Below are 121,570 nucleotides of genomic sequence, written 5' to 3'. Positions count from 1 at the left end.
GAACTCAGGAGTCGTGTGTTTGTATATTGGGGGGGGGTGGGATGGAGAGGACACATCAGCCCCCTTGCCTTAGATCTCTGGTGTGTAGGGCTTCCTTCCAGGGGGACACTCAGCCTTCTCTCTCTCAATGTTCTTGGTCCTAAGGGCCATCCCCCTGCATGCCTATGTTGGTGGGAAAAGCCCACCCTCTCACCTCATCCCCAACCCATGGGCTGGGGCCGAGTACTACACAGGCTCTTCATTCAGGCTGCATTCCTTTTGTCTTGGGGGGTGGGAGCTGCAATGCCCCTGTGTCCCCCACCCCTCCTCATCCTCTGCTAGATGCCAGCTCCATCGGTGTTTGGTGGAAGGTGGGCAGGGGTGTCTGGAATTGCCCAGGGTGGAGTGGAGGGAGGGATTGGGGGAGGGTTTGGGGGTGGAGAGATTGGGTGGGTGGGTTTTGGGAGCTTGTGCACGGTGCATGTCTGGTGTCTTTTGTTCCGCTCCAGACACCTCGTGCTTTTGTCTCCTCCTCCTCCTCCTCCTCCTCCTCCTCCTTCTCCTTCTCGAATTTTACATCTTTTATAAATGTGCCAAATTGCAAGGCCTGAAGCAGGAGTGGTTTCCCAGCAGCCCCCTGGGGGGAGGTTGAGCAGTGAAAGTGGTGAGCACTCAGTGACCCTGTGTGAATGGTCAGAGCAGTGACTCAATACTACAGAGAGACTGAGGGACCGGTGGGCAGAACACTGGGCCATGTTTATTTCCCCCTGCCCCTTCCCCAGACTTAGAGGCTGTTTTGGCTTCCCATCTGTCCTTGGTCATCCATCCTGTGTCTGGGGCTGGTTCTAGCTACCTGCAGAGGAAAAGATTCTTTGTCTCCAGACCTCCCTTTTGCCCTCATTCATTCCCTTTATCACAGTAGGTCATTCACATAAGAAGAGGGTTTTCCCTTTCTGTCCATGCTTCCTGCCTGTTGAGGCTCTAAAGAGGCAAGGAGCAGGGATATGAGAGAAAGAGGGTGCAGGGAACTGAAGGTCAGAGGAGACTCCCCTGTGGAGGGTGAGAGATACAAGGGGGAACCCAGCTGCCCTGGAGTTTGATACCTCATAGCCAGAGCTTGGCTTCCCAAGACTGGGGTCTCAAGTCTTTGCAGCTCATGTAGCCCCTCTGCCCTCAGCGCCCCCCCCACCTCCACACCCTTTCTGAGCAGATACCCTAGGAGAGGGTAGGGGGCAGAACAGAGATAGACACTGGTGGGAAAGAGACAATGGCACAAGGTTAGAGTTATTGGGCTGGGGTTAAGGGGGAGTCATGGAAGGGGAGATTGAAAATAAAAGGAAAGGGGACTTTGGGCTGTGGACAGAGCTGAGGGCTCTTCTCTAGATCCTCCTTCTCTAAAGCACAAAGCACCTCTCTCATATGCTGCCCTTGCCTCACCCAGGCTGATGCCAGCCTCCACCCTTTTCCCCCAAAACCTCTTTATAAGCAGACAAGAGACTTTCCACTGACCCTTCTCTTTCTGTGATTCCCCTCTTGCCTGCTGCTTCCCCCAAGGTTCTCACCTAAGCCCAGCACTACTACTACCTCAGTCCTCTCCCCCAGCCCAGCCCAGCCCAGGTCCCTCACTCACTCTCCACTAGCAGATTAGTACTGGCACTGTCCTCTCCAGCCTGGCAGCAGTAGGTGCCCTCATCAGAGGGCTGGACGTTGTGGATGATCAGACTGTGGGTGACGCCATGGCTTCGAAACTCATACTTTGGTCCAGGTGGCAAATCAACCCCACCCAGCAGCCATCGAACGTGGCCACCTGCCCTGGACACAGTCACTTCTAATGCTGCCCTCCGGCCTGCCAACACTGTCTTCTCTCGAGGGGGTTTACGACAGATCTGGAGAGGCGGGGCTGGGGGTGGAGGGGAAGGAAAGAAATAGCTGAGGTATGATGTGTTCCCACACTGGAAATCAAGTCATGCTACTCCTCTTTAATCCTGCTGCACCTCTTTCTACAGCCACCAGCTCCAGCCTTAAGAACGCCCCATTTCACCTGTCTTTGGGTAAATCACCACTTCTCTGGGCTCCAGCTTCCCTATTTGTAAACTGACAGGACTGGGCTAGACTAGCAAGACTTCCAGCTGCTTGGTCTAGTGACCTCTTAGGGGACACCCAAGCACTCCATTAGAGTAGGAGAATAACATTATCTTCTCCCCTCCCCAATCAGGGATATAGCAGCTGACTCCCTTCAGCAGCTCGGCAATTCTAGGCAGGTAGCAGCACAAACCCTCAGATCCTAGCCCACAGCAACCTCTTCCCCTCAGCCCGTTCTTACCCTCGACCTCCAGTTGAGTGGAGGACTTTGCTTGCCCAGCCTGGAATTGGATCTCCCCGGAATCCTCAGCCTGCAGCTCACTCAGCACCAGGGTGTGCAGGTTCCCTGGGGGTGGAGTGGGGGAGGGAAATGGGGTTCACTGTTGGTAATGTACAAAGTTGGAGGAGCCCCGGGGAGAAGAAGACTGGGCATGCAGGGGGAGTAACGTTGGGTCACTGAGCCTTCAAGTCCTTAGGGAAGGGGGAACTGGAGATGAAGGTAGAGTCTTGGATACAGGAGGAGGGAAGAAAGGTTGAGGAAAGGTATAGTCTCAAAGCTGAGAGCTGTAGTTCTGCGGGGAGGGGATGGGAGCTCGGGGAGAGAAGTTAGGGAACAGTGGCTTTCCTGCTGTGTGTGTGTGTGTGTGTGTGTGTATGTATGGGGGGGTGTTTTTATTTTTGGGGACTGGGGAGGGATGTGAGCTCTCACACCTTCCTGTCGGATGCGGACACGGCCCCCTGGGCGCAAGATACGGCCTCCCAGCTGCCAGCAACCAGGGATACCAGGCTCGGACACTGTACACTTGAATGTGGCGCCATCGCCCTCATGGGCTCTCACAGGCTTTAGTTCATGCAGCACGGACACCTCCCTCTCTGCCAGGCAGGACCAAGGACGTGGTGGGTTGAGGTCGGGGCACCGCCCCCTCCCCCTCCTCAGCTGCACCAGCGCCCTCCTGACCCCATCCCGCCCCCCTATCAGATTCTCAGGCAGACTCCCTTGGACCTCCTCCGGGGCTAGGTTACAGCCCCCGGCCGGGATGCCAGAGCATCAGCCCCCATCTCCCGACTCCAGGGGGCCCCACCCCTCCCAGACTCCCAGAGCAGAGTCGCGGGAGCCCCGGTACCCACTCCGCACGGTGAGGCGGGCAGTCGTAGCTTGGGCGTTCCCCACAGAGCAGCGGTAGGTGCCCGCATCCGCGGAGATGCAGTGCCGGAGCTGGAGAAGCCGGCGGGAGCCGAGAGCCTGGATCCGGAGCCGAGGGCTGGACGACAGCTCCTGGCCGTCCTGGCAGTGAGAGGGGGCACGGTCACTGGGGCCAGCGGCCAGCTCTGAAGGCTGTGCCTCTCCCCGCCTCCCCTGCTGCGGCTCCAGGTGCCTCCAAGGCACAGAGTGGGGTAGGCGGTCCTGGTGCCTCCTACTCCTCCGCGCTAAAACAGACCTCACCTTCCCACCCACACCACCAGTCTTTAAACCCGCCCCACGAGCCGGGTTGGCTGGCTGCCTGGCGCTAGGAGATCCCGCACCTCCCCCACCCCACCCCTCCTTCACCCCAGTTCCTCTACGCAGACTAGGGGCCACCCTTAAGCCTTCTTTCCCTTCTTAAGACCGCCTGTCCCTTTTACCTAGATTTCAGCTGAGTGAATGTAGGTATTTGGGGCAATGCGATTCACTTCTGGTCCCGAAACCCTCCTTACCCGACACCTCGCCTTCCCCTTCTTTCACTCACCACCCCCCCCGCAGCGCCCTCCCCCACATTAGTCCTGCCAAGGGCACGGGGTTTATGACAGCATGGAGGGGGGCTTTACAGATTATATATAGTCCAACCCTCTTCATGTTACAGATGAAGAAACCGGGGGCCAGAGTAGGGAAGGTGCTTTCCAGGGTCAAACGGTTATTAAACGGCCCGTAAACATGTATGTACACATACACACGTGCATTTATAAACACACAAACGGCATTTAAACATATGTGTACATAGACACACATTTGTAAACATACAACAGTATATAAACATATGTGTACATATACACACATGCATTTGTAACCGTACAGACGGCATGTAAATACACATGAACACACTCACAAACATACGAACAGCACCTGAACATATATGTATGTATATATTTATAAACATATAAGCAGCATATAAACATATATGTATGTACCCACATATTTATAAACATATAAAGGCATATAAACAGCAAATCCTTCTGACTATACACCCAGGGCATCCTTCCATTACCCCCCTCTCTTCTGGGGTGGGGAAGGGCTTAGTGGTGCCACCTCACAGCGGAAGGTGGCATCATCACCTTCTTGGATGATCAATGATATCAGCTCTGAAACTAGCTTCACCTGGGAGGGTTCTGCAGGGAGAAGAGGGACACTGTCTGTTGGGCCAAGGGTGGGAGGGGGGAGATGTCAGGACATACTAGTTTGGGAGCTGACCTTATCCCATGTGAGGTCAGCTTGGGTCCTGGACAGCTCACATTCAAATGTGGCTGAATCACCTTCCATCACTTCTATGTCCTGGAGCCCCTTCACAATGGCTAACGGTATCTCTAAAGGTGAACAAGAAAGGGGAAGACTGTCAGAAAATAGGAAGAATGAAATGTGGGGTGAGGCCTGATTGGTGAGATGTTAGGGGGGCAGTGGGTACAGGTGGAAGGAGGCTGTTGGTGTGGGATGAACACTAGAGGGCAGAAGCATGCTAAGGCAAATGGCTTAAGAGTGGCTGGAGGTGGTAGACAGTGAGACAGGCCGAAATGATGAGGAAGAGAATGGGGACAGGGGTCTGTGTGGGCTAAGAGTGAGGGGAGATAGACCTTTCACTTCCAGCCTTGCTGCGCAGCGCAGGGTGTCGGTGGTGAAAGATACAGTTCCAGTATCGGCCAGGCCCAGACCACTGAGCACCAGAGAGTGGTTGTGGCCCTGGGCACTGATCTGGCAGTTCCGACCAGGCTCCAGCCGGACCCCTCCCCGGGTCCATTCTCCAATCACCCCAGACTGAGACAACTCTAGCTGGAAGGTGGCACTGCCCCCTTCAGTGACAACCACATCCTCAAGGCGATGCCGCACCTTCAGCTGCTCAGCTGTTGGGAGGAAGGGAGCAAAGATGTATGTGGATGAGGTCACCCTCCCCCACTTCCCACGATGCCCTTGGTTTCACGGAATCCACCACAGACCTGACTGAAAAGGAATCATTTTAGCTTTGGATATGATACATTAGATTGTCAATACTACTGGAGAGTGCCTGAACTCTTCCCTCTTGCTATGGTCAGAGAGGTGCCAGGGCACACTTTTCTGGCACAGACTTGAGGAAGGTACCAGTAGGGATCCTGACTCCTATTCCCTTTTGCCTCCCACCCTGACTTGATCTGGAGGAGACACAGAGAGAGGAACAATCAGGCTTAAAAAAATTCATGGGGGCTACTGGGGGGTTCTTGGTAGGAGGGCTTGCTTGTTGTAGGATACAGTTGGAGAGACATGTTTCCCCCTGATGCATGTGTCAGGGGCCATGGGTAAGGATCCACTTGTATGGCATGTTTATTTGGCTAGGCCTCAGAGGGAACGAAGGGACTCTTGGAGAGGGGGATTACATCCATCTCCTGATCTAGGCTGGGAAAGGGTGAATGTCTGAGGAGGTATTAGTAAGGGGATATGGAAGGGGGGATTTTTGGGGGGTACTCACGCCTCACAAGCAGCCGAGCCTGTGTACGGTCATGGTGGCTCTTGCAGCTGTAGATGCCCTGGTCACTCACCATGACTTTGCGGATGATCAGGCGATGCACTCGGCCATCCTGGACCACAGAGAACCTGTCGTCTTCAGGGAGAGGCTTTCCCCCTCGGAGCCAGCTCACTACTCCTTTTCCCCCAACTCGGCTGGTCTCCACCTCCATACACAGATCCTGGCCCTCTTCAGTACGCACATCCTGTAGCCTTCGCAAAAATAGCAGCTCAGCCTCTGAAGAAGAGGGAAGGGGAATGAATCCCAGGTTGGGCTAAAATAGAGGGATAACTCTGAGGAGGGAGTAAGGTAGACCGGGGAGGAGAGGAGAGAGGCAAGGAGTTCCTCGAAGTTGTATTACTTCCTTCCAAACTTAGCTCTCTAAACTCATTCTGGTTGAAAGAAAACTGACCTGGGAGTCTGGAGTCCCAGGACCTAGTCCAGGCTCCGCCACATAAATTCTCTGAGCTTAAATGTTTTCAGTTTGCTCATCTGTAAAATGAGAATGCTGGACAAGATAATCTTTAAGGCACATTCTGGGTTTAGCTATGGTCTATGATTCAGTTCTAGGTTAGAGCTGCAGCCAAAGTGTTGGAAAGTAAAAGACTGGAGGTAGAGGGGAAAGACAGGAAGATGGGAGGTGGTTTTGCCGATTACCTCTGACGTGGAGCCGGGCGGTAGTCTCAGATCCCTTGGTCTGGGCGGTTACCATGCCCGAGTCACTCATCTGGCAGCCCCGAAGGGTCAGGGTGTGGTTTGGGCCATTCTGGCTGGTTTCTACCCGACCACTAGGGGTAACTGAAGTGCCATTTAGAAGCCAGGTGAGCTCCGAATCTGGTGGGGAGACCTCACAGCGGAAGGTGGCATCATCACCCTCTTGGATGGTCAGTGGAGTCAGCTCTGAAAGGAGCTTCACCTGGGGGGGTTCTGCAGGGAGAAGGGGGACACTGTTGGGCCAAGGTGGTGAGAGAGTGAGAGTTCCTCCTCCCTCAGTCCCTCTAGCCAAACCCACCTGAGTGGGTCCCAGGGAAGCATACCTACTCTTATCTCCTACCACCCTCTTCCCAGACCCTCGCTTCTTCCTCCTTCTCTAGCCTTCCCAGGCAGTCTAGCCTCAAATTAGTTGTATCTCTCCCCACCTCCCCAACTCTGGCCTCCACTTCTTCTCCAGATTCTTGTTCATCACTTCCTATTTGTACAAACAAACAAACACCAAGTCTACATCGCTTCCTGGTAAAATTTGTGATAGCTCTCCCCACCCCCCCCCCTTTTTTTTAAAGTGAGCTGCAGATGGGAAGATGGAGGGAAAGGAGGTTAGATCAGAAGGGAGGAAGGAAGGAAAGGAAAGCTGGAGGGAAAAAGGGAATAGTCAGGGATTATGAGAGATAGTGGGGTGGGGGTGGGGAGTTCAGAGAGCACTGTGGAGGGTCTGGGGTGTATGCAGGGGAGACTCATTACCTTCCACATTGACGAGGAAGATGCGACTGTCCTGGGGGGCATCACAGAGGTACTCGCCGGCATCCCCGCTCCGTGCCCCCCGCACCCGAAGCACCCGCCGTGCCCCGGCCTCCTCCAGCCGCACCCGCCCCCGGCTGGCCAGCCGCTCCCCGTCTTTGTACCAGCGTACGGCCCCCCCAGGCCCCGAAAGACACACTGCCAGCTCCAGGTCCCTGCCTGGGGCGCATCGAACCCCAGTCCGGGATGCCTCAGGTGTCAACACTGTCACGGGAGGCTCTGTAGGGCCAGAGCCCACGGTGTCACGGAAAAGGTAGGGAAAGGGGTAGTTGAGAGGACGGTGTGCATGGATGTGTATACATGTGTATGTATGTGTGTGGGGGAACGACCTGGCCCCCTCTGCTCTGGGGACTGAGGATGCCCACCCCCAGGGGCCTCTGCTCCCCCTCCCCCAGATTTCCCCACTCCCCATAGACTGTCCTCCTCTACTTACCAGTCACCTGGACAGGGAAAGTGAGGGTGGGGGCTCCAGGGTCAGATCCAGCCCGGCACGTGTAGTTCCCAGCATGAGAAGGGTGGGCAGCTTGGATGAGCAGCATTCGCCGAGGGCCCTCAGACCGAAGCTCGAGGTTCCCATCCTCTAGGACAGGGCTCCCATTGAGGCTCCAGAACACTGGGGCGCTGGCCCTGGACAGCTCGCAGCTTAGGACAAAGTGCTCCCCAGGGGACACGGACAGTGCAGAGGGAGCCACCTCAGGGAGGAGGAATTGCACTGGGGACTCTGTTGGGGGAAGTCCAGGTTGACGAAATTGTTGGGGTGTCCCCCCCCCACTTCTCCCTTTCCTGAGCAGAGCACTGACCAGCTAGACGGACGTCAAAGGAGACTGCCTCATCTCGGGTCTCACAGACATACTCTCCAGCGTCCTGGGGCCTGGCATGGGGCAGGGTGAGGGTCCGGACTGGCCCCTCAGCCCCCAGTTTCAAATCTTCTGATGCCTCTACCTCGAGCCCATCCTTGTACCAACACACTCGAGCCCCCACAGGGGCCACCTCACAGCGAAGCTCCACCCGACCAGGTGACCTGAATTGCAGCTGTAGGAAGCGGGCTGATGGGCGTACTATCCGTTCTGGGGGTACTGATGGGAAGGATGGGATGAGGAGGAGGGGGGAAAGGATGGGGAGCTTCAGGCTTCTCCCCTCCATTCCCATCAAGCATTATGGCCCCTGGACATCTAGGGATAAGCCTCAACTCTGCCACTCTCTAGTTATATAACCTTGAATGGGGTGAGCCTCAGTTTCTCAGTCTCTCAAATGGGAATAATATTTGACTACCTGAAGCGATGTTCTGGTAAATGTTTAACAGCTAGTTCTCTGAGGGGAAAATAAATATATAAGGCAAGATAATGTATGATAAATCTAATTATATATACATACATCCACACATATACTCGACAAGTTCTTAAGTATAACCTGCAAGTGAAGGCCATCTGGTCCAACCCCATATAGTTTCTCCATATAGATGGAGAAACTGAGCCCACTTCATCAAGATCTGTAAAATTAAAGAGGTTAGACTAGATGGCCTCTGAGGACCTTCTTGTAGCTTGAAACAGATGATCCTATTAGATTCTAAGGTCCAGGAACTCTCTCCAAGTCATACAGGGAGTCAATGCCAAAGTCAGGGTCTGCCTCCAGACTCAGTCCTCTTTCTATTGCACCAGGCCATCTCTCTTTAAGGCGTTGCTGGGGTTTGGGCATAGGTAATGAAAGCCTGGGTAGGTCCCTGTTTAGTGTCATAGGTGGATGGCAGTCTGAGAAGCCTCAGAGTTTGAATCCTGCCTCACGCACTAGCTGGTTGGCCCTGGGTGGTGGACTCTCTAACACTTAATCTCTTGGTCTCAGCTTTCTCATTTGTAGAATTGGGATCATAACAGCACCTGCTTTACAGGGTTTGCTGTGAGGGTCAAATAAGATGACCCATGGAAAATGCTCTGAAAACCTTAAAAAACTACAGAATTGTTAGCTATTATCATGCTATTATATTCTATGGGCGGGTTTATTATGGGAATTATTAGGATTTAGTAGGAGTATTAGGATTAGGAATTATTAGGATATAATTTTGGGGGTCTTGAACTTTTTTTTGTTCGTTGTTGTTTAGTGGTTTTTTTTTTCAGTCTTGTCTGACTCTTCGTGACCCCATTCGGGTTTTTTTTGGCAGAGATACTGGAGTGGTTATCATGAAATAATATTTGTAAAGTATTTTGCAAACCTTAAAACACTACATAAATACTCTTTGTTGTTATTCAGATGTTTTAATTGTGTCTCACTCTTTGTGACCCCAGGAACTTTGCTATTTTGTTAATGTGGAGACTATAAACTTCATGAGGGCAGGGGTTGAGTTTTGTCTAGACTGTAAACCTCCAATGCTGCCTAGCACAGTGCTTTGCCCCCAGGAGGCACCAAGTTAATGTGAATTATATTCTTCCCAAGTTGGTTGCATTTTTATCTCTTTCCCTTTTGTGCTAGCCAAAGTTCTTTGGATAAATCGCATTCTGCTTCCATGTGGGCTAAGGAAATGCAAAGGGACAAGAGATGAGGCAGCACCCCATTGGCTTTGGGGAGTAGCAGTGAGTCAAAGTGGAGTATTGAGTGGAGACATAAAACTAGGCATTTTACTGAGGAAGCCTGTGTTGAACAGGAAACTGGGACTGAAGTGAGCAGCAGGTGGGGGTGGGGCTGGATGTCTGGGAAGGTCTGAGTGGTTAGCGACCCTTTCCTGGCTTAGTGAGCTGCGTTTGTCCGGGGCTCTAGGCGGGGTCTGGCCTCTTTCAGGTGGGAGGTAAAAAGAGGGCCAGGGTGACTCTCATATAGGCTCTGTCTGTTCCCTCCGCTCTCCCTTTCTACTCTGGTGAGCTCTGAAATGCCCCAGAAGCCAGTTTCTTAGGAAGGAGAATCTCACAGAAGGCCATCTGGGGCTTAGCTGTGAGAGCTACTTCTCCTCTCACCTGTGTAGCTTCTTTACAAGTGATGGCAAAGACAGCGTGAGCCTAGGGAAGAGGACCCTCTACACTAGGGAGTTTAGAAGAGAGAGGAAATCCCATGCAACCTCGCCTCCCCCAGCCCTGCCAGATCCCTGACCTGTGACAGTGACGATGAAGAAGGCTGAGTCATCTCCTGCATCGCACACAAACTCCCCTCCATCCTGGGGCTGGGCTGCAGGCAGGACCAGGCGGTGGTGGGGCCCCTCACTCTCCAGGACCAGGGCCTCGCTCTCTTCCACCTCCAGCCCATCCTTGTACCAGCGAACAGGGGCTCCGGGCCGGGACAGCTCACACCTCAGGATCACTCGCTCTGAACTCACAGCAGCCACGGACACTTCATCCTGGGGGAACAGGATTCTCACTGGAGGCTCTATAGAGGGGAGAAAGTCATATCTGGAGATGAAGCTGCAGAGAATCAATCATACGAACACTCTGGAAGCAGTCCCAGAATCAATCAAAGAATCTCAAGGTGGAAGGGATCTCAGAAGTCATCCCGCCCCATCCACATGTGGGAATCCCTGCTGCCATATCCTGACAGATGGCTGTTTCACCTACGCTTAAAGGCCGATCAACTCTTGAGATCCTGTGAGTCATCCAAATTCAGCATCCCCAGTTTCTCTGGTATAGTTGAAGTGTAACCACCTTCCTTAACCCCCCCCCCCAAAAGGCTCAACCAGTCTCTCCACCCACATTCATGCATACATCCTGCTCATCACAGACAGGCTAGTCTGATCTGGCCACCCTAACCCCATTACCACCATCTGATTTCCCCAAGTGCTTGCATAGAAGGGAGGATGTCTCATGAGGTGGTGTGTTCAGTGGGGAAAATGTCAGATTTGGAAATCCTATGTAAAATTTGAGTTCGAAGCCTGGCCTTTCTACTTCCTAACTGTGTAACCTTGGGTAAGTCCTGCAAACTGACTTTGGTTCCTGTAAAGACAATCATTAAGTGAAAAGATCTTTCCTGCCCATAGAATAGACTTCAGGTGGGGCTTCCAGTGGGGCCAACAAAGGGATGTCTGATTAGAGAGAGGCCCACATCCTTTCACTAATTGGCTTGAGGCCCCAGGCTGGTTAGCAACCTAGTTTGAGAGAGGCTGGAAGCCCTCAGGGCCCTAAGGAGAGTTGTTAAGACGAGAGCCAATGGTATGTGCCTGAGTTTTAGTCAATCGGATGATGTCTAAGGACTGTATAAAAAGAGAGAACAGAGCTTGAAAATGGCAGAAACAGAAGAAACTGAGGAAGGGAGGACTAGAAGCAAGAAGCTGAAGAAACCGATAAACGGAGAGCAGCAGGATTCAGGAACCAAGGGCCAGCTTCCAGAGCGTGCAGAGTGGAGTGCAAGAGGGAGTTTTGGAACTTGGAGTCAGCAGAGCTGCAGGAGAGAGAGTGCTGAGCAGGATTTGTGAGTGATCCTCTTATAGGAGGGCCCTAGCATCGAAGGGAAGCACAAGTATGGTCTGGCTTGCTGCTATAATATTTTGTTGTAATCTCCATGTTACCATAGTGAGGTGGGCTTATTGGTTTTAGAATGTTGTTGCCATGATATCTAACTGGGGGCATTGGTCTTTGGGTCTGATCCTTTGGAGTCTAAATAAATGTTATACTTCCTCTGCCTTCTACCTAGAGAATTCATTATACTTTGCAATTCCGAACCACTCAGGCATGCTCATGATCCTCTTCGAGGTCATGAATTTTGCCTTAATGATATAGTTCCCTATCTGTAAAATGAGGGTGGATGGAAGGGGATTGGGCTAGCTGGAGGTCACATTCTCTGCCAGCTTGAAATCTATCATCTTAAGGTCCTATAGTTATCTTCTCCCCTCTTTACCTGTTCCCCTCACCTTGGGTGTTGTGTTTGTGTCCCAGGGAAATCCCCCAGTTCTGAGCAAGCATCTTCTTGCCCAGAAGTGCCCCATTCTTCCCATTATACTGAGAGTGGGGGAAATGGAAATCCTTAGGTGGATGGAGCTTCCTCCATTCTCTAGATGCAGTCTTGCCTGGTCCCTGACCTGTGATGTTGACATTGAAGAAGGCTGAGTCTTCTCCAGCCTTGCACACAAACTCCCCTCCATCCTGGGGCTGGGCTGCAGGCAGGACCAGGCGGTGGTGGGGCCCCTCACTCTCCAAGACCAGGGCCTCACTCTCTTCCACCTCCAGCCCATCTTTGTACCAGCGCACGGGGGCTCCGGCCTGGGAAAGCTCACATTTCAGGACCACTGACTCTGTGCTGAGGGCTGCTATGGACACCGTGTCCTGGGGGGATATAATTCTCACCGGAGGGTCTGCAGTGGGAGAGATACAGTCACCCAGTATCATGGACAATTGACTTCACATGCACTAGGGTAAGAGACCAAGCTTTTCTTTGTTAATGGGGAACCGTGTTGAACAAGGATTCAGCTAGGGCATCCCCTGCTCAAAAGCTTCATAATGTTTGTCTCAGAGACAGTGACTGGGACAAGGTGAACTTAGAGTCTGCCCCCCGGAAGAAATGTAGAATCTCCAAGTCAGAAGGACCCTAAGATGTAATCTATTCCAACCACGCCAGCTGCCTTCACAGCATACCTAAAAGGGGTCATCTAGCTGGAACTTATTACTTCCTGAGACAGCCCATTTGGGGTCAGGTCTAATTGTTAGGGAGTTATTAAGGACTTACTATGTCCCAGGGCTTTTCTATGCTAGGTGATGGGGACACATATATGCTACAAGATGTTTCCTGCCCTCAATGAGATTATGTTTAATGGGGGAAGAGAACCCATAAGACCAAGTTGAAAAGCAGAGGTAAGAAGGATGGTTGTCCTGCCCCCTCCCTCAGAATGGAGAGTTTTACCTGGAATATCCCTGAAAACTGGACGCTGAATAGGGAGGAACTCACAAGGAGTTTCTTCTTGATGGAAAAAGGCCAGATTGGTTTTGGAGATTGCCAATAAACACATATGCAGCTTGTTGATTCTCCCAGATTTGCCAAGAGTCTCCAGATTGCCACCTAGACGCCCCACTCCCAGACAGCTACTTTGTGCAGTCTCTGCTGCATCCTCTCCCACTCTTCTACAGCTGGGATGTCTGAGAACTGCACCTCCTCCAGACTCTCCACTCCCAGGCTCCTCAATCCAGAGTGATGGAGTAGGGCTGACAACCTCAGGTACCCCCACATACCCACTCCCCACCCAGGGCAGTATCAGCGAACCTCTCGCCATCAGAGTAAAGTTGTCAAATGTAATTTACCTCCATTTCTAAGAACCTAGTCTTAGCACCCACTTTCCAACAACTCCCCTTATTCTGCTGCCCAGACCCCCAGCCCCGCTGGGCCACCTGACCTGTTACAGTCACAGTGAAGAAGGCAGAATCATCTCTGGTGCTGCATACAAACTCGCCCCCGTCCTGGGGCCTCACGGAAGGCAGCACGAGACAGTGTTGGAGTCCCTCACTCTCCAGAACCAAGTCTTTGCTCACTTCCACTTCCATCCCATTCTTGTACCAGCCCACCAAGGCTCCAGGCCGGGAGACTTGGCACATCAGGACCACTCTCTCTGAGGTCACGGCAGTCAGGAACACCTCATCTTGGGGCTGTGTGATCCGTACAGGGGGCTCTGAAGTGGCAAACAAGCAGTCATAATCAGGGGATGTTGTATGGGATCAAGCAGTTTACAAACCCCAAAGTGAGAAATGCCAGTTATAATTATCATCATCATCCTCATCATTATTGTTAGTCTCCAGTTACCAAGCCTCCAGTCTGGGGATGACTTAATTCCCTGGGGCTTTTCTTGAACTCCTGCTGAGCTCAAGCAATGTTTATAAAGCAGCAATACAGGGGTGTGCGGGTAAATGTTTTACAAATGGGCTTATGTGAAAGAGATTCGGAGGTTTTAGGGGACTACCAGCTCAATGCACTGCGTGCCCTGAATCAGCATAAGCCTCAAATCGAGACCAACAAAGCTGTTCTGGGTCTTTTTTGTTGGCAGTCTGCCATGCCTGGAATGCTCACCCTCCTCAGCTGGAATCCTACCTTCCATATGTATGAGGCCTTTCCCCAATTCTGAGCTTCCCTCATTAGAAATTACCTCCCATTTATATGCTAGATACCTTGCATGTATAATTGTTTACACATTGTTCCCCTCCTTAGAATGCAAGTTTATCCTTAGAATGAGGACCGGGGCTGTGTTTTTTGTCTCTCTTTATTCCCCAGAGCTTAGCATGGTACCTGGCACATATTAAGCACTTAATAAAAGTCCTTGTTGACGAATAGTTATGAATATCTCCATTTGCCATGATAAAGACATGAAGGGAGAAAGAACCAGGTCCCAGAACAAAATCACAGAATCTCAGACTTGGAAGACACCCTGGCAGTCAGTACCTGGGTAGGACACCCCCTCCCCATCCATTCTGGGGAGTCGTTTGGCCTTCTCTTGAAGAGGACCACCAGAACCCACTAGCTCCTGAAGCAGCCCATTTTACTACTGGACACTTTAAAGTCAAGAATGTCAGGATTTTGGGGGTGTGTGTCTGTTTAATAGCTGAAGGCAACTCAAGATGGTGAAAGCTATTAAGATCATGTCATGCAAAGATGGGCTGAAGGAAGCAGAAATGTTTAGGCTGGAGAACAGAAGGCACAGGAAGAACATGAGAGCCGACTTCCAATATTTGAAGGACTGTCATGTGAAGGAGGGATTAGACTTTTTCTGTTTGGATCCAGAGGGCAGAGCTTGGAGAAGTGGGTGTCAGGGGTGGGGAAACTGCAGCTTCGAGGCCACATGTGGCCCTCTAGGGGATCCCCTTACACTTGAGGACCTAGAAGGCCACATATGGCCTTGAGGCCACAGGTTCCCCACCCCTGGGTAGGCTGTTGTGAGGCAGATTTTGATCACCTGACAGAATGATCTGAGAAGGGACTATTCTGTTTTGGGAGGTAGTGGGTTCCCCATTGCTCAAGATATCCAGGCAAAGACTGAGTGACCTCCTGATGGGGCCATTGTGGACACAGCTATGGGCTGGACTAGATGCCCACTGAAGCCATCCAAAGCTCCTGGAATCCTATGAGCTATCAAGCTTTTCCCAAGTTTTCTTCTTTTTGAATCCAACGTCTCCAGTTTCTTCAGCTGGTCCAGGGATGGTACAATTGCATTGTGACCATTTACCTCAAACCTCACCCAGCCTCCCCAGCTATACTTATGCAACTTGCCTTCTCACCATACATCCTGCTCATCGGAGACAGGCTGGTCTAATACAAGACAAATAAGTCCCATCAGCACCATCTGCTTGCCTAAGAAGTGCTGAACCTCTCCTCTCTTTAGCTACCTACCTCACCTCTGCTGTCACGCCTGTAAACCAAAGATCCTCCCCTGTACTGGGCAAGCACTTCTCTACCCAGAAGACCCCCCCCCTCCAATCTCCCCATTGCCCTGATAGCTTGGGGAGAGCACAGCATCAGCTGGCGTGTCTCCAATGTGCTTTCATGCCCACCTGTGATGGTGACATTGAAGACAGCCCGCTCATCTCCTGCCTTGCACACAAACTGGCCCCCATCCTGGGGCTGGGCTGCAGGCAGTATCAGACGGCAGTGGGGGCCCTCACTCTCCAGTACCACGGTTTCGCTCTCCTTTACCACCATTCCATTCTTGTACCAGCGCACAGGGACACCAGCCCTGGACAGCTCGCATCTCAAAACCACCCGTTCCGAGCTCTCGGCAGCCACGGACACCTTGTCCTGAGGGAACATGATCCTCACGGGGGGTTCTGCAGTGGGAAGCAGTGAGACTTTTTAGATAGATCATCATCACGTGGAGACTCAGGGTTAGACTTTGTTATACTCTTTAACAAATACCCACCAAAATGGTCACAAACATACTTGACTGTGGACAAAGCCCTGGAGTTTGGAGTCCTCACCCTGGGGTACTGTCCTCTGAAGGGTATGGGGCAGGGTACAGGAGGGAAGCTAAGAACATAGACTTGTCTGAAGCTCCTGTGAAATCGGGAAGTCTGATACTACCAAGAAAAGACCACTGATGTAGTGTTGGCCTGAATGTTTGCATGCAAACTGAGGGCTATTGTCATAGAACTCTGGCTGGGAACATGAACCACAGAGAGATTATTTAAGAGATGTCTCTAATACTGAAATACAGAGCTACAGTTCTGGGCCAAGGGCAACATTTGTTGGGGTGTAGCCTAGAACCAGCCAGGTAAGCCAGTCCATCAAATGTAGAATTATTTAGCCTGACAGAAGATGCAAAGATTTCACTTCTGATTTTTCAAAAGAGATAAAACAATTTCCCCTTCCCCTTCCTTGCTGCTCCTGAGGTTGGGGTTGCTCTCCGCAGACACTTGCCATTCTCTGTGTCTTTCAGTAGATTTTAGCTCTGTCTGTTTATGTTCTCCTTTATAAAGGCCAAGTTCAAGTGTTTCTCTTCATTATCATGAAGACTGTTAACTAGGAGCTAAATACCTTGAACTTCCTCAAGGTGAGATTAATTCAGTGACAACCAGGATGAATCAGTTTGAGGACACGTCAGCAATGTCAGAACAAAGCCCCAAATTTGGTTCAGTGGGGATGTTTATACTTTTTATAGAGAGATATCATCCATGCCAGAATCTGGTCATTTCATTTACTGATGGAAGCGACCTTAGTAACCTTAATCAGGAGCCTTGGAACTCCCCTTGTGGTCACAGTAAGGTCCACTGCAGGCAACCAATAAGTCAGAACAAAAATGCAGGATTTGCAAGCTGGAGACCGGGCTAGAACTTAGTTCTGAGCCAGAGGAGAAGATGGAGACCACAGGTGCAAATAAATATATTGTTGAGACTGAGGGGAAGGCAATGTATTTGTTTATTTGCCTGGAGAGGCAAGTCCCTAGAATGAGCAAGTAAGAAGGCACAGAAATTTCAGGTATAGGATTGAGTTAATGGGGCATAGTAACTATCAGATATCCATGTAAGAACTATGCTTGGTTCCCTTGTGTCTTTCTATACCATAAGACCATAGAGTTTAAAGCTAGAAGGGCCCTGGGAGATCATCTCATCTAATACTTTCATTTTTCACATTAGGGAAACTGAGGCCCTACAAAACTAGCTTGCTTATGGTCACACAGGTAGGATGTACAGGCAGGCTGATTTGGGCCAGATTATAAGGACTACATTTCTAATAATCAGTCCTTTGCTTTATGAGGGCAGCCATTTTTACTGTAAGCTTTATGCAGGCAGCCATTTTTCTTTCTTCCTTTTTATATGCTTTGGGATTTAGCACAATGCCCTGCACAGCAAGTCAAATTAACCAGTATTTATTAAGCTCTTCTTATGTGCCAGGCACTGTGCTAAGTGATGGGAATACAAAAAAAGGCAAAAACACCATCCCAGGGCCCACATGCTAATGGCGAGACAGCAGGCAAATGACTAGATATATACAGAATATGTATACTGTGGATGGAAGGCCATCTCAGAGCAAAGGCCCTAGCAGTGAGGGGGACCATGAGAGGCCTTCTGGAGCAGGTGTGACCTGAACTGGGTCTTGAAGGAAGCCAGAGAGCCTGAGAGGCAAAGATGAGGAGGAAAGCATTCCAGGCATGGGGGAAACTCAGTGTGAATGTATTGAGTTGGGAGAAAGTGTCCAGTGTGAGGACCAATAAATTGGCCAGCATAGATTCCCTCAAAGACTGGGTGGAGCAGAGGGAAGTAAGAAGGCTTGAAATGTAGGAAGGGGCCATGGAGGGAAGGACTTTAAAGGTCAAAAATGATTTTATATTTGATTCTAGAGGCAACAAGGGGCCATTAGAGTTTACTGAACAGGGGGCATGACGTGGTCAGACCTGCCCTTTGTGAAAACCAGTTTGGAGCTGGGTGGAGGCTGGCTGGCAGTAGGGAGAGATTCAGGGCAGAGGCAGGGATTTAGGAGACAGTAATAGTCTCCTGTAATATTGTAATAGCCCAGACAAGAGCTGATAGTGTGTATAAGTGGAGAGAAGGTGATGTGTATGACTGAGACATTGAAGGTAAAAATGACGAAGTTTGAGAACAGACTGGATAAATGGGGTAGGTGTGAGCAAGGGGTCAAAGATGGCCCTGAGGTTGTGATGAGCTGGGGTGACTGGGAGACTAGTGAAGCTCCCACAGTAAGAGGGATAATGTGAAGAAGGGAAGATCAGGGGAAAGAGAACAAATGTGGAAAGTGAGGAGTTGAGTTTGTTGTTGAGCGCAATAGTTGCCTTGTTAGATGATGAGCTCACTATTGGATAATCAAAGAAATTCTGGTTGCCTCTCACCCATCAGGTGTATTATAAAGGGGACTCTTTTCACGGGAGATAACTTCTAAGGTCCCTTTGACTTCTATGGTTTTAGGATTCTTTCTGTTAGCACAGAATAGTGAGAAGTCGGCAGTCATTCCTGCCTCATTGTCTGGCCCTGGGCTCTCTGTTTCTGAGTTCTCTCTCAAGCTTCCAAAAGTGAGACAGGCATGGGTGGTGAGGGAGACAGCAGGCAGTGGATGGGCCGGCAACATGTGCCTTCAGCAGGAACTTCCAAAAGGGGCCCCTAGCCTGGGCAGGCTGAGAGGTTGCTCCTGCTTCACCTAGCCTGGGACCCTGAGACTACAGCCCTTTTGCTCAGAAATCTTAGCCCAATCGGGTCTCTCACCTTTGATGGTGACCATAAAGAAAGCCAAGTCCTCTCCTGCTTTGCATACAAACTCGCCTCCGTGATGGGGCTGGGCAGCAGGGATCACCAGGCGGCACTGGAGGCCCTCATTCTCCAGCACTAGGCCTGAACTCTCTTCTACCTCCAGTCCATCTTTGTACCAATGCACAGGTGCTCCGGCTCTAGATAACTCACACATGAGCACCACACATTCTAGGCTCACAGCCTCTATGGATACTTTTTCTTGAGGCAGCACAATCCTCACGGGGGGCTCTGTGGAGAAAAGGTACACAAATCCATACACAGATGCAAACACAATCATAATGGTGGAGTCAAGGGCCAAAATCATTTTTGGCCTTTAAAGTCCTTCACTACCTGGCCCCTCCCTACCTTTCAAGCCTTCTTACTTCCCTCCCCTATCTGAGCTGGATAACCCAATAGGCACCCTGGACATGGATGGGCCTAGGCCCCCCCCCCCCCCCGCATCCCAGGTGATGGAGAATACAATGGTTAGTGCCACCATGAAAGCACAGGTTTCAGATGTTGTCATGTGAATGTACCACCTACCCATACCGCTCTGATGATCTGTTCTTTTTGTTTAGAGGTCCTGATTAGTGATTTTTATGTGCTATTATACCAAATATAACTGTATACAAAGGGAATCTTCCAATGTATAAGTTTGTTGTTGTTGAATTTCAGACTTTTTGTGGCCCCATTTGGGGTTTTCTTGGCAAAGATACTGGAGTGGTTTGCCATTTCCTTCTCCAGCTCACTTTATAGATGAGGAAACTGAGGTAAACAGGGTTAAGTGACTTGCCTGGGGTCACACAGCTAGGAAGTATCTGAGGCCAGATTTGAACTCAAGAAGATGAGTCTTCCTGACTGCAGGCCTTCACTCTCTCCACTGCACCACCTAGCTGCCAATGTATAAGTGGCCTATATAATATATATTTGTCTAGACCAGAGGTGCCAAACTTGTACCACATGTGACCCATCAAAATTTCCAAGTGCAGTCTGAACCAGATTAAAATGTAACTGGGAAGTGTTTATGAAAATAAATAAAAATTAAAAAAACACAGATACTGTTAAATTTGTGGTTTTCCAAGGCAGTGTGTAGCCAACAGGGATCCCTTTCTGTTTGAGTCTGACTCTACTGTTAGATACTGTCTTATTGTCCAAGTTCTGATCTAAAGTTGGATGGCCATTGAGCACTTCTATCACTATTATATCCATCTTTCTGGCGAGGCAGTCAGAGTTAAGTGACTTGTCCAGGGTCATGTAGCTAGTAAGTGTCAAGTGTTTGAGGTCACATTTGAACTCAGGTCCTCCAGACTCAGGGGTGGTTCTCTATCCACTGTACCCCCTAGCTGCCTCTATTATATCCATCTTGGACAGGCACTGTAGGTGGACAGGGAGCTGGGCCAACTGAATGGGACCAACACAGTGGGCTAGCTTTGGGGAAACTGCACAGCATTTTCAACAACCCCGAGGTTCTGTCTGTAACAAAATCTCATCTGTTTAACTTTGACATCCTTCCGGTGATGCCACATGGCAGTGAGTCATGGAATGACTCAGCCTCTGAGGAATCAAAAATGTGGGTCAAAGAAAGGGTGACAGGGCTGGGGTGTGCATGGTGGGTGTCAGTGGGCTGCAGTACAGGGTGCCTGTGGTGAATTGTGTATGCCAGAAGAAACATAAAAGATGCCATCCAAGAGATGTATGCCTGGAAAAGGAGGTGGGTGGGTCATGTGGTGAGGATGGAAGATAACCCATTGACAGCCACCTCTGCACAATACCGTATAATACCCTCGGTATCTAATGAATGTTAGGTGACCTAAGGGAAGGCTCTCAGGAGTGGGTCCTCCCTTCACCCCATGTAGAATTTATGGGAGGGCATAGACAAGAGTCTCCCCAGATGAGAAGGTGTGGACATATTGTAATCTGTACTACTGGACCGAGTTCCAACATTGATCAGAGAGCTGAGCCATGGAAATACTGAAGCCTGATAACATATAACAGCCTCTGTAAGTAATGAGTTTCTGAATTTAGGCACATTGCCAGATGAAAATCATTAGCCTCTACTGGACTGAAACTTAGACAGTTATGAAATTTCTACCTTTCGATATTTTGGTTCCAGAGAAGGGCAGTTATGGATGGAGTGGGGAGGGGCTCCCCCATCTCTCTCTCTCTCTCTTTCTCTCTCTCTCTCTCTCTCTCTCTCTCTCTCTCTCTCTCTCTCTCTCTCTCTCTCTCTCTCTCTCTCCCTCTCTCTCTCTCTCTCTCCTTCCTTCTCTCTCTCACTGTGCCCAGTGACTTTAAAGTTAGCTGGAATAAATTGGTTCTTTGGCTAAGTTGGGGTCCAACTTGACCGCCTTTGGTAAGATGGGTTTTCTGGCACAGACACAGAAATGCAGAGGAAATGCGAATCTCTGACTGACTGAGAACCCAATCTGAGGCCTTGAGGACTTCTGAACTTTGTTTCTTGTCTTTGCCTTGGTTCTCTGGGAGGAAATGGTGTCCAAGGCTGAGGAGACCAGGTTGGTTCAAATTCTGCCACTGTCACAGGTAAGGACAGGATAGGCAGGAATCAGGACTGTCCAGAACCAGCCACACCAAGAAGGGGCCTTCCTTTTCTACTCTATATTGGACATTTACTTGTTAGTCCCCTCAAACTACTGGTTCGTGGCTTTGTGCCTGTCCCAATGCTACACTGACGGAATGTGAACTTCATAAGATCTTTCCTCATCTGTAATGAGGAGCAAAGCCACGCTCCCAGGAGTGCTGTGTTGTTGGGCCTTGTAACCCTCAAAGCATGACAGAAATGTCAGCCAAGGTGATGCCTCTATCCCTGCCACCAGAGTATGACTCTCTGGGCCTGGATGTTGCGTTCTCCCCACTCAGCTCTCCTGCAGATGAAGGCTGAGTTTTATAAAAAAGTTTTCCCACCATTTGGGAGAAAGAAGGAGAGGGAAATCACCAAGTTACCGAGGGTAGGCCCTGTGTCCTTCCTATTCCTAATCTGGGCAGACAGAGCTTGCTGGTCTGTCTGAGCTGTCTCCCTCAAGGTCACATTAGAGCCTTGGAATAAACCCTCACCACGTCTGTGTGGCCTGCCCCGCTTGACTAGGGGCATGCAGCTCCTCGTGCCACCATTAGAATAATGCGTTTCCCATTGGAAAGACAGAGTGGTCGCCATAGCCATGGGGGTAGCATGCTGGACTTGGGGTCGGTGGAGCTAGGTTTGAATCCTGAATCAGACACTAGCTGTGTGATCACTGGTCGTTCATGTAACCCCTTGGAGCCTCTGAGGAGAGGAATATCCCTCTTACCTAGTTTATAGGCTGTTGTGGTTTCCTCATTTTGTGAATTTCAAAGTACGATGTGAACTGTGAGCTATTGTGATGATTATTTTCCAGGGACACTAATTTTGAGCTGGAAGGGACCTGAGAGGCTATGTGGTCCAGCCCCTTCATGTAACAGATTTGAAAACTGAGGTCCAGACAGCTCCAACCCCCTCCTCCCTCTTGGCCAAATCATGCAGGTATTAAGCGATGGAGCAGGTATTAGAACCTAATCCTCTGACTCCAAATTCAAAAGATGGTTTCCACTAAACTATACCTGTCCCAAGGTCATGCAGGTAGTAAGTGTCAGAGTCAAGATTTGAACCCAGGCCCTCTTCCTCTCAGGCCAGCACCTTTCCCATCACACCTTGCCGCCTCTTCTAGTAGCTGAGGGGCTTTTTATTTACAATTCCCACCTTGCACGTGAAGCGTGGCAGAGACATGTACACCAGGGCACAGGAAAGTGATGAGGGCCCCGCTGTCTTGGAGCCTCGTGGCCTGGAGGATCAGGCTGTGCTGGGGGCCGTCTTGCTGCACCAGGTATCCTTGGGCTTCATCCGTGGATCTGCATTTTGGTCCCCCTGCCTTGAGTTCTGTCTGGTTCAGGAACCAGGTGCCTCGCACCGAGATAGAGAGTTCGAGGGAAAAGGTAGCATCATCCCCTTCTTGTACGCATGCATCCTGTAGGCCTCTCTGCACCCGAGCCGTGGGCACTGGGAAGGTGGGAAGTGGTCATTAGAGTCAGAGAAGGAGGGCATGGCTTGGGCTTGGGATGCAGGGTGGAAAGCAGGGACTATGGAAGACTGAGGGATGAGGATGGAGCAGAGGGAGGGGAGACAAGACATAGAGGGGCACTCACCCAGGTGCACTGAGCCTGGAAAGAGCACGTAAGGGCTCTGGCCATGCTCGCTGACCACAGAGAGCCGGAAGCGGTAGTCACCCTCATTAGGCACGCTGTCTCCGGGCACCTCCACGGCACCAGCTGCTTCTGTACTGAGGCATTGCACCCAGGCATCCGTGCCTACCTCCTGCCGCTCTAGCCGGTAGGTATAGGCCGAGTCAGGGGGAGGCACCGGGGGTTTCCAGCTGAGCAGGGCTGCATTGCTGCTTCCTGTGCCCAGCTCAACAGCCACTGGGGGCCCTGGGGGGACTTGCTTCACACCTAAGACAAAATGTATCAGGTTCGAGGGCTGGCTCAGCAATCACCTCCCAAGTTCTTGCCTGGTTGTAGGCTGGACTCAGGCATGTCCAGCAACCAGCCTCTACCACACCTAGCTCTAACTCTACTTCTCCCTTCCCAGCCTCATGTCCTCCCTTTACTCTGTCCTCACTCCCTAAGGCTCCCATACTCTTTGCCTTCTGTCCTGGGCCCACACCATGGCCACTTTCTCTAATTCTGATTGCTTTCCTTGTTTCCTGTTTCTTGACCCCTGGCAAGTATTCCAGCCTGCTCACTCACCCTTTAACCCTTGCCCTACCCAATACGCTCTCACGCTCCTTCCCGGTTTTCTAGACTCTTGCCCCTTGGCCATGCCCATCCTTACATTTGACCCTCAGCCTGGAGGAGGTGTGGGAGGAGCCCAGGCTGAAGGTGACCACACCAGCGTCCTGGCGTGTGACCCCCACCAATACCAGGGTGTGTGTGTGGTTGGAACTGGTTTGGATGATTCGGGGTGAGGCTGGCAACTCCTGACCATCCCGAGTCCAGTGCCCAAGAGCCTTCGTTTCTCGAGCCTCCACTGATAGCACTGCATTCTCTCCTTCCAGCACATCTAGCTTCCTTGGAAGCCGCCTTGTGATAGGTCCTGGGGATATAGGAGTGTGGTGGGTGTGCATGTGGAGGTTAACATGGGTGAGTAAGCTTGGGTTTAGCTTCCCTCATTCTCCCATTAGCATCTTCACCCCTGGCATGGCTGACCTCTGACAGCCACAGTGGCTACTGTCCGAACTCGGCCCCGCATCTCACACAGGTAAATGCCATCATCGTCGGCCTCTAAGTCATGAATGATAAGGCGCCGGACTACCCCGGCCTCCCCCATCTCGTACTTGGGGCTGGGCAGCAGCCGCTGGTCTTCTCTGTACCAGGTAGTGATAATGCCTTGGGAGGGCACTTGACATTCCAGCACTGCATCCCCATGCTCTTCACCCTCCACATCCTCGAGGGGCACTGCAAACCGTACTCGAGGCTCTGGGATCCAGGGGAGAGAGAAAGAGAGAAAGGAGGGGAGAAAGAGGGAGAGAGAGAGAGAGAGAGAGAGAGAGAGAGAGAGAGAGAGAGAGAGAGAGGAGGAGGAGGAGACAGAGACACAGACAAAGTCAAGAGATGCACTGAGGGATCCTTCCCCAAAGAACTGACTGAGATGCCTTTCCCCAGGTCTGGAGAACTGCATAATCTAGCACTTTTATACCATATGTATATTGTTTCAAGTGTGATAATCTAGTCTCCCCAACTAGACTGTAAGCTTTTTGATGGCAGGAACTAGTTGCTTAGGGGGTCTATGCTAGGTGCCCAATGCTCCCTTCATTTGGTCAGTGATACTACTATGGTGGTTCTGTTCCTATGGCCTCCATTCTGCTGGCCCCTGTACCTCTGACATGTAGCTGGACCGCGCTGAGCGTGTGACCTGCGGTGTTGCGGGCAGCACAGATGTAAAGCCCACAGTCGGTGGGCTGGCAGTATAACACCTTCAGCACAAAGCCTCCATCATGGTCCCGGTAGAGCAGGCGGCGGCGCCCAGGGCTCAGAGGATGGCCTTCCCAGTGCCACTCAGTCTCTGGCTCCGGCTTCCCGGTCACGTAGCATCTGAATTTGGCGTGTTTTCCCTCACTCACCCAGAAGCTCTTAGGGGCAGGTGAGCCCTGCCCTGCAGAATCCCTCTGGCCTTGGTGGGGGGAGCTCAGAGGGGTCTCTGGAGAGGGCCGGATCTGGAGCAGGGCAGCGGCCACCGTGTGACCGTGGGTGTTGCTTGCATGGCACACGTAAACACCTGCGTCTGGTAGTCGGACACCCCTGATCTGCAGCTTGTGGTCCCCGTGCCCAGCCAGGCCTTTTGTCAGACAGAAGTGACTGCTCTCCCAGATATCCTCCAGGAGCCGCCCGTCCTTCTCCCAGTGCACTGCTGGTTCTGGCTGCCCCCCTACCTGGCATGTCAATACTACTTCCTCACCCTGCTGCACCCACTGAGATTGTGGACCTTCCAAGAATGTGGGAGGACCTTCTGGGGGCTCAGGAAGTAAGCTTGGGGAGCCCTGTGAAAGGATGTAGGTCTGGGCTGGGTCTGAGGATAGGAATGTGGAAGCTGTGTCCAGAGGACTTGGTGTCCTGGCCATAGGAAGGGGACCTTGTAAACGGATCAGGTCAGGAGACTCCTGGGCTGAGTCAGAGGACCTCTCTGGGGGGATGGGGGCTGTATCCGGAGACTCTTGTACAGTGAGGGCTGCAGCAGCATAGGCCTCCCCAGATGAGTTTTGGGCCCGGCACACATAAACTCCAGCATCAGGGGCCCCAGCTTCCCTTACCAGAAGGCTATGTTCAGCCCCCTCTGCCTGAAGACACAGACGGCTGGACGCCTCCAGCTGTTGCCCATCCTTTTCCCACAGGACGGTGGGTGGAGGGGAGCCTGTGAGGCAGCAGCGCAGGATGGCATCGGTGCCGCTCACCACTCGGACGGGCCTCGGGAAGCGAAGGAAGCGAGGGGCAGCCCCAAGAACACCCATCCTTTCCATGGCCACAGCTAACCCTATGGTGGAATGGGGAGGGAAGGGGAGAGAGGGCGGCATCAGGAGAGAAGGGGCGCAGTGAAGGGATCAGGACTCCTGCTTCAGCAGAAGCACGGTGGCTTGTGGGAAGCAAGGTCTGCCATAGTCAGGAGGGCAGCAGCTCCCATTCCCTCACTCCCGTCCCTCCAGCACCCTCCTTCTTTCCTCCTTACCCTCTAGGTCCAGCTGGAGAGGATTCTCTAGGGAGGCTATTTCAGGGCCTCTCACTCTATGTGAAGCCCAAAGCTCAGAGGAGGTCTGTCCGTCTTCCTGTCTGTCTGGACAAGGGGCCCAGCCTTGTGCTGCACTGACACACTTGTCCCTCAGCCCCCTCCCCACAACCTGGGCCTCCTCCCTCCCCCACTCCCAGTCCTAACCCCCCCAGCGGCCCTGCTCAGGGCCTGAGTGTCACAGACGCCTGCAGCTGCCAGCCCCCAAAATAATCTCTGATGACACAGCTGGACGATAAGACGCTAGCCTGGCTCCTCCGGGCTAAGTATAGAGCGAAAGGGACCACCCCCACCCCCCAGCTCTTCCTCATAAGCCTGGGGAGCAGCTGCACGCCGAGAGGGGCCACAGCTGTCTTGGGCCATAGGATTTTCTAAGGGACTGAATAATTTTCCCTTAGGGACCAAGAGAGCCCCTTTTAGGGTCTGAGAGTTCACCTTCCACCCTGCCCCCCACAACCTTGCCCTATAGACAATATGGTGGCAGACTCAGTAAATCTGCAGAACTGGTGAGGGGGTGCATATGGGGGGTGTGACTGGGACATTGGGGTGAGACATGCCCCTTTACCCCACCCCCAGCATTCCAGGCGGGGGTGGGTGATAAGGCTCAGGGCCACAGACATCTGCGTCAGAGATAGGCCTCAATGCCAGCCAGGGACCGCTGGGCGTGGGAAGAAGAGGAGAGGGCTGGCAGGGGAGAGTGGGGAGGGCAGGAAGGAGTATAGCACCCGCCGTGAGTGGGCACTAAGAACAGAGGTCCAGAAGCTGAGGGCAACAGGAAGCTCAGGCGAGGCGATCCTATGCAACCCCTGGCCATGCTGCCTCTGCTGCTCCCCCTGCAGCTTCTGCTGCTGATGGTTATGAAGGGCGGGCATGGATGCCAGGGTCCAGAACTAGACAGGGAGCTGGTGCTGGCCAAAGTAAGGGCACTGGTGCTGGATGCTTTGGGCCCTCCCAATGCCTCCAAGGATGGTGGCAAGCCTGTGGCCCAGCGCCTGACCCGCAGACATGCCCACACTGGGGGGTCCACACGCAGAAGCATGGAAAATGAAGATGAGGACCTTTCACAAGTCATCCTTTTCCCAACCACAGGTAACATGAGTGGGGAAGGGGGATGGGAGAGGCAACGAGTGTCTAGAAAGGGAGAGTGGGCATCTGGGGTCATACCCCTTCCTTTCCTATCCTTTTCAATCTCTCCCCTAACCTCCTGGCTTCTGCCAAGCCCTAGTCCCTCTACCTCTGAGAGATGAAAACTCCAGAAAAGGTCCAGCATGCAGGAGAATAAAGGAACTTTCCAAGGATGATTTAGTAACATTTTAGGGGCACTCTTGCTGCATTTATCTTTCCCTTCCTCCTGCCTTCCCTGTCCTCTACTTTATGAGTCTCTTCGAAAGATTTCCTCTTTTCTTGTTCCTACTAGAGACTTACTCATAAAAGGGGATAGATTATGGGCCCTTTCTCTTTAATTTCTGCCCCTGGTTTGAAGATGGGAGGGAGCAGACATTCCATTTCCCTAAGTCTCTCCTCCCTCCCACTCCTGCCAACTGCGGCCATCCTCTCTCCTTCAGCTCTTTGCCTTCTACAGGTCCTGGCTGTGAGGATGAACCAGAGGCCAGAGCGGCTGAGGGCCTGTTTACATACACATTCAGGCCTTCCCTGCATACTCGAAGTCGCCAGGTGACAGCTGCCCAGCTGTGGTTCCACACTGGCCTCGACAAGGTGGGTGCCGAAGTCCACAATGACTCAGGCCCCATGGTGACACTGCTGGCGATGTCTTCGGGGGGTCCCATGGCAGTGCCAATATTACTGGGCCCAGCCCCGCCTCACTGGGCTGTGCTTCACCTGGCAGCCCCTGCATTCACACTGCTGACCCGTCCCCTCCTTGTGCTGCTGCTTCGCTGCCCAAACTGCCCCTGCCCAGCCCAGCTCGATGCCACCCCCTTCCTGGTGGCACACACCAGGGCCCGCCCACCCAGTGTTGGGGAGAGGGCTCGTCGCTCCCCTCTTCCACCTCCCTGGCCCTGGTCTCCTGCTGCTCTGCGCTTGCTGCAGCGTCCATCAGAGGATCCAGCTGCCCATGCTGACTGCCATCGGGCTGCCCTCAACATCTCTTTCCAGGAGCTTGGCTGGGACCAGTGGATCGTTCACCCACCTAGCTTCATCTTCCATTACTGCCATGGGGGCTGTGGGCTGGTCCCCTCCCCAGTCCTGTCTCCTGGGGCTGCCCTCACGCCTTCTCAGCCACTGCCCCTGGGCCCAGGCTCCCGGCCTTGTTGTGCTGCTATGCCTAGCACCATGAGACCCCTTCGAGTCCGTACCACCTCAGACGGAGGCTATTCCTTCAAGTATGAGATAGTGCCCAACCTCCTCACTCAACACTGTGCCTGCATATAGGGAGGACCACCCTCTCTCCAAGTAATGGCCTAACATCCATTAATGCTGGTGTTGGCCAGAATGAAAGCCAGATAACCACAGAGAGGAGACAAGGTCAGAGGACAGATCCCCATCTCCTAGTACTGGGTCCTTCCTGTCCAAGGTCACCCTCATCGATTGTAAACCGATAAATAAACAGTTCAGCATAACTAACTAGAGACAATGGCCTGGAGAATGACCCCTCCCCTTTGCCAGAGGTATGTGGGGGAGAACTGGAGCATAAAATTCTAGGGATTGTGTGCAGTTGTAAATCTAACTTGTAAATTCCCAAATTGGGAAGCACCGATTGTAGTAGCAAAGATCAGAAAAGAAAGAGCTTTGACTCTTTCTTTTCTGGCCAGGTCTGCCAGAAAGTTGCAGTTTTTTGTGATGATGTACCAGTGAGCCTCATATGGTTACTTAGATGACAGATAGCATCAGTCTTTATGGCAACTTAAACTTTCCTCCCTCCCTCCCCATGTGATCACCAGCCCTTTGTCTCTGAGGGGTCTCTGAGGCAGAGACCTTCCCGTTCACATATTCCTGAGACCTTCTGGGCACCTTTCCATTCAGACCCTGCCTCAGAACTCGTCCATTATGGAGATTCTTAGCAGACCCCCTTCAGCCACCAACAGAAGATGCTGATAGGTAGAAATTAGCTGGTGACAGAAGGGTATGGATTTTCCCAAGCTTGTTGAGGTTCCTGCTTGGCTTCTGCTCTAGCTTCCTCCCCAACTAAATAGGGAGCAATGCTTCTTGGGGACCAGGGGGACGGACTGTCCTGTGTTCACCAGAGCTGTTTGGCCCTGGGGAGGTGAAAGAGACCTAGAAGCTGAGGCTTCCAAAGAAGTCCACAGGTACCTCTGACCCATAATAAAGCAGGTCCCTCTGCCTCTCTGCCTTGGCCTTGGTGTATGAACAACCAATGTGTCAAGGTCTCTCAGTAACCTGACCTCGGAGGGAGGGAAGAAGCATTTATTAAGTGCCTTCTATGTGCCAAGCACTTTGCTAAGCACGTTACAAGTATCTCATCTCATCCTCACAGCAACCCTGTGAGGTGGGAGCTATTCCCATTTTACAGCTGAGGAAACTGAGGTAGACTTCTAGAGGTTAAGTTGTCTTGTCTGGGGTAACACAGCTAGCAAGGTGGGATTTCAGTGAAGATCCTCCTGATCCCAGCCCAGTGCTCTAACCATTGTGCTATCCACAACAGCTTGGGCCTCACTGAGTCAGGATGATCTCATGGACTTTTCCATTTCTTGATGCAGATTCTGGTCAGGAGACACTCTTGCCATCCTGACACTGAGGGGTTATAAAGAAGAGGGAAGGTGGTGTCAGTTATAGCTGAAGTTGGGACCACTCTCTGGGGTTCTTAGTACTTTTTTTTAAAACGAACCCACACCTTCCTAAAGCTTGGACTCTACTAGTTCTGATGGGGGTGACTAGGACATTGGCATGAGACATTCCCCTTTACCCCACCCCCAGCATTCCAGGGAAGGGTTGGGTGATAAGGCTCAGGGCCACAGACATCCATGTCAGAGACAAGCCCCTTCCCTGGGCACCAACATTTCACAGAGCTTTCCTGGTCTTACAGTGATGAAAACCCTTCTCCCCTCACATTGAAGACATCAGATTTTAGATTCCCTATCCAACAAATAATGAAGGGAAGAGTCAACAAACAAAACTCAGAGGAGGTACAAAGGTCGCATGGCTGGAGCCAGAAACGCAGAGCTGAACATTCCCAATCTAACCTTGTCTCAGAGCTCAGCCTTTCCCTCTTGAACCACAGGGTTCCAGTACTGAGAACAGGAAGGGACTGGAAATCTGTCTAAAAGTCTCCTCAGAGGCTGGAGCTCATCTTTTCCCCCACCTTATAGTGTCAGGGGCTAGCCATTTTGGAGGGCTACTATCCATATTATCAAAGGCTGTGGTAGGAAAGCAACTCTGGGAAGGAGAAATATCCCACCAAAAGCAAAGACATTTATTTACCTGTCCTACTGAATCTCTGAGATTCCAGAGAAGCAGATTCTAACTGGTCCTTCCCCAACTTTAAGGCTTGGACAATTAGGTGACCTCAGTTTTCCAATGAACCACAGGGTTGTGAGGTAGAAAAGATCCCCATAGGCCAACTACCTCATTTTACAGGTTATGAAACTGATGCCCAGGGAAATGAAGCTACTTGCCTAATTAGGATCACTTCTCTGTCCATTTGCCATTTCTTCAATGTTAATTAATGTTGATGTCTTCCAAAGGCAGCCTGCCTCTAGAACTGTCTTCCCCTTCTAGCTAGCACTGGGTATGGTGGTGGAGTTAAGACAGAAAACAGGATGCAGACACCTGGGTGACAACAGTCCTGGGGTAGTCATGAAGTCCAGACACAAGGTAATGGCTCGTTAATTACTCTAATAACCCTGATTACTCTCTGTTGGTCACTTTACCATCCACTTGGCCAAGCACAACAAGTGCCCACCTGCCAAAAGCCTCCCTCCTGGAGAGGATCGCCTCCTCCTCCCATAGTCCTTCACTCCTTTTCAAGCCTGCTACCTGAATCTCTCACTACTGCTGCCACCACCCACCCCTCTCTTTACTTCTGCATCACAGTCATCAAACAAAGGCAACTCAGTCAGGGATTGGGGGCCACACAGTCAGTGGCAGTGACTTGTATGCACGCCCATGTGGCCTTTCCCTTCCCACGTGTGGCACTGGGAATGATTCCTGGGGACATTCGAAACTGTACCCTGTGGTGTTTATTATGCAAGTCAACAGGAAGCCACCAAACAGAAGGAAACCTCAAGATTTGGGGATATGGCCAAAAAAAATGACCTCCGAAATGGAAGTTAATAAGAATAGACATAAAAGAATCCCTTCCACACCCCTGTGATCTGGCTGCTCTTCACATATGTCCCTTCTTCAAGGTTTGGCTGTTCCCCATGTCCAGACTTTCCCCTTCCTCACTTCTGCCTCAGCTTTCTTCAAGACTCAAGTCCAACCTCCCACTCTGTGGGAGGCTTTTCTTGGTGCTTTCAGCTGCTAGTGCCTTCTTCTCTGAGATGACCTTTCATCTACTCTGTCTACATCTTGTATGTACCTCATTTAAATTTTGTATCGAGTCCTTTGAGGACAGGAACTTTGTTTTGGTCTTTCTTTGAATCCCCAGAGCTTAGAAGAGTGCCTGGCACATCGGAAGAGCTTAATTGAATAAATGCTTGTTGACTGACTGACATTGACAGGAATCAGCTGCAGTAAATTCTCTAAGAGCTGGTTTGTGGCTGATGTAACGAAAATACTTCCCAGATCTCAGCCAGGAAACTATGGATGGACAAAACAGTCTCTTGGGAGTTGGCTTAGTGTATACTGGTTTCCCAGAGCTTTAACCATATATGAAACTTAAAATACTGAGTTTTAGAAAATGGAAAGCAGAAGATGAGACCCTGGACCTGTAGTGATCCCCCCAAAATATAGCTCCCTTGTTAAGGCTCCATCAGTAGGCAGCCTCCAACTTCTTTTTAAAATAACTTCTTGACTATAATAATAGCGTAAGATGGCATCAGAGGATTGGAGCCAGGTCCTAAAGGAGAGGGAGACAGGAAGACAGTTTCATTCTAGAGACATTTGTAATATTGAGTGGTCTGGGCCACACAACTGGTATGTGCCATTGGGCTTTTCAGATATATAGTTTTGTTTTGAAGAATATAATCCACTTTTGCTATGTCTGAATCTACGCAATGATTAGCCATGCAATTATGTAATAATAGATTTGTAGTGCACGTTAATCCCTTTTGAATGGTAATCTCCTTTTAGTGTCTAGGAAAGAACATGAGGGTAGGAGTCAGGGAACCTGGGTTCAAGTTCTGACCTTTTTATTTGCTGTGACCTTTTCAGCAAAATACTTCCCTTTCCTGAATCTAAATTTCTTCATTCTTAAAAAGGGGGATGGGCTAGGGTGGTGTAGCATGGAGGCGGGACTAGATTGTGTCTAAGGACCCTTCAAATTATGACTGGCCTCAAACTCTAATAACTCTTAAAAAGGACTGATGTTGACTGAAGGCTTAGATGACAGTTAATTCAATAAATTATCATAAATTTCCATATCCAGTATGAAAGGCAGGGCTGTGTGGTGGATATGGGGCTTGATCATGGAGTCAGGAAGATCTGTCTCTAATACATACTGTGACTCTGGGTAAATTGCTTAACTTCCCAGTGCTTGGGCAACCGTCTATGACTTATGGATGGAGGTTATTTTCACACAATGAAAGAAATCACAGGTCTGGACCCCTCAAAATGTGCAAATCACTGTAAGGAAGGGTGGGACTGAGGTGGAGTAGTAACAGAGAAAAATTAGTTCCTACACTCAAGGAAATGTCTATGAGGGCAGAGCTTCTAAAGGAGGGGTAGCGAGTTTTTTTTGGACGGGGGAGGTAGGTAAGCAGGAGGGCATTCATTCCAGGCCTGTCAGATTTTAAGGTAGTGCTGATTGTCCTAGAATGGTATATATTCACAACTGCCATTCATACAGTGTTTGAAGGTTTGCAAAGTACTTTACAGAATTTCTGATTTTTTCAATTAATTTTTTTTCAAATCAGTATTTATCTGCCTCTTCTCCCTCCTTCTCTCCCCCACTCAGAATGCAAGAAAAACAAAAACATATGATTTTAATTCAGGCTTTGCAACAACCACCTTGAGATTGGTGCCTGTAATTTCAGTTGTGTTCAGCTCCCAGGGAGGATCCTGAATTACTGAGAGGGCAAGTGACCTTCCCTGGGTCAGGGTCAGGGTCTGAGGTGGGACTAAAAGGCAGGTCTTTTGGACTCTAAATTCAGTCTTACCCACCCCACCACCCTCTCTCTGCCCAGTGGTGCTTTGCTGCCTAGAGAATATTTTACATGAAAAAACCAACAGGCATTTGAACACCTACTATATATGACTTGTACTGGGACATTACTGTTGGTTTACATATTCAAGTTTGCAAGTCTGTCATGCTGTGAGGCCAATTACTGCCTCTTTTCCTTCAATTAGGCTACCCCATCGAGGACATAGTGGGGCTTGGCTATGGGCATATTATGGTTTCTAAAACCCAGCTGTAGTGGAGATGTGATTACTTGAAAGATTAACATACTTTCCCTCTCAATTATCCTTTTAAAAAACAAACAGAAACACCAGTCTATTAAAAATTAATCATGAATTTTAAAGAGTGAAGCAGATAGTCCAAAGGAAACAAGCTTTTCCAAGATAAAATTTTGTACCTTTCTTATGACTCTGCTTTCTGTTATCTATTGATTCCAACCCTAATTTTATGTATAGACATCAATGGGAATATTCTTTGGTAACTTAGATCATTCTCCTAACTTAGAGGCTTTAAAATACTTCAGTGCACGAATGATCCTGGGACTCACTCAGCAGTTTCAGATTGCATCAAGATCTTCCAGAGTTTTTCTTTGTCTGTAGCTATTGACTTTCATTTCCCCAAAAAAAGGTAATTTCTCTGTCTGTTCCCAAATAATCAGAAGAAAAAGGCTGCTTTTTTTCTCTCTGACTTCTGACCCCTTGATTCCTGCTTCTTCATAATCAGCAGAAGCAGGGCTGCTGTTACTGTTGAGTGGTTTTTCAGTCCTGTCTGACTCTTGGTGACCCCATTTGGGGTTTTCTTGGCAAGGATACTGGAGTGGTTTAGCCATTCCTTCTCCAGCTCATTTTACAGATGAGGAAAAGGAGGCAAACAGAGAGAAGTGACTTTCCCAAGGTCACACAGCTTAGTAAGTGTCTGAGGCTGGATTTGAACTCAGGTCTTCCTGACTTCAAGATTTGAACTCATGAAGCTAAGTTTCCTGACTCCAGGCCCAGCACTTTATGGCATCAAAGCATGACAGGATCATAGATTTGCAGCTGGAAGTTCACTTAGTTCAACCTCCTCACTTTTTAGAAGTGCCTTGCTTGGGGTCACACACCTAGTAAGCATCTGAGGCAAGATCTGGTGTTCCTGGCTCCAATCCCAGACCTCTATCCACTACAACATTCTGCCTCATGGAAAAAAAAGACCATAATCAAACGACTGTTGATAAGCTTGGAAGTCCAGAAATGGAAGGATCCCTCCAATTCATCGAGTCCATCTACTTATTTTACAAATGCGAAACCTGAGTCTCAGAGGTCAAGGGACCAAGTTAGGGTTCTTCCTGTCTCCCTAGATCCACCAGCTGAGCTGTCTTCCCATGGCAGCCCTGGGTTTCTCATTGTAGGTTTTTCTGGAAAGCCCCAGGAAGAAGTGCTGGGGTCAGTGGAGACAAATTTAGGCTCTAGGGAAGAACACATTCCTAAGGACTGAGCAGGCTGCTGTCGCTGCTGCTGCTGTCTGAAGGGTTTGAACTTTCTTACTGGAAGTCTTCAAGCAAAGGCCAGACAGACCTTTGTGGGCATGCTATGGATGGGACTCTTGTGCAGGCAGGGGTTCGCCTAGTGGTGGCCTCTGACTTTTTGTGATTCTTTTGGAGAAAGGACTTTATAATAGCAGCTGGGTGGTGCAGTGGATAGGGTGTTGGACCTTGAGTCAGGATAGACCCAAGTTCAAATCCTCCCTTAGACACTTAATAGCTATGTGGATCTGGTCACATTGACCTCTCTGTCTCAGTTTTCTCATCTGTAAAATGGGGATAATAACAGCACCTTGTGAGGTGCAAATAAGATAATGTCACTCAATAGCCATCCATCTCTCTCTCTCTCTCTCTCCCCCCCACCTCTCTCTCTCTCCCCCCCACCTCTCTCTCTCCCCCCCACCTCTCTCTCTCCCCCCCACCTCTCCCTCTCTCCCCCCCCACCTCTCCCTCTCTCTCCCCCCCACCTCTCCCTCTCTCTCCCCCCCCACCTTTCTCTCTCTCTCCCCCCCCCCCTTTCTCTCTCCCTCCCCCCCACCTTTCTCTCTCCCTCCCCCCCCACCTTTCTCTCTCCCTCCCCCCCCACCTTTCTCTCTCCCTCCCCCCCCACCTCTCTCTCTCTCCCTCTCTCTCCCTCTTCCTCTCCCTCTCCCTCTCTCTCTCGTGCTTTCCAAACCTTAAATCACTAGTATACAGATGTTAACTACCCTACCTACCAAGTATTTGCTCAGGGTCTGCTTAACAACCAGCAGCTGTTCCTGGCATCCAACTTGAAGGAACTTTAAAAAGAAAAGTAAAATTTCAGTTTACACCTGAAAATTGTTGATCATTTTACCTCAAAGGCAAAGCTGCTTCTAACCACATTTGAATAGAACATCGAACAAGAGTTTAAACCCCGCATGTAAAGCAGCCTCCTTCTAAACAGTGAAGCAGAAGTATAAAATACTGTCCCTGTCCTCAAAAAGCTTCCTGGAGAAACAAGCCATGCGCATTAAACAGAGAACAACACAAGAGAATAAGGGGAACAGAATACTCATTTATATAACACCTACTATGTGCTAGGTGCTTTACAAATATTATCTCCTATGGTCCTTACAACCCTTGATAGTTGAGGAAACTGAGATAGGGATCTAGCAGTTAAGTGACTTGTCCAGGGCCACACAGTCTGCAAATGTCTGAGGCAGAATTTGAACTCAGGTCTTCTTGACTCTAGTCTTGGCACATTACTCACAGGGCCACCTAATAAGCTATCTTTTGTCTCAGCTCTTACCCAGCCCTCAGTCACTGAAGGCGCGTGGTCTCAGACAAACCAAGACCTGGAAAAGGCCTAGGTCACCCATGGCATCCTGGGTCATCCCTGTGTCTTGCCCCTGGATTCTGATGAACCTGGAAGATGGAGTGAGGCTGACAAACTTTGTGCAGCTCTGCCTACTCATACCCAATTCACACATAAGTCGATATCACTCCTGTGATGTCATCGGTCAACTTTGAGAAGGAAGGACATCGACAACAACAATCCCACGCTAGGTTTTAGGGTAGAAACAGTGAATGCTGTAGCAGTTAAAGAAAAAACCAGTTTGGAATGGACAGAGGCGGGGCTTGACCTAAATACTTTGCTGTGTCAAACAAAAAGATTTCAGTCTATTGATGCTTGACCACTTCACAGGAATATGGAAATCACTGGAAAGCTCATATGCTAAATGACTGGGTAGCCGTTTATGGCCACATGGTATCTAGTGTTGACAATTAGCAAGGCCCCTGGAGATGCCAGGATGGGTTAGGGGGAAGGTCAATCCCTGCCTAATTCCAAGTGATTTATAACAGAGGAGCAATGACCAGCAAGTAGGTAAAACTTTCCTCTTCTTCTAGAGACACATTGCCCCTTGTTGCATCTTGTCTTCTAAAAATCAAGAAACCACTTGAGTAAAATTTTTATTTAAACTGTTTTGCCTTTATTTTTAGCACATCTTCCTTAAATAAAGTACTCTTAGCATATAATTTGCAGATTTTTTTCTAGCACTATCCCTGACCTCAAAAAGCTTCTATTCAACTGGATTCCACCTCTCAAATCTTCAATTCATGTTTCAATTCTTGGATTCAATTCAACATCCACTAAATGACTTTATGGGCAAACTGCCTGGCACACACTACATGAGACCCAGTTCTGTCTCACCCCAAGGGCAAAGCTAGGACTAACCACAGTGGAACAGAACATTTAACAAGGTTTTAAACTCAGCATTTAAAGTACCTTTATTCTAAGTTCCTGCTTTTCTGGAGCTTATTAGGCATCAAGGTGGCACAGCAGATAATGCTGTGTCAGGAAAACCTGAGTGCAAATCCAGACTCAGACACTACCTAGCCGAGACCCAGGGCAAGTCACTTAACCAATGTCTTAAACCCCTTGGCACAGTGCCTACTAGCACATAGTAGGTGCCCTGTAAATGTGAGCAATCTTCATTATAATTATTATTAGAGTCAGGAGGATTCTGAATTCAAACACAGCCTCAGACACTTACTAGTTGTGCAGTCCTGGGCAAGTCACTTAAGCTGTTTGCCTCAGTTTCCCTATCTGTAACACAGGGATGACAATGGCACCAACATCCCAGGGTTATTGTCAGGATGAGATAGTCTTTATAAAGTATGTAGGGAAGTACCTGTCTCTTATTTATTACGGGGTTGAAAGATAAGTGCGCACCAGGGTGGTGGAAACCATATACTATATGAGATAAGGGGAAGGGGGATGTCAGTTTCAACATGAAGAACCTGGGAAGTCTTCCCAGGAGTGGTGACACTTGAACTGGGCAGAAAAAGGGAACTTTGTTGCTTTTTATATATTGAAATATTTGTTGATGACTTTTTGCAATAAAATTTTCACAACAAATTTATAATAAAAAAGAACATTTATTATTTTTTTTAAAGGGAGGCACAGGCACAAAGTTGCTCCCAGAGAACACCCTTTCCCAAATTTCCCCGTGACACCAGGTCAGCCAAGCGTGGGGATGTACAAGGAGGTAATGGCACCAATACGAGTATCAGCAATACGAAATACAGGAACGGAATCAGCATACGTCCTCCAACGAAAATTGAAGCAACACAATCTGATGAGGTGCAGGGATGGGAAGGAGATGCAAGCCAGTAACTTGGTATCGCTATTTCTAATATCCATAAGTTTTTGGGTATTTTTGGTTAAAACTCTAGTTTGGCGTCTATGGTTTTGTGCGTTACTTTTAGAAATCTGGTTTATCCGAATACTTGTCTGTGCTGACAATTACGCTCTTCATTTAAAAAAATCTGAAATGTATTCTGCGTAGTCAGAAGCAGAAGGACCAGCGTCAGCGCAGAGGGCGGGGCAGGTTGCCCAGGTGGCTGGGCCAGGCCTTCGGGTCATGGGTCACGAGGCAGAAGTTCCGCCCCCCTGGCGGAAGCAGAAAAACCAAGCGCGATCGACCGGTTCTCCAGCACAGCCATTCCCTCCGCGGGTTCGCACGCCGCTCTCCACTCACCGCTCGAAGAACCGAGGCCTTGGTTCCGCCCCCTCTTCCTCTTAATCGCCGACGGAGCCGGAAGCCTCGAAGGTCAGCTTCCGCCTCTGCGGGGCGGGACTTCCGCTTTTCTCCCACCCCGGGGAGGTGTCCATCGGCCGAGCCCGTAGGAAGGGGTGGGCTTCGGGAGCATCGTTCCGGAGCTGCTCGGGGCTGGCCGCGAACCCTCCTCCGGGGTCCTGGGAGGCCGGCGGGGGCAGGCCTCGCTCCCCGTGCCGCGCTCTCTCCTTCCCGGAACCGTGAAGTATCGCTTTGCCTGGCCCCCCTCCTCCGCCCCAGCTGAACCTCGTGAGGCTGGGGGAGGGGGGACCGGGGTGTGGTCCCCCCGCTTTTTCCTCTGGCTCTTCGGGGCCGTCCTCACCCGGGTCCTCTTCCTTCGGCTCCGCCCCTACGCTCCCCGTTGCTATGGCGACGAGCTCCTTGGTGTGGAAGCTGGCGGGTCTGCTTCAGGACTCCGGTAAGGGTGCTTCCGGGTCAGGGGGCGCGGGCCGGGGGGAGGGAGTGCGTGGGACAGCTCACGTGACCAGCTCCTCCCGAGACCCTGGAGCCCAACGCTTTTTTGGGTGTCGGGTTCGATAGTTGTTCTCTAGCGGCTTCGCTTTGGGCCTCTAGGGGGCGACATAGTGCACCGAGTTCTGTTTTGGTATGAGGAAGACCTGAGTTCAAATGCAGCTTCACAGCCCTTAATAGTTGTGTGGCTCTGGACATGTCACTTCTCTTCTCCCTGCCTTCCAGTTTTCTCAAACTGTAAAACGGGAATAATACTAGTACCCACCTCACAGGGTGGTTGTGACGATCCAGTGACATAATTTTAAAGCACTCAGTTCAGTGCCTGGCACATAGTAGGTCTAATAGAAATGTTAGATGCCATCATTAACATTATTATTATTATTGTTTAAGAGATAATGGGACAGCTAGCTGGCACAGTGAGTGGAGCACCGCCCTGGAGTCAGTGGAGGACCTGAGTTCAAATCCAGCCTCAGACACCTGACATACCTAGTGACTAGCTAGTAGCTGTGTGATCTTGGGCAAGTCACCTAACCCCAATTGCCCTGCCTTCCCCCCGGCAAAAACTAAACAAAACAAAAGAGATAATAATTGTAAAAGCGCTTAGCATGGTGCCTGGCACACAGTAGGCACTATATCAATGTTAGCTATTATTATCATTAATAGAGATTATAATTGCAGAAGTGCTTATAGCACAGTGCCTGGCACACAGTAGGCGATATATAAATGTTCTCTAAAGGTAACACACCCTCTCTGAGCCTCATTTTCTTCCTTTGACAAAAGGAGGTGACCTGCCCCTTACCCTCAGAGGGAGAGTGCTTTTCAAACCCTAAAATGCTCCAGTTTTGTGAACTTGATAATAGCAGCCAGGGTTTCTCTAGTGCCTTAAGGTTGTGAAGTACTTTATATATTTTCTCATTCAGTCCTCACAACCATCGTGGAAGGTGGGAGCTGTTTGTATTCCTTTTTTACAAATGAGGAAATTGAGGCCCAGAGAAGTTAAGGGACTTGGCCGGGGTCACGCAGCTAGTAAGTGCCTGAGGCAGGATTTGAACTCTTGACTCCCAGTCAGGCGCACTCTCTCACTGCGTGGCCCAGCTTTGCAGGGTCAGCAAGTTTGGGGTTACATCTGTTCTTCAATCTAGCCCATTCCCACACACCCTACTTGTGCAGAGCTGTGTCAGGTGGTGAAGTATAAGGCCCAGTGTCCTGGCTGTCCAGGAGCCTCTGACCTTGTTTGGAGGCTGGCTGTCATAGGAAGCTCTTGGCTTCATAGTACCAGGCAGTGTGTAATGAAGCGTTACCAGAAATGGTGGTGTAGGGCTAAGAGAAGACAGTGGGGGGTCACTCAGGCCTGGGGTGGTCAGGGAAGGAGGAGGGTATTCAAGGGTTGAAAGGGAAGTCACTGGGGGTCAGGGCCAGGAGGGATGGAGAGGACTACAATGACCAAAGAGTGGAGAGTCCCCTCCCCTCATGCATTTCAAGTTGTGGAGCCCAGCTGGGATACAGCATTCCCCATGCCTGGAATACCCTTCCATGCCAACTTCATGTCCTCGAACCTCTAGGCTCAGTCAAGGCACAAAAGCCTTCTGTGAAACAATGCCTTTCCTGAGGCCTTCCTCTGGCTGAGCTGCCCATCTCCTGTGAGGTCCCCTAAGGGGCAGAAGGGGAAAAGGGGACGTCTGTCTTCTCCTGAGCTGCAGGTTCACCTTCCTTCTCATGGTGCTCCATCTCCCGTCTCCTTTCCAGCCCGTGGAGGGAAGAGGAGTGGAAGCTTCCCCTCAGTGATGAGCTTTATCACCTCTGCTCCCACCTACATGTGCCAGTGATCCTGAGTTCCTGAAGGCCATTGTTCAAACACCATTCCCCATCTTCCCATCCCCCTCAGCTCTCCCATCCCAAAATCCCAAACACGTGTCACTGGTCCTTTCCACTGTGCCCTCTGAAATTCCTCTTCTGTGGGCAACCCACTGTTTCATCCTGGCTTTTCCTTTCATGCTTCTTTCATCTCCTTGAAGCCACAGAAACCTGGCTCGTTGTGATGAACCTTTCCAGGACTGATGGCCCCTTCCTTCATTCCCCTAGACCCACTGGCCAAATCATGGGTGCTGAAATATTTCTTGCCTCCCATTTCTACTTGTTCTCCTTCTGCTTTCATTACTCAGTAACCTTTGGGTTCATGCTGTTCATCTCTACCACCCATTTCAACTCCTGGTAGCTCTTGTCCACACACCCCCAAGTTACTCACCTTCCTCAGTGAGCTTGGTGCCTCCTGCCCTCATACTTGGGGACTTTCAGCTTTCCCTGAAACCCTGACCAATCAATTCTCTGACTTACTCCTCTGCTCCAGCTCAGCCACACACAGAGACGGTCACACTCTTGGTCTTGGCATCACCCACAAATGCACCACCTCCATGTTTGAGAATCCCCCAGTCCCCTTATCTGATCACAGTCTGTTGGCTTTCTTCCTTTCCCTCTGTCTTACCTCACAAAACCTTGCTCTGTCCTCACCACTGTTAAAAGCAGGTGCAGAAAATCCTGCAGCCAGCCGTTCTGGGTCTGCTGCAGACTGATGTCACCAACCCCAGCTGGTCCCTCACTGCTGCCAGGCAATCCCCCTGTTCTTAGACACTTGCTAAGTGGCTCTTCCAGACCTCAACCTCCCTCCTCCCACTCTCACAGCCGAGGTCCTCACCTCATATTTTATTTTTAAAAATGGAGGCCATTCCTGTGAACTTGCTCTTCCCCCCGTCCCTCCTCTCCTATCAGGTGCCTCCTGTCACTGTTTCCTCTTTCCCGTCTCACATGAAGAATCCCCTCAGTTCTCTTCCCTCTCACTGTAGAGGGCATCGCCATCCTCCCAGACCCTCGGCTCACAAGCAGGAGTCACCCTGGACTCCTCACTGGCTGTCCTATCCAGGCCATTGCCAAGGCCTGCAGATTTCCCTTGTGCAACATGTCTCCCCTGACACTGCCGCTCATCTCTAGCGTAAGCCTTGGACTATTGTAAGAGCCAGTCTTTCCCACTCCAGTCCATCCTCCAGTGTGCCACCCCCTACTCACTAAACTCCAGGCTCAAAAAGGAAGTTCTCTGCTTGATCATCAGAGCCCTGGTTGTCTTCATCTTTACGCCCCCACATTTACTCTTCAACCTAGTGACACTGGCCTCCTGGCTGTTCCACCAACAAGACAGTCGGTGTCTTGGCTCTGGGCATTCTCACTGACTTTCCTCCGATGCCTGGAACACTCTCTGTTCACATCTCTGGCTACTGGCTTCCCTCAAGTCCTGGCTAACATTCCACCTTCTATAGGCAGTCTTTCCCAACCCCTCTTAACTCTGGAGCCATGTTTCCACAATCTGGCTAGCTTCTGTGGGGGTGTAAGATCCACCCACAGCCAGCACCCAGAAAGCTGCCAACAGCACAGGTTCTTTTGATCTGCTTAACTAAGGAAAGCAAGGTGAAGGGGTTGACAAGTTTACTTTAATTTTAGCATACAAATATCATTCACTTAGTTCGGGGGAAAAAGCCAGCACCCTGAACTTCAGAGCAAATTACAAACAAAGTACAAACATTAACAGACAGACTGAATACAGATTCATAGTTACCAACATCTAGGTTCAGCCCGGGAGCTCAGAACAAGGGCTGGCCCAGAGTCAGGCGCCACCACTGCTGTAAGGAGGAGCTCCAAAGAACAAACAGCCAACCCCTGGTTTTTTTATCTTTTTCAGCGTCAGGGGTGAGTGACACATGCGACTCACCCACTGTGACCTAGAATCGTCACAAAGAGGCGGACTTAAATCCATGTGGTCTAAAAGCCTCTGCTCTCCCAGACATGTAAACTAGGCCCTCCCTGGAGTTAGCCCCACCTTGGGCCCCACCTTAGTTGCCAATCCACACCCACTAAGGTTTTACACCTAATAGGGGTTTGGGCCTGGGGCTTAGCACCTAGTAAGGCTCAATGAATTACTCAAAGGGAACAAAAGCCAAACTGTTCAAGGGCACTTGTTGAACTAAGTGCTAAGGAGCCCATTTTTGGTTACCTACACAAGCCATCCCTCTTTTAACTACTCCCCACTTGTCCTTTATATGGTTGATTTGTGCATATTCATTTGCTGTCTCCCTTGTTAGAATTCGAGCTCCATGAAGGCAGGGATGGCTTTTGCTTCTTTTTGTATCCCCAGCGCTTAGCACATCACCTGGCACATAGTAGGTGCTTAACAGATGTTTATTGGCTGATTTTTCCCCTCCCCCTGCCCCCCCAATTTACTTTGTATATATTTTATATTAACTTATCTGTATACAGTAGACTATAAGCTTCCTGATGGCAGATTCTTTCTCGTTTTTGTTTAGTTGCAGGGGTTTGGGAATCTGTAGCTTCGAGGCCACATGTGGCCTTCTAAGTCCTTGGGTGAGGCCTTTTGACTGAGTCCAAGTTTTACAGAACAAATCCTTTTATTAAAGGGGTTTGTTCTGTGAAGTCTGGATTCAGTCATAGGATCACACTTGAGGACCTAGAGGGCCACATGCGGCCTCAAGGTTCCGCGCCCCTGTGTCTAGCACAGGGCCTGTGGTATTGTAGGATCATAGATACGTGGACGTAGAGCTGGGTGGCACCTCACGCATCATCTAAGTCCAGTGTCCTTATTTTTTAGGTGAGGAAACAGGCCTAGAGGCGTTTGGTGATTTGCTCAGGGTTGAACAATGAGAATCAGAGCTGGCATTGGGGAGTGTGGTTTTTCGGTGGTTGTAGCATCCTGGGCTCACCGTGTCTGCCTTCTTCCTTGGTTCTTCTCTCCTTTACCCTCCCCGAAGGTGACCTGGTCCTGTCTGGCTGCAGCACGCTGACCCTGCTGACCACCACCTTGCAGCAGCTGAATCATGTGTTTGAGCTTCACCTGGGACCCTGGGGTCCTGGGCAGGCTGGCTTTGTGGCCCTGCCCTCCCACCCTGCTGACTCCCCCACCATCCTGCAGCTTCAGTTCCTCTTTGATGTGCTGCAGAAAACACTCTCACTCAAGGTTTGAGGACTGAGGGAACACATGGGTGTAGGGAGGAAGGGGGAGTTAGGTCTGAGAGGGGCTGGGGCCTGGACAGAGCAGGCTGCACAAAAGGTCTGAATGAGAGTCAATCCAGGAGAGGATATCCCATGTAATTAGGGGGCCCGGTGCTGAGGAGGAGGCCCATTACACACCCCTTTGAGCTGTATCCTTGTCTCTCTCTCTCTCTCTCTCAGCTAGTCCATGTGCCAGGCCCTGGCCCTCAAGGCCCCATCAGGATCTTCCCCTTCAAGTCCCTGAAGCAGCTGGAGGTATGAAAGACGGGAGATGATTGATAAGCCCAGCTTGAAGAAGTCCTTTGGGGATCTGAGAGGGGTGTTCTTTGTGGGGTCCTGGGCCGCAAGTCCCTTTCCTCTGTCCCTCTGCCATGCTCTGCTTCATTGTGGCTTCCCCTGAATCCGGCAGAACATGGCCTCTTCTTCCTCCTTTTAGGATCATTCTACTCCCACCATCATCTCCCGTGTTGATTCCTCTGTCCCTTTTGTTGTCCCCAGCTGCGAGCTGTCCCTCTCCACTGTCTGTGTGGCCTCCGTGGAATCTACTCTCAGCTTGAGACTCTGATCTGTAGCCGGAGCCTCCAGGCACTAGAGGTGAAGGAAGGCCGAGCGTGTGGGGCCCGCCTTACTCAGATAGTGTAGTTCCTGGTGGTGGGGAATGTGAGAGTCTTGGTGTGGGAAGGCGTAAACTGTGGCCCTGGGAGATGGAAGGAGTCAGCGATGGTGATCCTTTCTCCCTTACTCAGGAACTCCTCTCAGCTTGTGGAGGGGACCTCTGCTCTGCCCTCCCCTGGCTCGCTCTGGTCTGTGCTGATTTTAGCTACAACTCATTGACTGCCTTGGACCGATCCTTGGTGAGTGGGGCTAGAAGCTGCCAAAGGGCCCTGAAGGGAGGAGAGAGGAAGGAGAGCTCCCCCCCCACCCCCAGCTGTGACTCCTTCCTACCTTGTTTCCCTCAGCACCTCTTGTCAGCTCTTCAGATTCTGAATCTGAGTCACAATCGAGTCACAGACTGTGAAGACTTCTTAACTGTGAGTCTCAGGGTAGAGGCTGGGGAGGGAGAAGGGTTTGGGCCAGTACTGTGATGTGGGCATCCTGGGCCCTAGATGGGGTTCTTCCTTCTACCTTACTCTCTACCTAAGGCAGCCACTTTGACCTAAATCTTTACCCATTTGGGCTGTTTTGCCTCCCACATGTGGGCATAACTTGACCCAGCCTTGTGCCATCTCTGTCCTCCAGGCATTGTCCGAGTTGCAGCATTTGGACGTCTCTTATAACCGCCTTCGGTCATTCCCAGCGATGGGCCCCTCGGGGGCTGGGCTCAGGACGGTTGTGCTGAGAGCCAATGAGCTTCGAAGCTTGTGTGGTGAGTCAGAGGGGAAAGCTAGTGAGGCTGGCAGGAGCCTGTCCAGGGCTGTGGGCATCAGTGCGCTGTGGGCTTCTTTTTATACTGATTCTCCCCACTCAGGGCTGGATCAGCTGAGGGGCCTTCGGCATCTGGACGTGGCCTATAATCTGCTGGAGCAGCACAGGGAGCTGATGCCCTTGAGGATGTTGGCTGAGCTTCAGAGAGTGAGCGGGCCGGGGGGTTGGGGAATGAGGGAATGTGGACCGAGGGCCCAAATTCCACCTTTGGCCGGAATAGTGAAGGTGAGGGAGCCACGTTCCTCCTGGCTCAGAGCCATCATGGGGGGGGGGTTTCTTATCTTCTGTCTCCTCCACAGCTTCACTTGGAGGGGAATCCTCTGTCGTTTCACCCTGATCACCGAGCAGCTACTGTCCAGTATCTGTCACCGCAGGCCAGGGATGCTTCTCCCCCTGGGGTAAGCTATTTTCCCCCATATCTGCTTTTCCCCTCCCTTTCTCCAGCTTTTTAAAAACATTTTTGAAACAGATGTCTTTATTGATCTCTTCTGTTTTCACATTGCCTTCATTTCTTCCCATGCCTCTTTTTCTTCCCCGAGAGCTATTCTTATAACAGATTTTTTTAAGCAAGAAAAGGACAAAGAAGAGAAAAATCAATAAAAGTAACGCATGGAGCGATTCAGCCCCGCAGACCCAGCCTCTGACGGGAGCAGGGGGAGCAGTCTTCTCATGGCTCCTCTTCGGGGTGAAGCCCGCTCATTTTAATCTCATAGCCTTCAGTTGGGATTGTCTTGTGATTGTTGTTCTTTGCGTTTGCCTTGTTGTAGGCCTGCATCCATTCATATGTTTCTCTACCTCTCCGTGTTCATCATGCTTGTTTCTTATAGCACTGTAGTCTTCCATTGAATCCAGGTACCACGTTGTTTCTCCATTCCCCAATAAATAGGTAATGTGTTTTGCTTTTAAAATTTTAAAATCCTCCTCAGTAATAATGCTCTTGTGTTGTTTATTTATGTCACTGTTACTTCCCAATGATTTCCCTTTCTCCCCCATCCTTCCCAAGAGAAGCCTCTCCCATCACAAGGATAATCGAGCAAACAGAGCAGCAGCACCAGTTGTGTCTGGAAGTGTCTCCTTCCTCTGGTGGTCCGCTCCTCCACCCCCAAGGAGGTGAGAGGAAGTGATGCCATCAGTCCTCTGGAGTCCAAGTGGGTCACTGCGTTGATCCCAGATCTGAAGTCTTCAGGATGACCCTCTTTTGTGTCACTGTGGTCACTGTGGAAAGGGTTCTCACACTTCTGCTTGCTTTGCTTCTCCCTGGGTAGCAGGGTTGTGGGGCCAAACCTGAGACCTGTGGAACATGCCACGTGCCTGACATCTCCTCTGTTTATTCTCAGCCAGCATTGGTGGTATCAAAGGAGACACTTGCAGCCTCCGGTGCCTCGAATTGCCTTACCTCTCCCTTCTCCCGGTGTCCGGGGAGGGGGGGGAGGGGTGGGCAGGATTATGTGTGCTCAGGTCCTGTCTGCACCACCTCTCCTCCTCCCCAACACACACACACTTTTTTCCTTTCAGTTTCTTCTTGATGGGGAACCGCTGTCACCTGCTGACTTGCAGGTAATCTTGTGGGAAGGACTGGGCTGGGATTGAAAGGGTGGGGCAGGCACCAGGAGAGTGAACTTGGGGTGTGTGTGTGTGTGTGTGTGTGTGTGTGTGTGTGTGTGCGCGCGCGCGCGCGAGCACTCAGATCCTCTATCATCCTTATAAAAGACCCGTTCTTTTTACATGCTTCCAGCCTCCCACATCTTCTGGGCTTTGCTCCTTGGCTGTCCATCTACCCCCTACAGGTGGAAGTGCCTCAGAGACCTCGTATGGCCCTGACTTGAGTGACAGCCTCTCTTCAGGAGGTGTCTTGGCTCGCCCTCTCTCTCATAAGATCAAGGTGAGCTGACACTGCCTTGTCACTGAGGGCTCAGGGTTCTGGCATTGTTACTACGCCAGTAATGAAAAGAATTCATCCTTCCCCTCGGCAGCTTTTTGGTTTGGGGGAGGGTGGTGGTACCTAGAGGTGAAAGGTTAGGTGTCCTGGGTTCCCACTTAACTCAGAAAAGAGCTTCCTTCTGTCATTCTCAGAACCGAGTCCGCGTGAGGCAGGCTAGTATCTCAGAGCCCAGTGACACTGACCCAGAAGCCCGAACGCCAGAGCCCTCCTCTACTGGTGAGAGCTGGCCCTTTATTTTTCTTGTCTCGCCCAGATTCTCAGTTTTGTGCCTTCTGACCTTTGCTTTTGTCGCTGCTGACACTTCCTACCTTCCTTACTAATCTCCTCATCCTCCAACCCTTCTCTGGTTTCCCACTTAGGAAAGGCATCCTTCACTAAAGTTTTTTTATGATGCCTTCCTCATTGTGGTATGGGATTGATCCTGGGTTCTCAAGTCTGTGCCAACCCAGAAGGGAAGCTCTAATAGGTCCTACCAAGCTGGAAAGGCTTCGAGGACCAGCCTATCAATGGACCGTACGCATCACCTGAGGACTGGCTTAAGCTCAGAAAGGCTTATTACTAGGTGGGCCACAGGGTGATGCATCCCTCAGCCTTAGCAGCCCACCGAGAGCATCTTCTAAGCACTGAGGAATTTCTGCCCGCATTGGTGAAGGAAGGCCCCCCCCCCCCCCCCCCCCCCCCCCCCCGCCGGCCAAGTCTTAGATCCTTGTAGATGGAAGAATCCTGAAGGGCATGGAAAGACATTGGAAGACATGTTGTAGCACTGCTGCTTACCCCTTATTCTGTCTCTTCTAGACTGGTTTGTGCAGCAACATCGGGAGCTTGAGCTTATGAACAGTTTTCGGGAGAGATTTGGTTGTGATTGGCTGCAGTACTGTAGCCACCTAGAGACTCCTGGGACACCTCCTCTGGGGACCCCCAAGACCTCTGACTTTGGCCTGGTTCCCTTGGACCCCCCAAACCCTCAGAGCCTTACTAGCTCACTGCAGCTGGGGGATGGAGCAAGTAGTTTAGATGAATCCCTCCTGATTAGGCCAGGAGAGGACAAGATGGCTGATGAGAAGGAAGCAGTGATGGAAGAGGTACCTGTGGAGGAAGACACCAAGGAGGAAAAGGAAGAGGGGGTAGAAGATGAGGAAGTGGAGGGTGAGTGGTCTCTGGTGGCTTGCTCTGGGAGATGGCTGGGGAGGGTGTGAATGGTGTTTGGGGGTGGGAGTGGTGCAAGTTGAGCAGGGGGACTCTGAGGTGTATCTCAGTGTCCCCAGAGTCTGAGTGCCTGGCATTGGGGTTTCTCTGCAGTGGAGCTATGTCGTCCCATGCTGGTGTGTCCCCTGGAGGGGACTGATGGGGTGCGTGGCCAGGAGAGGTTTCTGCGGGTCACATCGGGGCATTTGCTGGAGGTGGAGCTGCAGGCAGCTCGGACGCTGGAACGACTCGACCTTCGGAGCCTTTGGGCGGCCGAGTTAGAGACAGAGGCAGAGTCTCAGACCCGGAGTGGGGCAGTGCCTCCGGTGAGAGCTGGAACTTGGGGGAATTAGTGGGTTTTGCAGGTTGAAACAGGAGGGAAAGGGCTCTGGGGGACAGTCTCATGCCCATGTTGGGAGGACACTTGGTGGAGGAAGAATTTTGTTCTGGGTCATATGGCGTGTCTCCCCTTGGCTCTCCTGGCATCCATCACGAGGGTGTGCTCTGTCCCATGTCCTCAGACATGTCCTTTCCCTTCATCTGTCCCCCCAGGACTCTGATCATGCTGCTGGTGGCCCAGTTATTGTCCTGCGCTTCTCTTACATCCGTCCTGACCGGCGGCTGCGGCGATACCTGGTGTTGGAGCCTGATGCCCATGCTGCTGTGCAGGTGAAGCCTGGTGTTGGGCAGAGAGGAAGGGGCACCGTGTTCAAGGGTCAGGAGAAGGGTGAGGGCTGGTAAGTAGGAGGATGACAAGGAGTAAGACCCTCCTCTGGGATGCATTTATGTTTCAGGAGCTGCTGGCCATCTTGGCCCCAGCAGCAGCTGCTTCCAGGCTTCAGGCAGGGGCAGCCGGAGGCCCATCAGGAGGCCGGCTTCGGTGTCTCCGCTGTCATCAGATCAGCACAGTTATGACTCCTCAGGAGGAGCTGGATGCCCAGGGCAAATGGATGCCGAAGACTGGTAGGGAACCTGCCCCATTCTTCTTGCACATATCTGGAGGCTTTTCTTCCCTCCCTGTCTGTCCTCCCCGCACAGGGAGGGAGCAGTCCCAGCACAAAGGGTTGAGGAGGGGTCTGACAGGAGAGGTCAGAGCTTTGAGGGGTGGTGCGGGGACAGTAAAACCTCACAGAGAATGAGCCAGGGGTGCAGAGGAGCTGGGGGAGCGGCCAGCCAGGAACAGGACAAGAGAACGGATGTGGGAGCCTTCTTGATGGATGCAGCGGGTTGGCTGCTGGGAGCCACATAGCCACCTCAGGGTCCGACTCTCTCCACAGACTGCCCGCTTTTGTGTCCCGTGTGTGGCAGTGACCACGTGGTATTGTTGCCTCAGCATGATGAAGCTGCCAGAGGGGAGCAGAAGCAAGGGGAGCTGGACCCAGCTTCCTCTGTCTGCCCCAGAGCCCCTCCAGGCTCTCCAGATGAGGGTGATGGTGATAATCTCAGCAGTCCTTCCCTCCAGGCCTCTGACAGCTGGGGCCTTGGTCCTTGTGAGTATGGGGCAGATGAAGGGGAAGGTAGTGAGGAAAGGCACTGGATTGGAGTCAGGAGGCATGTTTCCAGAGTTCAGGCTCTGACACTCAACTCGCTGTAGGACTACCAACCCCTTACCCTTTGTAAGCCTCAGTTTCCCTATCCATAAAACAGCAGTAATGATACCCTAACTGCCCCGTAAGGTTGATGTGAGTAAAGTGCCAGACAGGCGTAAGCTCTTACCATTATTGTTGAGGGAGGGGATCAGGGGAGAAAGGAAGATGTGAGATTGACTGGGGAAGGGAGTGTCCACTTGGGAGCTTTCTAGTTGGACTTAGTCTGTACCTGGCTTCCAGCTTCTGACTGCTCTGGTCTCCGCGCTGTGGATCACCGACTCCGACTTTTCCTGGATGTTGAGATATTTGGGGACGTCCAGGAAGAGTTTCAATGCTGTCTCAAGGTGGGGCCCCCATTCTTCCTCTGGTCTGTATATTCCCAGATGTTCCCCTTCTTGGACCCAGCCTCACCCCACCTCATCCTCCATGTGACTCCCTGTCCCTGTTCCTCCCCCAGGTGCCGGTCATACTTCGAGGCCAGTCCAGGGAGCTTCCTTCTCTTGTTGTTGTGTCTGATCTCAGGCTTTATGTGTTGGAGGTGACTGGGGAGATGCGGTGAGTGAGGAGTGACTGGGGCAGAGGGGAACTCTGCATGGCAAAGTGTTTTTCTCCCTTGGCTCATCTCCCTGATTGCTCAGTCTTTCCCTTTCTCCACAGAGGTCAGCCTTCTAGCTGGCTGCAGCCGTGCTTGGCCATCTCTCTACAGGACCTGAGCTGCCTAGAACTCGGCCTGGCTGGGCAGAGCCTTCGGCTGGAGTGGGCAGGAGCTGGAGGTGGCTGCCTTCTGCTGCCCCGGGAACCCCGATGCTGCCGTGCTTTCCTGGAGGAGCTGAGCGGTGAGGGGGGTGGGGACTGTGGGGCCCAAGGATTTGAGGAGGGGTGGGGCTGGAGCGTTGAAGCCACTCAGTGATGTCCCTTGGAAGTTAGGAGTGTGGATGGTGAGGGTGGCAGTGATGGAGGAGACCAGTGCTTACTTGAAGAGGCTTTCTTAGAAGTGAGGCAAGAGCCTGAGCCTGACCCCCCCATCCCCCACTCCCTCTCCAGCCACCCTGCAGCTGCTGCCTCCTGGCCGAAGGCCCCACGTCACTGCCACCAAAGAGGAAATGACTCCTCGGCACCGATTCTGGTGAGTCCTACACGGTGTCTCTGAGTCCTCTCCATCCCACTTTCCCAACTGTGAAAACCAAGATGGGGTGTGGGGCTCAGAACAACTCTGTAGAACACTTTCTCGTTCAGTCCTCCCAAAGAGACAAGGCCCTGCTTATTGCTGTATGTTCTGTCCTCGGCCATCCTACCCATCCTGCTCCCACAAGATGTCTTCTTCCATGGGCCCCTGTAGTCCTTCCTCCCTGTCACTGCCCTTCACCCCTTCCCTCTCTTCCATACCCATATTCTCCCTGCCCCTCTACCTAGCCTGCCACTGATACCCATTCCCTCCCATGGCCCCTGCCCCCCCAGGCCATTGCTAGATACCGACTCCAGCCATGAGGACCCTCAGTTCTTCTACTTGCAGGCGTTTCTGGTTGAAGGTACTACATCTGGGGGGTGAGGGGAATGGATCTCTTGGGCAAACCCCTCCTGATGCTGTGGGCACACTGTGATGAAGGGGCCTTGCCTGCCTCTGCTCTGGGAAGCTTTGGGAGTTTTGGGGTAGGGGTTGCATCATAGTTTGCTGAGATGGGCTGGATCTCTACTTGCTTTAAGTCTGTATTCTTCCTGTGACCTGGTGGGATCCCACCTCTCACCTCACTCCCACCTCAAGGGGAATAGAGAGCCATCTGGCTGCCCTTTACTGGGCTAAAGAAAACAATGTAGCTCTCCTCACCTTATTTGTGCTTGGTAGTGAAGGGGGTCTTGTAACTCTCCAGATTCGTAGCAGGACCTTGGAGGTTCTGGAAGCCACAGGCTTCTTGGGTTTTAGGATGAGGGCTACGGCACCAGGGGGGAGATTGATTAATGACTGATAACACACTATGACATCCTCTCTCCCCAACATGGCAGTGCTGGCTTTGTCCTTTTTCTCCCTTTGGGGGCAGGGAGCTCTTCACAACCATCTCAGGTCTTACTTCTCTTGGCCTTCATCCCCTTCTTTTCAGGTGCCACTTCCTGCCCAGTGTCCCTGTTGACAACTCCATCCACCTTGTATCTGCTGGATGAAGATCCCATGTGGTCCCAGGCTGGGCCTTCTCCTCCAGAGACAGCTGGAGAAGCATCCATAATGACACTTCCCTCAGGACTGGATCCTTCTGTCCGTATCCATGAACAGCAGCCACTCAGCAGCCTCAGTTCCATACAGGTTTATCGAACAGCCCCAATGGACTTTCGCCTGGCACTGTATGATGAGGTATGTGTATTTGGAGGAGACTTGTGAATGGTTTGGAAGGGGAAAGGTACAGAGAGACGCTAGTCTAAGAAGAGGAAACCTTGGAAGGGGCATGGCCTCAGGGAAGAGAATGAGGGGTGGACCAGAGGAAGCCAAGACCTGGGGAGAGGTAATTAGGAACTCTACTGTACCATGGGTAATTGAGAGGAGTAGAGGAGGGTGAAGGCCCAGAGGATGAGGGCCTAGGGACAAGAGGAGAGGGACTATAGGGCTGGGGAAGGAAGGAGAGAGATGTGGGGGAGTTGATCTCCCCACTAGCAGAATCTCAGTCTCCTGTGTGGCAGAGAGGTCACTGAGGCCTTGGCCCTGTAGGTGTTGCGACTTGAGAGCTTTTGGTCTCTTCGTGTTGTGAGTCTGGAGCAGTTGACTGCGCTGTTGGACTGGATCCGAGGTCCCTGGGAAGAACTATTTTCCATTGGACTTCGAGTGCTGACCCGGGAGGCCCCAGACACTGATCCATGAAACTGAGAGCTGTGCCCTCTGGGAACTGAACTGACCTGTTGTGCCATTCGTGATCCAGTTGCCTGCCCCAGATTTGCCCAAGGGAAGGACAAGAGTATGCTGCTGTGATCCCTGGGCAGCTCTGACCAGAGGTGACCAAGCTGTCCCCAGAGATGATGGTCCAGGGATCAGCCCAATTAAAGCCTTTGACAATGTGACATTGACTGTTTCTCAGGTGCCAATAAAGCTTTTTTTTCCATTCCTGATGTCATGGCTACAGCTGGGTAAATGGGGCTGCCATGCAGTTGGTTGGACCGTTGGTGTCTAGGTCAAGCTGTGCTATAGTACAGATCCTCACTGTCTAACAACCTGGGGTTTGGGGGGCTGGGGTGGGGAGATCCTGGCTTTCCTTCTCTCTTGCCAGTTGAGGTAGTGATGGCAGGTTGTGTGGAGGTGCCACCTCAGGGAGGCTGACATCATTTCCAGGAAATGGATAAAGTTTCTCCAAATTTCCCATTTCCATAGTGGGAATATCATTTGTCCTGTAGGAGATTGGAAAGCTAGAGAAAAGCTATAGGTTTTTTTTTCCCCTTCCCCAGTGACCTGCTGTGTCTCCTTGTTTCATTTGCCACAAGGGGGCAATGGGTCTTCAGCCCTCCCTGGAGGTCCTTCTCTTGCAAAAAGGCATTTTCAGGAGCCGGGTTGGTTGGCATGGCTCACTGAGTGGTTAGCTCTGGTGGATAAAGGCTAAGTTAAGAAGGCCAAGGGCCCAGCTTCAGGGCCCTGTTGGGTCAGGTGTTGCTCTGCCCCATCAGCTCTCTCAGCCAGCCCACCCAAACCTGGCCAGCCCCTCTCCGAGCATCTGGCCACAAAGGGCCGGAGTGTGTGGATGGGTCAGTGCAAGTTCATCACTGGCCCTGGAACCATAGCCCAGAGTACATGCCCTCAGCATGAATCAGTGCTCAAACAAGATCTGGATGCAAAAGATCACGAATCACCCCATTGACAAGAGTCGCTGCTGTTTGGTGGCAGGGGAGGGGATGGAATGGGGGCTTGTGCTGACTCACTCCAGACCTTGCACCTCTTAAACTCTATCCTGGGAAGCACTATCTCCGTTGTCTCGTAGAAGTAATGGTCATAAAGATTGGTGCCAGAAGTGACCTAAGAAATCGTTTAATACAGGCTCCTCATTTATAGGGTGCTTTATGGTTTACAAATATTAATCTCATTTGAGCCTCATAACAACACTGAGGATGTAGGTGCTATCATCATTCCCATTTTATAGATAGGGAAACTGAGGTAGAGGTGAAGCAACTTTCCCAGGGTCACATAGCAAGTGTCTGAGGCAGCATTTAAACTCTGGTCTTCCTGGCTCTGGACCATAGAGAATGGGAAAGGTAGGCCGGGACCAAGTTCTGAAGAACTTCAAAAGCTGAGTAGAAAAGTTTGTATTTCATCCTAGAGGCAATAGGGACTCATTGGAGTTTAATGAATAAGGAGAGGGACATGGACTGTCCTGTGCTTTAGGAAAATCGCAATGGTGGCTGTGTAGAGAACGGATCTGAGTAAGGAGAGACTTGAGAGTCACTGGAATAGGCCAGTTGAGAGTTGAGCAAGGCCCTAACCAAGGATGTGGGAGTAGAGGGGAGGGGATGCTTGCAATATGGAGGTCAAAGCTGCTGGATTCGGCAAGTCGTTGTATGTTGGAGGGGAGGAAGAAGTCACTCAGCCACTGGCTTCAATGAGCTCTGCTGCAAAGGAGAAGTTTACAAGACGAACTAAATAATCACCTAGTGGGGCCTTGGGAGAGGTTAGCTTTGGGGAATGAGGTTGGAGCAAAGCTGTGGAGTGTGAGGCTGATGAATGAGGGCACTGGGTTATGGAAGGGAACAAAAAAGAGCATAGAGGTGTGCCATAAAGAAACGTCACCTACTTCGGCTTTGCCTAAGGCAGGCCCTGAATGCCCCACTTAGCTTTTTTTTTTTTAACCTTAGTGAAATTGTAATGAACAAAATTAAAACTTTCCTAAAATATTAGCACATGTTTAGTAATATGCACAGACAGCATCTTTTCACTTCATTGATTTTTATAGGGATAGAGACTGGCCCGATAATTTTATTGGGATAGGTGAGTCGTCTCCTTTTACCAATACAGGTCAGCACCTTGTACAGTCTTACAGAGTTCCCTAGAGGGCACAGAGAAGTTCAGCTACTTCTCAGGGTCACACAGCCAATATGTGGCAGAGGACAATGTTGGGCAATGATTTTATGTAATTCAGTAACTAGAGCAAGTATTTTCTCATCGTTAAAGAGCTTTGCTCTGCCTCTCAAAGCAAACAAAAAACAAACTCATTTGAGATCTCGTGATGGTCTGAGGATTATAGGATTCGGAGGAAGAAGAAAGCTCAGAGATAATCTGATATGGCCCTCTCATTTTTTACAGATTGAGAGAATTGAGGCCCAGAGAGGGGTGAAGTCTCTTTTTGCCCTAACCCGAACAATAAGCAGCAAACTCCAGGATTAGATGCTAGGTTCTCTGACTCCAATCCCAGGATACATTCTACACTACACAGCGAGGCACGTAGTATTAGAGTCTGTGTGACTTAGTTTCCTCATCTGCAAAATGGGGATGATATTAGTACCCACCTTCTAGCATTGTTCTGAGGCTTAAATGAAATACACATGTGCAGTACTTTGCAAACTTTGAAGTATTAGGTAAATACTAGGTATTATTACTATTATTATGCTATGTTGCTTTTCAGACGTTGACTTTGAAGGAAGAGAATAATCTGATGGGACAAAATCAACTATTGTGCCCCACGGAGGTCGCATCATTGCGTCTGACTTGTAAACACTGAAGGACGTGGGTTGCCTTGCTTGAATAAGAGCTACATCCATTCCCTTAGTGGTCCGATTCCTTGCAAATGTCTTCAGTTTCTTTAAGGTTGGGAAATGGCCTTCCTGTATCTGTTCCTTGAGGCATGCTGCTGTAACAAGGGTATGCTAAGAAGTGTTTAACAACTAGCTCACTGGGGACACACTTTTAAATTTAATCTGCATCACTTAAGTCTAGTAAGTCAACTTAAGTCTAGTCTTTAAGTCAACTAAATAAATCAAGCTGTGATGAGTAGCATTTTTGGATTTCTGAGGGGGTGAATGCTCATACTAAAAGTTTAAGCTGAGCACCCCATTCCTTAAGATGATCCTGCCCTCTTAACCACGTTGAGCTTGGAGTCCACTAAAATCTCCAGGTCTCTTTCACATAAACTGTCATCTTGTCACACTCCCCCCAAGAGGCTATTCTGTTCTCATTGTCCTCCATTTTGTTATTCACCTAATATTTATTGAGCATCTACTCTGTGACCAGCACTGAGCAAGGCTTTGGGAGGTACAAGGAAGTAGACAAAATGCCCCCTGAACCAAAAAGCTTAAAGCCTCATAGGATATCCATGGGACACATGCAGGAAGCCGTCACATAACAGTGTGGGCTTAGAACAGTATTGCTGCAGGGAGGTCAGCGGGACAAGCATTTGTTCAGAATCTAGGACAGAACCACAGACTCACAGCTGAAAAGCCTCTTATGAGGCCTCTCTTCCAATTCTTACATTTTACAGATGAGGAAACAGTCAGTCAGTTAGCCAATAAACATTTATTAAGTGTCCATAGACCATGTACCAGGCCCAGATGGGCCCAGGAGAGCTAGGAGTGACTGACAGAGCTTCTCTCGGTTCCAAGTCTGGTGCATCAGCTCCGGAGACACGTGAGACGTTCAATGAGGTATGACATTACGGCTGCTTCCATTCGCTGTCATTTCCACAGACATTTTTAGTGACTTTGGAAAACATGGCTGCCATGAAAATGTTGCTGCCATGAATTCAGCCCCTTTTGGCTCTGCATTGCAGTATCACCTGAGATGAGACCTGTGATTTCATTGCTATAAGGCACTCCCAGGAGAGCAAACTCCCTCCACCAGTGCAGATTCACACCCTTTCTGCACCCTGGCTTTAGAGAACTACTACAGGGCATTAAGTGACTTGAGAAAATGCCGTTGGGTGTCAGGGGCAAGAGTTGTAGAGGCAAGACTCAGGTTTTAGTGGCTTTGAGGCTGCCTCTCCAGGAGGCGTGCTATTGTCTACAAATCAAAGCTTTCTTTTTCTTTTTTTCCTCTCTTCTTGATGTTGCCTTATAATGTTTGCAACTTTGCAGTCAGAAGGGGAGATGTCTGACTCTTAATGCCCTCACAGTAGCATGATTCTTCAGTCTGGCTCTTGGTTTATTTTTTTGCATGCACACTGGGTCATTTTGTAAGGATTGTCAAATTGATTTGCACTGGAGAGACACTCACCACATTTTCCCATTTTGTCTTTTGATTCCTTCAGAGCTGCTGGGCTGTCCTGGCCAGTCCTTTTAGTCCTGCCTTCCATATTACAATTCTTCGTTATTAACTTGTAGGCAGTCCCACCTTATGTGACTTACAATGGGCTGGTCCACGGTTGTGGAACTTCATTTCCTTTCTTACATAATAATCATGGGATTTCAGAGGAGGAAGGCATCTTAGAAATCATCTACCAGGGATTCTTTAATATATTTTTATTTATTTTATTAAATATTTTCCAATTACATGTTTTAAAAAATTTTAACATTCCTCCTTTTTTAAAAAATTTTGAATTTTTAAAAATTTTCTCCTTCCCTTGAGAAGGCAAGCAATATGATACTGATTGTACATGTGGAGTCATGCAAAATATATTATTTCCACAATCTACCAGTGATTCTTAATGTTTTTTGGGTGATAGTCTCCTTTGAGAGTTTGATCAAGCCTATGGATCCTTTAGAATGTTTTAAGGGCATAAAATAAGGAATTACAAAGGAAATCAGTAATATTGAAATACAGTTATATATGCATATGTATATATACACAAATATACATATGCATAAATGTATGATTCATACACACATATGTATATCTATATTTATATACATATACTCATTTTGTCCCAATGCCACTCCAGAACTTGTGCAGATAACCAGTCATTCAACAATCAAACAACAAGCATTTTTCTTGCAAATAGTATTTTGCTTTTTCCAATTACCTGTAAAGATAGTTTTCAACATTCATTTTTTATAAGATTTTGACTTCCAGATTTTCCTCTCCCCTCCCCAAGACAGCAAGCAATCTGACACAGGCTGAATATGTGCAATCATGTTAAATGGATTTCCACATTAGTCAAGTACATCAAGCATTTGTTAAGCAGTTAGATGTGCCAGGCACTGTGGTGAGCACTGAGTATAGATTCAAAGTCAGAACTGAAGGAGAAGAGGAAAAATCTCCTGGGCTACTACTCCTTCTCTCCACAGCCTTTAAATCTCCTCCAAGCCCTGGGACTGGTCTCAAGGCCAGAATTTGCCTTTCATCTAATTTTCTTAATGCCTCTCATTTAGAACCCATCTAGTCTCAGGCTAGACCTCCTCTTAACTGGAGAAGGGGGTGGGGGGGGAAGAGAGAGAAGTTTGAGTTTTTCCCTAAATGTAGACTGCTCAATTGTGTACTCCTAGGAGCCTCTCCCTGGTCTTTGTTTTTTCCCAGGTGAAAAAAGGGAAGCCAGGAGTGGGATGGGATCAGGTAGGAGTGATATGAGGGGGTGGCCAGGAGTTAAAATCTTCATTTAGCAAGCCCCAAAGGACCCTGGGCTTGCTTAGGGACTAAAAATATAGGAGAAACCATGAGACTGTCTTCATTTCTGCAGTGGGCCAGAGATGAAGAGAAGGGCAGATCGAAAATAACAGGTGACAGCAAACAAGTGAGACAATCGCTTTTGGAACCAACTCTGTTTCCAAGTTAGGAAACTGTTTGTATGTTCAAGATGACTTTGTAGGTCTCTAAACCTCCTAATCCTGATGCTATCTCATATATTCTATTCTCCTTTGCTCCCTCCCTCCTTCCCATCTGTTATGCTCCCTGTTCTATTCTCTACAAGTGCTCAGTTTTCTTTGTCCATTTCTTCTTCCACCTTTCAGCCAGATAAGGCAAGAGACAATTATAGAAGAATAGATTTGGAATTAGAGAAATAAACAAAATCAAAGGATGTTAACATTGGGAAGGAAGTCTGAGGTCATTTAGTCCAAGTAATGCCTAAAGAAGAATTGCCCCTTCTTTAGTGACTCCAGAAATGGTTAGGCAGCTTTTGATTAAGGCCTTCTAGTGAGGAACGACCCTTCATCTGACCCTAGAACACAAAGCAAGGTCAGTGAACAAAATTATGGTGAGCTTGCTTTGGTGGGAAGAACAGAACAAGAGAGAAAAGCTAAAGCTAATAATTGAGACAGAAATTGTGAGGGTGTTTTGGGGGAGTTTGGACTTGTGAAGAAGGTTGGAGATTGATTTTGGGGAGGAGAAATTTGGAGAACTTTTTTTTTTGTAGAATAGTCTTCAGGTCCACATTCTACTGTTGATGTCTATAAGAGAAGGTTGCAAGATTGTTGTTATTGTTGTTTTAATGTAGGCATGTTGGTAGGTAGGAGGCAATGAACCAGCATTAGGGAGAAACTGAAGGTGTTTGTGTATGTGTATGTGTGGGAAATCATGGTGGTAGAAGCAATCTGATGGGAACATGGGAAGGGAGGGTTAGGCACTCTACATCTCTGTTCAATAGCTTCTCATTCCTATTTAAGCCACACAACTCTCCTTACTTGACACCATCATCCAAATCCCATTCTCAGACACCATTTTCTCAGTCAGCTGCTCACTTTCCAAATCTGTCTTTTTTTCTGAATCCTTTGCCTTTGAGGAGCAGTAGTCATGAAAAGACCATCTAGGTCCCCCCACAGGGTCTTCTATTTCTTGTCCAAGACTACATAATATTTAGTAATACTTTTAGGTTCTTTCTAGCAGCATCTCATATATGTCCACGTGACTCACTAGAAATGGGAGGGGTTTTCATCAGATTTGATAAATCCATGAGGATTCTCTGTCATGTCCCAGATCCATACTCTCTTCATTATTTTCAGCTCAGCAAATAGCTACCTTAATACCACTCATCAAGGACTCACCCACTACCACTTCTCTTCCTGCCTGACCTCTCAGATAAGTGTGGATGACTCTACAATGTCCCATTCCTCAAACAAGTCTTCAGACTTCAGCTCCCTCCTCTTTGGAAAGACTCTCATATCCATTATTTTTTAGCTTCAAGTGTTTGATGCTCCTTTTTTCTTTTCTTCTGTGACATTTTTTCCATCCTCCAACCTTCTGACATAAGGATTTCTCATTTACTTCCTTTTTCGTCTTTATTGAACATTATTAACATTGAAGACCTTCTTTTATTTCAAAGACTAATTCATTCTCCTTGATAACTTGGAGTATAGAGTACCTATTCCTTAAATCTTTTACCCTCTTTTCTAGGCAGGAAAACAGCCTGTACTTTGAGCATAGATAACAGGCCATAGGTAACATGATAGAAATAGAAACATCCCACCCTCAATTCAGGTCATTAAGTTCATGTTGTCCATAATCCTTGTCTTTCTTTTTAGTAGATCCTTTGGAGAACTGAACTGCTAGACTCTTTGTTTGGAGCCTTCACCTCTGGAATGGAGTCTTGTTCATGTTTGGACAACCACATCCAGCTTTCTTTTTCTTCCTTACCTTGTTTAACTATCTTCTTTTTCTGCTTAAATCTTCCCCCTTCCAATCCTTCTTTTCCTACAGCTTATATCATTCTTTTTCTGTATCTCCTTATCTTTTGGGTCCTATACCTCTTCTTTCTTTTCTCTTCACCTTCCATATTTCCCCTTCCTGAATTCATTCTTAGCTTTTTTACATTTCCAGAGCTCTCCAAATTACCATCACAATTCCTTCTCCTTTTTTGGCTCAAGACCTTCTGCTCTTTATCCAACACAAACCTCTCTCAAGGAAGCTACAAGTAAAATGAATTGGATTCAATCCAGGGTCTGCTTGGACAAGTCACACAGTGTCTCTGGCTCTGGTGAGGAAGGACCTCACTAGAGGACAAGTCATGTGGTGTCTCTGGCTCTCAATTTCTTCCTGTACAAAATGGGGAGGAGGGTTGGAGATTAGAATCTTAGGTCTCTTTCATCTCTAAATACTATGAGCTTATGGATTTCCTGTCTTTCCCTCTTGTCATGAACTGCCTCATGACTTGCCTTGTTTGAAGATTCCATTTTTTAGGTATGCTGTATATCCTCTTCCCTACCAAGAACAGTTGCAGGACTGGAATGTTAAAATCCTCAGAGACCCAAGGATGTGACTATGGACAAATTCCTTCTTCTTCTCTGGGCCTCAGTTCCTTTGTCGGTAAAATAAAGGGATTTGAATAGCTGACTCTCTGAAATTCCTTCCCACTCAAAGATTCTACAACTTTGAAGCTGTCATAACTGTGCTGTCTCTGGATTAGTCTCCATCCTATTTAATATCAGGCCACTGGACCCAGATGACTCTGGAGGAGAAAATGAGGCTGGTGACCTTGCATAGTCCTCCCTCACTCAAATCAAAGTCAACTAAAAGTCATGTCATCATTTCCTTGCTGTCATGGTCCTCTTTGAGAATGAAGGACAAACACAGTGATAATAAAAACTCCATCCTATTTGGAGTCGCTCTGGCAAGATTTCCAATGACATCACATCCCATTATGGAAAAACAAACAAACAAACCTAAATAGCAATAACAAAAACCCAAGAACACACATGAATTCTGTGCTTTGGGGAATAGGGGAGTGCCGCTTAGTGGTGAGAGAGATCACAGGGAGAGATGTTGTTTTCCTGCAACAGGATTTATTTCTGAAACCTGAGTGTGGGCTTAGTGAGTGGACAGACACCTCTGAATGTTGTAGTGGAGAGACTGAACTGTGCATCACAGGAATGGTGAGCAGCAAATCTTGTGTTACTATTCTAGGCAAGTGGAGGCGGGGACCAGTCACTGTTAAGAATTGGGGACTCCAGCTCAGCTTACTGTAGCAGAACCAGGAGCTACCTGAACCCTTCCCCTAAGCGTCTCCTGGAAACTGCTGAACTGGGAGAGTTATGTTCAAGTGGGGCAAAAATTAATTGGCATATTAACCTGGAAACCACTGAGTGTACCCAGGGAGTGGGTGAGTGACTTTGAGAAAGCCTATTCCTAGCCTGTTTTCCCTTTAGACCCTTATAGAACCTGTTTTGATTCACCACCCATGATATTGCTTTTATATCTTTTATATTTGTTTCAGCAACTTGTTAGAAAGCCACATATGGCAGCTGGTAGGGCTGGGTGGCAGATACCTGTAGGTCCATGTTTTGGGGGAGGGTAAGGCTGGTGGGTCACCCAAGGTCAAGATTTCTGAGCTACAGTAGGAGGCCAATTGGATGTCCATACAAAGGCTGACATCAATACAGTGAGCCTCTAGAAATGGAGAACCACCAGGCTGCCTAAGGAAGGATGAACCAGACCCAGCTGGGATAATACTGCAGGTTGAAACTTCCATGCTCAGTGGTTTAGATTGGGTCAGTGAGCCAGGGTAAGACAGTGAGAGCTAGCCTGTAAAGAAAAGAAAGGAAAAAGAAAAGAAAGCCAACTGGCTTTACTGAAATAAGGACCAGATTCAGAGTCAGAAGATCTGAATTCAAATCTTTGCTCTCTCACTTACTAGTTATATGAATTTGAAGCATGAGTCATTTTACTTTTCTGAGCTTTTTATGGGTTTTCCTCTGTAAAATGGGTATAACAGCCTTTGTACCACCTACCTCACAGAGGAGCAGTTAAAATCATAATGACTCACATTTCTTACATAGTTCTTTATGGTTTACAAAGCAAACAACCTTATGAGGGAAGAAGAACCTGTGTATTTATAGAGTAAGCACCTTGTGAACTAAAGGGCACTACTGAACTATGATTATGTCAGATATTATAGGTGCTGTCTCCCAAGGGAGACTGCAAGCCATTTGAGTAGGTGATGTGGTATTTCATTTTTATATCAGAAGGATGCAAATACCTGTGCTTCTCTTGGACTGATGTAGTCTTTCCCCACCTTGGACCTTGAAGAACCCTTTATAATATTGGAATAGAAGATCCACGAGACCCATATTGTGCCTTATCCTAACTTTGTATGTCTCCCAGGGTCTCTCCCGGACCAAGATCCGGTCACGGATCCCAATTCTCTGTACCTTCTACTCCTCCTCGCCAGCTGCCTTGCTCCTGTCATTTACCATTGACTCCGCCATGATTTCTGTATGGAGCACGTCACTCAGTTCCCCTAATGCCCAGGCCCAACTCACCATCCCTAGGACAATTCCAGACCAGAACGCCCCCTCCCTGGTCACTTCTCCCTTTTATGTGTTATTTCCCTCATTTGAATGTAAGTTCCATGAGGACAGGGAATGAATGGCTCAAGCATTTATTAAGCACTTTCTATGTGCAAATCACTGTGATACAAAGAGAAAAGTGTAACAGTCCCCTCTCTCAAGGAGCTCATATTCTAATGGGAGAGATAGCACACAGAGAATGTTTCCAGCAGCAAGCCTGATAGAACAGTCCCATGGTGCTTAGGGTATACTGGCCAAACAGATGTCAATGCCTCTTTTTCAATGTCATTTGCATTGATAGTATCATATCAATTTCTGATGTCAAATGACTTGACATTGCCCAGGACTTTGATGAAGGCAGCTAGGTGACACAGCAGATAGAGCACTGGGCTTGGTGTCAGGAGGACTCATTTTCCTGAGTTCAAATCTGGCCTCAGACACTTACTAGCTGTGTGATCCTGGTCAAGTCACTTAATCCTGTTTGTCTCAGTTTCCTCATCTCTAAAATGAGCTGGAGAAGGAAATGGCAAACCACTCTAGTATCTTTGCCAAGAAAACCCTAAATTAGGATCACAAAGAGCTGGACATGATTACAAAATGACTGAACAACAATAAAAGGCTTTTGGTGGCAAGGAGTTTTTCTTCTGGATCTTCTGTACAGCTACAGAAGCCACAGAGTTTGCTTCTGAGGATAATGAGTCATTGAGCTGGAAGCCTTGCTATTCCCAAGGCTCTTGGCTTCAGGGCTCTGGGCTGTATCCATAAATACCACGACAGCCCATGGGCTATCATCAGGATATGATGGTCAAGATGGTGGTGGATGCTTGATTTGCCCTTCAAGTCATCTGCCTGCCTCCTCATTTCTCAGGGGACTATCTTTGCTTTTGCATTTGTATGATTAGGTTTTAGTACAGTGCTTGGCACATAGAAAGTGTTGAATAAATGTTCTTTCATCCATCCATCCATCATCCATCCATCCATCCACCCACCCACCCATCCATCCACCCATCCATCCAACCATCCATCCATCCACCCATCCATTCAACCATCCATCCATCCACCCATCCATCATCCATCCACCCATCCATTCAACCATCCATCCATCATCCATCCACCCATCCATCATCCATACATCCATTCATCCACCCATCCATCCATTCATCCATCATCCATCCATCCATCTACCCATTCATCCACCCATCCATCCAACCATCCACCCATCCACCCATCTATCCATCCATCCATCCACCCATCCATCCATCCATCCACCCACCCATCCATCATCCATCCATCCACCCACCCACCCATCCATCCATCCATCCACCCATCCATCCATCATCCATCCACCCATCAATCCATCCATCCATCCATCCATCCATCCATCCATCCATCCATTCACCCATCCATCCAACCATCCACCCATCCATCCATCTGTTCATTCATTCATCCACTCATTCGTTTGATCACACCGCTTTGCACACAACTTCTACTTAATAAATCTTCGTTGAATTGAATTGTAAGCAGTGCGATTGGTGCTAGGAGTTATATAGAATTTGAGCTAAGATAGACACCCAAATTGTGTCCTTCAGATAGGCACAGTGAGAGGTGGATTGGGATAATAATCACCCAGTGAAGAGTTCTGGATAATACAAGATAAGCCAAAATTTCCAGTGCCAAGCCAGAGAGAGCTGATTGATATGATGCCAAAGGAAAGGAAGGGAAAAGAATGAGCATTTATTAAGCACCTACTATATGTCAGGCATTATGTTAAGCACTTACAAATGTTTTCTCATTTGGTCCTCACAACAACCCTGTGAGATAAGGGCTGTTTTTATCTCTGTTTCACAGTTGAGGAAACTCAGTTAAACAGAGGTTAAGTGACTTGCCCAGGGTCACCCAGCTAGCAAGAGTTTAAAAAAAGATAGTATAAATGAAATGAGAGGTCCAGATTTTTTAAGTACCTTTAGGATTATATGCAGCTTTTCTGGATGTTATCATTGATTGTAAACCTCTATCTTTTTCTTTTCAGAATACTGCATTCTAAGCTGTCCTCTCCTTTAGCTGCTAAATCTTTTGTGATACTGACTGTAGCTTCTATGTATTTGAGCTTTTTCCTTGCGGATCCTTGAAGTAATTTTTATTTGACCTGGAAACTCTGCATTTGGGCTATGATATTCCTGGGAGTTTTCATTTGGGGACTTCTTTCAGGAGGTAAAAGGTGGATTTTTTCTATTTTCATTTTGTCCTCTGGTTCCAATAGGTCTGGGTAGTTTTCATTCACGTTTTCTTGAGATATGGTTTCCAGACTCCTTTTTTTGGTCATGGTGTTCAAGTAGTCCAATGATGCTAGATTTTTTTTTAATCCTTGACTTGTTTTCTAGGTCAATAGTTTTTGATATGAGATACATTAAATTTTCTTCTATTTTCAGTTTCATGTGACTAAAAATGATCTAGTTTATCCTTTGGTTAAGAACACATCTTTTCCTTCCCGTTGCTGTGAGAGGTATATTATTTCTTCAAATTTTTAAAATAATATGACCTTTAATATTAAGATCACCTACTCATTTAGGACATATTGTCGATTATGTTATAAGAAGTTTGTTTACGCCTAATTTCTGCCAGGTTGCTTTCCAGTTTTACCAGCAGTTTTTACCAAATAGGGATTTTTTTTAACTAAGCAATTTATGTTTTCTTGTTTGTCTCACAGAGTCATTAACTTCTTTTTGGTCCATATGAATTTTCAGAATTTGTTACTGGGGTAAGGTTTTGAACCTCTTTTACTAAGCTGTTAGTTCTCCTTCCAAGTCTTTCCTCTTGACCTTTCATTTTTCTTCGATGATTTATTCTGGATCTCTCATTTCATTTATAATATCATTTTTAAACTCTTGCTACATTTCTTCTATTAGTTGACCTTGTAACCAATCCTAAATTTAAAACTCAACCTATGCTTCTGCATTTTTTTTGTATAAGATATGCTCAGTGGAAGTTTCTTGAGGGCAGGGACTATTTTGCCTTTTTTTTTTTGGTCCAGTGCTTGGCACTGGTAAATGATTGTTGACTGACCAAACAGAATTGGTTGTGGACTACTCAACCATGACTGTCACTACACTGCAAATTGTCCCTTATACATCCAGAATTGGGGCCTTTCTGTTATCACTTGACTGTTTTATTTGTCAGGACCCCAACCTCCCCACTAATATGAGGTCAGAGGCTCTTAACAATTGTTCCTGCTACTGGCTATCTGTGTGTTGAGGTGTCCTATCCCTTGTCTGGGTTCAGATTGTATACCCAAGCTAAGCTCCTTGTGAACTCAGAATGCAGGCTGAGCTCCTACTGACCTTGGAGATGTGTGGCTCGAGGCTCTATATCCCAGAACCTCAAGACTGCACCAGGCTCTCTGCCTTTGCTGCTTCCACGGGATATCATAGAGACTTCTCTCTGGGGTTACAGGCACAGACAATATCTCAGGTTAGTTGTCTCCAGTGTGACAAAAACTCCTTTCCTGCAGGTGCAAGTTCTGCCCAGGATGCAAACTGTTTGCAAATAGGCAAATGCAGATGCATGTGCCTACCAGTCTTCCCTGATCTTTGGAAGGGATATTAAAACAAAACAAAACAATTTCATTTGAGCATTTGAGGGTTCATTGCAAATCCAAATGTGTGAATGCCAAAACTCCCAGCCTTGGGATTAGTTCCAACTCTCACCCAAAGCCAGTGCCTGAGGCCTCACTAACCACACTCTCAACAGGGCCTTGCCCTTGTCTGAACCCCAGGGGACATGAGAAGGTTTGTCTTTTTTTTCCGAGCTATGTGGCTGTTAATTGAGAAAAGGTTAGGAGATATAGGGGTGAACCTGAAGCACTGACAGGGGAAGAAATAAAGAAGGAAGCTGCTGTTTTGGACCTGATTCTACCAACAGAGAAACTAACTGCTGAAGCAGAAAGGATCTGAATTTTGGGGTGGGGGAGCTACCACTCCATTTTAGGATTTATGATAGATGAGAGGAAGGCTAGGCCTAATCTGACATGCACTCTAGGCTTTGGGAGAGCAAATTTCAAAATGTTCAGAGAAAGGACAGGATCTCATGGTCTTCATATTCTGCAGAAGAAGTCAATCCAGGTGGAATGGGAAACTCTCAAGGATGAAATTCTGAAGACCCAAACAGAAACAAATTTCAGCGAGGAAGGAAAAGAGAGGAACTGTCCAAAGAGATGGTCCTGGGTACACAATGAACCACTTGACAAGGCAGAAAATCTTTTTAAAATGTAGAACTTTCTCTGATAACAAAGATCAGAGAAGCAAAGCAACTGACTCTGATTGACGGCATATATACCCACAGTCTCCCACATCTCTGTAAAGATTTAGGGAAGCACAACTTAAGATTTTTAAAAGTTGTGTATAGAAAATGGAGGCAAAGACTAGTAATGGAAATTGAATAAAAAAGAATGACATAGTCCTTTAAGAAAGTTTCATTGTAGCTCAAAATGAATTGAAGTTGGATAATAAAAAAGGCTCTTTTAAAATCAGCTGTGTTGCTAGAAAGAGGGTTAAGGAAGGGACAAACTCTTTTCTTTCTATTTGCTCTATTGTGATACTCATACTGAGAAGGAAGGACAGAAAGAAAATGGAGAGTAGGAAATTGAGACCCAAGTGAAGAGGTAGTAAGAAAGTATCAAGCAGCCTGCTCTAAGCTAACTCCCAGGGTTCTAGATGAATTACATCCCATGGAAATGACAGGACTGCCTGGTGTGTTGGTAAAGTCACCATTAGGGATCTTTGAAATATCAGAAATGCCATAGAATTGAAGAAGGGTAAATGTCCTAATGGAAAAAAATTAAAGGAAATCTGCAAACTACAGGCCAACGAACTTGACTCTGTTGGCAAAATTCTGGAATGTATTGCTAAAGAAATGACTAGCAATGATCTAAGCAATGATCATTAAGCCAGCATGGCTCCATCAAGGATGTCATGCCAACCTAACATCATTTCCTTTCTCAGCAGGGTTAATACCCTGGCAGACCAAGGGAATAATGTAGATAATAGATTTTAGCAAAACATTTGACAAAGTGTCTCAGATTAATCTCTTGGGAAAAAGTGGAAAGATGTGGCCTAGATGATATTACAATTAGGAGGCTCCAGAAGTTGTTGAATGACTGGATCCAAAGAGCAGTCATTAATGGTTTAATATCAACTTGAGAGGAAGTTTTTAATGGCGTGCCTTACGGATGGCACATGTGCCTACCTCTATGATGCATGTTAACATTTTGATGAGATATATGAGTAATCTACAGTTATATCTAGAGGAAATCAGCTGGGATGGTAAAGGGACTGGAGAGCGTGCCATGCACATACAAGGTTCAGTGGAAGAAATTGGGTATGTTTAACCTGGAAAAGGGAAGACTTTAGTGGGGACATGATAATATATGTCTTCAAATATTCAAAAGACTGTTTTGTGGAAAAGAGATTATTATACTTGGTAGGGCAAGGAGATCTTTCTGGTTGGTCTCAGAGGCACAGTGGAACCCTTGGTCAAAAGCTGCATAGGTAAAGACTTGATATAAATAAAAACTTCCTAACAGTGAGAACTTTCTTAAAAGTGGAATGAGAGGCACCTTGCTGTAGTGGATAGAGAAGGGTCATCAGAATCAAGATCTGGGCTCAAGTCTAGACTCTGACTCATGGATGGGCTGTGTGCCCTGGTCAACTTCCTAGTGCACCCAGATAATTCTCTAAGACTAAAATTTGAGGAAAAGTTGCTAGTCTGAATTGGCACAGGGAGTTTTCCCACCAGAGTACCTACACAGGTTCTGGACAAAAAAATTAGGAGGAGAATGGGCTTACCTGGGGAGGTCTTCCAGAAGTCTTCCAGTGAAGCCTGGATGAATGGTAACTTGTAGAGGAGATTTTTGTTCAGGTTGGATTACATGGCCTCTGTGGTATCTTCCAACTTTGAGAATTTCCTGTGGTTGGGTCTCCTCCTACCTAGAGTAACTGTCCTCAGAGGAATTATAGAATTTAGAGCTAGCAGGGACTTTATAGGAGCAGTTAGTCTAACTCCCCTCATTTTTCAGATAAGAAAATGGAAAGAAAATGGAAGAGAGGAGGATCAACTTGCGTAAGCCCTCCACAGTTAGCTAAGAGCAGAGCTATGCTCACTTTGGGTCTCTGAGGCTCCTTCCCAAGCTCTAGGACTCCAGAAACTTCTTAGAGAATAACACCACCTTCTGTTTACAGGTCTCAAGTATTGTCGGATGCATTTTTCTTGATCTTGTAAAGGTAGGCAGGGCGAGTATTATGTTATCCCTTTTGTGCAGGGAGGGAAACTGAGGCTCACAGAGGTTGTTTCTCCCAAAGTAACGCAAATAATAAATAGAGTCGGAATTAGAAGTCAGGTTTTCTAAAGATCTGTTTTTCTCACCATGTCAAGTTGTGTTTCAAAAGGACAACCTTGTGGGTTGGACGGGGCAGGAGGAATGGTACTTTCTGTTGGATAAGAAATGAATAAAGTTTTATTTATTGGCTAAAGATGAGGCACAAACGGGAGGGGGGTTATTTACACGTTATGTGGCGGTAGGGGGCACAAAAGGGAGGGTCCTCTGCAGTGGGAAGGGGGAAAGGGGTGTGTTTGGGGGATTGTGGGAATTGAAGGCCCCCCTAGCAATAACTAAGACTGATGTGCCAGGGGGGAGTGGGGCTTGTGTGCCAGGCTGGGGCGGCGGGGGGGATGGCGGGGCCTGGGAGCGTGCAGGCGGGGAGCTGGTTCTGCCCGCGTGGTGTGAGTCACGACCCCACTCTCGCTCTCATTGTAACGGGCCCGAGGCTCAGCTGAGCTGCTGCGCCGGGCGGGGACTGAGGAGGTGGAGCCGCGGGGCTGCGGGTGCGGGGCTGCGGGTGCGGGCTGCGGGCTCGGGCGCCTGCGTCTGTCTGCCAAGTGCTGCCCGATCAGCCCAGCTTGTCTCGGTCTCCGTCAGAGGTGGCACGGGCGCCCAGAGGCCCCGAAGCGGAGCGTGGGAGGGAAGGAGATGGGAAGCTCCCGGCCCCCGCCGATGGCTCCGGAGCCCCGAGGTACCGCTGTGGGGGGCGGGAGGAGGGAGGAGGAGGAGCGGGGGCGAGGGGACCGGATGCGGGGCGTGGCGGGAAGATGGGGGTGGGGGGGGTCTCCAGGCCAGGGTCCGAATCTAAGCCCGAGCCTGGTCTAGAAGGGAACGGATTGCGGAAGGGGGGGACATAGCAGAAGGTCACGGGGATGGGCGGAGGGCACCCCGGCTTCCTTGGGCGGGGGCGGGGGCCCTGCGAGCATCGAGAGATGGGGGCAGGGAAGGGATGTGGAAGGAGTGCAGATGTGTGGGGTTTTGGTGGGGTGGGGTGGGGTGGGAGGCGGTGGAGGAAGCAGTGCGGACCTAGAGATAATTCTTTGACCCTGCAGGGGGTGGGAATGGTGCACTTGTCCTGATCCTCTTTTCTTCACCTCCCTTCAATCCTTAGACCTCCCCACTTAGATCCTGTACCACTTCAGTGACAGAGACCGACAGGGACCCACCCACAAGTCCAAACCGATGGCTAACGGATTGATTCCACCCCCTGGGGGCGCCTCTCCTCTACCCCAGGTGAAGGAGTTTGTCACAGATGTGTGTCTATTGGCCTTTGGGAGAGGAAGAGACTGGGGCTGGGGAGTGGGGGAGGTAATCAAAGGGGTAATCCTTTGAGAGGGGAGGAAGAGCCTCCATGGGATGGGATGTTTTAGAGAACTCGGGGTTCAGAGAGCTGAAAATGGAAGGAACTGGCTTTTAGGTCAGTTCTGAGGAAGGCTGACTAAGGTCTGGGGCTCTGACTCAGGGGTAGATGCAGGATCCAGGCCTTGAGTGTCTTCCAGGTGTGTCCAGATCAGGATACTTAGGAGGAGGGTATCTGGGATCTGTAGGTCCGGGTGCCATTGAAGGAGCCGCCCCTGAGCCCTGATGGAGATGAAGAGGATGATGACTTGGGAAAGACCTTGGCTGTAAGCAGGTTTGGGGACCTGATCAGCAAACCTCCTGCCTGGGACCCAGAAAAACCAAGCCGAAGCTACAACGAGAGAGACTTTGAGTGTGCGTAGCCCTAGGAACCCTAGCCTGTTATCATCATCATTACCATCATCATCACTGTTATCACAATCATCAGCATCACAGTCACCATGTAATCCCAGCCACTTAATGCCATTATTTGCTGGCTAGTGTGCTGACTACTATGTGGTGGTGATCCACACTGCTTCACTCCCATTCTCCACTGCAGGAGCTCTAGACATGGGCACTTAAAGTCTTAGTAGAAAGATGTAGCCCTACATTCCTCCTCTTTATCTGCCCCCTTCTCTTCCCCATTTTTCTTAGTCTTGCCATCTCCCTCTCCTCTCCTCTCCTCTCTTCTCCTCTCTTCTCCTCTCCTCCTCTGTCTTCATATACCCATCCCTCCTCTTCAGCTCCTCACTGGTTCTCACTCTCTCCATCCCGATTCCTGTTTTCTCTATACTTTTCTTCTCCCCACCTGTCCTCCTGACTTGTTTAATCCTTATCAGGTCATAGGGACCTGGACACAACTGAAGGGGGAATGGGAAAGATTGTGGGGAGATCTCTTGTCTTGAACTAGAGGGACTTGGGAGGAGGGTCCTAGGAACTGTGGCTAAGGTAAGGTGTTGGGAGTGGGAGTTGCTCTTCTAGGGCAGGGGCCTGAGGCCAACTTTCCCTACAATCTCAGTTCACCGTCACACATCCCACCACACACACCACCCGCTGTCAACTCGACTGCCTCCCCCCCACAAGTTTCGTCAGCTACCCACCACCTCTGCCCGTCGGGCCAGGACAAAGAAGAAGAAGGAGAAAACCTCTGCTCCGCCTTCTGAAGGCACCCCTCCCATCCAGGAGGAGGGGGGAGCTGGGGCAGAGGAGGAAGAAGAGGAGGAGGAGGAAGAGGAAGAAGGGGAGTCTGAGGCAGAAACACTGGATCAGGAACCCTTGCCTTCAGGATCCCCAAGCAGAGCCAAGGTAAGAGTGACTTTCTTGGGAGTTGAGGTGAAGATGGATTGTCGAGGTGATAATATGCTGGGCAGGGTTGGATGGACAGTGCAGTAGGTGTCATAATGGCTGAATGGCCAGGGGAGGGGTGGGAGGGAGTAAGTGTTTAGGGGACAGAGGGAAACTGACGGGTATAGCTTTGGGCCTGAGTGGGCAGTCAGAGTAGGGAACACAGCTCTAAGGCTTCATCCTGTTGACCCCCAGTTCTCCATTGGGACTGATGACGATGACACTGTGGGCATTCCACGGAAAAGTCTCTCCACAAAGTTCTTGTCTCAGCCTGACTCTGAACACTCCAGCAGGTATTCGTCACTAACTCGGCCACTTCCTCAGGGACTGGACCCTTCCCCAGAACTACAGAGTGACCAGGCCAAGGATATGCCACACTTCCATAGCCCACCTTGGAGAGAGGTCCTTTCCTGGAGGGTTGGGAGTGGTAACAGAGGCACAAGGTCCTCTTTTCTAGCCCTGCTCCCTGCCCGGCTGTACAACTTCCCATCCCCAACGTCCCCTGTCCTCCAAATTCTCTAAGTCTTAGAGCCTGGGTCCCTGGAGAAGCCCTTGGCATCAATCCTCAAATTGTGATCTACAATATTGAATAAATGAAGCAACAAGGAGTATTGAACTGAGAGGAGAGAGGAGAAAAGAGGAAAAAGGAGGGGAAGGGGTAGAGTGGGATGGGAAAGGAATAGAAAAGAGGGGGAGAGGGAAAGGAGGAGGAAAATAGAATTGAATGACAGGAGAAGAAGGTATGGAGAGAGGAGAGGAGACTGGTGAGGATGATGATGAGGGGGCCGGAAAGAGGGGTGAGAAGGGCTAGGGAAGAGTGCTAGCTCCTCTTCTCACCTTCCTTCCTTGACCTTTAGGAGAAGCTTTCCTTCCCCAATATAAGTGGCCACCAAGTGGCTGATGCCTTTTGAGCCTGCCTTGTAGGTTGACTGGAAAGAGACCAAGGGCTCTCCCATCAGCACAGGGTAGAGTTCCATTCCAGGCTCTTGTAAGAGTCTGAATTCTCCCGAGACATGTGGCAGCCTTTCCCAGAGAGTGCAGGTGAGGGAAGCAGGGGCCTCGTCACCACCCCAGCTCCCTGCCCCAGCTGTACTCTCCTCCCAGTCCCCCTGTTCCCCGGCCCTGGACCCCTCGAGGCATGGATGAGAAGGCCAGGCCATGGAGTCCATCAGCAGGTTATGACCTGCGGGAGCGCCTGCGTCCCGGCAGTGCTTTGGAAACCCCAGGCAGCCTGGAACAGCAGGTGCCCACCGATGAGGCTGAGGCCCAGATGCTTGGCTCTGCTGACCTGGATGACATGAAGAGTGAGTGGAAGGCCCCTCCTGGGCCTCATCCCTTAGACTTATGCAGGTGGGCCCTGCTGGGCTTGGAGTCAGGAAAGCTTGGGTTCCCATCTTAAGCATTTATGAGCTGTGTGACCCTGCAAAAGTCACTTAACCTCTCTCAGCCTCAGTTTCTTTATTTGGAAAATGGGGAAAATAATAGCATCCACTTAATAGAGTCTTGAGGCTCTATTGAGATAACGTAGGTACGATGTTCTGCTAACCTTAAAGTGTTCCATAAGCCTGAGCTCTCATTAAGATACTTCGCTTCCCTTTAGTTTTCTCACCTGTAAAACAGCAACGATGATACTTAGTTCATAGGGTGCTTGTGATGATTATGGTGATGATTTGCAGATCTTCGGGAGCTTTGTAAATGCCTGTTTGTATTATTCTGAGGTATTGCTCCGTTTTACACACTGCCCTTCATCTTCTGTTGCCCTCTCTTTCTACCCTATTTACCCTTTTCTCTCCTCTCCCTTTCTCTCCTTGGGCCTTTGCACATTCTCTCTTTATTATCAGTAGGCTGCTTTCTGTACCACCTGTCATCACCCATGAAGCTCCATGCCCTGGGCAAGGGCCCCACTGACCACACCCTCCCCTCTCCTCCCTCCCTCTCACAACCACGATGTGTAGGCGGGGTGCAAGGGGGGGCTGCTGCTGCTGCTTTGAGCACAGACACGTCATGGAAAGTAGCCAGGGCCTGAGGACAGGGGCAGGAACAATCCGTCCGATGGCAGCAGCAGGATGGAAGAGGGGGGGGTGGGTATGGAAGGGCGTGTTTAAAGGGCCCAGGTGGGGGCTGCTGGCACTAGGGAGCAGTGCTGGGAGCTGGGGGGACATTGGGTTCAGAGGACCTACTGTGATCTACCTTGTTCTCCCCTCTTCCTCCTCCCCCCACCCCAACCTCAGTTGTGGACCCTGACTGTGACGACTTGGTGCCAGACAGGGTGGGCATGTGGTCATAGCACTAAGCTGTGCCCAGTCACAAGGGGGCAATGGCAAGTGTGCCGGAGGAGGCAGAACAGAAAGGAGTTTTGAACACTAGGACTGAGGCTAGCCTGGGCCCTCGGGGGGCTCTGGACTCCCCGCTTCAAGAATATCAGGCGTCAGAGGGCTTTGAGACATTTGTGTTGGAGTTTGAGGATTATGATCTGTGGGAGTTGATTCGGGGCCATCTGAGTCCCCTGGCCGGGGGATTAGCTTGTGAGTTGCCATTCTCTTCTCTTCTTGGTTACAAGTTTAGCGGGGGAAAGCTTGGGGGATAGGTGGGGAATGGGCATGTGGTAAGGGACGAGGTCAGTTATAGGGAACTAGAGATCCCATGATACGGTCAAGGGGGACTGAGGCTGAAGGTCATTTGTGGATCTCAGATGGGTCAGCAGGGATGTGAATCCAGCATATGGATGCACAGAGGCAAGTCTGTAGAATTAGACTCTGCTAGACTCAGGGTGTTCCTTCAGCCTGTGTTAGAGGCTTGGGGGCTACTGTGAATTTCTTGGGCAGGGTAACTAGAGTGGACTTGGCTGTGCTTCCAACGATCTGATTCCTTGACCTTTCTTGATTCAACAACTACACGTTTTTCCCCCTAGGTCATCGGCTGGAGGACAACCCTGGAGTTCGGAGGCATCTGGTGAAGAAATCCTCCCGGATCCAGGGTGAGAGGAGTAGCTCTAGTCTCGCTCCTATTTCGAGGAGGAAAAAGAAAAAGAAGAAAATGGATCGGAGGCCTCATGAGGTATGGAGAGCTTAGGGTAGATGGGTTTGAAGTTGACCCCTCCCCATTTTTTGTGTCTGGAGGCCCTCATTCTTACCATCAGTTTAGCTCATAAAGCTCTAGGCAACCTGGCCCCAGCCTCTGTTTCCAGCCTCATTGGATATTATTACCCATCCTGTGCTCTCGTGATCCAGACTGGCTTTCTCTCTGTTCTTCACACATAATGCTCCAGCTCTGACTTTTTTCCCTTTTGTTGGCCATCCCCCATGTCTGGATTGCACACCTTTTCCTCACTTACATCTGGTGCCATCCCTCTCTCTTCCTTCAAGCACCACTTGACACATGAGTCTTTTCCTGACGCCCCTCCCCCTCAGCTGCCAGTGCTGATCCTCTCTAATGCCCTTAAATGTAATTTCTGTGTATTTATTCTCGTTAGACCTATTTTGCATATCTTTCTCTGTGTCCCTATCTACTTTGTTTGAGTGTGAGCTCTTGGAGGACAGACTGTTTGGTCCTTTGTCTGTTTATCCACAGCACCTAGCAAGTCTAGCAGACCCCTAATTATTACTTGTGAATTGACTGATTCCCTCCCCTCCCTAAGAATCCTAGATTCTCAGAATTGGAAGGGACCTCAGATCCCATCCAGTCCAAGCCTTCCCTGTGTAGGAATCCTGTCCTCAACAAAGCCAACAAATGACTGGACTTTGTCTGAAGACCTTTATTGAGGGGGAAAGCTCTTCCTTTCCCAATATCTTCTCCTCAAGGCAGCATTTAGCACAGTGCCTGGCACATAGTAGGTGCTTAATGAATATTTATTGACTCTCAACTGACAGTCCATTCTGCATTTCGATGGCGCCAATTGTTTGCTTTATTTCAAGACCCATTATTTTTTCTTTTTGTGACTTCTTCCTCTTGCCAAGATTCTATTTATCATGCTTTTCTCCCCATATTCAATCTCTATGGTGCTGACCTCGATGGGTCTTCTCTCAACTCTAGTCCCTACTCTCTTCATGGGACCATTGAAGTCGAGCTGGAAGGGAACTCAGAGGCCACCTTGCTCAATCTTTTCATTTTTCAGATGAGGAAACCAAGGCCCAGCAACTTGCCCAAGGTCACCAGAGTAGTGAGCGTCAGCGATGGCATTTAGATCCAATCTTTGACTTCTGAGCTGGTATTCTTTCTAAGAGGCCATGTCACCACCTTCTCTTTCCTTCCCCAGGTGTTTGTGGAACTAAATGAGCTCGTGCTGGACAAGGCCCAGGAGCCTCAATGGCGTGAAACTGCTCGCTGGATCAAGTTTGAGGAGGACGTGGAGGAGGAGACAGAGCGCTGGGGGAAGCCCCATGTGGCTTCGCTGTCTTTCCGTAGCCTTCTGGAGCTGAGGAGAACCATCGCCCGTGGTAGGAGCTCTTCTGGCACCATGTTGGGCACCCTACTCTCGTTCTCCTCAATACTTTCCATTCCCCCATTTGTTCTCCTCGTGGCCTAGCCTGTCATCCTGACTCATTGGTCACCAACACTGGAGGGCTTCTGGGAGGAGATAGATGATGGGTCCCTGGCTGGACTGATACTTGAATTCTAGAATCATCCATTTAGAACTGGAAAGGACCTCAGCAGTCATCCAGATAAAGACTATGAGGCCTAGACAGGTCAAGTAGTTTGTCCATAGTCACATGATCACCAGCAGAGCTGGGATTTGAACTCAGGTCCTCCTTCTCTAGAACTAGTCCCATTTCCATTACAACATGGCATTCCTGGGGCCTGGGATTAACTTGGGAGCAGTTGTGTGGGCCATGGAACAATTATTGTAGCTCTTCTTCCTAATAATAACACCACTTCCACACATTTCCATCATGCTCCATGGTTTTCAAGTTGACTTCTTTATATATATATATGTATATATATATATATTTTTTCCCTCCCACATAGCAAACACTGCTTGATTAATTGAATTCAGGGGGAACTGAGCAGGTTTGATTTTTATTCCCATTTTACAGCTGAAGAAACTGAGACTTAGAGATTAAATGAGCCAATAGATGTTAAATAACTCATTGAGGGCAAAACAAGAATTAGAGTTCATGTCTTCCATCGTCTAACCAAACGCTCCAATGAGAGGAGCACCATGGCTATGGGACTGTGACCAGGGTCACAGGATCACTGCCATGATGGAAGCAGTCTGGGGTGGGAGGTGAAGTGACCTTTTGTAAAATTGTATAGCACTGTATTATATTTATGTTTGGTTCTGTACCCTCTCTTCCCTCTCCATGCTCCTCTCCAGCCCAGGCTATACCCTTTACATTCCTTCTTTCCTCTATCAAAAATTCTCTCTTAGGAAAGAGTTAGATAAATGTAATCCTATCAAGGTGGTGCACTGATGGACTAGGGGTGGGTTGAAGTCTTTTCTCTGCTATGTACAGTCTGTGTGACCCTGGCTGAGTTACTTAAATTCCCTAGGCCTCGGTTTCCTCATCTGTAAAAATGGAGGGGCTGGATGTGACAGTTTGAAATCTGTGATGCTAAGAAATACAGCATAATGTTTGACCTTCCTCAGGGAGGATTTCCATTTTGACTAGGGTTAAAGCTTTCATCAAGGGAAGGAAGGAAATTCAAATGCTGACTTCAGCCAGTGGGTAGAGACTTATTTTAGGGACAGGATTATCTTCCTAGTATCCTTAGGTTTTGTCCTTGTGTAAGGCTGGCTGGTCCTTTCTCTTGAGCTGCATCTGTCCTATGGCCATGATTGTAGTTCCTGCTATACTGTAGAACAGAAGCTAGCTAGACTTTCAAGTACCTGACTCAGTGGGACTATGGGTGTCTTTAGGGATGAGAGGGTGAAGAACCCAGCTCTAGATGTCTAGTGTCTTCTGAGGGTAAAGGGCTAGGACTGGTAAGTAGGATATTTCTGAGCCCTTCCCCATCAGCATTCATGCTCCCCTTCCAGTATCCTTCTTGCCTGACCATTTTTCTTCTCAGGGGCCACCCTCCTGGACCTAGAGCAGACCACCCTGCCTGGTATCGCACACCTTGTGGTGGAAACAATGATTGTCTCAGACCAAATCCGTCCTGAGGACCGAGCAAATGTACTGCGCACTCTGTTATTAAAACACAGGTACCAAAGACATGTGTGTGTCATGGGAAGGGCAGGCAAGCAACCTGGTGGGAATGGGGTGGGTAATAGACAAGGAGAAAGGAAGGAATCTTATGGGATCTAACTTTCTGGGTTCTCTTCCTGCCTCTTGGTCAGCCACCCTAATGATGACAAAGAGGGAAGCTTTTTCCCCCGAAATCCCTCAAGCTCCAGTGTGAACTCCACGATGGGGAATCATCACCCAACTCCAGGCCATGTTTCTGACAGTGCTGTCCCTGCTATGGAGGATGACATCAGTGAACCAGTTCCACTCTGGCCCCATGATCCCGACAGCAGAGAGGTTAGTGGGTCCCCTTCCACCTCTGACCTTTGGTGGAGTCAGAGACAAACACAGGGATCTTCGATTTGGTTTGAATGAATTCAAGTGTTAATTCAAATCATATTATATGGAAGATATAATACTTTCTACTTGGGTAGATGAGGTAAGCCATGAAATGGTTAGATGATAAAATGAGATAGCTTGTGATTGTCAGAATGAGAGATGTGGAATCAGACATGCTGAAAAGTCTTCCTTTTAGTTATCACAGCATGTTTGAAAATTGGCTGAGAGCCTAAAGATCCTTCACACGGAGTATCTCAGGCATTTCAGGTGCATCACCAGGTTGGCCCACAGGGTGATGAATTTTTCAGCCTCAGCAATTCTTGAAAGCCATCTGTTAAAGTGAAAGAGAGGCAGTGCTGTGTACCAGTGAGGGACCACCCCCCACCAACAAAGTCACAGGTTCTTGAAGAGGACATTGAAGTCCAGAAAGGTTAAGGGACTGCCTGAGTCTGTGTGACTACAAAATGGCAGAACTATGGGCAGATAGCTTTCCTTTCCATAGCCCCTTCACGTGTGCAATTTGCTTTCCCCACAACGATTCCCTTAAATCAAGAGTTCTTTTCTGTTTTCCAAGTGAAGAAGCTAGATGAGTCTCAGAGAATTAAGATGACTGGCCTCAGATCACATTGCTAGTTAATGGCAGAGGTTCGACTCGGACCCAGATTTTCTGATGCCTAGTCCTGTGCTCTTCCTGTTATGCCATGTGGTTGTTCCTTCTCTCAGCCTGCATCCTGAATAGCAGGATTGTTCAATTTCAAACTTGAAGAGACATTACTGGTTATTTGATCCAATGCCCTAATTTAAAAAAATAACACAAAAAACCCCTCACGTGGGAGGTTTTAGAGTCGACCACACTCACTCATATCCTAAATGGGATGCCCACCCTTCAGCCTGCTACTTGACTAGTTACCAAAGATATTCTTGTCATCCTGGGTTCTAAGGTAATCCAAGGATATGCTTTCTTTTTTCTTTTTTAATTTTCTTTTTTTTAATTAATAAAATTGTAACCCTTTTCTCATTAGTTAGCTGGTCACCTCAGAGCTTTCAATTTAGTTTATTAAATATTTTTTCATTTAATAAACTGGAGAAACATCTTTTCCTGAGAACAGTTGCTTATCTCTCTGTATCAAAATATCTAACATCCTAGGCTTCAACAAACATCATTTACTGGGCCTATACAATTTATTAACAGAATTAATAAATAATGCCATGAAGATATGAATATTTATTTGCAATATTTTAAGTTCAAGAAAGGTCACTGCTCTAGTTACTTCTAACAATCCCTTTAACTCTTGACTTTTTCAACTCCATCATTTTATAGAGTAAGAGACTGAAGCCTAGAGAAACTCAATGATCTGGGATTTGAATTCAGGCCTTTTTCTGAATCCAGTACTCTCTTTCATCTATGCCACAGGGTACAGCCAATCAGTCAATCAGGAGACATTTGTTAAATACCTGCTATGTGCCAGGCATTCTGCTAGACACTGGGGATGCAGATACAAAGAATGAAACAGTCTGTAGTCTTCCTCCACTGGGGAGTTCCTTGACCTGGGGAAGGGGTTAAGAGACTTAATTGGATGTCATGATCCTTGGTTTGGGTCCCAGCTGCCATCTCAGCTCTGTATCCTCAGAAGTCCCTGCATATCCCTGGAGGAGATGGACACAAAGGGAAAAGCCTGAAGCTGCTGGAGAAGATCCCTGAGGATGCTGAAGCCACAATTGTGCTTGTTGGTAAGATGTGTTACGGAATGCTGGGAGCTGGAGGAGGGGCTACAATTCCTGCATTCTCTCCAAGACTTTGGCTTTCTAGTTCTACTACTGAGGGTGCCCCCCTTTCCTCCCCAGCCCTGTGCCATGGCCCAAGCTGGTGGCTTCATCTTTGAACTTAAACTGTCAGTCCTGATCTCCTTTATCTACTCTGATCTCTCTCTCTCTCTTATACTTTAGCCCAGTTCTCCACTCCCTCTTCCTTCCCAGGGCAATACCTTCTGTTCTTGAGTCTTTGTCTCTTCTTCATATTTCTCCTATGCTCAGCATCCCATGCTCCATAAGCTGCCTTTCTCCCTGCTCCCTAGGCTCTGTCCCTTTTTTGGAACAGCCTGCTTCAGCTTTTGTCCGGCTGAATGAGGCTGTGCTCCTGGAATCCGTCCTTGAGGTTCCCATCCCTGTCCGTTTCATCTTTGTGATGCTGGGACCGAGAGAGAGCGGCACTGACTACCACGAGCTGGGCCGCTCCTTCGCCACTCTTATGTCCGACAAGGTCAGGCCCTTCTCCCAAACCCTTCTTGGATCCAAGCTCCCCTGAGCCCTTCCAGATAGAGGTGGGTTTACACCAGAGGTTTCAAACACATGGTCTGCACCATATGGTCCACAAAACTCCCAAATTCATGATCCAGATTAAAATGTAATTGGGCAATAGTCAACAAAATAAAGAAAAATACAATAAAACATGATTAATGTTAATACATAGTTTTCTAAGTCAATATGTGGCCTGCAGGGATACTTAGGTGTGGTTTAGTTGCAGGGATGGGGAACCTGCAGGCTTGAGGCCACATGTGGCCTTCTAGGTCCTTGAGTGCAGCCTTTTTTTTTTTTGAGGAGGGAAGGCAGGGCAGTTGGGTTAAGTGACTTGCCCAAGGTCACACAGCTAGTAATTGTGTCAAGTGTCAGGTCCTCCTGACTCCAGGGCTGGTGCTCTACAGTAAATCCTTTTATTAAGGGGATTTGTTCTGTGAAGTTTGGATTCAGCCAAAGGGCCACACTTGAGGATCTCAAGGGCCACATGTGGCCTCAAGGCTGTAGGTTCCCCATCACTGGTTTAGTGGTTTTCATTTCTCTTTAAGTTTGACCCACTGGTTTATAAGATGCCAAGAAGGGCACTCATTCTCCAAGGGCCAAGGTTTTAGGGGGTGCCAAAGTTCAATTGTTCGTTAAATTATGACTCGTCCTTGTCAGACCCCTTGGTCTCTCATCCTTGATTTCTCCCAGCCCCTTTTCATCCCTATGATGCCCTTGGTGTGTTCCGTTGGAGGCTGGCTCCCTATGAGTGATGCTTTGGGCATGGATGGATGGGCTGGCTGTTAGAGGCTCTATCCCGCTGCCTCAGGTTCCTGGCTCTTCTGTTCCAAAGATATTTCACGAGGCTGCGTATGAGGCAGATGACCGGCAGGATCTGCTGGGCGCCATCAGTGAGTTCCTGGATGGCAGCATTGTGATCCCACCATCGGATGTGGAAAGCCGCGATCTGCTGCGGTCAGTGTCTGCCTTCCAGCGGGAGCTGCTCAGGAAGCGGAATGAGCGGGAGAGCACGACCCTGTTGCCCCCCCGGGGTGTGTACAGTGCGCCAAGAAAAGGTCAGAGTCTGGGCCCAGACTGTCACGTCCCAATCCCCAGGTACTGTCCTTTGAAGACCCTAACTCTGCGGGTGCTTTGCCCTAAGAGCTCCCAGCTGCAGTGATGAATATGATCCCAGGAACTGTAAGATTTTGAGCTTAGAGACCATCAAATTAAACCCCTTCATTTGACAGGATGATGCCTAGAGAGATAAAGTGGAGTGTGTGTGTGTGTGTGTGTGTGTGTGTGTGTGTGTGTGTGTATTGTCTAATAGGGACCAGACAGGATTTGAACCCAATTTCTGGTTACAAATCCAGTGTTGTTTCTTCTATCCCTTGATCTATCTCACTATGCCCTGCCCCATGCTGTCAGTGCTGGCACCAGGGTGGGCACCTTGGTGGGGCTTGTGATCTCTTGACTGCTTTGTCCCTTTAGAGATGTCAGTGGAGTTAGGAGGCTCTGATGCGGGCCCCGAGGACGACCCCCTTAAACGGACAGGCTACCTGTTTGGGGGACTTATCCGAGATATGAGGTGCCGGTACCCCCACTATGGCAGTGACCTGACAGATGCGTTGCACTCCCAGTGCTTGGCTGCTGTGCTTTTTATCTACTTTGCAGCCCTGAGCCCAGCTATCACCTTTGGAGGGCTGCTGGGTGAGAGAGGACTGGAGGGCTATGCCCTGGGGGTGGGCAAGGGGTACTGTAAGGCTCATAAATGGGCCCTCCTCTTCTACCACTCTTTGGGGATAAGCCTGAGAAAATGATGGGGAAGAGGGGTGAAGTGGGGGTAAGAAGTCAGGGGTACAAGGGAGCTGGGTGCCTCACTAACCCCCTGCCCAACCCCAGGGGAGAAGACTGAGGGGCTGATGGGTGTGTCAGAGATGATCGTCTCCACTTCCACTATCGGTGTCATCTTCTCCCTGCTGGGTGCCCAGCCGCTGCTTGTGGTGGGCTTCTCAGGGCCATTGCTTGTTTTTGAGGAAGCTTTCTTCAAGGTGATACCCCCATTGTCCCACTATCTCCCCACAATCTGTCTAGTAACCTTTCTGTGCCCCACCCCCTTGGCCACTACCCAGACCTCCCCCTCTCTTGTGCCCTCTTCTAGTCCTTGAAGCCTGCCAGCCTTCCTTCCTTCCTTCCTTCCTTCCTTCCTTCCTTCCTTCCTTCCTTCCTTTCTTTCTTCCTTCCTTCCTCCCTCCCTCCCTCTCTCCCTCTCTCCCTCCCTCCCCTTTCCCTCCTCCCCCAATCCTGCCAGGCACAGACTACCTGAGGGGCCTCATGTGGGTAACCTTGCATCCTCCACATGCCCCCAGTTCTGCCATGCCCAGCAGCTGGAGTACCTCACAGGCCGGGTTTGGGTTGGCTTCTGGCTCGCTGTCTTTGTGATCATACTGGTGGCTGTAGAGGGCAGCTTTCTCGTCCGATACATCTCACCCTTCACCCAGGAGATCTTTGCTGTTCTCATCTCCCTCATTTTCATCTATGAGACTTTCTACAAGCTCTATAAGGTGGAGAGTGGGCAAGGTCTGGCGAAGTGTTGGGGGAGTAATGAGCAAAATGTAGGGAGGGAGGAGGGGTCTGGAAACTGGGAGAAAAAGCATGGCGAGGGGTGGCCTAGGCTTTGGGGTGGTCAGCCAGAGGGCCCAGGAGGAGAGATGGGACCTGTGTCAGGTAGCCCATAGTCTTGGGGGTGCGGTGATACCTGCCTCATACACAAGATACTTATGCAGATACTCCCAGTAAGGATGCAAGATATTTGATGGGAGGTTTCCTGATGGGGACTCACCTTTACACATGTGTAATGACCCATCACTTGACACATTGCCACGTGCAGTTGTTGATGGCTTGCATCACTTCTGCTTGTGGAGGTTTGTGTGGGTGAGAGGGACCCACTCGTCTGCAAAGTTGTATGTTAAGACTTACCTGTGCTAGCATGTGATGGATGTATGTGACATTTTTACTTGCCACAGGTGTTTAAGGAGCATCCCTTACAGACCTCCTACCCTCCTGACTCTGAATGGGAAAGGGCATTAAAGTCTGACCTAGACCTGAATTCAAGTGCACTGCATACCACGGAGGGCACCCCAGAGCCCCGGAACCAGCCCGACACTGCACTGCTTTCCCTCATTCTCATGTTTGGGACTTTCTTTATTGCCTTCTTCCTGCGGAAATTCCGGAACAGTCGCTTTCTCGGGGGACAGGTGGGGGTTGGGCCCAGGTGATTTGGGTCTAGGGGCCAAGGAGGAGGGGGAGAGTCCTTTGTCCAGCAGTGGTAAAAGGGTTAGATTTCCTCAGGTCTTCTCTTTGTGGGTTAGCCTTTAGCTAGCACAATGTCCTCTTCCTCAAAGTGGTAGATGAGGTTTCAGAATATGGATATCATGTATGTTTGGACTCTGGGTTCAGACTCTAGAGAGAAGAGGGTGGGCCTCCTCTGTTTGCCCCCCACTGCTGTTTCTTGCATCTCATCTGTGCTTTCTGCTTTCCCTCCTTCCCTCCTCCCCCCGCATCTTCCCTTCTTCCACAAGGTACGCCGAATTATCGGAGACTTTGGGATCCCAATCTCCATTCTGGTGACAGTTTCCGTGGATTACTTTATCTTTGACACCTATACCCAGGTGAGGAAACATTGTTCTCTTTGTCTCCTTGCTTCCATTCCCAGATCCCTTCCTACCCCAGAGGGCTTTTTTATCTCCAATTTAGTTCAACTCAGCAAACAGTTATTAAGCGCCCTCTGTTTGTAACACATTGTGCTAGGTATCCAAGGTACCTGAAACCAAGTTGGCCATTCTTATTCTTCTAGTGTTAAGGGTGATGAATTACCAGTTATTACTCAGGTATGGTCTGAGTTTAGACTTGCCCAAGAGGGGCTTTATGTAGTCTTCATGTTTCAGAAATAGCTGCTCCTCATTCCCTCCATTCCTGTCTCCTCCCTCCCCTCACCTCCTGCCCAGGTATTTTTTGTCATCCACCAGAGGGGTCAGCCAAGGTCTAGCACTGAGCCAGTCCATGATTTGATCTGTAGCTGAGATCTGTGGAGGTGGGAGAGAGGGTGGAAGGCCAGGTGGATAAGGTGTCACCACAAGAATGATGATGGAAGACTTGAGACCAAAGGAATATTGGGAGAGAAGGAAGGGATTATACCCTCCTTCCAGCTTGGTGTAGAATTCTCAATGGGTTCTTGAAGGGGATCATTGCTCTGATAAGCTTCAAGTAGATGCTTGCACAGAGTATCAGTGAGGGAGGAGTGGGTACTTGGAGAGCCTTGTAACACAAACCTTGCTCCTTCCAACCCCACAGAAACTGATTGTACCCAGTGGGCTCTCGGTGACTTCCCCGGAGAAGCGAGATTGGTTCATCCCACCCCTGGGAATCTCTCAACCCTTCCCACCTTGGATGATGGTGGCAGCAGCTATTCCAGCTGTCCTTGTTCTCATTCTCATCTTCATGGAGACACAGATCACTGCGTGAGGGGGCAGGGAAAGAAGAGGGGTGGAATAGAGGCCTAGAGTTGAAGCAGGGGGCCAGTAAGGGGCATCAAGGGTATGACCATCTGGGTTTGGCTTTAGGGTTTAGAGCCTGGACTCAGTGGTAGAGGGGGGACATACACACACATTTAAAATTTCATTGTGGCTAAGTATCTGTATTCTTGTTTATGTACTACAAATGTCCATGGTTTATCAGTTTAGCTTAGAGTCTTCTCAGATATCATATGTATCATTTGAATTGGCAAGAATTTATCATGCACCACCCCCAGTAAAGATTGTTGTGCATGGTGTTGGGAAAGATACAAAGCTGAGATAAGATATAACTCTTGTCCTTGTGCTCACACTTTGGTGGTGGTGGTGAGGTTGTAGGAGGCATAAATAGCTGTAATCTATGAGTACCTCAGACAGCTCTAAGGGATCTCTATTTGAGGTCCAAAGGGTCACCAACTAAGGGACTGAGGAGGAGCTTCCTGCAAGAGGTGGCATTTGAGTTGGGCTTGAAAGAAAGGGGTTGGGGGACTGTGGTGGCATTCTGGGTGTGGGGAACAGGGAACAAAGACCCAGAGCCGAGAAAGCAGGGAACTGAACAGTCTTAAATAGGAAAATATCATTCTTGGCATCTGAGAAACTAAAACGGAAAATCTAGCTATATTGCAGGGGGCATATTTCTCCCAAATCTTGTCCTGTCCCCTTTATTCTGTCTGTCCCCTTCTCCCCAACCCCTGGCATGGAGTTTACCTTATGCCTTCAACCTCTGGCAGGCTCATTGTCAACCAGAAGGCTCGTGGGCTGCTAAAGGGTTCGGGCTTCCACCTTGACCTGTTGCTGATTGGCTGTCTGGGTGGCCTGTGTGGGCTGTTTGGGCTACCCTGGCTTGCAGCTGCCACCGTTCGATCTATCACCCACATTAATGCACTTACTGTAATGCGCAAGGCCATTGCACCCGGAGAGAAACCCCAGATCCAAGAGGTCAGGGAGCAGCGACTCACAGGATTGCTCACTGCCTGCCTTGTGGGTGAGTTCCTCCCTCCTCAGCACACTCCCCTTCTCCTGCCCGGCCTTTGGCCTCTAAAACCACCTGTAGGAAACCCATCTTGGACTTCTGAACCCATGCCCTGCTATAAGCCCACCTGGCATCCTCCATTCTGCCTCTTAGCACTGCCTATGGATCTCCAAGGTCATTTTCCCAACTCTTTTCCTGACTCCCTCACTCTGTCCCCTAAAATCTGTACAATCACCACATTCTTCCCTGTCCCCTTTGCCAGCCTTCCACCTTTGCCCGTCCCATGTGCATCGTTATGGGGCCGCCCTGAGTGATGAGCGTGGGTCAGTGCCCCTTCCTTTCCTGTAGGCCTGTCCATCGTGATGGGGCCAGTGCTGCGTCAGATCCCACTGGCTGTGCTGTTTGGAATTTTCCTGTACATGGGGGTTACCTCTCTGTCTGGGATACAGCTCTCAGAGCGTGTATTGCTCATGCTGATGTCCTCAAAACACCATCCTGATGAGGCATATGTGACCAAGGTGAGGGATCCTGGGAGGCAGCAGAAGGGATGGGAAGGGAAGTCTGGGCCAGAGATAAAAGAAGAGGTCAGGGGCAAATCAAGCCATCAATCAATTAACAAATACTTGTTAAGCACCTGGTGTGCCCCAGGACCGTGTGCTAAACACTGGAGGTACAGATACAAAAGTGAGGTGGCCTTTGCCCTCAAAGAGATTACATTCTACTAATAGATGTAAGGCACAGGTCTCCCCAAGGTATGCTGTGTAATTGAGATGTGGACTCACCTTGATAGGTGAAGCCCTGATGTCTCTGTCCCTGCTCTGCCTCCCCAAAGGTGAAGACTTGGCGTATGCACCTATTCACCATTATCCAGCTGGGCTGCATCGTATTGCTCTGGGTAATCAAGTCCACATCTGCCTCACTGGCCTTCCCCTTTGTGCTGCTGCTCACGGTACCACTGAGGCATTTCCTGCTGCCTCGAATCTTTGAAGACAGGGAACTTCAGGCGGTGAGAATATGGAGAAACAGGAGCTGACACTGTGTGAGGTTGCAGGGAACCAGGCATCAGAGAGGGGTGTTGGGTGGTATCATCTGGAGGACTGGAGGGATATGTAGGGGAGGGTTGAAAGGTCAAAAAGTTTGGGAGAACTAGAGACAGGGGAAATTGTGGGCAGTGAGAGCCAGGGTAGGGGCAAGAGGAAGCTGTGGATGGTGAGATCAGGGGAGGAGAGCCCCCAATTCTGGCTCTTTCTATTTTCTCCCCTGTCCCCCCACCCTCTAAACAGCTGGACTCTGTAGATGCCGAACCCAACTTTGATGAAGATGGCCAGGACGAGTATGATGAGCTCCACATGCCAGTGTAAAAACTGGAGAGGAGCTCCTTCAGAGACCATCGGGATGAGGGGGAAGCCTAGAGATTCCCTCTAGCCTAGAGAATGGGGTCTGAGCAAGGCCCCAAGACTGCAGCTGATGAGACATCTTGTTGCTCAGAGATGTGCCTGGCACTGTTACCAACCCTCAAAGCAAAGTGACCTTCCTGACTTCCACCCAGGACACTAGTCCTTCACCTCCCGTGCCCCCGTTCCAGCTCTTCATCCCAATTTAGCTTTGACTTCATTACAACTAGATGACGTCTCATCTTCTGTCTGACTTGTTTTCTTTGTTGCATCTTTCCTACATGAGTGATGCTGCTTCCTTCAGACGTTGCTTCCACAGATCCTATCCTTAGGGTGGCTAATGCTGATGAAAGTCCAGAGACAGAGAATCTGAGGGCATGGGCAAGGTCCTAGAGCAGGGGTGGGGAACCCAGGCCTCGAGGCCACGTGTGGCCTTCTAGGTCCTTGGGTGCGGCTTTTGGATTGAGTCCAAGTTTTAGGGAATCTGTGAAATTTGGGCTGTACTTGAGGACCTAGATGGCCACTTGTGGCCTCAAGGCCACAGGTTCCCTACCCCTGGCCTAGAGGTTTTGCATTTAAAGACCTAAGACTGGGCTATATAGGCTGCATTTCTTCCAGTTATTGGCTATACCCACAGCATCAACTCAACACCCTTCTCCCAACCCTCGGCCCTCTCTGAAATCATAATGACCAAACCTTCAGTCAACACAGTTACTAGCTGTGTGACCTTGGGCAAGTCACCTAACCCTAATTGCCCTGCTTTCCTCCCTCCCCCCAAAAAAGTTTAAAATAATGACCAAACCTGTTCTGAGGCTGTTGCCCTGTTCCCCACCCTGACATACAGGGTTTTCCCTAGGAGAGCTATCAAAACCTAGTTCATTCCTACACCTGCCCCTGCCAGAGTGATAAGGCCAAGTTTGTTACTCTAGAACCACCATTTTGCCCCTCTCTCGAAGTCTCCTTCAATGGTCCACTTAAATGGTACCTTGTTTTATACATAGCAGCTTAGGCACTGAGGGTGGTTGATGCTAAAACCTGGTGGCAGTGCCTGAGAACCTTGGTCATGGTAATTAAAACTAGCCATCCCCTAAGGAATGAAATCTGGTAGGGAGAGACATGAGTGTAGTGAGGAGGAGTCAGAGAGTACAGGTGAACCAGCATTCCTCCTCGTACCATCTGTTCTTGGGATTCTGATGATCTCCCCTCTCTTATCTCTGCCTGTCTCTCCCCACTTCCACCATTAGCATTCTCTTGCAAGGCAAGCTGGCTCTTGGCTGCCAGGTCCACCAGCAGAGAGATTGACATACCTGGTCATTGGTAGTCCAACTTGATTTTCCTTTGGCACAGAAAGTCAAATTTTAAAAGGAAAGAATTATTAAAATATTCTTTTTTAAATAAAAAATTTAATTAAGGACAGGCAACTAGAACAAGACTGGGGAGCTGGAGACCTTAGTTCTGTCACTAACTAGCACTGGGACCTTTGCCTTTCTTTCCTCGTATGTAAAACAAGGAGGTTGGACCGGTTGGTCTCCCAGGTGTTTTTCAGTTCTAAGATTCCTTGATTTTAGGATGAAACAAATACCAAAAAAGGAAGAGTACAAATGTGATTAAATTCAGACTTTTATTATTTAATATTAACTGCATGCAAGCCATTGAATGGGGCCACTCTGGGAGATACAGTGACTTAGAGTCTGCCTTCAAGACATTTAGAACCCATTGGGAAGATAGGACAGATATATAAAAAACCACTGAAAAAAGAGAATGTGCTTTAATATAGGAGAGTTACAAAGTGCTTCAGGAGTAGCAAGGAAGGAAAGAATATTTCTGGTGGGACATTGAGTGGGTTCAGGGTATTTCAGGCAGGGGGACCTGTGAATAAAGCAAAGAGATTAATTGAAAGTAGGAAATAGAATTAGAAAAAGGTAGATTGGAACCCCCAGAAGGCCTTGAATGCTAGACCAAGCAGGTTGGACTTTCTTCTGTAGGCAGTAGGAAGCCATTGCCGGTTGGTGGGTAATGGCGTGTCATCTTCCTCGGGCTGGAAGAAAATGTAGATTGGATTAGAAAGGGGTGAGAATGAAAGCAAGAAATCCAGTTAGGAAGCTATTGTGATATTCTCAGAACCTGAACCAGGGAAAAGAAGGGAGAGTATGGATATGAAAAATATCAGATGACAGGAGTGTTAGGTTAGGATGAGAAGGGGTGGTGTGGATACTTCAGGGAAGAGGGGGAAAGGAGTAGATCCCAGAGTGTAGATGGAACCTAAAGTTTCATGTGTGGAAAAGAGGTGGTGTTACCAGGGATAAGGGAAGATGGAAGGAGGAGCCAGGGGAATGTGTGTGTGTGTGTGTGTGTGTGTGTGTGTGTGTGTGTGAAGTTCAATTTTGGATGCTAAATAAAGATGTCAGCTTTAGCCCTGAACGCATTTGAGGTAGCAGCACTTCACTTACAGGTCTGGCTGTAGCTCTCCCAAATCTACCTTTGAACCACACTTCCTTGTCCTGTAGTTTCCACTGGGGGACTCTGGACCCCAAGTTGTTTTGTTGGGAATGGGAAGGCAGTCTCCCTCCCTTCTCTTCCTGAAGGGGGACTGTCAAGCCCAGGCTGGGTCATTGCTTTGGCTGGGGAAACCATGTAGTGAAAATACCGGCTCCTAAGTAGCTGTTCCCAGATGAAAAAGATTTGTTACCTAGGGATATTTAGTAAAGCAGTCAGGTGTTACCTGTGGACATTCAGTTCACCAATTAAGTGATGCTATGAATAGAGAGCTGGGCCTGGAGTCAGGAAGTCCTGAGGTCAAATTTGGCTATAGACACTTAACGGCTTTGTGATTCTGGGCAAATCACTTAACATCTGCCTCAGTTTCCTCAACTGAAATTGAACAATAATATTGAATAATAATTGGATAATAGCATTTACTTGGAAAGGTTGTTGTGAGGATCGATAATATTTGTAAAGAGCATTTAGCACAGTGCTTGGCACACAGCTGTTACAAAAATTCTGTGTGTGTATGTTCCTGAATGAAGCTCTGGGATCCTTAGGGAAATGGCGGGGGGGAGGGAGGTGAAGAGTGAATGAAGACCTACCTGCCTTAACTATTTCTTTCATCCCCCACATTCTTCTTATCCTTTTGTGAGGTGGAGAAGGGAGAGTATCATGAGATATAGAATTGAAAGTGACCCCAGAGATTATCAGGTACAGGAAAGATTTCTGGTTTTGTAGTTAGAAGACGTGAGTTCAAATACTCCTCATTCTTGGTGCCACCTTAGGCACACATAACCTCAGTGGGCCTCAGTTTCCTTGTCTGTAAAGTGTGAGAGTTGGATTAAATAACATTTTTATTGTGCTTTGAAGTTTCCAAAGTGCTTCCTATGTATATACACACACATATACATACACACATTTCCTGTAATGTATGAGATTGTATATAAATGTATACATTATATGTGCACATATGTAGGTATGTATATACACATATGTGAATATATGTATGCACACTGTATATATGTATATGAGATTATAAATATATATGTGTGCCTATGTATAGACATATATTCATATATGTGGACATGCATATATGATGTGGATATATTACATATGTAGATACACATTATATAATACATAATGTGTATACATACATACATACATACATACATACATACATACATACACCTTATATATAATGCGTATGGGATAATATCAAGCCTTGAGAGGCAGGTGCTATTATTAGCCTCATTTTACAGATGAGGAAATTGTTTTTTTTGGGAAACTGGGAAATTGGGAAATAAGGGAGGTTGAGTGACCTGTCCAGAGCTATACAGATAACCTGATATCTAGGGCAGGATTTGAACTCAATTTTTTTCCCAAGTCCATGGTCAGCACTTGGCCATCAATCCACTTAGATGGCCTCTAAGAACCCTTCCAGCTTTAAAATTATGAATTTCTTTGACATATTAATAAGCTGAGGGTCATAGAGGGGGGAAGTGATTGGATTAAGGTCACACAGATAGTAGCAAGTAGGAGAGTTGAGATTGGAACTGAGGCTCAATGCATTCGAAACAATGATATGGGGAAGGATGAATGTTGGCCGGAGACTCGGCCCTTCTCAGGGCTGACAGGGTGTTTGTGGTGCCTGCTTGAGACGTCTCTGGTCGTTTCAGGAAGACCCTGAAGGTAATTGGGGTTGGGGTTAGGAGGTGTGTGCCCATGTGGCTGTCTGGCCTTAGGGCTGACAAGACACCACAGTGGCTAGGTGCCCCCTTGTTTTGGTAGGAGCATCATTTATTGTCCAGGTGTTTTCAGGCAGGGCTTTGGGCTGACAAGATACCACCGTGGATAGGTGCCACTTTGTCTGGGTAGGAGCATCATTTATTGTTCAGGTGCTTCCGGGCAGGGCTCTGGGCTCCATCATTAGCGAGGCAGCTTGGGAGCTGGGTACCCCCTTGTGCCCTTTCTGGCTCAGCCGTGGCATGTCCCCAGACCAGGGACCTGGAGCTCCGTCATCCTTGTTTTGCCCTGAACCACCTTGGGATGCAGGCGCCGTGGAGGTCGGAAATGGGAGCCGGCTTGTGTCACCGTTGCTAGGCAACAAGTGGCCTGGGATTTGTGGAGATGCCTGCGACGGATGCCCCCGCGTGGCCTCGCTCTAAAGCAGCAGGCTCTGCGTGGAGCTGCTAGAGCAGCACCACCATCTAGTGGCCAGACTGCAGATATCCCACTACTAGGGTGGGTTGTAGACGCTTCTTCCACTGGGGCTGGCTTTGCTGCGGACCTCTCCCTTTCTTTCCTTGGCCCTTGGTCTCCTAACAATGGAGAGAAACTGTCTGATGGTTGACTCACACCTTGGGAGAAATGGCTTACCGAGTTTTCTGTAGCACAAGATTTAATCTGTAACAGATCTCAGATGTTGCCTAGGCTCACTCTGCTCAGTTTACACATGGGGAAACTGAGGCCCACAGAAATGCCTAGGCTCAAACAAGTATCGGTCAGTCAACAAGCATTAATTGTGTGCCAGCCACTGTGCTAAGTGCCAGGATACAAAGAAAGGCAAAACCACAGTCGCTGTCCTCAAGGACCTTACAGTCTGATGGGGTGACATGTTAAGAAATAGGTGGCACAAGATATATCTCTATATATTAGATAGAAGGTAGTAATGGGCAGATGCAGGTTGAAGCCAGGTCCTCTAATCCAAAATATCTCCCTCACCTGGGTGCCACAGTGATTGAACTGTTACCATTAAAGATGTTTTCCTGGGGGAATGACAAAATTATGCAAATTAAAAAGCACTAACCAGGTGTGGGACTAAGAGGAGTTAAAAAAAATCAGTGGCCAACTCCAAGGGGTAGACAGCAGGGGAAAATGGTGGGGGGAGGTTAGGGGATAGTGCCAATATGTGGGGGAGAGGTGGAGTGGAATGGCTGGGGGAGGGTGAGGATCAGGTCTTTTCCTGCATCCCTTCAGATGTTCTGAGAGGCCCGGTTCATCCTCAGTAAGGATATTCTAGGGCTTGAGTCGTTCTGACCTAGCTGGGTCCCATCTGACTTCCCCTTTTCCAGGTTGAAGCTTATTCCTGCTTTGCTGGAAAGTGGATTCCAGATTCCTGAGACCTAGGTTGAAAAGAAAGGACTGGGAGAAGCCCCTGTCCAGCTGGTCCCAGAAACAATTAACCGAAGCCCTTGTTAAATGATGTGCCAGGCACAGATAATTGAAAACTAATGAGGTGATAAAGGCTTATAAGTGTTTGAGCAAGATGATCTACTGTCTGACATTGTCAGTGAACAGAACAGGCTTGAATGAATGAATCCCAAAATGGCGAAGTTGGGAGGACCAGATTCTCAAACTTCTTTGGGCTTTAACACCCTATCGTTGTGTGATCTCAGCATTCTTCCTCTCCTTCCACCTTCTAAATGTTAACGAGAGAGACTGAACCTGTGCCTTCTTTCTTTTTCCTTTTTAATTCAATTTTATTTTTTTTAGTTAACAAAAATAGCTTTTCTCTTAATTCCCACCTTCATTTCCACCTTCACCCCACATTGGAAACAACACAAAACAAGACCCTTGTAACACATATGCATAGTTAAAACAAACCCCTGCATTGTCCGTGCCCCCCAAATATGTCTCATTCTGCACCCTGAGTCCATCACCTATCTGCCGGGAGGTAGATCGTATGCTTTCTTATCACTTTTCTGAACTCATGGATCAGAATTCTTATGGATATCAAAGTTGTTTGTTTTTTACAGTGTTGCTATTGTATGAATTATCCTGGTTCTTTTCCACTTCATTTTACATCAGCTCATACAAGTCTTCTCAGGTTTCTCTGAAACTATCCCTTTCATCGTTTCTTATAGCACAATATTGTCCTAAGGCTAGGTGGCACAAGTGGCTAGTGTGCCAGGCCTGAAATCAGGAAGACCTGAGTTCAAATCCAGACTCAGACACTTACTAGCTCTGTGACCCTGGACAAATCACTTAACCCTGTTTGCCTCAGTTTCCTCATCTCTAAAATGAGCTGGAGAAGGAAATGGCAAACCACTCCAGTATCTTTGCCAAGAAAATCCCAAATGGGGTCACAAAGGGTCAGATGCTACTGAAAAACAAACAACAACACATTCCTATACCATGATTTGTTTAACTATTCCTCAATTAATGGACACCTCCCTAGTTTTTAATTCTTTGGAAAAAAGAGCTGCTATAAATAGTTTTGTGCAGATGTGGACTTGTGATTCCACTGCATAAGGAACTCCTGAAAGAGTCGGCCAGACGCACCTTTTCTGTAACTTATAATCTTAGAGAGTGACCTTTGACAGATCACTAGAAATTTAAGTGACTTACCTAGAGTTTCACAGCCAGTATATGTCAGAAGTCAGGTCTTCCTGGTTCTAAGGCTGGTTCAATGCCTACTCTTCTTCTCATCTTCTAAAAGTTCAAATGGACGAAAATTAAGTCAAGATTATAGGATTGGGAAATGAAGGCACCTGATGATGTTTTTGAGCATTAGATCTTTTTTAAAGGACTCCAGTCAGAGACGGTGTGGTGTGGTGGACAGGGATTTGAAATCATAGAACCTGAATTTGAATCCCAGTGGTCCCCCTGTGTCATCTCAGATTAGTTATTTATCCTCTTTGGGTCTCAGTTTCCCTGTCTGTAAAATGCATGGGTGCTTTATGACTTCAAAGGTCCTTTTAAATTCTAATTCCTATGATTTAATGACACGATAGTAACTGTATTCTCATCATCTGTTGGTTGGAATAATATATAAATAGAAAAAGCTACTTTGATCTGGTAATGCTTTTAAAGGAATTTTTACTTGATCAGTTGCAACAACCCCCCTGCCCCAACACACAACACCACCTACATGCATGTGTGTATGACATTTAGTTTGCGGTTTGACATATGGATTTTGTGGACTCTAAAATAATTTCATAGTCTCTATGGACTACAGGTTGAGACCCACTGATCTAATCCAAATAACCATCTAATTTGACAGGTGAGGAGAGATTAAGTCATTTGCCCAAGGTCACATGGATAGACTCTGAAAATTTAATGAAACCCTTTAGCTCACTGGAAGTCTTTTGGAGTGTGATAAAGCAAGGGGAAAATTTATTTAAGTTAAATGATTCAACAAAAATTTATTAAACAGCGACTACGTTTAAAACACGGTGCTAGGTGAGTTGAAAGGTGAAAAGCAACCCAGTCCACGCTATAGAGGAATTTACAATCTGATAGAGGGAATACCATACACAGATCCACAGATAAATGTGCCAAATGAGATAAGAACAAAACAGATCCAGAAAAAGCGCTGGAAGAAGAGAATCAGGGAGGGAGAGATAATTTTCATTCCGGGCAGGGGACAGTCAGGGAAGGTTTCATAGAGGGGGTAGATCCTGGAGCTGGATCTTGAAAAAAAGAAGTACTTCAACAGACAGAGATGAGGAGGGGGTGTGCTCCAGGCATAGGAATGAGTTTGTGCAAATGGGAAAGTAGGGGATGAAATTGGAGAGGTCCTGTTTTGCAGAATCATCAATGGAAAACAATTGACATGAAGGAGAGTTACTACCCCCGCAAAAAGTGTCCTCTAAATGTTGATACGGTCCCAGAGGATGTATCTAAGCAAGGTTCTTTCCAGAGCAAGCTGGCTAGTTTGTCTGCAGAAGAAAAGAAGCTGTCTTGTGTGCCGTGCTTGGATGTGTATACTCCCTGCTTCCCCCCAAGCCTTTCTCTCCTTTATTTATGCCTTTTCTTCAACATTAACCTTGAATGGAGAGCTCATCTCAAAGGTCTCCTTAATCTTGGTTGGGGCAGGTTAGTTTCTTGCTTCCTTGAAGAGCCCTCAGGCCTTGGCTGCTTGTGGTGTTTGGAGAAATAGAGCTGGTTACTGGAGTTAAATTTCCACATTGTTCATTGATACTCAGCTCTATTTCAGAGAACTGTTCTCTAAGGAAGAGGGATGGAGTCTGAGTTCATCCGTGATCAGTGTATGGGGCTCGGTGACACTAAGATGCTGCTCCTGGTGTTGAGGAAATTATTGGCCTCTCCTCGCCTTGGGCAGTGGAGCTGTGCTCAAATCCTGCCTGGCACTTACTACTGGTGAGACCATGGACAAGTCACTTCTCTCTTTCAGCCTTAGTTTCCTTATTTGTAAACTGGAACAAATGACTTCTAAGGTCTCTTCTAGCTCTAAATATATGATCTTAGAATCCCTCTCTTTCACCCTCAGACACTCAGTCTCAGAGTTGGAAAGAGACCCCATTAGCCATCTAGTCCAATACACACTAGCCAGCTAGGTGATGCAGTGGGCCTGGAGTTCAAATCTGGCCTCAGGCACTTACTAGCTGTGTGATTTACCCTGGGTAAATCATTTAACCTTGTGTGCCTCAGTTTCCTCATCTGTAAAATGTGCTGGAGAAGAAAATGGCAAACCACTCCACTATCTTTGCTAAGAAAACGCCGAATGGGGTCACGAAGACTCGGCTTAAAACCCTGTTGCCTCAATTGCTTCATCTGTAAAACGAGTTGAGGAAGGAAATAGCAAACCACTCTAGAATTTCCTGCCAAGAAGAGTTGGACAAGACTGAACAACAACCACAACCAATTGATACTGGAGAAAAAAGAATTCTTTTACAACATACCCAGCAGTTGCTCAACCAGCCTTTAATGAAGGGGAACTCAGTACCTCCTGAGGCATTTCCATTGAGATTAGACTGGGTCAGGGAGGGGTCTGAAGAATCCAGGCAAGGTCCCTTAGAGGCAGAAATGATAAGAAAGTGAATGACTAAGCAATATGCTGGCAAACAACATGTTGGGAAACATTTAAGTCTTCTGTGGATGGGGTGTCGTTGCCGGTGGAGGATGGGCAGGTAGAATATGTCATTGGAACAGGCTCTCCTTACAGCTTCTCGCTGAATTAGAGATTCCACATTTAACTCTTTTTTTCATACTCTGGTGGTTTAGAGGCTTTTAAAGCGTCTGCTCATATTTCTTCTTCCAGTCCATAGTGATACTAAAATTCATGTGCTGTCATTTCCTGCGCAGTATTTTCCAACATTGCTGGCATTTATGCTTGAGTTGGTGAAAACAGCAGTGATGGGGATGGCAGGGCTAAGTATCTATTTGTTCAATGTTCCGTGTTCATTTGTCTGCTGATAGTTTCGGTGTTCAGCCATGTCTTGCTCAGGGGTCTTGCATGCGGTAGATACTTAATAAGTATTTATTGAATTGAATCTAATTATTCCTATTATTTGTTTTAGATTGGCAGCTGCTAGAGGGAATCAGCCGTGTGAAATGTGGCATTTGATAAATACTTTTGGAGGGTGAGGATAATAGCAATAGCTTTACGTTTAGAGTTTAATTTATGGTCACAAAACATATATGGTCAAAAATTTATATGTCAGTTTGTATATATATTAGTTTAAGGGGCAGCTAGATGGTGTACGGGACTTAGAATCAGGAAGACACATCTTCCTGAGTTCAAATCTGGCCTCAGACACTCACTAGCTGTGTGATTTACCCTGGGTAAATTGTTTAACTTTGTGTGCCTCAGTTTTCTCATCTGTAAAATGAGCTGGAGAAGAAAATGGCAAACCACTCCAGTATCTTTCCCAAGAAGACCCCAAGTGGGGTCATGAAGAGTCTGAAATGACTCAACGACAGCAATATTAGTTTATCGTCATTTATATATTAGGTTATATATTTATATATTCGTTTGTGGTCATAGTCTATATTAATTTATGATCATCAAATATAATAATAGATAAGGAGGATAACTGTTATCACAAAGATGAGAATAAAATAGTAATATTAACTATAGCTCATTTTCCTTTCATTCAGTAAGTCAAGGAGAATTTATTTAGCACCTACTATGTGCCACACACTGTGCTAAGTGCCAGGGATGCAAAAGGAGACAAAAGACAGTCCCCTCCATCAAAGAACTCACAGTCTAATGGGGGAGACAACATGCAAATATGTACAAACAAGACAGAGACCTTAAATGCAGGTTCTCAGATTCCAAATTGAGCATTCTACCTCACAGGAGCATTTGAGGAGAGAAATTTGTCAACCTTAATTTGTCAACCTTAAAGCCTTATGCAAATGTGAGTTATTATGATGATGCTCGTTTTTTATAGATGCAAAAACCGATGTTTAGAGAAGTTAAATGACATGCCCCAGGTTACATAGCTATGAAATGGCAAAAGCCTTGGGTCTTCTGACTCCAAATTCAGTATGACTCTCCATTACTCAGCAGCGCCTTTGAGGGGCCATCTGGGTATCTGCATATCTACTCCTCTCAGATCAACCAAGATGGCAGCCGGGATTACATCGGCCACTGAGAACTTCTGCAGGATACTTTGGCATTCACTGAAGACTTGAATCCTTCTCCAGACCTGGATAGATGCCAACTTCTTTCCTTTCACTGTTGGGCAAAGGATCTGGCTGTCACTTCACCATCTCCTGCTGAGAATTCTGCCTATAGAAAGACATTCAGTGTACTTGCAAAAAGCTTTTGGCTGTCTGTATTTGTGGCCCATCTGTTTGGATGGCATGAGGCTTACTCCTCTAGGGCACAGGAGTCTGGCAGAGAGGCCTCTGATTTGGCAGTGGGTGACATTTTTTTTAAAGGGAGTTCCCCTGGGGTGGGGGTAGGAGGACTTTACTGCCACATCTTCTTGGGTGACCCTTTAATAGTCACAGTACTTGTGTACACTGAAATGCCTCAAAAGGGAATTCTGATCAGGGAAGGGAAAAGGGACACGGGTTCAAGGGCACCTAGTCTGATTGTCTGCCATACGGGATGTAATGGAGCTTTTGCTTAGGAAAACAGTGACAGCTTCACTGGGGATCAGAATGGATGGATTCTAGGCAAGCATTGGGCCGTCAATCCCCAGTGCAGTCATGACACACAGGAAAAGAAGAAATTACAAGGCAAGAAATCCAGCTGGTGCTTAAATATATGACTGCCCCAAAGTGAGGCTGATCAATTACATGAGTCATGATTACTTGAGCAAGTAGCAGACTCAAAAATTTATACTGTTTATGTTCCAGGGGACGGATTTCATATTTTAGACCTTTGCTTGAATTATTATTAATTTCTTCTCTTAGAAATAAACAGTCAAGGGAATTAGAGGACCCTTGGGATTATGATCTAAGTACCAGCCCTGCAGGGGTCTTAAAGTACCAAGCTTGCAAATGTAATAGGTACTTAATGAATACATGAATGAAGATTGCCCCTGAGGGTGATGGGCACATTAAGCTAAAGACTGAAAAACCTGCTGCCCTGTATATCAATAACTACTGACATTTATATAGTCATTTCTGGTTTACAGAGTACTTTATACCTATTATCTCACTGGAGTGTCACAGGATCTCTAAGGAAGGTTGATATTACTCTGACCATTCTAAAGATGAGGAAACAGAGTCACCTAGGGGTGACTTTCTCAGGATCTCATAGCTAGTAAGCTACAAAAGCAGGATTCCAGCCCAGGTCTTCTGACTCAAAATCCAGTTCATTCCCCAGGATGCCACGACTGCCTTTCTCATCTACTTGGTTGTAAATTCTCTGCGAGCAGGGATTGTCACATTCTCCACCTTTGAATAGCCAGCGCCAAGCGCAGGGCCCAGGAAGTAGTTCTGAGTCGAGTCAGTTCCATCGGTAGCATTGAGACTCCTGGAGTCTGAGTGATTCTCAGAAGCTCTGAAAAGGGGGTCCTAGAAGGGATACTTTCCCCCTTCCTCCTTTTAATAACAAGGGAGTGAAATTAGATTCATTATTGGAACTTATTTCCTGCTTCGCGGCCCTATCCATCTACCGATAGCCTGGGGCAATGGGTAGATTGTGGGTCTTGGGGTCAGCAAGACCGGACTCCTGACCTTTACTAGCTGTATGGTCGTGAGCATCAACCTCTTTGCTCTTCAGTTTTGCTTTTGCAAATTTTAAAATGTGTTAGAGCACAGGACTGGTCCTCTGGAAACTGGCATTTCGAAGGTGATCCTGCCCTGGTCCAGCTGTGGGACCTTAGGGCAGTGGCTGGCCCTTGCTGGCTGTAGGCTTCACATCTATGAAATGAGGGTCTTGGATGAGATGACCAGTAAGGTCCCTTCCAGAGTTGACATTCCATTATGAAGTGTATGCTCTCACATGCACAAACACACAGGCACACATATGCACACACAAGTCACACAACACACGTATACATAACCACATGCATGCAATGCATGCACACAAATATTAACACTCACACATGTATACATATAACATACACACACACACATATATACATATATGTATATATGTATGTATGTATTTTTCCTTTTTTAATTTTTGAGCAGTCCTTGACTGGGCCAGGGAAGCAGAGACAAGGATTAGGAGCTCTCTCCTTTGGCCCCACTGCAGGCTATCAGACTGGGCTGAGGACAATTCCTAGGGAGGGATGACTTGTTTTCCTTTGCTTTTTAAGCCAGCTTGGAAAAGAGCAGACAGGAGAAGGATGTGGAGGGGGATTTTTCTCGGATTACCTGTTTCTTTCTGAGCAGGCAAATTGGTGGCTGGCTGAATCCTAGCAAGAGTGGGGAGAGGAGAGCAGATACCATTTTAATGTCATTTAGCTTGTCTTGCTCTCAAGGTCAGTGTAATGAGTGCATTCTGTACGATGCCAAATCGCTCTTCTTCCTGAGAGCCTATAGGATTGATTGCACACTCAGTCCCCTTTTTTCTGATCAAAGGAGGTGAAGAGTACATTTGGTACCTGATGAGGAAAGCCAGTGAAAATGAAGATATCTGGGCTTCTAGCAGCCTGCCTAGTCAGTCTCATTTTCCCTTTCACATCTTGCTGTCCCACCCACTGTTCTCTTGGCTTATTGACCATTTTGCTCTTTCCCTTGGTTGGTTCTGCTGAACTTGGGTAAGGCCATTCTGTGGACACTGCTGTTCTCCTTGTCTGTTATGTTGGCAGCCGAGAGCCACTTGATATACAGCCATACCCTTCATAAAAGTTCTTAACAGGTCCAAGAAAACGTGACGTTAGGAGAAACAACATTATAGGGGACACTTAATTTCATAGGAAACATGCTATAAATGTCAGCTATGCTTCTCAGGAGCCAAAGTTCAGACTATAAAAGCTTAAATTAGGTCTTTACAGAGACCTCTTAACAATATAATCTTTGTAATGGAAATTCCAACACTCCCTCCCTACAACTTCCCTCTTTCCTTCACCACAGGGCTCCTCCGGGGTTGGGCAAGGGTGAGGAAGAGTTGTTTTACATATACCCTTGCCTGTCTCCTGATGGCCTGGGGTGATGGGGTTTCCTCAAAGCTAGGCTGGTTCTTTTGGTAGACTTTGGAAGGAAAAACCTTTGACAGGTGGCATGTTGTTAAAAAAAAAGCTATTAATATTTTAATGTATTTTTTAGGCTCAAGCCTACCAGAAACAATTTTATATTAATCTAATATCTGAGCATTTCTAGCTGGGAGAGAGATATCCAAACTGGCTTAGTTCCCTACACTGCATCCTGGGCCATCTCCAGTCATCCTGATGAATATCTGCCCACTGGACCCAAATGGCTCTGGAGGAGAAAGTGAGGCTGCTGACTTTGCACAGCCCTCCTTCACTCAAATCAAAGTCAGTTGCAAGTCATATCATGATCTCCCTGATGTTATGGTCCTCTTTGAGAATGAAAGACAAAACCCAACCCCTCCATATCCCTATGATGGTCCCAAGATAATCATAGTTACATTAAACAAGGAAGATATACTCATATATGTTGTTGTTCGGTCGTACCTGACTCTTTGTGACCCCATTTGGGGTTTTCCTGACAGGGATGCTGGAGTGGTTTGCCATTTCCTTCTCCAACTCATTTTACAGATGAGGAAACTGAGGCAAACAGGGTTAAGTGACTTGCCCAGAGTGACACAGCTAGTTAGTGTCTGAGGCCAGATTTGAACTCACTCCAGGCCTGGCACTCTATCCACTAGCTGCCCCATGTTAATCTATAGTCTAGGTTAATATTAAAGGGTAGTTGAGTAACCAAATTGCCTGGACCACTCCCTTTACTATAGTGGTAAGCAACAGGTGGGTCCTTAAGCAAATTATTTCTGGTAGCAGGGAAACAGCTGTGTGAACAATGCAAGATTTAAGTTGGTTATTACCTTTAATATAACCTTTTTTGTCTATCATTTATCACCTAGGTTTCCATGTAGCTGGGAAACAGCTGTGTGGACAATGCAAGATTTAAGTTTGGTTATTACCTTTAGTATAGCCTTTTTGTCCATCAGCTATCACCCATGTTTCCAGGGACTTTGGAAAAGGCTTTAGAATAAAATATTGGGGTTTATGGGGTGTTGAGGGAGGACTAGCACCTCAGGGCTGGTCGTCTACCTTTGGTGTTCACCTCTCACCCAATTCTCACCTTTTTGCTCCAAGAAGCTGTAGCATGTGCAGTGGCCACACCCCAGTAGAATGCAGGATAAACCAGGTTGAGGGTAACTGACAGGCCTCAAACCCATTGGTGACTTAGTGGTGTGTCTACCCCAAACATGTGAAGACATCCCCCTGGGGAATGGGCAGATGAGAACAATCTGTTCCAACGCCTATGAAGGCGGGTGCTGTGGAACACTTGGAGCTTGGTCAGACATCAAAGACATCAAGGTCATGGAGGGCATCCCAGGCCATTGCCAGTCATTCTGACTTCTGTCCTGCCACTGGATTTCAATGACTGGAAGAGAGAGAGTGAGGCTGATGACTTTGAGCAAACTCTGCCTCACTTAAATCCTATTTACAAGCAAGTCAAGACATCACCCCGAGATGTTGGCCCTCTTCCAAAAAGGATGAACGACACAACAGAAGAAAATATTGCCCTTAATATTTCCAATTTCACTAAAAAGGAGGCTTTTGATATATTTCCAACAGGGGTGAAGACAAGTGGGCTGCCTTTGATTCTCAGGTACCACTTTGGTCCTGCTCAGGACCTGTTTTCTCATTGTATTAAACACTACTAGGGAATTTATAGAGGGTGCGTAGTGGTGTTTCTCTGCTCTCTACTAGGGGGCAGAAGGGATAGCCATGGGCACAACAAGGATTTTTGAGCTCTAATAAGGGTTAGTTAAAATGTATTAATGAAAAAATGTTGATTGTAGGTAATTTTACAAAGCATGTGCCTGAACTGGGTTTGCCAGTACTACCTTCATTAATCCAGTTACAATAAAAGGGAGAGAAACCAGTAGCTATACCTTAAGGGCATCCTGGTACAGTAAAAAGTCTGTAGAAGTCTGAGGATCTGGGTCCGAATCCTACCTCTGACACCATAAGACCTGGGCCTCATGTAGTTGGATTACATGGCTCTCGAGTTCTTTTTTAGCTCTAGATCTCTGGACTGTGTTGCTACTCTGACATGATCCGGGTTATCTGTAGGGGGAAGATGTGGTAGGTAGTTTTTGAGTACACATTATCTGCATATTTATTTTTGTTGTTTTTATTGTTCAGTCATTTCAGTTGTGTCTGACTCTCAGTGACCCCATTTGGGGTTTTCTTGGCAGAGATACTGGAGTGGTTTGCCATTTCCTTCTCCAGCTCATTTTACAGATGAGGAAACTGAGGCAAACAGGGTGAAGTGACTTGCTCAGGGGCACATAGCTAGTAAGTATCTTAGGCCAGATTTGAACTTAAGAAAATGAGTCTTCCTGACTCTAAGTCCGGCTCTCCGTGCACTATGGTGCCACCTGGCCACCCATTCGTCATATTTATATGAGCACTCAAATAGTGGAAGGGCTGTTACCTCTTTGCCCCAGGAAGAGTACATTACTCATTGCCCTCTCCCAAATACTTCTTGGGCTTTGCCACTTTGGCCCCTCCCTCTAACTCAGAGGACCCTCCCCACGTCTTTCATTTTATTAAAATCTTACGTATCCTTTAGCATATAAATGAACTGGCCTCCTTCTCCAGACTTTCCCCTCAAGGCAGCCTCAACTCCCATCGATCTTTTCATTCTCAGGAAGTACCCAGCACTCATTCTCTGTCCCACTCACTCAGCATTAATTATATTTTCTCCAAGATGACTTATCATAAGCTTATGGAGGGCAGGGACTGTGTCTGATGCTTCTTTATATCCCCCACAATGCCTAGCATAAGATATTGCTATTATAATTATTAATGGATGTTCACTAAATAGTTATTGATACATTGCTCCAACCTCCACTAAAATCCTTATCTGACATGGCTTCTTGGTGGGAAGGTAGCCCTGGGTTTTGGAAAGTTATGCAAGTAAAATACAAGCATGTTCTGCTGACTATTGATCTATTGATAGAGACAAGGACCATATCTGTGATTTTATTGGCATGGGAATTCCTAGGTGAGGAAACTCCCTCTACATATGCAGGTTGCCATCTTTCTTGCCATCTAAAGCCTTAGAGAATTGCCCAGAGCACTGAGATGTTAATTGATTCGCCAGGGCCACACAGCCTTTATACGTCAGAGGTAGGATTTGAACCTAAGTCTTTCTGGGTTTTAGGCCAGCTCTCTTATCACCATGCCACACTGCCTTCTTGTCGACATAATGATAGACGTGATGTCTATCTTCTGAAGATCAGCCTAGAGACTGGGAACAAGATGTAGAGGGTTTTTTGGCTATGGCTACTCAAGCTCATCTGCTTAGTAGTTTTTGACCTATCCTGGGCTCCTGTGCCCCAACTCTCTATCCTAGGAGGGCATAGCTACACTGATTAGCAACCATATCCTTGACATATTGCGATCAGCTAGATCTACGACAATAGGTCTAGTTTAATTCTTTCATTTTACAGATAAAAAAACTGATACTGAACAAGATTAAATGATATGTCTAGGTCATTGAGGGCCTTTGAATCCTGGTCCTCTCACTCCATGTTTTCTTTTCACTGTGTACCACCTCGCTTCTAAAGGCTCAGGTCACCTCCTTACCCCTTGTGTTTTTCTGGATCAACCCAGTGGAATTCCTTAGATGGTCCCCAGATCAAGAAGAGTGAAAAAATTGGAATTAGGAGACTTGGATTTGACACCTCTCACCCTTGTGTGAACATGAAATGCATGTGTCAGTCCTCTCCTGAGTCTGTGTCTCCCTCCACAAAGTAGGGATACCTGTGGTACCTACCTCAAATGGCTGTTACGATAATCAGATGAGGTTCGCAAAAGTAACAAACAATGCAAATACCCACTTTCTTTCTCCTTTTCCTCTTCCTCCTTTTTCTTCTCCTTTTCCTCCTCTTTCCCACTTAGATTTTCTTTCAACTTGCCCCTCAGTCACTGCTCTGAAAAGGGAGAAGGGTGAGGGGAGAGATAAGATAACAAAAGATGATTTTGCTGTTTATAATCAAAGTGGGGCAGGGGGAGTTTGTGATAGAAAACTCTTTTCAATATGGCACTGGGAAAAAAAATTCCAAGCAAATGTTTTCAAGAGATATTTTGTTGGAGGGAGCTGGTTGGGTGTTAAGAAACTGCAGTCCATAATCCCCTGTATCCGCTGATTTATTTCTTGACAAAATGTCTGTTTTTCACATCTAGACATATGTTAATTCTTTGTCAAAGTCATGGTGTAAGCTGCATATGGTTTATTTCAATTAATGTAATTGTTTTGTGTATTTAATAGCTAATTGTTTTTTATTAGCCTTTAAAGAACAACAATTCTCACAATGACTACCTCTTATCCATATGGTTACAAAAGAAAGATGACTCAATTTCCCCTCTGCAGGCAGAATGAGTTCTAATAGCTGGATGTGGCAAAAAGGGGGAGTGGGAAATGTGGTGTTCAAGATGGCTGACTTGGTCTCGGTAAAAATCATAAAAAGAGCAACAAAGGAAATGGAAGGAATAATTAAAGAAGCCAAAGGTAGCGTAATTATAACAATCAATGTTGGCCCCAAGAAAGTTGGGAAAATTCACCTCCTCTTCATTGCAGAAGTGGGGGACTATGGGCATGGAATGCTGCATATACTGTTAGACACGTTCGATATGTTGGTTGGTTTTAAAGTACTGTTTTCCCCCCTCCTTTTTTGTTTTCAGTCTTTGTTAACAAGCTATGGCTTAGTGGGTAGGGGGCTGGGGAGGCATATATTCTGAAATGAATTCCATCTAACAACAAAAGGCATCAATAAAATTTTAAAACTACATAAAAAGAGTAAATAAAGAGGGGGGTGGGCAGTGAAATAAAACAAGAGTAAAGGGTTTATGCGGGACTTGATGTAGCTATTTGCTCCATGCAGCTATCATAAAGGGACGCCTTTTGAATAATAGTAATAAAAATAAATCTCACCGAGCCAAATGGCTTTGATCTTTAGGGATGAAACCCAGTTGAGAATGATGCTTCTGATTTCTTAATCAAGCTACAAGCAAGATGCAAACTAGAAGTGTTATTTGACTGATCCCAGGAGGCAGTGCAGTAGAATTGATAGAGACCTCAAAGTGGGGGAAGACTCGGGGTTATGTCTTGGCTCTGACACATGGACAGATTGCTTAACCTTTCAGGGTCTTGGGCAACTTTTTAGTGCTATCAGTTATGAAAGAATTGTCTCTCTGTATAGCTGATGAAATCCCAAGTTTTCCCAACAAAAAAAAGACTAAAATACCAGCACAAGTTGTGTGCTGAATTTGGAGGTGGAGGACTTTGATCAAGGCTTATCTGGGCTCCTTAACTATTTGTCTGACCTTGGGTAAGTCCCATCTCTGTGGGCTTCAGTTTTCTCATCCGTAAAATAAGTAGGGTGAACCATATCATCTTGAAGGTTCTTTCCAGCTCTAAATATATGATCCTTTTCTACTTCAGAGACATTTGTCTATAAAATCCAAAATTGATCTTTTAACAAGTACCATAAAGTTGTCACTTCAGGATTTTGGTTTGTGGTTTTCGGATGAGGAGACTGATACTTCCCCTGCCTGTTTTGGTAATATTTAGCATTTATATAGTGCTTTAAGGTTTGGAAAGCATTTTACAGATATTAATTCATTTTATCCTTACGACAACCTTGGGAGGTAGGTGCTATAATAAGAATTTAAAATATAATAATAATTACCAGGCTCAGAAACAGCAACAGTGATAATTATAGTAGTAAGAATAAGAATTTCTAACACGGGATAAAAGATTAGTGTTTTGCATAGTAGCAATGGGGTGGTTATATGCTGGAAGTTCCACATGTATTCAGCCCTCCATCCTAATTTTCTCTGTGGTGTTAAGGATGTACCTTCAACAGTCAGGGTCCTGGTGTGGGTGGCTGTGAATCATTCTTCCCTCTATACCTCACTGTTATGCCCTTGGTTTTTATCTAGGGGGATGCATTCATTTTGATATATCACTCATATGTTTTCCTTCCCCCCAACTCCCGCCCCCACTGGCCATACCCACTTCCTTTCTAGACTCACTGTGTTATTTCAGGCGAAGTTACAGGTGAACAATAGTTTAATTAGATTAGATAAAAGTGTGAGAAAATTAAAGGCAACTGACATTTGTGTCACAAAGCATAGCATCCTGCTAACTCCCAGTTCCAGACATAAATGAATGAATGAATAAATAAATAGCAAAAACAACCAACTCCCCCCCGCCAAAACAAACAAACAAACCCTTCTCTGGTTGGAGTCTGGTTTCTTCCTCTACAGCCTCTCAGCTAGAAGGGCAAGTGAGCCAGGCTGGAAATTCAGTGTTTTTATTAGACATCCATCTTCCCCACCCCATGGTATCAAGGGAAGGGTCATAGTTTTCTCTGCAGTTGGTAAGCATTAGACTGGGAAGTGGTTATTGCTGCTGGTGCAGATACCCACAGATCAGCATCCTTGCCTCCATGCTGAGCATGGCAGGAGTGAAGCACTGTTTTGCCCATTCTAATTCAAACCAGTTCTTTGGTACATCCCTTAGACTCAGCAGGCACAGGTCTCACCTGATGCTGGTGTGTAGGAGATAGGGGGGCAGAGGAGAAACTTCATTTCACCTAAGTCTTCTGTGTGCTTGGGCAAGGGAGAGCTGCAAGTGATGATTCTGGCTTCTGTAATCTTCCCTGTTCCCATTTCCACCCTTCTCTAAGTGTTCCTTGGCTTCTCTACAACAAAGAAGTCCTGTGTTCTAAACTTGTTACTTTTCTGTTTCTAGTTCTGGGGCATGCAGCAACACTTTTGTTTGCTTGCTTCCTGGTGTATCATTTTTTGGACAGGCTATATAGGCCTTGGTTGTTCCTTCTAACTTGTTTCTTTGTTCCCTAGTGGAGTGGTGGGATGTACTAACACGTGGGCAAGACGAGGAATGAAACTCCTCTGGTCTTCATTCTTCACTCTCAAGCTTGAACTGTGATATATCTGCTCCTCTCTCTGGCCTTAACTGGGTCATTTCTGCTTCTTTCCTCTTCCCACCTGAGGTCTGATTCTGAATCTCTCATTCTCTTCATCTGTTCTTGGCTTCCTAGATGAAGCTGACCTGGGCCGTGTTAATCAACTGAGAGCATGGATATAACCCCTTTTACAAAAAGAAATACAAGAAAATTCTTAGAAAATTGCTGACCTTATTTTCCTGTTTACCTCCAAAGTTATCTAAAGATAACAAAATCAGCTCTCAGGAGAAATAGGAACACTTAGGCCTGCTTCCAGGCCCATAGCATACTTGAGGCCTGGGGCATGTCTAGATAATGATTAGACACAGTTGCTTCTCCAGGGGACCTGTTTATCTCTGGGGCTGTTTGATAGAATCCCCAAAGGGTGGGGCTGAGAGTCACTCATGCTGATGATTAAGACATTATTGTGGAAAGGGCCATGTCAGGGTCAGAAATTCCTCCAACACATCAAATCCAGTGGGAAGCAAGACAGAATCTGGAAACTGGAGCCATGGAGATTTTCAATTATATATATATATATATACACACACACACATATATATATATATATACAGATATAAAAGTATAAAGTGAAGTATAAAGTATAAAGTTTGTTTATAGTATAAACTATAAAGTCAAGTATAAAGATTGTTGACACACCCTTCCTTCTTGGCAATCTTTTATAAAGGTGATGAGTCCTTCCTTACACTGTCTTGCTCTGATGCTTTCATTTACAGACCCAGTGGGTGGGCCGTGGCACTTTCTTGCTCAGAGAGGACAATATTGCTATTGGAAAGGGCCCCCTCTTCCTGCTTCAATGACTCAAAAATCAAGGTGGAAGTGGAAGCTTCCCTGCAAAGGGCTGATCAAAGAGTGCGTGGTGAGAGAGTGGAGGCATTGAATGTAAGAGGCATTGGATAGAGAATGAGTGAAGGCATTGAGGGTAGATAACTTTCCGAAGAAACTTAGTGGTGAAGAAGGAAATGAATAGGACAATAACTGGGAGGTCAAGGGGAGGCATTTTTTCTGAAGCACTGAGATGACTTGAGCATGTATGTAATTAGAAAGGAACCAGTGCCGTGGGAGAGACTGAAGATGCATGAGCATGAAGGGGTGACTACTGGGACATGATCCTTGAGAATGTGGGAGGGAATGGGATAAATGGGCATAGGTAGAAGGATTAGCCTTAGTGAGTAGGAATATCTCTTCTGTCACTAGAGAGAAGAATGAGAGAGAGAGAGAGACAGAGAGAAAGAGAGACAGAGAGAGAGACAGAGAGACAGAGAGAGATAGAAAGACAGAGATAGGGGGAGAGAGACAGAGAGAGAGACAGAGAGACAGAGAGAGAAAGAAAGAGAGACAGAGACAGAGAGAGATGACGCAATAGGAAATGGAGGACAGGATCTAAGAGAGTTCATGTTAAATGACCTCAATATTTTCAGAGAATGAGGACAGGTCATCTCCCATAAGTGTGGGACCTTGGGGGTGGGAATGGTATTGAGAAAAGAAAAGGTTTGGAGTAGTCCTAGGACTGAGAAATCATTTACCTCCTGAAGATTTGCAGAACCTTAAAGGCTGTGATTTGCCCCCACTGAATACCTTTCTACCTATGTTCTCTCAATATCGTTATGACTCTTCTTTGTCTATGTCCAATAGACATAGTTGTAACATTCAAGTGTTTTCTCTTTTCATGGCTTCCCTCTCTTTAAGGTGAGACTTGAAGTGAAGGGGAGGAAAATACTTGTAAATGGGAAATTTTGAGGCAATAATGAAATTTGCTGTTACAGCTGAGCTAGGAGACCTGGGATTTACAATCACAGCTTCTTGGAATTGAAGGATTTACTTACGAAAACAGTAGTACATTAAACCTACAGTCCTGACTCTAGCAACTGCAAATGACATTACTTTGGTTCTCAATTCCAAAGAGATTGGAATGGATGCAGTCCCTTTAATTGAGTTACATGTCTGAGGGTGGCCCGAGAGTTTGATTTCCCGCCTTCTTCCATGTTTTCTCTGAACTAATCCCAGTGGTTTGGTTATACTTGCTTTTCAGCAGTGTCATGTGATGAGGTTTGGGACCTGAAGATGGTAAAGTCCAATAATAGCTATTAAACACGTGGTTTACTTAGATTGTGCTTATTCCCTTTAGAGTGAGTCCCTTTTATTTATTTTCATTTGTCTAAGTCTACAGGAAAGACTTGAGACACAGATGGATCACATCAGCTGAACAATAACCAGAGGATGAATAAAAGGTAAAATCCCCTGGAAGCTTTAATGATGGGTAAACTGCCCAAAAAAAGAGTCAATCTGGATGAGTGTTTAATAAATCAGTTGAGACTGATTTAGAGACTTGGATTTCTTTATTTCTCTCCATCCCTGTTCCCCAAACCCACCCACCCATCAAGTACTCTGGGGTTTCCAAAGGCTTGATTTAGTAGTATGAGATCTTACATATTTGTAGAATTTTTTTTGCCTGTGCAAAGGGTTCCTCAAGAAAGCTCTTCCTTTAGAACACTTGGATGTTCTGTTGTCCCCTGAAACGCTACATGTGCAATGAAGAACTTACTGTTTTTCTCTCTCCCAACTTGGCTCATGACTATCAATACAAATATTATTTTTTCCAGGCCCCTTGGTCTTCAGCACCATCTCTGATTCCTTTTCTCCTTCCTTTTTTTATATATGGTCAACGTTTTTCTTGTGCAACATCTCTTGGAATCACTATTTCATGCCACACTGTCATCCAGGTGATTCATAATTAAAAAAGTGAAAACTTGGGTTGTCTTAAGAGATGTAAGGTCAATTATTAATCTTAGGCCCAATGAACCAGTGATGAATGGGGACTATGGACACAGAATAGTATATGTACTCTTAGACATGGTTGCTTGGTTGATTAGTTTTTCTTAACTTCTTTTCTTTGTTACAAAGGGGGTAACAGAGAAATGATTGTGTTATAAAAAAATAAAACTTTTTTTAAGGAGAGGCATCATATTTAGGTTAGGGAAGTGTTGGTTCCACTTTACTCTGCCTTGGCCAGATAACATCTTGAATATTATGTTCAGTTATGCATATCACGTTTTAGGAAGGACAATACTAAACTGGAGAGCATCTAGAGGAAGTCAAGGGTCTCAAGATCATCCTGTATGAGAACTGATTGAAGGAATTGGGGAAGAGGGAAGAGAAGGGAAGACTTAGGGGAGGACATGATAGTTATCTTTAAGCACTTGGACTGTAATATGGAAGAGGGATTAAACTTGTGTGACCTGGCCCCAAAGGGTAGAACTAGAAACCATGGGCAGAAGTTTCAGAGAGTCATTTTAAGCTTGAAGAAAGGCTTCATAACAATTAGGGCTATCTGAAAGTAGAATGGGATTGCCTAAGAAGGTAGTGGGCTCCTCATCATTGGAGATCTTGAGGCAGTAGCTAGATAGTCACTAGTTAAAGATGTTTTAGAAGAGAGTCTTAATCAAGAATGGGTTGGACTGGATGCAAGGGTCTGCTAGAGCTACCTTAAACTGGCTTAGAGAAGCTTAGAGATCAGCAAGCTCTGCAAATCAGGACTCGATTTATTGTTTTGTTGATTTCTAGACTTGAGAAAATGTTAATGCAGATTAAACATAAAAGTATGTAACAAATTTTTTTGAGAGGTAGTTGTGAAATATTTATCATCATACTACTGCCTATACACCCTCTAGTCTTTTTTCTTTAGGCTAAAAGAAGTGTGGGTTGTATTTTCCCAATTATTCATGGGGATTTAAAATGTTAAAAATAGTCGGATTATAATTTTTAAGTAAGGACAGTGATAGTCTGACTCATGGCTTAGAACCGAAAACTCTGATGGTTTGTGTTCTTGGATTCGGGAATTGGTCACTGAATAGATATCACTCTTTAGAATATGCTCCAGAGTCTCTTCTAGGAACATCAGAATTTGGTAATGTGTCTAGATCTTTGCAACAAAAAGAAAAATGAGTGAGTGTCCTCAGCTCCCATTTAAACATTCAGGATAATAAAACATCAGACACAGGAGAGACTCCTTGACCAAAAAATGTGAGACACTCCTAATGGATTCCACAAATAGTTTAAATAGTTCCACTTCTCTTGCTAATGGGCCCTTCACTTTCCCCAGGAAATAACCCTTTTATGTGCACCTGCAGCTCACATGTGTCATAGTACCAATGAAGGTCGTACTCAGATTTACTTCTCCATCTTGTAACTTTGTCCATTGTTGCTTTTTGACTTAAGCTCTCAGTCTAGAAACTCTCCTGCTTGTCACTGGGATTCAGCATTGTTCAGAAATCCCTCCTCTGAGTCCAGGAGGTTTGGCCCAGGAATATCTTCGTTCATATAGGAACTCCATCTTTTTTCCTTTGGTTATTACCACTTTTTATTCCTATAGCTCTTGGCTTGGCCCATAACCCCCTTGTTGTTTTGCTACTATCTGTCTACTCACAGTCATTTCTGGAGCCAATATGGTTTCCTTTCTCTTTTAGTCTAATGATTCACTGGAGGGACCTTGCAGATATATTGACTTCCCCTCCAGGGGAAGCTTCATACTACTCATGTTCTCTGTATCTATCTTAGCTCTTGTGTTCTCTATCCATGTTTCTCTTCTTTCTATTTTAAAAGACTCTGTATACCAAGATAAGGTAAAAATGGGTACATGAAGGGTGATATCATAAGCAAACTAGGAGAGCAAGGAATAGTTTACCTGTCAGATCTATGGAGAAGGGAAGAATCTATGACCAAACAAGAGACAGAGAGAGCATTATGAAATGCAAAATGGACAATTTTGATTACATTTGATTAAAAAATTTTCACACAAACAAAACCAATGCAACCAAGATTAGAAGGAAAGCAGAAATCTGGGAAACAATCTTTACTGCAAATGTCTCTGATAGAGGCCTAATTTTTCAAATATATAGAGAACAGAGTCAAATTTATAAGAATACAAGTCATTCCCCTGTTGATAAATAGTCAAAGGACATGACCAGGAAATTTTCAGATGAAGAAATTAAAGCTATCTATAGTCACATGAAAAGATGCTCTAAATTACTATTGATTAGAGAAATGCAAATTAGATAGTTCTGAGGTACCATCTCATACCTTTCCAACTGGCTAATATGATAGCAAAGGAAAATGATAAATGTTGGAGAAAATGTGGGAAAATTGGGACACTAATATATTGTTGGTAGAGTTGTGAACTGATCCAACCAAGGGACAATCAAACTGTGCATACCCTTTGATCCAGCAACACCACTACTCGGTCTGTATCCTAAAGAGATCATAAAAAATGGAAAAGGACACACATGTGCAAAAATATGTATAACAGCTCTTTTTGTGGTGGCAACAAAATGGAAATTGAGGGAATGTCCACTAGTTGGGGAATGGTTGAATAAGTTGTGGGATATGAATGCAATGAAATACTCTGTGCTATAAGAAATGCTGGGCAGGCAGATTTCAGAAAAACCTGGACTTACATGAACTGATGCTGAGTGAAATGAGCAGAACCAGAAGAATATTGTACACAGTAACAGTAACATTGTGTGATGATCAGCTATGACAGACTTAGCTCTTCTCAGATATACAATGATCCAAGACAATTCCAAAAGACTCATGATGGAAAATGCTATCCACATCCAAAGAAAGAGCTATCAAGTCTGAATGTAGATCAAAGCATACTATTTTCACTTTTTTTTCTTTCATGGTTTTCCCCTTTTGTTCTGTTTCTTCTTTCACAACATAACTAATGTGGAAATATGTTCAACATGATTGCACATGTATCACCTATATAACCAGATTGCTCAACATCTTGGGGAGTGGGGAAGAGAGAGAGGAGGGAAAAAATTTGGAACTCAAAATCTTATAAAAAATGAATGTTGAAAACTATCTTTACATGTAATTGGAAAAATACTATTAAAAGAAAAATAACACAACAAAATAAAAGTGAAGGCCAATGACATACTGCTGGTATTAACTTCATAGGACTGAGAGAGGGCTGGAAGGGACTTCAGAAACTAGGCTAATCTCCTTATTTTATATATAAGGAACTGAAGCATAGAGAAGCTGTGACTTGCTTAAGGTCACACAAAGTAACAAAACTGAGAAAAACCAAGGTGCTCTGACTTAAACAACGTGATTCTTCACCAACAATGAGGAGTTAATCAAGCAATGTGTACCCATGAACTTCTTCATCAAAATAGGGTTAATTCAGTCATACCCAGGGGAATTAACATCCTGACAAATCTGAATTTGTTAAAGGGATTTATTACCTCATTAAAGTGACACAACATAGTGATGTCATTTTGGTCCTCTTCAAGAATGAAGGACAACAACCAAACAACCAGCCAAGGCAACACAAGAGGGATTTAGGAGTGTCTTACTAAATTTTGGGGGCATGGACTCTAGAATAATAATAGCTGACATTTATATAGAACTTTAGAGTTACAAAGTTATGTACATCATCTCATTTGGTAATGTATGAGGCAGAAAAAGCTTATGGTAAGATACTCATATTCTGATGCCAGGCCTTTTCCCCTCAATATGTATGGCTAAGAATTCCACAGGAGGAAGGTTTGATATAACAGTATCTGTTGCATCAATCCATCACAACTTTCTTGCTCTGAGGACAAATTAGGCAATTCTTAAACACAAGAAAAAGATATATTCTTGACTCCAGAGACACTGCCATTTTCTCAAGGAAAGGTCACACCTTAACTGCAAATGGACTTGCTCAGTAAATGAGAATGAATAGACAATGGGTTCCTCTTCACTGGAGATTTTTGAGCACCCAGAAGCAACAGGTAGAAATTGCGAAGAGGCAAATTTAGGCTTGAAATGCCAGGAAAAATTGTCAACTTTCAACAGAACTCAAACAATTATAGCTATCCCAAAATGGAATAAAGTATTTCATGAAGCAGTGGTGTTTTCCCTGTCTAGAGTTATACCAACAAGGACTGGATTGAGTCACTATTTCCTCCCTGGATTATTAAATTATTAGTTGGTTACTTTACTGGAGTGCTGCCCCCAACCTATCAGCTTTATATACCAATGCCAGATTGGTCCTCTTAAGATAATAGTGTCAAACTCAAAAAAAAGGGCCACTAATTTGTAATAAGAATCTCTGTGGGCCATATATTGATTTAGTTTAAAAAGACAATGTTATCTATGTGTTGTGTATTTTTATTTATTTTGTTAAATATTTTTCCAATTCAATTTTAATCTGGATTGGGCTGCATTCAGGAGTGTTGTAGGCTTCCCCGTTCTGGGTTTAACACCTATCTTAAGAGACCACAGTCAGTAAGTCATTCCCTTCTTCCAGAACTTATAATTGTCTTTTATTGTCTATTATATCAAACCCCAAACTCTTCAGTTTCCTGGATATGTGTCTGGGTAATCAGAAAAGGTTTAGGTCTACAGCAGATCCTCCAGTTTAGCAACAGGTTGGTTCACGTGCCTGGGACCTGTTCTTGATGATGAACAAGAAATTAGGCCTTGCAAAGTCAGAGGGAGCTGTCCAGTTTCTGAAATTGTACTGGCTCAGAGGAAAGGAAGGGGCAGCATCATTGTGGGTCAACAAAACTCAAAAACATCCCATTCAGGACTACTCGAGATGTAAAAGGTCAGCAAAAAAACCAAGCAGTTCTATTCTTAGTCTTGAGAGACTGCCTCTCATTGTTTAGTACTGCTTAGAGATACTGTGTCCCCCTGAGTGCCATTCTCTTGGTAGCAGCAGAGAGCAGCCCAGATGCAGCTCATTTGGGTAAGTGAAGAGGCAGCATCTGCCTCATATACTGAGATGTAGCACTTGGGACCCCACTCTTACATGTAGAAAAACTGCTCCAGGTTGAAGGTACTCTGTTGGTCTGTATCTATTTAAAAAAAACCCATAGCTCATAAGGCACAGCTGATGTGTTTACTCTTCCTAGGACACAGTTCAGAATAAATGTAGTTAATTGAATTAAGAAATGTAGTAATAAAATATCAGTTCTTACCCTTTTCTGTGTCATGTTGGTAGTCTGGTGACTACCTCTTGGAATAATGTTTTCAAATACATAAAACAAAATATAAAGGATTACAAAAAAAGCCAATTATGTTTAAAGTTATAATAATATAAAAAAGTTCATAGACCCCAGATTAAGAACCACTGCATTAGAACATTTCCCCCATAAGTTAGGATACACTCCCATGAATATATGCTATCAATGGAATAATGAACATATATGGAAAGGCACAAGGTAGGAAATATGTGTAGCCAGTGAACATGCATAGAGTGCACAGTGGAAGGGGACACATGTAAGAAACATGTGTGACCAGGACACATGTATGGAGGGGCAACTCTTCCTGAATGTACAGGGTACTATAAAGTCACTGCTATAGTTTGGTGATATCATTGTGATGCTCCTCCTGAACCTGCTGCTGACTGACTGGCCTTATTTTTTGTATGTAGTCTGGCAGTTATGTACAGTGGTTAGAGAGCTGGGCCTGGAGTCAAGAAGATTTGAATTAAAATCTGCCTGAGAATTTTACTAGCCATGTGATCCTAAGCAAGTCACTTAACCTCTGCCTGCCTCAGTTTCTTCAACTGTCAAATGAGGGAAATAATAGCACCTATCTCCCAGGGTTGTGAGGATCAAACGTGATAACTGTAAAGTGTTTAGTGTAGTGCATGACCCACCGTAGGTGCTTTTTATGCTAGCTGTTGTTGCTCCTAGTCTCTCAGGTGGTTCTCTGGATTGCTGGATTGTGCTGTCTTGTTCTGGTTGAGAAGCTTCTCTCTTCTCCCATCTTCACGTTTTACTTAGAGTTCTCAAAGGGAGGAGTTACTTTTATCTCATACAGGTAGGAGTGGACTCCACCATTTCTTCTTTAGAATAGGGACTAGACATTTAAATTTTAGATTTTCTGGTGAAGAAGGCCGTCCCCTTCACCCATCTGGTATCAGACAAAGGAAAAATACTCAGTTGATTTTCCTCCATAGGAAGATTTATTCATTCTCAGAGATGAAGCTGTGAGTGGCTTTCCCTTCTAGAAGGCTAGTCATCATTTCTGGGTGAATGAGATCTTTTCCTGCATAGAATTAATCTGTCTTTGATTCTCAGCTTTCTGCTCATCGGGGGCAAGGTCTTCCTCCCCATTCTGTCCTACTGTGTTAGAGAGTGGATCTCAAAAGGATTCTAAGGGACCATAATGTTCTCATTCTAGAAAAGATATTTGTAAAAGATACCACTATCTAGGGGCTAGGACTCAATGACTTACCTGTATTTGTACTACATGTGTGTGAGTTTGAAGCATCTTGGGGAAGGGATAGGCATCAACAAAAAGGTGGACACTGTGACCCTAATCTGTTCAGACCCAGGAAATGTCTTTGGTATGTTGGTCTTGATGGGGACCTGTTACAGTCCATTCAAGGTATTATCAGGATACTCCAAGAATCAAGAAATGCTTAATTATTGGGGCACTCTGAGCATTCATGCTTCCTCTGAAGAAACATATAGGAAACTAGATGTCAGTGACAGAGAGCTTTGCTAGAGCAATTGAATCCTCCAACTCAAGAGTGGTTTCAGAGAATATTGACTTTAGTGACTCTCCAGTGACTGGAGAATGGAAGAATTATTAAAGGGGGAAACTCAGTGCAAGGACTGATGTGTTCTCTTTGTATGCATGCGATATGGGGTATACCCAAGGAGCTACCCACAGATAGTCTCTTTCAGCTAGTGGTGAGAGGCTTTCTTTCCCTCAGGCTGACCACACAAGGTACCAGATCCCCAGAATAAGCTCACACCTCTTCTCTGAACTTTTTCTACTGTTTCCTCCAATTTCCTCATTTCAACTCATATTTGACTTATCTTTAGGAACTCATTTTGATTAGGAACTTGATTTAATTAATTAGTCCCTATCACATTTCCCTGGTCCCTCGAATGTGAAAGGTACTAAGTGAAATTGTTATGAGAAAATTGCTTTCTTTTTTAATAATAATTTTTAAAATGCAAAACTTAACTTTTTTTCTCCTCTTCCACCAAAAGAGAGCATTTCCACACACAAAGCAGAACACAGAGGGAAGATTGTGTATGACATGAATCTCCATTTTACGTCACTTGCTTTTTAAGAAAAGTATATATTAAATCCCACACATTATGCCCCAAACTGTCTTGCTCGTCTGAGCTTCCTTTTGAACCTTTCTCTTTATTTTTGTGTATCCTTTAAAATATTTCAATTTTTTTGTATTGCTTCCATCTCCAACCATTAAACTGTTTTCCCCATTAAAAATCTGAGAGAAAGAAGAAAATGTTTATAACAAATAAGCATAGTCACACAAAATGAATCCAGATGGTGGCCATGTTTGAAAATGTGTGTTGCTGTCGAATCCATGTTCCTTGACAGCATGTGAGTAACATGTTTCATCATAGGCTTGGATACATGGTTTTGGCCACTGCATAGATCAGAGTTCTTGTTAAGTCTCTGCTGCTGTCCCTTGCTTCCAAGGCTCCTATCCTGGGACTTTCTGAGCACCCTTGGGCCTTTGGGATAGGGGTTTAGCTTTTGCCGCCCAGGGACACAGAACCCTGTAGTTTACATGGTTTCTGTCATGCTGGGAGGCTGTCAGCTAGTTTGCCTACAAGCTGGTGATTGCTTTGCTGGCCCCTTTGCTATTGCCAGTGGGCTTCTGGCTGACATTTTGTATAGTTCTACGGTGGAAGAAGTCACTGTAATTTCTCATTGGAGTTTTTGGTTATTATTCAGTTTGGTGTGAATTTCATGTTTTTGCTGGCATGGGTGCATGGGAGCTGGCCTGTCTGCCTCTGTGCAGGCAGCCATCTTGGCTAGAAGTCCAAGAGAAGCATGTTTGATACCTGTCTCCTCCAACACATACTTCATGCTTCTATGTTCTATGTAAATCCTAAGGATTGGGCTGGTTGGAAAAGACTGAAAAGGATGAGAACTTTTTGGCTCATTTTCTCCTAGCTATAAATCAGTCTAGTCTCTCTCTGTTCTCACTACACAGTTGATCTTCATGAATTGTTTACAAAAAGTATTATAGAAATGTTTGATTCTTAACTGTTTTAAGTTCATTCATTCAAACATTCAACAACCGTTTATAAAGTACTTAGCACGTTCAAAGCACTCTGCCAGGGCCAGGATTAGAAGGCCTCATTTCTCTGTTCTCTCTCTCTTTTGGGAAAAAAAGGGGGAGAAAGGAAGGAGAGAAGGAGAGAAATGTAACTTTCCACTATTCTACTTTCCACTGGATTCACTTGTGATAAGAATTTTATATTCAGGAATAGCAGGCCTCTCTGGTTACGCAAATATTTCTTGTTTGACAGTTCAGTGCTTGTGTTACTTTGATAACACGCTCAGCTTTCAGTAATTGTCTCATTCTCACTTTTTCTGAAAGAAAATGTGGAGATCTGACTCTATGGTATCATGACACCAATTTAGATTGTCAGGAAGAATTATGTGGATATGGTTCATTTAGTATTGAATAGACTTACCCCCCAAACTTAACTGCTTTGGATTGTTTGTAATTCATAGATAAAACAAGTGTACCTATATTCTGGAAAATGGAACCCCAAGTTCACTCTATTTTAAAAAACTGGCTCTCCCTATCTCATCCAGCCTGCAGGTGCAGTGGCCACCTATTGGTCTGACCCCATGGCTGCTTGTCTTGGAAGTTCTGATCTGTTCTGTTTCTGACCTGGGCCTGTGTGCCCTTCCTTAGGCAGATTTGTACCCCCTATCCCCTTGGGGGTTCACCAGATTAGTGCCAGACTTAATATGGAGATCCAGTGAGTTTTATCCATGCTGCAGTTCAGAATCCCCAACTCAAGTAATCCACCTGCCTCAGTCTCCCCTTATAGCAGGGACTATCATTGTTTACTACCACTTTTGACCTCCTAAGTTCACTCTGAGAAGGCAATGTTGGGTAGTGGGAAGGCGCAGACCCAAGAGTCAGAAGCTTGGGCTCAGTGATTCAGTTTTGCAAACCACTCTAAACTTCCTGACCCTCAGTTTTCTCATCTGTAAAGATGAAGATTCTGACAATAATCATAGCTCAGATTTACAGTTTTCAGAGTGTTTTACTTGCAGCACCTGCCTTCCCTGGCTGTCCTAAACTCTAAAGTGTTATGCCAATGTGAGGCGGCATTCTTAGGAGAAATGTAGCTAATTCAAATTCCAAGAATTATTTTATCTAACTCTTTTGTAACTTAAGAAAGTAGGACTCAGCCTTCTGAACCCAACAAGTACAACCCAAGCGATTTAAAAGTAAATCACGATGAATTAAATTATATAGCTGTTCAACTCTCATATATACTCTAGGAGGAAAAAAAAAGCAAGCTAGAGGATCAAAGTGTGTCTGAACAACTCTATTTAGTGAAGGTTGCAAAGCATTGCAGAAAAAAGAGCCTCTTGAGAAAGGAGCTGGTGCTCAGGGGGACTGGTGTACACTTCAATCAGCATCTGATGGAAAAGAATAAGCCTTTCAAATGAATAATTTTATGGCTTTCAACCACACACATACTTTCTGAATATCAAATTATTTTAAATGAGAACCTCAAAGGGCTCCACCTGCTAAATGAGGAAAAGCTTCATCCAGGTCCCTAGCAAGAAAAGAAATGAGAAAAAGAGCATCAAGGGTGAG

General features: G+C 47.2%; 4 protein-coding genes across 7 annotated transcripts; 3 read left to right on the top strand and 1 right to left on the bottom strand.

Moving 5' to 3' along the window:
* Nucleotides 1-713: 713 nt before the first annotated feature.
* On the bottom strand, nucleotides 714-26,280 carry OBSL1 (obscurin like cytoskeletal adaptor 1). The gene is made up of 23 exons (XM_036754428.1): nucleotides 26,172-26,280; nucleotides 24,828-25,979; nucleotides 24,158-24,427; nucleotides 23,784-24,044; nucleotides 23,099-23,401; nucleotides 22,656-22,952; nucleotides 18,899-19,171; nucleotides 15,740-16,012; nucleotides 13,597-13,869; nucleotides 12,292-12,564; nucleotides 10,377-10,649; nucleotides 8,102-8,377; nucleotides 7,735-8,022; nucleotides 7,245-7,520; nucleotides 6,444-6,713; nucleotides 5,751-6,023; nucleotides 4,885-5,151; nucleotides 4,508-4,620; nucleotides 3,190-3,346; nucleotides 2,773-2,934; nucleotides 2,303-2,407; nucleotides 1,610-1,879; nucleotides 714-832 (listed from the first exon to the last, which is right to left on the bottom strand). The coding sequence occupies exons 2-23, from the start codon at nucleotides 25,963-25,965 to the stop codon at nucleotides 825-827; spliced, it is 6,099 nt and encodes a 2,032-aa protein (XP_036610323.1). The 5' UTR covers nucleotides 25,966-25,979; nucleotides 26,172-26,280; the 3' UTR covers nucleotides 714-824.
* A 503-nt stretch (nucleotides 26,281-26,783) lies between these two features.
* Nucleotides 26,784-28,816, top strand: INHA (inhibin subunit alpha). The gene is made up of 2 exons (XM_036754431.1): nucleotides 26,784-27,317; nucleotides 27,811-28,816. The coding sequence occupies exons 1-2, from the start codon at nucleotides 27,026-27,028 to the stop codon at nucleotides 28,617-28,619; spliced, it is 1,101 nt and encodes a 366-aa protein (XP_036610326.1). The 5' UTR covers nucleotides 26,784-27,025; the 3' UTR covers nucleotides 28,620-28,816.
* A 9,771-nt stretch (nucleotides 28,817-38,587) lies between these two features.
* LOC118846167 (serine/threonine kinase 11 interacting protein) lies at nucleotides 38,588-53,331 on the top strand. 2 transcript variants are annotated; one of them, XM_036754429.1, is made up of 24 exons: nucleotides 38,588-39,001; nucleotides 43,866-44,071; nucleotides 44,287-44,361; nucleotides 44,605-44,700; nucleotides 44,853-44,960; nucleotides 45,066-45,137; nucleotides 45,346-45,472; nucleotides 45,575-45,678; nucleotides 45,831-45,929; nucleotides 47,047-47,088; nucleotides 47,267-47,413; nucleotides 47,605-47,689; nucleotides 48,269-48,619; nucleotides 48,773-48,984; nucleotides 49,211-49,327; nucleotides 49,453-49,621; nucleotides 49,936-50,148; nucleotides 50,488-50,591; nucleotides 50,705-50,802; nucleotides 50,905-51,083; nucleotides 51,292-51,373; nucleotides 51,706-51,776; nucleotides 52,344-52,591; nucleotides 52,943-53,331. In XM_036754429.1, the coding sequence occupies exons 1-24, from the start codon at nucleotides 38,950-38,952 to the stop codon at nucleotides 53,090-53,092; spliced, it is 3,207 nt and encodes a 1,068-aa protein (XP_036610324.1). In that variant the 5' UTR covers nucleotides 38,588-38,949; the 3' UTR covers nucleotides 53,093-53,331. The 2 variants fall into 2 exon arrangements, with proteins under 2 accessions (XP_036610324.1, XP_036610325.1); XM_036754430.1 differs by having other exon boundaries at nucleotides 38,607-39,001; nucleotides 52,984-53,331.
* Nucleotides 53,332-70,329: 16,998 nt separating this feature from the next.
* Nucleotides 70,330-88,371, top strand: SLC4A3 (solute carrier family 4 member 3). Of its 3 annotated transcripts, XM_036755322.1 has the most exons (23): nucleotides 70,330-70,418; nucleotides 70,839-70,960; nucleotides 71,275-71,440; nucleotides 72,084-72,370; nucleotides 72,605-72,702; nucleotides 73,514-73,713; nucleotides 75,321-75,466; nucleotides 76,665-76,845; nucleotides 78,419-78,554; nucleotides 78,690-78,873; nucleotides 80,547-80,646; nucleotides 80,991-81,175; nucleotides 82,046-82,268; nucleotides 82,684-82,902; nucleotides 83,095-83,243; nucleotides 83,562-83,756; nucleotides 84,219-84,449; nucleotides 84,774-84,863; nucleotides 85,546-85,712; nucleotides 86,495-86,748; nucleotides 87,085-87,254; nucleotides 87,569-87,742; nucleotides 88,020-88,371. In XM_036755322.1, the coding sequence occupies exons 2-23, from the start codon at nucleotides 70,910-70,912 to the stop codon at nucleotides 88,095-88,097; spliced, it is 3,684 nt and encodes a 1,227-aa protein (XP_036611217.1). In that variant the 5' UTR covers nucleotides 70,330-70,418; nucleotides 70,839-70,909; the 3' UTR covers nucleotides 88,098-88,371. The 3 variants fall into 3 exon arrangements, with proteins under 3 accessions (XP_036611217.1, XP_036611218.1, XP_036611220.1); XM_036755323.1 differs by lacking the exon at nucleotides 82,684-82,902; XM_036755325.1 differs by lacking the exons at nucleotides 70,330-70,418; nucleotides 70,839-70,960; nucleotides 71,275-71,440; ... (1 more) ...; nucleotides 72,605-72,702; nucleotides 73,514-73,713 and adding an exon at nucleotides 74,540-74,934.
* Nucleotides 88,372-121,570: the final 33,199 nt, after the last annotated feature.

The sequence above is a fragment of the Trichosurus vulpecula genome, chromosome 4 (genome assembly GCF_011100635.1).
Source record: "Trichosurus vulpecula isolate mTriVul1 chromosome 4, mTriVul1.pri, whole genome shotgun sequence".
Taxonomy (NCBI): Eukaryota; Metazoa; Chordata; class Mammalia; order Diprotodontia; family Phalangeridae; genus Trichosurus; species Trichosurus vulpecula.
Note: the sequence above shows the minus strand (reverse complement) of the source record. Positions and strands in the feature narration are given on the sequence as shown.

Bases quoted from the DNA above. Each gene is read 5' to 3' on its own strand.
- OBSL1 (XM_036754428.1), bottom strand. From the start codon at position 25,965: ATGGAAAGGATGGGTGTTCTTGGGGCTGCCCCTCGCTTCCTTCGCTTC. The intron at 7,521-7,734 runs GTAAGTAGAGGA...CTGGCCCTACAG, and splicing joins TTTCCCTGTCCAGGTGACTG to AGCCTCCCGTGACAGTGTTG. The intron at 5,152-5,750 runs GTGAGTACCCCC...TCCTCCCAACAG, and splicing joins GGCTCGGCTGCTTGTGAGGC to CTGAGCAGCTGAAGGTGCGG.
- INHA (XM_036754431.1), top strand. From the start codon at position 27,026: ATGCAACCCCTGGCCATGCTGCCTCTGCTGCTCCCCCTGCAGCTTCTG. The intron at 27,318-27,810 runs GTAACATGAGTG...TGCCTTCTACAG, and splicing joins CATCCTTTTCCCAACCACAG to GTCCTGGCTGTGAGGATGAA.
- LOC118846167 (XM_036754429.1), top strand. From the start codon at position 38,950: ATGGCGACGAGCTCCTTGGTGTGGAAGCTGGCGGGTCTGCTTCAGGAC. The intron at 44,072-44,286 runs GTTTGAGGACTG...TCTCTCTCTCAG, and splicing joins AGAAAACACTCTCACTCAAG to CTAGTCCATGTGCCAGGCCC. The intron at 48,620-48,772 runs GTGAGTGGTCTC...GTTTCTCTGCAG, and splicing joins AGAAGATGAGGAAGTGGAGG to TGGAGCTATGTCGTCCCATG.
- SLC4A3 (XM_036755322.1), top strand. From the start codon at position 70,910: ATGGCTAACGGATTGATTCCACCCCCTGGGGGCGCCTCTCCTCTACCC. The intron at 70,961-71,274 runs GTGAAGGAGTTT...TGGGATCTGTAG, and splicing joins GCGCCTCTCCTCTACCCCAG to GTCCGGGTGCCATTGAAGGA. The intron at 83,244-83,561 runs GTGATACCCCCA...ACATGCCCCCAG, and splicing joins TTGAGGAAGCTTTCTTCAAG to TTCTGCCATGCCCAGCAGCT.